This window comes from Liolophura sinensis, chromosome 4, assembly GCF_032854445.1.
Source record: "Liolophura sinensis isolate JHLJ2023 chromosome 4, CUHK_Ljap_v2, whole genome shotgun sequence".
Taxonomy (NCBI): domain Eukaryota; kingdom Metazoa; phylum Mollusca; class Polyplacophora; order Chitonida; family Chitonidae; genus Liolophura; species Liolophura sinensis.
In genome coordinates, this window is record NC_088298.1 from 5,194,172 (window position 1) to 5,307,596 (window position 113,425).

The following is a 113,425-nucleotide window of genomic DNA, read 5'->3' on the forward strand; positions in this document are numbered from 1 at the left end:
CATAAGCTGGATTTAGTTCACAGTGACCGTATTTGTGAGATCAGGGCTCCTGGGTCATTGTGCTGCCCTAGCACGCTAATGCCGACACCCTCAAAAATGTCTCCTTCAATATCAGGGATTCATAGAAGTTGTCGGTATTCGGCCTGTCGATTGAATAAAAAAACTCAATAACTGGTTATATCTATTCAATTTGAGGTTGCTTTTTTGAAAGAAATATTCAAAATTTTACATAAACTCAATTTGTACATACCTAAAGTTCCGCGAAGTTACCTCCCTTTCACGGACATCTTTCAGCGTTGATTAGATTTAAGACGGGCAATTGTTGGAAGTGGAGGGGCGTATGAAATTAAACAATAGTAAGCTTCCTTTGGTCTCTGCCAAATCGCCCCCTCAAATAATTTGACCTACTTCAGCTTCTGATCGTTCTGTTTTTGTGACATTAGCGTAGCGCGAGTGACTGTATGCTAGTGCGCGAGGTCTGACTGTTTTCCTCCCTCTGACGTTATTTGGCACTAATATCTTCAGCTCCTTTCAAGGCAAGCACGCAGTTTGCCTCCAGGTTTCGTTTTCAGGGGTCCTAGGTTGGATAAAAAGCGTATTATAGCAGCAAAATTAAAACCTTCTTTGCCAGACATGAAAATTTAGCAGCGTCATCGATTCGCTTGAAAAGCGTGTTTTTTGTTCAAAGACTGAACATGGAGATGTGTGCCAGACAGGACTTCAGGCCGTATTCGTCGGTGGACAAAAGTGACATATTCACTGCTACATGAATCACATCATGGTGTAGCAGGGTATTTATCTCTCTACCTATGTAGCCTCTCTATTTAACAATCATTACAGTTAACACTCAATGGGGGTAATTCACTATTCATGGATCTCTCAATTTTGCTCATTGCGATGGCTGATTGTCATGGTAAATTTCATGCCTAGTACCCTGTCAAGTCAGACTTCCTTCTGAACTGCTTTTCGTGATTGAAATCTTCGTTTATTTTAACAAGTAAAGATAATATTTCACAAGAATTTAGTTTCTAGTATACAGTTTCTAGTATACATGTAAGGTATCGCATGATTTTTGATTTTCTCAAATGTGTTTTTTTTTTCTTTAGATCATTTTTGACATGTTCTTTTACAGACAGAGAGTATGACTGAGAGAGGAAGCCAGCCCAGCGACTACATTGGTGAGAGGGTCCTGGGTCATTGCGCTGTGCTGGGGTGCTAACCCCTTCGGCCCCCCCTTAACTTTTTCAAATGGTCCGACAGGCAACCAACCACTCTGGCAAACAAAAAACAAGAGGATGAGCCAGAGAAAGCCAAACAGCTAGATGATCAACCGCACAAGCAGTCAGTCAAACAACCAGATAAATGATCAACCAGATAACCAGCTACATGATCAACTACACCAGAAGTCAGTTAGCCAAGCAGACAACCAACTAGATGATCCACCACACCAGAAGTCAGTTAGCCAACAAGACAACCAGTTACATTATCAACCACACCAGAAGTCAGTTAGCCAACCATATAACCAGTTACATTATCAACCACACAAGAAATCAGTTTACCAAGCAGACAACCAGTTAGATGATCAGCCATGCCGGAATTCAGTTAGCCAAGCAGACAACCAGTTACATGATCAACCACACCAGAAGTCAGTTAGCCAATCAGACAACCAGTTAGATGATCACCCATGCCAAAATTCAGTTAGCCAACCAGACAATCAGTTAGATGATCACCCATGCCAGAAATCAGTTAGCCAACAGACAACCAGTAAGATGATCAACCACACCAGAAGTCAGTTAGCCAACCAGACAACGAGTTAGATGATCAACCATGCCAGAAGTCAGTTAGCCAACCAGACAACCAGTTAGATGGTCAACCACACCAGAAGTCAGTTAGCCAAGCAGACAACCAGTTACATGATCAACCACACCAGAAGTCAGTTAGCCAACCAGACAACCAGTTACATGATCAACCACACCAGAAGTCAGTTAACCAACCAGACAACCAGTTACATGATCAACCACACCAGAAATCAGTTAGCTAACTACACAACCAGTAAGATGATCAACCACATAAGCAGGCGGTTACCCAACAATCCACTGATTACATCAGCTAAAGAAAATGAGAAGTTTAATTTGACAAGATAGGATTGGTTATCATAGTGTTCGCAGGATATGATTGTACATACTGATTATGAGAAATCAACCAAACAGAGGATAAAAGAATAGAATGTGTACAGTAACAGCATGAAAAGTTTGTGAAGAATGAACCAACAAGTGAATGACTATTCTGCAATACTACAGTCTCTTTATCATGGTGAAAACATGCTCTCGTGGTAAGGAACGCGTTCCTCATGGTGAGAACTTGTCCTCATAGTGTCCTCATGGTGAGAACGTGTCCTCATGGTGAGAAACGCGTTCCTCATGGTGAGAAATGCGTTCCTCATGGTGAGAACGTGTCCTCATAGTGTCCTCATGGTGAGAACGTGTCCTCATGGTGAGAAACGCGTTCCTCATGGTGAGAAATGCGTTCCTCATGGTGAGAACGTGTCCTCATAGTGTCCTCATGGTGACAACGTGTCCTCATGGTGGGAATGTGTCCTCATGATCAGAACATGTTCTCATGACCAGAACATGTTCTCATGATCAGAAAGTGTTCTCATGGCCAGATTGTGTTCTCGTGGTAAGAACATTATGATGTTTAAACCAGGAGACATTAAAAATGGTTTTCAACTGAATCATAAGAAGTTTCAGGGTAGGGCTTATGTTTACAAGATGAAAGCAACATGGCAATGCCTTTCTGTTTAGGAATTAGAATCCAATCCACACATCCACGTTACATGTGCATGTGTCTACCCCTATATCAGGGAGACCACATGTTTTGGGTCTGTGACCTTTAAAGCGACCTCCACGGAGACCGAACGACTTAATATAAATGGCTGGGCGGGGAAGGCGTCGTCTAAGCGCAGAGTAAGCGAGGCATAGGCGAGAGGTTTGGGAGGCGTTGGGGTAATATTTGATTATACAGCTTGTAGTCATCAGCCCTTTCCTTGGACTAGAGGAGCTTGTGTATACAAACAGCTGAGCTCTGTCAGGAGCCCCCTGGTGTCAGGCTGGAGAATCGCTGTGTTAACAGGGCTCAGGATTTTAGGGGAGGCAGCATAACAAGGGGAGGGGTGGGGGGGGGGGTAGAAGAGGGGAGGGATTGCTGTCAGCCGGGTAGGGTTATAGGTGAAAAGAAGAAATGAGAATTTAAGCAGCAGTACATTGTACATACCCTAATATTTCAACCTTTTCAACCAGCTCTACAGGCAATACTTTGAAATATTCTGAGAGCAGTATTCGGGTGTAGTATAAATAATCTGTACAGTTTTATGAAGTCTACATCTATAATGACTTAAACAAATCATTTTTTAGCATCATTTTCATGATTACTGTGCGCCTACATTCCACTGAAAACAGTGTTGAAAAGGTTGTATAATACCAGCACGCCATTGTGGCCTAAGAGAAAGAGCAAATTATGACAAAGTTTAACAATTAGTTTAATTCTTTGACCTTTAACTGGAATCTTCACATACCTTTATTATTTAACTTCAAAAAGGTCTGCATTTGCCCTAATATTTTTTTCTTCCAAAAAGTGTGATTTTTGAGGCAAAGAAACGCCACAAAATATTACTTTTGGTGCTGAAACTGTATGTTTTCTTCAGAAGGACGTCATCCTGGCACTGAAACAAAAACTCACAATTCTGTTTTAAGATTAACAAGAGCTTACAAAATCAAGCAAAATGAGTTTATTTTTTATATGGATAAACAATACGGATAAACAATACGGATTATTCACTCATTTTAGCTAGGGCTGGATTCAATAAGCTCACTTAGATAAGTAAGCGCTTAACAACCATGGCAACGTTTGTTGTAGAGACATAAAGTGCACTTAGCTAAGGGCAACTTAACACTAAGTATGCTTCATGAAAATGGCCCCTGGCATAGTCAGTTAGTGAGTACGCGCAGCACAATGACCCAGGAGTATCTCAACTACGTGATCGCTCAGTATAAAAAAAACAAAAAAAAAACAGGTCAATGGTAGGAAGCCTCAGTCGAACAGAATAAATTTTGAATCAGAAAGGATGTGCTTATACATGTTCAAAGTGAGTCAGGTGGCTTTCTTACAAACGAGGGTTGGCCACTTACATATGCATACTTAAAATATGTGTAGACTCAGAGTTTAAATAGCTTTGAACATAAAACTTTACCTATTAATTTCCATTTAATAAATCGTTATGGCCATGGGTTTCCTCTGGGCTCCGCCCAGTTTCCTCCCACCATAATACTGGGCGACATCGTATAAGTGAAATATTTTTGAGTAAGGTGTAACACACCAATCAAATAAATAAATAAATAAATAAATAAATAAATAAAATTAATCGTTCATTTTAAAGTTGTTTCCACTGTCGAAGGAAATAAGACAGTGAACATTTTACTGGCACCAAAACCATATCTAATTACTTTCTTTCGACGTTTCTTTTATCCAAACTCCACCCCCTACTTTTAGAGGCAACTTTGATTTCAATTTATGTATGACTATTAACACATTTCAAATATCTTAAACTAAATGTACATACAATAAATGTTAAATGCTGATCAACTTGCAGATTTTCAGATTAAAGATTTGTTCTATAAACTTAAGACATATAAATGCAGCTACAATTTTTTTTTTTTTTTTTTTTATGTTTTTAACTCATGCAAAGGCAGTTACTTTAATATTGACAAGCTCAGATAACTACAGTAATTTTCATTTAATTTCCTCATTTACAATCCTGACTGTCGGTCATAAAGAAATAAAAAACCTCTGGAAAAATTTCAAATACTACATGCAAATGACTCTAACAAGGGACTTCCCCTGTTCCTTAGAGTAAGCAGATTTTATCTCTTAGACAGAGGACACCTTACACTGGTTCTGTCTTGGTTAAGTCCTCAACCCTCTTACCCATTTTCCACCACCCCACCCCTCCCAAAACCCCTGTCACTTTTAACTAGCTAACTCTATCTAGGCCAGTCAAACTGTGACCTTACTCTAGGCAGAAAAAAAATGCCCCCAATAATCAGCAGTGGTACAGCCCAGCTGTTGACACAGGCCGGTCCATTGGAAGTCTGAGGGGAAGCAGGTTGTTTGAGAGGGAAAACAAAATCCATACTCTGCAGCCCACATGTGAGTGTAGAAAGCTGGAGTGTGAGAGAGAGTCTGAGGGTATAGAGTGTTTAACAGACAGAGACCGCAAAGGAGAGAGTTTTCCCTGGCTGAGAAAGACATGGTCAATTGATGGGGACGGGAGGAGAGAAGAAAAGTCACAACACTGAGATGACAAAGATGAAAACTTTGACCAAGAGTTAAGCCGGGTTCTAGGTGTGATCTCACAGTGTGACAGACAGTCCTTTAGGCAGGAGCAGCAGTCAGGGGAGTTGCCAGGAGGACTGGGTTTAAGCATCACCCCTTCACCAACACCCCACCCCCTTCAAGAGCTGTCAGCTTGCTTTGAACGCTTGGTTGGGCACACACGCCTGACGCACTGTCCCTGGCATATGTCATCGCTCGATCAGCATAGATCAGAGCAGTGCTCCGACAATTGATTGGACTCATCGTGGTGTATTGTATCTTATCATATTTGTCAGAGAGCAGTGTTCGATACCTACACAGCCAGCCGCTTTGATATACAGATTACGCTATACATGCACCCTGATAAAGAAGACAGCCCCAGTGCAGCCTCTTTTCCTCAGAGCATAGGAGAGCTACACATACCTTGTTCCTAGGACTAACCATACCCAAGTCATTCTGGATGTTTACTATCTGTGTTTCTTTTGGCCGCCGGCGTTGATGTGAATAATTTTTTGCAGTGAAGCTTTCGATAATTGGAGCAACTGGGATCCATTGAGTAAGTATTGATATAGTTTCACATACATAAATGCAACATCAATGCAGTTATGGAGCTTGCAGGATGGGTCAATGCGGCCTGACCAGGATATAGAGATATCACATACCTTTGCACTACAGTACATTGTCCTCATGGGTTAGAACAATACTGGATATAAGCAGCGCAAAGCTTAACAAAACCCTCGTACTCAGTATTCAGGTCACTAAAATCTCCCACTGACACCGCTCTACAGCTAGGGGGTGGAGAAATAAGATGGGACGTTTGATAGATGTCAGGTATGAAAATGTTGTTCACAGGTGTAGCTGGGCCGGTATTAAAATTGGCGTTACCACAAGTAGAATGAAAAATATACACTCAGGTGAGAAATGTTATTAAGATGGGACATTTGATATGGGATATGAAATGCTTGCATTGCCTGTTTAAAAAAAACTGTCATAGCCGCAACAATTATATCAACTGCAGTTTGAAATTAGCTCATGCATGTATATATTGATCACATAATCAAACACTCATTTATATGTTCTAACTGACTGAGGAATAAGATAGGGTATAGGGTATAGGGTATAGGGTCTACGCATCCATGCACAGGTAAATGTTCATTTATCATTAAAACTGTCATGAGCTCAAGTCGACTAACACTGCCAAGGTTAAAAATTCGGCAAATCTTTTTTAATATGTTTTATTAATAATAAAATCATATATTGAAAAAAGAAAAAAAAATTCATGGAGACTCAGGATTCTGATGAGATATCTCCTAATATTAAGACAGGATTTGGTTTTTTTGTTACTCGGCCTTAAGAAAATTATTATCGCTACAAAAAACTACAGCTTTAAAAATATACATAATTATGGTGACATCATACAAATATATAAACCTTTTTATTCAATGCGACTTATTATTCCCATGTATAACATACCCAAGGGAATGAAATAAATTGCCTACTACAAACAATATAAATTTATTGGAAATTAAGTTTCTACAAGGTTGGTATGTTACACAAGCGCTATTACATTAGCATAACACATTATTTTATTTTAAGAAAAATTTAATACCGCGTATGTCTAGCATATTATATATCATGTGTGTTACATTTGCTATATAAGTATATCTGTTCCAATGTCACGGGACAGAACAAGCTCACTGAGAGCTTTATTCCCACCATTGGTATACTCAACCACTTTTGTGGTGAATAAATAAAACCATTTAAAATCAATTAAAATTGATCAGTTATGAAAATTGTCTATATCCTCTAAAAAATGTCAATGCTGCCAATATACATACAATCAGATCTAGAAAAAAATATTCTACACATATATAAATCAATGTAGCCACAGATCTCAGCTGTGATCTTGTAATATGAGGTTAGGCGTAGATCACAGGGTGGCTAGTGGTCCCCCGCATATCAGTATATATAGGCCACCCTTAGACCGAGGTCTCGGGCTAAATCAATGACAAACGTATAATATAATAAATAATATATATGGCCTTCAGGTACGAAAACTTAAAGTTAAAATTATAATTACCTTATAATAACAACCTGAAAAATACTTTTATACTTTTAATGGAAAAAAATATATTGACATCAGCATGTATTTGTTCTTAGATACTGGGCCCAGTTGTTCAAGACTGGTTTAAGACTTAAGACCAGATTTAGATTTAAGCCAAGTCTTCATTTTTGTACTTAAAGCAAGAATAATTGTGTAACAGTATATTAAATATGAACTAAATCTGCTGCTTTTATGCTCTGACTTTGGATAACAATATTGGCTGCAGAGTTGGACTAAAATGTTAAACATAAAATATGACTTAAGACCAGTATTAGCTAATACACTTCCAAACAACTGGAAATTAATGTGAGAAATTTTATCATTTTATCGTTTAAAATAAGGAGTTTAACAATAAAGGCCTAGAGGCTGTGAATATTGTCTCTCTTCAACCAAACCTTCAGTGAGTAGCAGAGATTTCAGATCAATCATAGTTAGCCGTGTAAGGTATCCCAATTTTAACATTACCTGTATTAAAAGTGTAAACCTTGCGTTTATCGTAATTCATAAACATTCTTGCAACTTTCAGCGCAAGGTACGCACAATTTTAAGTTGATTTTGGAGACAAAGCTACATTGGCTGGATTGGCCACTGTCCGGGCTTCACAAAAAGTATAATTTCTTTTATCAGTCTACAAAGAATAATGCCTTTGGAATATGTTTGAATAAACACTTTGCTAACATGTGAAAAGGTCAAAGAATTATCGCAACTGTATGCGATATGCCGTACATTGCAAAAGAATAAGGGGATGCAACACATGTTTGCACATACACGGTTCTAAGAAATGTATGTAACATTGTCTCTGAAAGATATACCTACATGTTTGAAAATTTGATTCACCAGTAGGCGCAGGTTTATTACATTTGTCATTAAATGTAATAATTGTAATAGCTGAGCCATCCTAAAAACATTAAATACATTAAATATTGTCAGTACGATGATAATAAAAGCACTAAAGGATTACTGGTTTTAATGCCACCTCACCGACAACAGTCAATGCATATACATGCAGATGCAACTGCAAACACATCATGAATTAGAAAAGTCCCATGCTACTGACTGAAGGCAATCACTCCAAACTTGCCTCCACAGGCAAAGAATTACGCCAGAGCAGTTGTACATATATATTTTTTTAATATGAAATTTGACCATTGCTTAGATTAAATGTATCACCACTGAAATGAAATTAGTTACAAAAAAATGTTGTATTAATCTGGGGTCATTAGAGTACACATATTATAATGGAATAAATGATCGGTTTTCATGCTGAAGTGATTGAATCTTTGATAAACTTCATGCAAGACTACACAAGACAACAGAAGAGAGCACAAGTCTACACAAGACAACCCAGTCAACTTTTAAGGCTCCAATAACAATATACATGTATGCTGGGAATATTTTGAAAAATTCCCTGTCCATGAATAGTATTGAACTCGCACTCTCTCTGATTTGTATTTCTTTTTTTTTTTTTTTTTGGTGTTTTACGCTGTGCTCAAGAATATTTCACTTATATGACGGCAGCCAGCACTATGGTGGGATGAAACCGGGTAGAACCCAGTGGAAACCCACAACCATCCACAGGTTGCTGGCAGACCTTCCCACGTACAATCTAAGAGTAAGTCAGCATAAACTGGACTCGAACTCACATCGACCGCGTTAGTGACAGTCTCCTGGATCACTGCGCCACACTAGCGTGCTAACAACTTTGGGCCCACGATGCCTCCACATCCTCTCAAGTGACCTGGCTACTTGTATATTGAAATTCAAACACACTAAACTACGCAGCCACGCGGCCAGTACCAGTCAATGGCCTACATTTCATGAATCAGAAAGTGGAGGAAATTCTCTTAGGGTTTTTATGATGATGTTTTTCAATTTGCAATATTATACGTGTGCAATCGTCACATCTGATCTAGACAGTCTATTACATTACCCTTTGTCCAGGGGCTATCTCTTTTCCTCTGGCACGGCTGCTAGATAAGGTATTCGTTCTAAAATTCTGTCCATGGCTAAAAGTCGCACATTTTGCCGGAGTTTGAAAGTCAAACTGATCTTAAAAAGGTGTTTTTAGGTTTGTTTGAAAGGCTGGATCATGCGCCAAGTTTGAAGAAATGTAAACTTCAAAATAAAACTTATCATTTTGTTAACTTTTGTTGGCCTCTAAAAATGTGTGTTTTTTGGGGGGTGGATTTTTTATGGCACGTACAGTACTCCTGATCATATACCTGAAGGCGATCATTACGCAACAGAGCAACCCTACCTGTACACATAAATTTATTTATTTATTCGATTGGGCTTAAATGCCATATCAGGGACATTTCACTTAGAGGACTGCAGTCCTGTTTATACGAGACAAGAGTAAAACCTGAGTAAAACACCTGCTTCTGGCAAGTCAGGTTGCCAGCTTTCCTACAAGTGATGCAGATTTTAATGAGCTGAGTGAACTCTAATCTATATACTGGTGGAGTACAATGAACATGCATTTCATCGGTTACATGTGACCATTTGCCAAGTATAACACTCTGATGTCAATGCTCTGGTTTTACTCTCTATGCTGTAGCCATATTTCACCTTTTATGTGTGACCATGTGCCAGCTATCACGCTGTCACTGCTGCTTTAGTTTTACTCTCTATGCTGTAGCCATATTTCACCATTTATGTGTGACCATGTGCCAGCTATCACACTGTCACAGCTCTTTAGTTTTACTCTATGCTGTAGCCATATTTCACCTTTTATGTGTGACCATGTGCCAGCTATCACACTGTCACTGCTGCTTTAGTTTTACTCTCTATGCTGTAGCCATATTTCACCATTTATGTGTGACCATGTGCCAGCTATCACACTGTCACAGCTATTTAGTTTTACTCTCTATGCTGTAGCCATATTTCACCATTTATGTGTGACCATGTGCCAGCTATCACACTGTCACAGCTATTTAGTTTTACTCTCTATGCTGTAGCCATATTTCACCATTTATGTGTGACCATTTGCCATCTATCACACTGTCTCGGCTGCTTTAGTTTTACTCTCTATGCTGTAGTCTTTTGTACTGAAGATAAAGACATTCCAAAATGTAGCCCTATCTTCCTTATCATTATTAGGAGAAGGGCATCAAATCAAAAAGAGAATATAGCATCTGCTGCAAATTTTCAACCTTTTCGACCTCTAAAGCACTTTTTTCTTCCATGGAATTTAAACTCAAACAAACTTCATGCAAGACCGCACGATCATCGAAGACTGATCGCTTATACTGCGGTCAAGCACCCGAAGTTTCACATTTGACTATACGGCACATTTCGTCTGATCCTGACAGCTTTGTTCATCTTAGACAGGTGTTTTAAGGTTATAGTTTGAAGATACACTGATACCCTACTGTAAGTAGGCATCAAAAATAATACTTTATGATCATTATTTGCTTCTGAAAATGCAATAAAATTTTACGTCCTTTTCCCAATTGCCACCAAGGTTCTAGGGGCATTTGGGGGGGGGGAAGGAATCCAGAAAATTGCCTGTCCAGCAATAACATAATCTTGTAGTGGCCCAACAACTAGCTTACATGTATGTGGCCTTATATGTGCAAGTATATAAACCTGTGTAAACCCTTTCTATTCCACTAAACCATTCAATAAAAATCAATTGAAGGGCCAGGGGAAAAATTAATTACTGTATTTATGGGCCGTCAAATAAAAAAAAAAAGTATGCAAGAGGAGAATAATTGTATTCTTAAAATATAATATTTTTTTAAAAAGTTGTCTTTCCTTAAATTGAACATAATGTTTTGGGTGGGGTTTTTTTTTTTTAAATATTGTTATTATGTAGGTCAACTGCACCTTATTTTGGTATTTTACACAGGTATATAGATTCACTGTTTGAATAGCTTCACACCTGTAGCTTTATAATCAAACAGTTCTCATCAAGAAAAGTATTTCAGCACTACAGTGAATAAGATCAAAACTTTACTTCTTCACAAAAGTCAAGAACTTCTGTGAAAGAAAAATCTGTGAAACCGTTCACTATGGTAACATGTTGATTGATGGATTGTTTCTCTAATGCCACACTCAAGAATTCCCAGGTGTATACAATGGCAACCCAGTTTTATGGGTAGAGCTAGTCCCACAGTAAACCACGAGTGACCACAAGCAAGTTACTTATTAGCTTTCCACTTGTGACGACGGCAAATTATTAAAGGTGAGCAATGCATACAAGAAGGTTTGCTAAGTCAACATCCACAAGCAGTTAAAACATTCAAAGATCTTCCAACATGCAACACTTTTTGGTGAAAAGATACTTTTAGGGTAAAGGATGCATGAAATGAGTGCACCTGTACCAACTTCAATTAAGTGACCTTTCAGTTCAATAAAGCATGTTGCAAATTGTAAACTGAAAAAAAAGTAAAACAATTACTGAGTATGGCAGGCAATTAAACTTAAAATCAATAAAAAATAATTAAATATTTTATTGATCCAAAAATGTTGAAGTCAGTTAAAGACTGTAGTTTGTAAATGGGTTTTAACCAAACCCCCCCCCCCCCCAAAAAACATGACTTAAAAAAGAAAGAAATGAAAGCATTGAAATGTTAATGTGAGCTGTTTCAAAAGCTAGCAGCAATAAAAAAAATATTTTCAGTTACCAATCTGTAAAAGTTATTCATTTCAACATATTTGTTGAGACGAAAATATGCCGATCTGCATACCAAAATAAATTTGAACTCGTGAACTGTAGAAGGTGGCTTGACCTGGCTTTTGACAATATTAAATCTGAATTAGAAAATACAATGCAATTAATATTTTAATCAATACATTAATTCCAGAAGCATTTCATTGATTAAAACTGACAATCCAGGCTGTTCATGTTAAACAAAATCAACATTTGCATACTAATTATAAGTCCAGTGTCGAAATGCAGTATAAAGCTTATTTCTGCGCAAATATCATGAGTGTTTGTTTAGTGGTTTTGTTCGCATTAGTGCAATCACTGACTGTCAATTAGCAACCTTATGTCAAAACCACAGGAATGTAGGTGTCATAATATAAAACATGGAACTAACCTGAAACATTCGCTGTAAATATTGAACGATTTATTTCTTTGATTGGTGTTTTACGCTGTACTCAAAAATATTTCACTTATATGATGGTAGCCAGTATTATGGTAGGAGGAAAATGGGCAGGGCCCAGGTGAAACCTATGACCATTTGCAGGTTGCTGGAAGACCTGCCCATGTACAGCCAAATAGAAGGGCAGCATGAACTGGACTTGAACTCAGAGCGACCGCATTAGTGAGAGGCTCCTGGGTCATTGCGCTGTGCTGGCATGCTAACACCTCAGCCACAGAGGCTTCAAATATTTGCATATTTTGAAAGTACATGTATATATACCTTGCAAATTTTTATCCACAGAAATGACACCTGTGTTAAAAATTCAGAAATATCCAAATTATATTAGAAATTTAGAAAATTTTTGCAATTTCACAGGATATTAAGACTTTCATCTCTGTATGATTCATGCTGATAACTTGTCACTGTGAAATACTATAAGGTACCAAGGCATTATCTTTTTCAAAAATCAAATTTTTCAAATCTGTTTACACTATATCTATTAAACCATATTTAACTACTTCCATGGCACCAAAATGGATAAAAATGCGTTGTATCAGTAGCCAGTTACATAGTTTTATTTCAGTGTTACACTTTACCTATGGTGCCTGTCTCTCTTTAAACAAAGTTTAGTTTTATTTATACCACATCTATATGCCCTTTCCTAGAAACAAAAAAACCAAAAAAAATTCAGAATAAGTTTTATGGATCCATGGACTCAAAATCTCTCATCATTAATGATCTTAAATTTCCGGCAGATCTTTAAACAAAAAAATGTCGAATACAGCGGGTTTAACTTTTTATGCCAATGGCAATTGAGCCAGAGCCACGACATGACAGCGCTAGTTGCTCTGTGTCACAATAAACTCCCCATATGATCCGTGGACAATCCCGTCTAATCAGGAAAATCTTCACTTGAAAGAGAAGCGGAGTGTTATCAAATCCTGCATGATTTTAGTCAAGCCCTCGTAAGCCACAGGTCTTACGATAGGCTCAACTTCAAGCTCTCCGCCTAATAAAAGGCCAGGCATGGCTAAATGTTTGGTTACCGGTAAATGTTTCACTGAGGATTTCTTTTGAGTACCTAACAAAAAGGCCTCGCTTGGTTAAAAGTTTGGTTATAGCTAAACGTTACAATGAAGATTTGTTTTTCATTTATTTAATAGTATATTGATGATAATTTTTCTTTTTACAGCGCGAACAAAATCCAGAAATAGTTCATTGTTTGATCAAAAATTTTATTCAGGATTTCTTTCAAGAACCGAATAAACCGTCACGTCTTTGTTAAAATTTCGGTGAACACCTTCAATCTTCTGAGATTTTCATGTTAAATTCTTGTTGAAATGCCATCGTCAAGTTCAGGGTTTGTATGTTAAATGTTCAGTTTAAGTGTAGGTAAACATTTCAGTGAAGGTTGCTTACAGTTAGGGCCTGGGGTTACTTTCAAAAACTTTGTAAATCACTATTTCATTACTTTTCTCAACTGAAATGAGTGAGTGAGTGAGTGCTTGGGGTTTAACGTCGTACTCAACAATTTTTCAGTCATATGACGATGAAGGAATCATTAGGGTGCATGTACGTGAAATGACGTCGCTTTATGGCAACATAACCCAGAGGTCTTTTCCAAATAAGGTCACGAGAATTGTGACTTACAAAGTTTTGTGACAGTGGCCCCAGCTCTGTGATTGCTTGCTGGCAGTCATTTTGATTACATTTCGTTATGGCAAAATCAAGGCCAGGGTCTTGAGCCTTTCACATATAAACTGTTGACAAATTCATTATACTATAACAACCATGGCAACATATGTAAATTACTTAGAATATCCCATAACTGCAGCATTTATTTATTATTTTTACCTTTGTTTAGCCCCATACACAAATCTGATCACATTTTACTTGAAAAATAAATAAATAAATAAATAAATAAAATACAGGGGAGGACACCACTGCCCTTTGCTGAAGGTTACCGAACCTAAACTTGTAAAAACAATTGTCAGTTAGTAAAACCAACAACCTTGAGCTAGATTTGAACAGCTGGCCTTATTACCATCAGTGTTGGTGGTTGGTGATGGCTGGTGGCCGCGTTTTTGAAAAATTCTTCCCACCCTTCAGTCTCTAAGAACCTGAATGTTTCCTGACGTCTCGTGTATCACTACAACTACCTGTACAGTGTTTAAGCTATACCTATGAACATCTGATATACTACACCTGTATTTAAAATCACCTGTTTAGCACCTCTACCTGAATAGGTGACACGGGTAAACTGAGGTGTGATGACTTAGGTTAACACATACATACACAGGTAAGACAAATATACACATGCCTTAACGAGATCATGTTTACCTGAGCATGTTGAACAAGATCTCTTGAGCCAGGCCTGTTTAGCCAACAGCTACTTCTCAGTTTCTACCGTAAAAGCCCTAATCATCACCCCTTGCCCCCAACCTCCTTTGGGTGAGTAAAACGATGTTTTTCCTAAGATGGAGAAATTGCACAGAAATTGCTCAATAAATCTGACCAGTAAAGTATAACTTTAGATCCAGTTTTAAAACACAATTCATAAGATTTTCAAGACTAAAGTTTATCGTTCAGGTAGAGGTACATTTGAACTTCACAAAAATTCGAAAATAACCTCTTCAGTTCAAAGAGCATTCATCAAATATGCCAAAACATGCACTAAATCGCTGTGAGTTCAAGTCCAGCCCCTGCTGGCTTCTTCTTGTGGGAAGGTCTGCCACCAACTTGCAGATGGTCGTGGGTTTCCCCCGGGCTCTGCCCGGTTTCCACCCACCATAATGCTAGCCACAGTTGTAGAGGTGAAAAACACCAAACAAATAAATAAATAAAATAAATAAACATGCACTATATCTGTGGTCGAAGTTCAACCTTATCAACCACAAAAGCACTTTTTCAGAGGAAATTATACATACAGTAATTATGTTCCCCAGCCCCGTAGGATTTTTCTTTGCTTTTCATTTACAATGTATGGGAATATATAGGTAGCTGTGGTTTATATAGCCATCTAAATGCATTTTATCTTTTTTAGTATTGATTTGTCCTTCGATCAAGTAATGGATAGTTTAAATTGGCAGGCATGAACAATATCAAACTGTTGCACTGGAGGATTAGTATCCAGATTTCGCTACTCGCTACTTGTATAAAGATAATAGCCTGTTTAACAGTATGTTACCAGGAGGGCCTCTGAGAAACGTAAATATCCACCAAAAACACCAGATATACTAAGACAGCCGATCTCCAGGTAAAGCTCAGCTGGTGACATCATAGACGGCCAACCCAAGTTTAGCTGATCTATATAACCTGGGAATTCGTATCAAAACGTCATTTTCAAGATGGATTCTAACTGCACAGAAGCAAACATACGGCCGTATCAATTTGAACCCACACTGGACGACGATTTAAGTTCTGATTTATGACACCGACCTCTCTGGTCAGATTTCAGACGAGGAATTTGATCTTTGTTCAAGCATTTTCAGCTACACTAGGTCTACATTTCGTGTGCATATCAGGTTTAATATTTTACCATTCTTTCCTTCTGTCCGCTTCAAAATAAATATCACTCCATTCTCCAAGTGGAATTATTCTTCAAAAATGGGTTCGCGGGAATTAATGTCCGTGCATTTAATCAAGGCAATACAGAATAAAAATTCTTACAACTGTTTAATTTTGCTAGTTATATTATGGCCGGAATTATTCGAGCATGTCAAACAGCTATTAATGAAAGGTGGCTTTAATCCTTGTTTTGTCTCCTGAGGTGTCACTAATATGGATGAGATATTAAAAGAATGGGGGATGGATTATCAGTATGTAAGACTGCTTTCGCACCTACCCTGAGCGATACTCAAAGAGATGTCCCTTGTTTCTGCACCTTTGATGTGTAATTTTAATCAACATTAATCAACAACTAGTATTTCAGCCCAAGTCATTAACTTAAAGACTGATTAATGCAATCAAGTAAACGCGTTTAGTTTTTTTATTGTGTTCAGTTTTAATCGTCCTCTGTAGTCGACAAAACTGCTTTGAAACCCTTCTCTGTTAAGACCTCATTAATTAAAGTTGCAGTTTTACGTGCGCAATAATTATTTTGCATTTTCCCAGCAAGTTCTAAAATTAAAAACAAAAAAGTGAATTGTATGATTTGTGGGAAATGTGGACTACCTAGGCAATTTGTCCTGTCAAAGACATGATCGAGAAGCCTTGAAAAAAAAGAGAAATTAAGGTCAGACAAAATAAAAAAAGGTGGATTTTGAGTTTTGTTTTATTTTATTTCATTTTTTAATTTTTTAGCATAAAAAACTGTAAAACACAATATACAGTTGATGACCATAACTTTCCGTCACTCCCATCCACATGACAAGAGTACTGTAATTCTTTGCACCATAGAAAGGTTAATCAGCAAACGATTAGAGAAATCAAGGTCAAACAAAATAAAAAGGTAGATTTTGAGGTTTGTTTTATTTTGTTTCATTTTTGGGGATTTTTTTTAGTGTAAAAAAGAACTGTAAAACATAACAACCTAAGCCTAATATACTGTTGCTCTTATCCACATGCCAGAAGTAATATCCTTTTTCATCAATTAGTAGGGAAAAAATCCCTTGCACCATAGGAAGATTTAAGAGCCAACAACATTCACACGTACAGCTTGACATTTTCTTCACGCTGACATGTTTGACAATACAAACATTGCACTCACTCAACTTTATTATACACATGCATGTCTGCAGCCTTGTTTTTCTGACAACTAGCGAACCTGCTTCATCCATGTTAAACAACGCTGCAATGTAGTTTGCAACATTACGTGATTCTACCATCTGATGCATTTCACTAACAACATCTGCCTTCTGTCGCTGTTGGCATGTCCTGAAACTTAGACCACTAAGAACAAACGTGTCACGTACCAAACAGAGCAACTGTAACAATCTGTGCACATGAATGTCACGCCATGGATTATACGCCAGGCGAAACATTGTAAAAAATTATATAAAAAAATAGGAGTACCCTTGTGCAAGGTTCAGGTTAATTTTTGTGAGGTAACATATGCAATTATATACATGATTATTTACATTGGCTAACACTATTATTAAAACTGAACGGCAAATATTGAATATCTGGAAATATAAAAACAAGAAATACGCGCACTCACATATCAAGGAAGTCCAATCAAGAATGCATCGTTTTTGATCTCTTTTGCTGTGTTTATGGCATAAAATTTACCAAGGTTGAAGTTAAAGAGTTGCACTCACTCGAGTTTAATACGTCCTTTGCAGATAATATACATGCACGTATTTAACAGAAGTTTTCAGTTTTATGGGTGCTGGAAAACGGAGTGCTAGAAGTAAGCCACTGACCTTTGGCAACTTTTTGAGGAATTTTCCCCATATGATGTGCAGATATGTATGTATGTATGTATGTTTATGTATATACCGATTATTACGCTGTAAAGTGTCACAAAGTCACAACGTTAGAGCGCTAAGGAACATCACTGGAGCTTCACAAAAATTGTAATTTTAATAGTCTATGCTGAATGATGCCTTCAAAATATGCTTAAGTAAACACCTTGCAAACATGCGAAAAGGTTGAAGAATTACAATATGTCTGTGATTTAAATAATAATTAAATTCAATATTAAATAATAAATAATAAGTAATAATAAAAGCCATGTAGACCATGATAGTTTTTCAATGCCATGTATAAAGGTGATGCTGAAGCTGTCTGACAGCTGGGCAATAATTACCCCAGGATCAAACAAATAAAAACAAATTACTGCAGAGAAATGTACAGTATAAAAAGTTTATCTGGTTTGAAATTATAATTTTTTAAATCAAATATGCGTAACTCATGCAAATTAGAATTATACTTTTTTCGTTCAGGAATGTTATGGCTAATTAACAACAAAGTTAAAACACGCACACAAATTAACCTTCAAACCTTTTGAAACTTTTCTTGCCTTTGATTACCGCATCACTTATTAACAGGATTCAGACGATTATAAAGTTAATTAGTCGCCATTCGCTGTCCGCAAAATGTTGTTAAAAGAAAATTAGACAACTTAAGTATTTCACATGCATGTATGTATTAATTAAAAAAAATAAATAAATAAAATAAAAAAATATCTCTTAACTTTTTTTAAATGGTGTCTTCATGCATACATGATAATCCTTTCTTTCAAACAACAATGTTAACCCTATGCATATGATAAAGACATATAATTATACTGACACCATCTTCAAAGTGGATGGCTTTTTTTTTTCTATCTTAACTGTTTTGAGTACTTGGGCCAAAGCTATTTGCAATATTATCATTTGTTTTCTTTGCAAAAACCTTACAGGGGGCCTCCTCTCAGGCCATAAGTGGAAAGATCTGCCAGCAACATGCGAATGGTTGTGGGTTTCCCCTGGACTCTGCCCGGTTTTCTCCCACCATAATGGTGACTGCTGTCGCATAAGTGAAATATTCTTGAGTACAGCGTAAAACACCAATCAAATAAATAAGTAAATAAATGAAAACCTTATATTACATTTAAATTCTAACATTATTAAAATTTGCTACAATACTACATTTCATGGAATACAGCTATTTCCAAATTTGTGCATATGGCCTGATCTAAAGCATTTTTATACATTTCAGAAAGGTTTGAGCGTAAGATCCGAAATAATAAAGCTTTCATACTTTTGCATTGCTTGCATGCGACACGTGGTGAAACTGACAGCTTTGCGTTTCAAAAGGCTACCCAAGCTATTCTAGATGAAACCTTGAAAAGACCCGTATGTACTGTAAATCTTCAGTCTTTTCAAACATTTTTTAAAGTGAAATCTATGCATAAAATTATCAGGAAAATGACCCTATAAATGATTTGCTTATGTCACTTGATGAAAGTTTCCTAAAACTGTGCAAAGTATTTCTCTATACCAAATGCTGGCGAAGGAGGATACTAGGGGCAGGGCGTGTGGGATGGTGGCCCAAAATTTAACCAGTCATTTATTGTTTCTCAAGAATGCTACAAAGTTTCCAGATTAACGATTTGCAATCCGATTAAGTCCAGAAATTATATATTATAACCTACATTAAACAGCATTTGACATGAAAATCTGAAATTCCTGTTCCCCCCCACGTGTTAACTCTAGATACTTGTAGGTAGTAGGGAAACTTCGAGTTCAAACTCTTCTGTGGCTGAAGGTAAAAATTTTCACAAAATCTAGAGCAGACAAAGTATGCAGAAAACTGAAGAGCTGAACGTTTGTGAATGGAAGGCATTTGTGCCTATGGAACACGGCGAGGAAAGTGATTGGTAAATTAGTGTCAACAAATGCTGCCTAACATTTTTCGCAAGGCTCCTGATAAGGGTAGGGCTGTTTTTACCTTTAACAACAAACTTAAGGAGCTCGACCTCGAAAATCCCCTATTTCTCAACATTTCCGTATTTGGAAGATCAACTAACTTTCAGTATAGTTTATGTACCTTTTAATTTTGATTTTGGAGACAAAACTACATTGGTTGGGTTGGTAAATTTCGGATCTTCACAAAAAGTATAATGCTATCCATCTACACACAGAATGACGCCCTCATCAGAACAGGCTTGGTAAAACATCTAGCAAATATGCGAATAGGTTGAATAATTACAGTATATTGTACATAGTAACACTAAAACTCTGCATCACCTTTGGCATTTTTCTGTCTGGCGCTAGCGTATTAGTGTCAGGTTACCCTGAGCGTACAATTAGGGCGAAGTCGACTGTCAGACCAGGTCTACAGCTGACATCCTGACCCTGCCTGCTGCCAAAACTGACCCTCACTCCCTCCAAAGGGCAGACAACCCCCATCTGGCCGACCTCAGGTTTGACATCTGATACCCAGACTTACAGATTATAATTGTGCAAATAGAACTAAGTACAACCTTCATAATTCATATACCATAAAACTTCAAATTTTTTGTCCTTAAAAAAAATTTTCATTTTTTTTTCTATTCTAGCTCTTTTTGTCATTTGCAAATTTTTGGATGATTGTAAGCAGTGGTTTACACCACTTTCATCCACCAACATGAACTGATATCGTTTATATCGGTGTAAAAATCATGAGCATGGCATTTAACAACTACAATTTAGGGCCAATAATTTTCAAGTCTTTTCAAAATACAACCTGCTTTAAGAACTTCTTTGAGCAGACACTGAAACCATATATTATCACAAATTAATTAAGAATATTTTTTTTTTAAATTTATTATGAGAAAAATTTAAGTATGTGCTTCTAAAAGTGCATTTTACATAGCAAACTTTAGATGAAACAGGGTAACTCTGGTAAGCCATGATATCACATGTACTACACAAGCATCTGTGTCAGCATCCTAAATTGGAAAACAACATCCTGTCATCTTCATGCTTTTATCAATCGGGATATAAGAGAGTAAAATATCTAGGCTTAACTCACACAAAAAGTACAGTGTTTTCTGTCAAGTCTGAGTTATGGATATTTCAGAATACGAAATCAATAACAACACACAATAATTTTGATCCACTACAGCCCTTCAACACCGAGTTCATAAGTTCAAACCCAGCTCTTGCTACATGAAGGTGACTGTGTGCTTTGTTTTTAAGGTCTGTTCCCAGGACATTCTGTTTTATGGCTTCCACGTGACATAAACCCTTTAAGGTTCTTGAACAAACTACAACAGAAAAGCTTGTGTATTGTGAATACGGCATGAAGACACATTCTATGTTCACGCACACGTCACAGTTCTTTTCCAGCATTTCAAGATAAAGTGTTCGTTTTTAGACATTGATAAAAGATACTAATCATGAACTATACATCTGAGTCACCATTTCACATTATAATACAAAGGAATACCAACTAAGTGGGTGGGTGTGACTTTGGGGAACTATTTGAGCAGGTTAAATTGGGAGAATTTTTGTGAGATATTGTGTGTACAAAAAACCTGTGTCAGGCCTAAAAATATTGGTAGTAATGTATACCACTTTAAGAGCCTTTCATAAATCTCTTTTGTGATTTCATGGCAGTTGAGATTCACAAACTTTGGAACTTTTACACCTGTACAATCTAATGCAGGTATTTCCGGTGTTTACACAAGTCGCCTAAGTCTGCAAGAAATTGTGGTAACTGGGTGCCTTAGAGGTAAATGACTGCATGTCAACCACCAGGTATATTCCGGGTTGTTTAAAACAAGGCAGTTTTTACAGTACAGCTCTAACAAACAGGCAAGGCATGGCCGTGCATATGGAAAGGCAATGACACTGTCTTAACTCATGCTAAGTCAGGCAAGTTTCACCCAGGTGCCATCTGTAGAGACTCAGAGATGTCTTCAATGACCTGACCCGTCCCCCTCCTCTCCCTTCCGCCCCGCTTCTCCCCTCCCTTGAAACTCACTCTCCCACATAGCCCGCTAAACCTGGCTGTCCTCAGTCACAACTGTAAATTTTCAGAACACTCTTCAATCTTCTCCCTGCACCCCTGCCCCCAATTCCTCCCCCCCCCCCACCCCTCCCGTAGCTTCCCACCACAAAGCCTGTCAAACCTGGCTGTAAATGTCCCTAAAATGTCCTCAAGCACAACTGTAAATTTAACGGACAATTTCCATGCAATCCCCTCCAGCACCCCCCACCTCCCCTTTCCAGAAACCTAGCTCACCAATTCTCTCCTTCCCCCTCCCTACAACATTCCAGTTTTAATGTATGTTGTACCTTAGAAAATGTTATGCAATGGCATGACAACTTGATATCCTTAGAGGCCATATAAAAATCTCGTCAGTAAGTATATAAATCTGGCACCTGAACAATTTCTGGAAGGAATTAGATAATTGTTGTGTTATCTCTTCCCTTAATGCATTCCCTCATAGACATATTTTCATTTCATTTAATTTCATTTCTTATTCACCATAAACTTTAAGTTAAATACACAGGTATACTTGTGTGATACATTTGTATGGAATAAAGCTCACAAGACATATTTCACGAAATTTATACTCTCTATTTAAATGCTTGTAAATTGTAAAAGCTGAGCAATGTATCTAAAGTGTTGCTAATATTCCCGAAATCTGTTTCACATTCCTACGATATTTAACCATGATCTCATCCATCATTAAAAAATAAATATATACATACATATGAAAAAGCCAGATTTGTTTTAAGAGAAAACTTAAGAGTGGTCATTTTTTGGGCCTTGGATGTTAAAATTTGGAAAGACTAACAACTGATTTGGATGTCTTGATCCACAGCCTAACCATTATCATGAAGCTTCAAGTGTTAAAGTTTCAAACATCCTAGAATATAATGGTCTTGTAATGTATGTATAATAGTGGGTCTTGCCTTCTAGAAATAATTGACCTTAACGCCTGATACAATATTCCTTGTCAGTCCGATAATATGAGATGCCCCCTAAGCTCCAAACAACGACAATTGTGTACAGATGATATGGCGAAGTAAGTTGGGATTTATCTGCTCATTTTTATGTTAGGCACCCCCCCCCCCCCCACCCGCCCGACCTTTTAATGTCCTTAGTCAGTTATGTTCCTGTGTCCCTAAGCCCCACCCTTTCCATCATATGCCCTTAAGGAACACAGCATACAAACAACTTGCAGAATAACTGCACCAACACTAATTCCTCAACATTTTCAGATATGAAAGAGCAACTTTCAGCGCAATTTACGCAAATTTTTAATTTGATTTTGGAGACAAAACTACATTGGTTGGATTGGCCAATTTCAGGGCTTCACAAAAAGTAAAATTTTATCAGTGTACACAGAATAATGCTTTCAGAATAAGTCTGAAAAAACACCTTGAAAACATGCGAAAAGGTTCAAGAAGTACAGTAGCAGCACTGCGCTATACATACTATCCTGTTTGCATTTATGAATTTTCTTCTTAACCTTTGTTGTCCTGGTAAGGTACCAGATTACAGGTGTTCTTTTCTCCTTGTTAAGCTAGGGTAAGTGAATATACGCACACTACACACAGCAAAAATCTCCCTTTTATCTGCAAGTCTAATAATTTATATTTCAACATCAAAACAGATTTTTTTCTATTTACATTTCAAAAATTGTAATTCGAGTTGATCACGGTATTTGTGTGCACTTTGGGTGGGTTTGCACAGATTCGTCACAGGCAGGTAAAATGATAACTTCCTCAGGTAACCCAATCTGCCTCCAGCTCAATGCTTCCAGACAGGTGTGTTTTACACTAATTAAAAAATGTCTACCTGGCAGGTAATCTGGTAACAGATGTTCAAACATGAAAACTGCTGCAGGTCTAAAAATAATCAGACAAAAAGCAAACTATTTTCATATCATGATCAGACATTCCCTGGGGGTAGGCAGCTGATCGGGAGTAATGCTCAGTCGCCCTGTTCACGCAGTGATTGACAGCTGTCAATCATTCACACTTCAAAGCTTCACTGATTGATTTGACTATAGTGTTCAACATTGTTGCTACCGAGTATTGAGAATTCACATTATTTTGTCAAAGGGCTGTCCATTTAATCCACACTTCACTGGTAAAATGAATCTACGCAATACCCTAATTCTTCGACATTTTCAACTGCCTCTGTAACCAGTATTTTGTAACATTCTGGGAAAACTGTGGGGTGTATAGAAATAAATTGCACGGTTTTATGAAACTTGCATCCCTAGCGAAATAAAACAAATCATGTTTGGCGTCGTTTTCAAAATAAATGTATGCAAAAATTCCGCTGATAAAAGTGCTTTGAAATTGAAAAGGTTGAATATTTAATGCAAGTATACTGAAAGTTATTTACATGGTGGAGCACAGACAAAAGCATGTATTTAATGTTTTTCATCATTCCTGATGATTCGAATATTTATACCACTGTTGTTTTATTTAGTTTATTAAAAATCATAAATAGTGCTTTCTTCCAAGAAATTTTTTCCAAATTTTTCTCAGTGAACTTTGAACCTATATCATCAAGTCACCAACAATGACTGAATAATGTATACGCATAAAAATATTCGTGACTCAGTATTCTTCTAAAAAGTCATAAAGTATTCAATCATTTTTTTACCAACAAAAACATCCTTAAAGTTGATATGTATATATACACACACACATATATACATCATATATTGAAAATAGAGTTGGCTCACTGATAATGAAGACGAGTAGTCTTGGTAGATATACCATGTACCAGGTTTCATGTTTACAATGAAAAAAACTCCACAAACAAACACGACCATGGCCTTCTCTTACTCATGGCGATGGCCTTCCCTTGCTCATGTTTATGAGCAGCCATAAAACTGTCAGAACGTAAACCTGCCACAAGTGGATAACCTTGTCACTACAGTCTGGCAAGCAGGGCTTGTAAACAGCAGTGATACCATAACAAAGATTTACATATTCCAGGCCCAAGCTGGCATACGACCTTCATATGACCTACACCTAAGGTCGTGACCTCTGAGATTTAATTTCACAACATTACCCAGATTTACCTCAGTGACATAAGAGCCTCACCCTTCCAAGTATCTCGAGTCAAAACATGTGGGTGGAGTCTGAGCTGTTCCTTGATTTAAGTCTTCTGTATTTCTTACACATCATCAAGACAATAATTTACACTAGGGGTAATGCAGCTGTCTGACTTTGGTGTCTTTTTTAGTTCCCAAATTTGTTACTTAACTTAATTAAGTGAAGCACCTCACTATCTAGAAAGCATACACAGCTACATGGGACCCCAAACGCCAAAAAATTATCTTAACCAAAACAATAGGTCTGTAGACTTGCTGTTTCTTTAAGTCTGGCAATGTGACGAATGTCAATATCATTGTTTCCTGATTTTGGGATGGAACGAGCTCTTTGGAACTTTCCTCATGCCAAAAGCTATGACATATGTGCACATATACTTCTGTTACATCTATCATCAAAGCCATGATTTTTTTTATTCAGAATTATTCCATCTCATATTGAATGTTATAGGTTCACATTGTTTGTAGCAAACTTACAATCTCTGTACTGATTCAGGACCTAATATACATACCATGAGGGTTTTCATTCACTAAACATCTGTGCACCATTAAAACCATATTCCATCAAGAGGTGAAAAATGTGCACTTAATGCCACCTGGCCACACCGAGTGACCTGATTGGACAGGTCAGCTGGAACAGGTCACGCAGCAATTGTCATAACAATGCACCAATGGTAACCACGGGAACCTGCCATAGAATGTGGGAAAACGGTACATGACAGGAGCAAGCGAGCTTTTTTCTGTACTAAAAACCGTGTTATTTGGTGTGATAGTGGACTTTCTGCTGAGAACCATTTGCGTGTAAATGCCATCTGGTCTCCGTTCATTTTAGTAAATGCCATCATCCAATGTTTGTTCGAGCTCATGAAAAAAAGTTGCATTTTTGCATTGAATGGGTTGGGGCATTGTGAGGACGTACTGAAGGAAATGCTCTTGGCATGTGAAACAGTAACCATGCAGAGATTTGTGAGCTGCAATTTACACACACATGAATTCCACATTCATACTTATTAACGAGAAAAACATTTTCCTGAATGATCCGTGCAAACTTTTCACAGTCAAGCTGTTTATTTTGGCATTTTCTGCTATTAAGGCCTTCTAAAACCCAAGATTACTTTCCCAGAAAAATGCTTGGGTTTTGTCAAATAATTATGATAAAATCATGGTTTACAGTGTAATCAGCATCAATACATCAATCTGATGACCCATGGATAGAATACAAGGACGAGTGACACCTATCCTTATTTACATGATTGCATGGTGTCCAAATCTATGGGTCGAAACATTCGTATATCAGGCGTCAACCAACAAGGACGTCCAGGTCAATAATCGCGAGGCCAATTTTCAAAACCGACGTGTAACACTAACCACTAAAGAACTAAAAAAGTATAAAAAGGACGGAATCGTGCAACGGAAAAAGTTTTCAATGACGTTAGAAAGATACAAGGTGTGTTCTAGGCGACAAAGTTAAATCAGTAATCAAATTGTGGATCATTCTAGAATATAAGTTGTCGGAAGCGAAAGGGTCACTAAGTAAGACTATCACTGATGGAAAATATGCGCAAAACAGGTGAGTTATTAAGAGTTATAAACTATGAACATCACAACTTATCACAAACCCATAATCTTCAGTTTAATCCTTTAATACCCTTAAGGTGATGGTTGCTATTCGCATAAAGAAAGAAAACAACTGAGGCCAGAGCTGATTTTAAACACTGCACTAATAATGGACTGGGGTTGTCACAGAACGGACAGGTAGGAAAATTAACACACGAATAGTACTAGTGTAGGGCCTGTACATAATTTGCAGCTTTTTTATCTTACCAGGTGTAACCTGCGGATGGTCATGGGTGTCCCCTAGCCCCTCCTTACATAGTAAGGTTTTCCAGCAACCTGTGGATGGGCATGGGTTTCCCCGGCCCCTGCCTGGTTTCCTCGCACCATAATACTTGCTGCCATGGTATAAGTAAAATATTCTTGAATACGGCATAAAACAGCAATCAGATAAATAAATAAATCCTGCGCAAATGGAGGAAAACTTCTAAAAACACTGAATTATGATCATGATGGAAAGAAAACATTGCCTCAACTAATAGCGAATGTGGCTATGATGGCTGGCCCAGCCCAAGGGTCTGGATGTCGACATGTATTGCTAAATATTACGTACTGATTCATGGGGCGCTGGTTGAAATCCCTAAGACATCTCTGACAAGTCTCCAGTGCTCGACATGTAGAATTCCAAAGCAACACTGATACTGTCATAAAACTATCCCACCCCCCTTCAAAAAAAATATTCAAAAACATCTTATCAACAAAAATATATTTAAAAACATTTTTTATGAATATAACTGGATTAGCATTTATGTTTATTAGTATAGAGTGTTGTTCCAATTATAACATACATTAGTGAGGGAAAATCTGGCAAGGCACAGATAAGCAGTGATTGACATGACATTAGCTTATACGTGCCTGAAAAGCAGGATAAACGAAGGCCATACAGGTCATAACAAATTAGATGTAACACAATCACAATAATGGCCTAATGAGTTAGTAATTAGGCTAAGGAAATATCAGATAAATATAACAGCATTTTTTGTGTGTGTGTGGTGGGTGGGGGTGGGGTGGAGGGGATCCGTGTTGTTTGCTGTTCATGTCCAATGTGTGTATGGCCAAATTGTGCGCGTGTCCATGTAGGTCAATGTGTGTATGGCCAAATGGTGCGTGTGTCCATGTAAGTCAACGTGTGTATGGCCAAATGGTGCGTGTGTCCATGTAAGTCAACGTGTGTATGGCCAAATGGTGCGCGTGTCCATGTAAGTCAACATGTGTATGGCCAAATGGTGCGCGTGTCCATGTAAGTCAACGTGTGTATGGCCAAATGGTGCGCGTTTCCATGTAAGTCAATGTGTGTATGGCCAAATGGTGCGCAGTATTTGATTGGTGTTTTATGCTGAACTCAAGAATATTTCACTTATACAACAGTGGCCAGCATTATGGTGGGAGGAAAAGGGGCAGAGCCCAAGGGAAACCCACAAACATCTGCAGTTTGCTGGTAGACCTTCCCACGTACGGCCAGAGAGGAAGCCAGCATGAGCTGGACTTGAACTCACAGCGACCATGTACATGTACAGTAGATCAATGTAGGTACCACCCAACCTTCAAAGAAAATATCAGACCACACTTCTCTTCTCAGAATCAGCTTAATGATGCAGTTAGTAATGGACGAAATTTTATGTCGAATATGGCACAAGTTCAAAGCCTTTATGTCTTAAAATGAAAATGTCCTTGGGGGACAAGGACATTGTCCTGCTGAAGGCACGGTGGTATTCAGTTTGACAAGGGCTGACTGGTTGGTACTGGGTCAGGGCAAAACTGCCATGTGGCACATGTTAACAACACATCACCACAATGTGCAGTTCCTTGATCACCACTGAAGGTGTACGTAATAGCACATGTAAATCTTGATCACGGCACAGCCGCACTAGTTTCTCCTTGTGGCTCAACGCCAACAGTGATGGAACTCCTGTAAAGTGTACCTTTTAAACCCAGCCAGTTCAACACCCTCCCCCCCCCCCCCCCCCAAATTACCCTGCACAGGCTAATCAACCAATCAGACTGTGTCGGACATGTCGCGTCAAACGCCCCATCAGGCAAAATGCTGGTGCACGCCATCCTTCCAATCAGAGTTTAAGTGGAGTCACTGAGCGTTGACTTGTGGGGCTGCTCTGATCAATGATGGATGGGACCCGTATTGAGCGTTGATGGATGGGGCCTGTATTGAGTGTTGATTGATGGGGCGGAGTCAACTACGAATAGATAATGATTTATTGGGGGCTGCGGTTGAGGAACTACAAGTCATTATATGCAGTCAAGCGAATAATTCCTCTTTAACCAGCAAAAAGCTCTAGACTACTCCAGCCCCATGCTCATTTTGAGGATTAGCGAAGCTTATTTTCATTTGTCCGCAGTTACTCTTATAAAATTCGGTTTTGTAATAAAAATGATAACAGCAGTTTAAAGATAATTTCAAAAATCCTTTATCCCAAGAAATCTGCGACATATGTAGTGTACAATAGAATCTAGGCAAAGATACTTTCATGCTGACTTTTTTCTTTTAAGGGGGGAGGGGGGAAGAGGAGGCGGGGGGGGGGGTATTTCTACAATTCTGCTTCAGCCACCTACTCAAATAACTGATAAAAAAAAAATGCCAAGAAAACAAAGCATTATGTCTGCATTCCTACTGAATTAATGATACGTGCTAAAGGATGCCTGGCCATCATCAGCGGGTTCTCCAACAGCAGATTTTTTGAGGATTTACATTTTACAGCCATGAAAGCCTCGGTAATAATAACAGAACTATCCATGTGTCATTAAATATATGACAGTTTCCAGCTAACGCACGGAACAAAAATCAATCAATAAATGATCAATGATTCGGGCTGGCCGTTTAGTAGCTCTGACTACACAGGTGACTGACAGGTTAAAAACAGTTTTGATTGACAGGCGACAAGCTCAGACTGCTGTCACCTTTGACAGGTACGATGAGCCAGTGTTAGCCATCCCAATACATCAGGCTACCGTAAACGCTCTAAAGACCGGACTGTTAATCATCAAAACTCCCACAGTTGAATTAGACAGAAAAACCGAGTGCTACAGTCTAACCAGAATTACAAAATTACAAAAGGTTTTTCTTTGCATTGGGCATAATAAGCTTACTCTCAGGCACCCATCAATTCAGGCCCTGTCCCCTTTCTCTCTTTTCCAGACTATGTAATAAAAACAGCACCGTTATCAATGATTCGGGCCGTTATCTTAAAACTCAACTGCCATACATGGGAAGGTCTGCCAGCAACCTGCGGTTGGTCATGGGTTTCTGGGCTGTGCCCAGTTTCCACCCACCATAATGCTGGCCGCCGTCGTATAAGTGAAATATTTTTGAGTACGGCATAAAACACCAATCAAATAAATAAATAAATAAAATAAATAACTTAAAACTCAACTGAATAGTTATGCTTGGGGTTTAATGTTTTACTTAACAATTTTTCTCTCATATGATGACGATAAAACTAAATGGAGTGTACCTAATGTCTTACAACCTTTAATTTACCATTAGCCATTTAATGACATATTGTATATATATATATATATATATATATATATATATATATATATATAAATATCTGTACTCCATTTTAAATTACATGCATTAATGAATTCTTTAAAAATTGAAACTTGAAGTTCTGCAGAGTTCAATCCATACTTAACCTCATACAATGGGAGGGCACAGCCATGAAGGGTTTACCATAAATGCTGTAAAAGTGTGATAAAAATAAACACACTTTTACAACAAAAAAAGAGAACAAACCATTACCTTTTCTGCATGTTATGTTTCTTTTTGAGAGCAATTTTATTTTGCTTGAATAACTATAGTTCAAACCCAATAACTTAAAACACATATTTTGAACAAAAATATGGACAAAAACTGTATTTGCAGAGAACACTGAAAATTAACTGGTATCATTTTCTTGTCCTTTTTCAGAACAATACAGGATTGAATCTGGCCCAAACAGAGCTGATTAAGAGCAAGGTAATGTTTACTTTCGATTTAAAATGTGCTTGATTCATTACATGATCCAACTTTGCATCACAATAGAGTAGCCTTCAAGTGAGGCATGCCCAGAGTTACATGTATCCACCATATTTTATCGTGCTGCCTCAGTGAAGCATGTCCAAGCAGTGATGTTGATAGGTTGTCACTGAAGTGAGTCCCCGGGACACAGAGGTGGCTGAAAAAGAGGTTCCCAACAGAAATGAGTGGGTGCCATTGGAAATAAGTGGTCCCAAATAAAAGTTTTTCTTCAGAGTTAAACTTCTGTTTGATTTAATAATTTTAATAATTATCTGGCTTTTGGATCACTGAAGCTATCAACACGAGATTTCTTCTGCGCCTGGTAGATACCCAATAAGGGCAATATCGAGAAAAAATATTATGGTCCTGTTCCAGAACTGTGAAGCATTATTTTAGTGAGTGAATATATGTTTAGATTGCTACATGTCTTTGGCAATTCAATCTTCATACCATTACTGGTACTGATTCTTTTTACTGACTTAAAGTAATATAAGGATTTATGACTGGATATAAAATATAGAAACTGGTCCACTCTCAACTATTATACAATTTATTCATTTCGAAATATTTTTAAAAAGCCATCTTGTATTTATAAGATAAAAGTTTATGAACAATACACAAGATGTAAATTGTATAGGCCTAGTTTCTATGTGAGTTTTCACATTCAGCAGTGTTCAACAACAACATTTCATGTGCATGGAGTTGTTAAGGTTTACAGAGAATTTACACACAGGTTGTTGTCATAATATTTTCTAATGCACTATAGTTTGTCTCTGGGCATTTGTTGTGTATTTTGGACTCCAAAACTATATGGTAAATATCCACAAATAAAAAAAAAAAAAATGGCATCAATTCACTTAGCACGACTCTTACCTTGCCAGCTACATTTAAAATCAGTGAAATTTTCCAAACAATGTATGAGTCAAACAGGAAATATCGTTGTCGACGGAGACAAAATTGCAAGTTTTGTAAGGCAACAGCTTTCAATAATGCTGACACAAAATAATACGTCTGTGTAATTAGATAGAACCATGCTGGTCAGTAGATTATACATATTTTTACATTAAGATTCAGTTTTTTTATTTCTATGATTTCAATTTGGATTTGGTGAGGGGCCTCCTTGGCTCAGTTGGTTAGCGCGCTAGTGAAATGACCCAGAAGGCCATCACCAATGCAGTCGATGGGAGTTCAAGTCCAGTTCATGCTGGCTTCCTCTCCGGCCGTATGTGGGAAAGTCTGTAGCAACCTGTGGATGGTCGTGGGTTTCCCTGGGGCTCTGCCCGCTTTCCTCCCACCATAATGCTAGCCGTTGTCGTATAAGTGAAATATTCTTTGAGTGTATCAAATAAGTAAATAAATACATCAAATTGGATTTGGTGTCCACAATATGTAGCCTTACCATGTCTACCATATGGGGGAAGATTGGTGCATCCTTAGGATTTTTTTTTTTTTTTTCTGATTGGTGTTTTACGCCGTACTCAAGAATATTTCACTTTTACGACGGCGGCCAGCATTATGGTGGGTGGAAACCGGGCAGAGCCCGGCGGAAACCCACGACCATCCGCAGGTTGCTGGCAGACCTTCCCACGTACGGCCGGAGAGGAAGCCAGCATGAGCTGGTCTTGAACTCACAGCGACCGCATTGGTGAGAGGCTTCTGGGTCACTACGCTGCGCTAGCGCGCTAACCGACTGAGCCACGGAGGCCCCTGTGCATCCTTAGGATGCATCGGTAGTAAATCTATTGCGTCCTTTCCGATTTGTTTGCGCCAGAGATGCAGGACGCGTACCTATCAACATCACTTTCCAAGACACCAAATATGTCAATGTTTTACTACATGGAAACATATTTTCTGTAGGCATTGTGTGGGAAAGTTTCCTTAGTCATTAGGAGAATATATCAAAATTATTACATAAAAAAATTACTAGTATGACTCTGGGGTTGAACCCATACCTCTTGCATGTAAGGGAAAATGAATTTGAATAGCCCAGGTTCGGCAGATAAACCCATTATGAAGAGCCCAAATGTTGTCAGCACCTGTGTGCAATTAGCAAGCAGCATGTGTTAGTCAGAAGACCCTCATCTAGTTATAACACATGAAGTGTCCAATCAATGGGATGTCATCAATACAAAATTTCAAACTGTTTAGTCATTCATTACCTAAACAGATTTCTGGGGGAAAATAAATAATAACATTGCAGCGGTGATTCATGTCGGGCTAACAGCATCTCAGCAAAATCTGGAGTGGAATGGGCAGGATGCTTTTGATGATCTCTTGATATGCAATGTACCTCATGAATATTCAGCAGTAGCTATGAATCTTACCACAAGCAATCAGCTTGTGTGTTATCAAATTTGCTCGGTTTTATTTTAGAACGAGAGTAGTCATTTCCCGTTTGCGGGTGACCATGCTCGGTGATCGTCGCATAGACACTGCTTTTCCCATGCCAGAGTGGAGCCCGAGTAAAAAAAAAAAAAAAAAATCAGCCCAATTAGAGCGAGGATTGTGTGCGAACGCGTGTGTCAATAATCAGGACTACAGTTGCGTTGTGCTGACTAGCTAATTCCTAGCGAATTATTCAACGCTTGACAACTGATGACACATGAAAAAGGATGCCGTTAAAGATTACGCTTTCACTTGGAAACCTCTCTTTGGCCAAATCGTGTTTTCAGTTACACAATTTCATTAAGGGTTGTGTCATCATTCACGGAGGGTCTTGGATGGCTTGCGGGGGGGCTTCTGCCCTCGCGTGAATTGATGCTGGCGCCCTGCGAATATTAACGCGCGCGTCGGCTTCCTTCCACCTGTCATATTTAATTTTCGTCTGGAATGAGGGTTGCACACAGTTTCCTGACCACACTGAATGGCGACAAATAATTTAGGTGAAAATGCCGCTGCATGTCTGCTTAGTCCGTGCATGGGACATTACATCCCAACAGGCCAGTCTCAGAAAGAAGTTTGTTGCATGTAACCCAAATAAACTTTACACTAGCACGCACAACCCACAATGTTATGGTCCAACACTTTTCACATGGAAACAGTTCCGGTCAAAATGACATTAAAAATACTTTCAAAATATTTAACCATAAGACTGATGTAAAATTTAGATCTTTTCACTTTGTTTTTTTCCAAGTAAACTTAAGCAATTTCAACACATAAATCTGAAAGTAGTCTTTAGAATTATGATTCATCAAACAAAAAGCCTAATGCAAGATTTTGGTGTTTTTCCAAGAAAACATAGGTGATCTGAACAAATAAATTTGAAAGCAGTCTTTAAAATGGTGATTTTTATGGTGATTATTATCATTTTTTTTCTAATTATTACGTACATATTCCATGGTAAATTTGTTTAAAAATATTGCCAAAATCAAGAGCATAATAACACATTATAATAACAATAATAATAAGGGCTGAATCACATGTGAATGTTTGTAATTTGGAATTACAAAACTCAGATATAATCAGATTACCGTAATTCTTCAAACTTCCGACATGTTTGCAAGGTGTTTATTTAAGTATACTCTGACGGCAAAGTTCTGTGTTGACTAAGAAAATTATACTTTTTGTGAAGCCCTGAAAATGGCCCATTCAACCAATGTAGTTTTGTCTCCAAAATCCAATTAAAAATGTGCTGAAATTAGACTTAAAGTAGCTCTTTCATATGTGAAATGGTTGAGGAATTAGGGTAAATCAAAGTTCAGGCTGTGACACACTTGTAGCATTATGTGTTCAGAATTCAGATTGCACATTCCAAGAACAGGGTAGAAATCACCTGTGTCAATTTCTGGGTTTTGATTTCTGAGTCTTATTTATGACGGGAATCCTGGGAACTGAATCCTGGGAACTGAATCCTGGGAACTGAATCCTGAGAACTGAATCCTGGGAACTGAATCCTGGGAACTGAATCCTGGGAACTAATTCTCGTCACAAGCAGATTCTTGTACAGTCAGAAACATAGTTTTCCAAATGACCCTATGTTCTGCCTCCAATTTTCCATTCCAAATAATTCTACCTCCTTTGCTCAATTTGACACCGGAGGTTAATTCACATTATTAAAGGTATAAACACAGAATCTGTTTATTTTTACATGCAAAAATGAAACCTTAATTCACTGGGAGACACAGCCTAGAGTCATATAGATCTCATATGTCGTCTTGTAACTCCCACCAAACACATTTTTTCTCATGGCCCTTCCTTGTTCCCATGTTCCTGGGCCCCATTAGGCATCCGACAATAAGATTAGGGTCGCATTCCCTTGGTCCTGTCGTCACCAATTTGCACCCGAGAATTCATTCCGTTCTTGCCCAGACGCCCCGACTCTCTACGAAGCCATATCAGGTGACTCACTCGCTAACGCCATGTCTCTGGCCAAAGGACCAAGTGGTCTAACCGTTACACACTGTTGACCAATCACGTCAGAACAAATCTCTGGTCAATGGGGTCTGAGCTACGTCCACTTGACAGTGAAAGGCGGTCAATTACTGGTTCGACGTCCAGATGGTTTTCCGCGGCGATTGCTGATTCAGTTATTGAGGCGTTTCAAATCTAGGCACGCTGAATCATGTTATCTTCTTTATTGGAAAATGATGGGCTGATTAGAACATTACCAGCCAGTGTATAATTGCACAGTCTCATGCTGCACATCTGGTGTAACAGTATTCTGGAGTTATGTGAAGTTTTCCTTTTTTGTTACATGTACCATTATTTTATGCCGCAATGTCTTAGGTTTCTGTCAATATAGCTTAGCTGAAAATCAAGATTTCAAGCGATGCCTATACTGGTAAGGGACTTGGTTGGCAACCACCACAATGTTCAAAAACCCTACGTAGGATTGTTTCATTTTCATGCCATCTCCACCTTCCCACTTAATCACAAGAAAAAAATCACACATTGGTAATTGTACATTTCATGCCATATTAATTAAATACACCAGTAACCGAAACAAAATGTAAATATATAAATATCAAAAAAAAAAGTGCACAATGAAAAGTAAATATCTAAATAAATAGACATCTAAACAAACAAATAGATACAATGCGTGTTTAACCTACCTGACTTCAATTCCATGGCATCTCCAACAGGCAGGCTTTGAATCTACAGCCATAATTACAGAATCAGTTCCCTGTGAATTGAAGAACATAAAAGTTTGAAGATTTGGCTTTTCAATTCTTTGGTGGGGGGGAAACAGCTTTTCATAATGAACGTCTGAGAAAAGGTACATTGAAGTCCTAACAAAAGGATCAACCTAGTCTTCACCCTTAACTTTCAAATAATGCTTACAACAGAATTTATTTGCTAGACATACTCGTGGTAGAATTACTGTTACTATGTTAACAGTTAGCCGATCTCGAAGTGAGATGATGTTGTTGTTTCAATGCGGGCCGGGGGGAGGGAGGTGTTGCAAAGAGATCAACTTACAAGTTGAGTACATTCCCAACTAAAGCTATTTGTCTCGTGACGTAAAACACAGAAATTATCGTACCACGAATCAGTTATCAGAGTGTAGAACGTGCATTCACTATAATACTACAAGTGAATACCCTTAAACAGTTTTCTGTAGCACATGTAGTACATTACATGATGTACTTTCGTTTTCTTCTCCCGCCATGGCCATGTAACCGGAAACATACGAGTCAAAGCAGTTGGCGTGTACATTTAGGCGTGTTTAGGCCTGCTAGATGTGTTGCATTTTTATGTCAGAACATTTTTTCGTTATCTTTGTAAATGCATTATCTTTGACTACCCATTTAATCGTAAGCAATAATAAATGAAGTTTATAAGTGAAGCATAAAAGAAAAAGCATGTTAAATGCTAAAATCTACCCCGGGATTTGCCCGGTTTCCTCCCACCATAACGCCGGCCGTCGTTGTATAGTGAAATATTTCCGTGTACGGCATATAACACCAACCAAATGAATAACAAAATTAAATGTTAAATTTAGCGGGCGGGATGAGATACCCCCGGAGTTGCGTTTGTGTCACTGTCATAGAAAGAGGAAAAAATATTTTGTCATCATCCCATGAATTATGACAGCGGGAATGTGTCATGACATGGTACGTATTTCACACTGGACTGTATACTTTCTCTGCCCAAAGATTGGGCCTATCAGAGAGTTCTTAAAGATGTTTGATAACGATGTTAGAAAATACATCGAAACTTTGCAAGAACTAAATCAGAAGTTGTTATCCATATATAAACTTTGTGATGTCTTATCAGTCAGTCAATTAAAATAAGTCACACTTTGCTTTCTTACGTGTATTCACAAGAAAAAAAATAATGTTCTTGTCACAAGTGCTGCTGGGAATCGCGAACGGTTTAAATTTTGAGTGTATTTGTATGTATGAAATTTGGCCTGAGCTGCGCAGAGCTGTACGAATTAAGCATTTCATCAGTTACATGAAGCAAAGCCAAAGCCAAACAAAGGCTAAGAAAGAAAACTTCGTGGTGGTATAATAAAGCGATTATAGATATGTGTAAATGGAAGGTTAACTTTTCCACTCTCTCCGAAATCTGCCGTACAGTAATGGCTATGCTTACATTGCCATAAACCTCGATCAAAGGGTAAAAAAAAAAAAAAAAAATCCTGGGAAGAGAGAGACAAAATTGCAATACATTCATTGCAGACGCCATTCTTATAAATGGATTCCATGAAGAATTGCTTCCAAAGTTGTCCGTCACGACAGTGGCGCCGTTGAAAAGGGCATGGATGAAATCACAAAACTACGACGGAATGACGATCTCACGACTTTGGTTAGACCAATTTTCAACTCTCCGAGAAAACGCCACATAGAGTTACCCTCTCCTCGTTGTCAATACCAAGTGCTCTCCAGAGTGAGAGCAATATGGCGAAATCATGTAGACATAAATTAAGGCCGCCCCCAAGACATTGTCATTGATTCGATTGGATGGTTTGCAATATGACAGATGTTCGTCGCCATGGCAACGGTAAAATGTGGATCTCGGCGATTTAGTCGTTCCAGCTTTGTTTTATATATAGGTTGGTATAGCCACGTGTGTGTTAAGAGAAAAAATTCTTAATACTATTATTTATTTGTATCATATGCTAAAGTATATTAAGATTGCTTGAAGCCCTTCCCACGTAGGGGCCGGATAGGAAGCCAAACAATGAAGATGCGTTTATGTTTATGTTTACAGCATGCAAGCTTGATGGGGATGATTGGTTCAAAATGTAAATATAAATTCCCTCCCCTAATCCCAAACCCCTGGTTCCTACCAGTTAGTGTAGACTTTGATCAAATTTATTGATGAAATGACATATACGAGATAAATTCATGGGATTCACAAGGCTATATAGCGTGCAAGCTGTAAATATTTCATTTATTTGATTGAAGTTTTACGCTGTACTCAAGAATATTTCATTTCTATGACGGCAGCCAGCATTATGGTGGGTGGAAACCTGGCAGAGCCCGGGTGAAACCCACGACCATCCGCAAGTTGCTGCAATGCCTTCCCATGTACGGCTGGAGAGGAAACCAGCATGAGCTGGACTTGAACTCACAGCGACCGCATTGCTGAGAGGCACATGGGTCATTGCGCCTTACTGGCACGCTATCCACCTCGGCATCTTGTAAAATAGGATTAGCTCAACGCTCTCTTTGCTCAGACTGGAACTCTAACAATTCAGACGTTAGGCTTGTTTTTCCTACAATAAGGTAGTCCCTCTGAGAGGTGACGACAAAAATCAATATTTTCAAATTCGAATTGCAAGATATAGCATTTCATTGGCGGATGCGCACGTAAAGACTGTATAGAGAATCCAAGAAAATAAGCAGACTTTGTGTCTGTCTTTCACATTTGTAACATTCCATAACTTGCTATAAATATACAGGCTAATATGTGAAGCTATGACTTTCACATTAACGGGAACAGAGTTTAAGGGCATTCATGTTTATTACATCAACATGATGACTGTTATACCTATATTTGTATTCCACCTCGAAATTACATTCAAGAAGCTGAATAAGAAATTTGAATTTATTTATTTGATTGGCGTTATATTTTGGCCGTACTATATTTCACTTATATGACGCCGGGCAGCCTGATGGTTGGAGGATACCGGGGATATCCCGGAGGAAACTCGCGACCGTTCACAGTGGGCTGGCAGACCTGCCCACGCATGGCCGGAGAGGAAGCCTGCATGAGGTGGGGGCTTGAACTCATAGTGATCGCACTGGTTAGAGGCCTCTGTGTCATTGTGCCGTGTTGGCGTGGTAACCCCCTCGGTAATTTGAATTAGATATCATGCCTAGAGTATCGACTATCTCCCCCATATACATCACTGAAAACCGATGACTTCTTCTTCACTACATTCTATACCAGCAATATTTACCATTTCTATATTTTTTCTTACATATTCTTTTGGGAAGCCGGGTTTGACGCTGTTCCTGCGGGTCCTGCGATAATGACGAATATTTAACTCTGATTCGAGTTGCACAGGGAAGAGAGTTACAATACGAAATTGTTTCTAATCTGTCGTAGTCGTCGATTATCAACTTGGAATGCTCCTTCATCGTTTATGCTGAATGGGATACGAATGTTCGACTTTTCGCTTAGATACATGCTTGTAAATATCTCGAAGACATTTTTTTAGGTCCTATCTCAACGAAACGCTTGTAGAACATATTATGACGACCTAGCACACGAAGTGAAGTTAACTGTTGCTGGTAATTTAAGTCTGTACTGGGGTAATTTAAAAAGAGGCTGTATTTCACCAGTTACGTGAGACCATTTGCCTACTGTTATAGGCCTACTGTTGTCGCTGCTCTTGTTTTACTCTCTGTACTCGAACACTTTTATTATACTATAGGGCCTACAATGTGTAGGAATAAACAAAACATTCATGGTGCAGCAGCGTATAAGGGTGGATAAGTAAGCAACTATACATGAAAAGATCCGATCCCTACGGTGCGACATCTTTGATGTAATAGCATAGCATTTCAGTGAGGCAGCATTATTGACCTGGAACATTCATTCTGATTGGCGGCTGGTCTACGAATGTCTGTTTTAACGCTTAGATACATCATGGAGGTATATATGGATCTATATATACCTCTATGGACACACGGTCCGTCTCTCTGTGTAAACCCAACATGATAAGATTCGACCGAAATACACCTTGAATCCCAAGCCAACAAAACAAATAGATCTAATGCAATGCGATTGACGTTGAATACGTTTGTCTGTGACTTTTCACGACAAAGTCTCTTTAAAAACGAAAACCAGAATAAATATCTATTGAAGTGCAAATTAAAGTGGCGTGCACAAATGTCCAACAGACCTTATCCCTCACTTCCCCTGCAGTTCCGGTCAAGGTGATCGTAAAGTTGCCGACCGCAGACATGCACGAAGTCGGACTTTGCGTGACACCTGGGCTTAGAGTGCCTTGTTGCACGACCCAAGCAGATGTGGCTTAAGGAGTGAGATTTGTTCTCTGGGGTGGAGACTTAGCCCCTGTCACTGGCGGATCGGATTGATGTGTTAATGGCGCCTGGTAAGGGGGCAACCGATGTCGTTGGCGCCACTGCCGATTTAGCACCAAATACTGTTTCCACATGTAGGCCTATAGGCTTACAATTGCGTTTTCTATAGGGATCCCAAGGTGTTCGGCTTGATATTTTGCTAACGGGTTTATATCATGATGAAATGAAATTATACCAGACGCCTGTTGATGTAAAATGTTAGGACCGCCATCGAAAGGAAAGCAGTAGGGTCTGTCTTGTTTTGTGGTGGACCTGTATATAACGGAGGCAGGTGAAACCACGTAATTTACCAACCAAACAAGAAGTTAACAAAACCACTATAACCAATCAATGCTTCGATCACTCGGTCATGCAGTCAAACGGAAGTCCTCGTTTTTACTGGACACCATTTTCCGTCTAGCTCGTTGCCAGTCTGCTCGGTAAAACGGTATGTGTTCAAGGTCGGTATTAAGTGCGTTTTAAAGCCTGTGCACAGTTCGTTAAACACTTCAGATTTTCTGGGTTGAAGGCAGTTTCCTTTCATGACAGCTGGAGTGGTCCACGGCGGACGCCATGATTGTTTCAAATCGAACCAAAACTGACTCGCTGAACAAAACCACGAATTGGAATTGACGGCTTGCCAGTTTCACACTGATTCCAGTAACGTGTAAAAAATATCGACAATTGTCAAAATAAATACCGCACTTCCGTGGAGAGTAGTTTATTTTGCGTGACGGAGGAGCCGCCGAATCAAATGTCGGTGAAGATTTTTATATCAACCTCTAAACTACGGAACTGCGGCTTGGGCGTCCATTTCGTGCTCAAGCGAACTTGTGGCAAATTACGTACAGTAAAATCTTCAAAAAGTTTGAAACGATTTCTGTGTTCTGTTAGTCGATCTTTAGTAGTCGGTACTAAACGGCAAACGTTGTTCATCGATAGTGTTTGAGCCAGGTTCTGTCCTGGACCGGAAGCAGGCAACTCGGGCCTCCGGAAGTCGCCTTCGCACAGCCCCCTTAACCTGACGACGGGAGATTGGCGAAAGTCAAGTACACTGGAGCCACTGTGAAGTATTCTAGACATGACAGACGGGAGGTCGGCCAATTTAACAGTATGGATGGATCGAGAGTACCGCTTCGACTGAATTGCGTAATGTTGGCTGAGCATTATGCTACACCGATTACTTGGGTCGAGCTTAGGTTTGTTTCTGAAAGCGCACTTTATATTTTAGACCGCATACAGCCTGGAAGACTTGCTGAGACGTCCCTTTTAAACTGCTTTAACCAATCACTGATCCCAACCTATAAAAGATGCGCGCCATTACAAGCCTTTCAGCCTATACTACGTCTCGACCGGGACTAACATAACAATATAACTGTTACATTAGCCCCATGTTTCAATCAGTGACCTTCGCAATATACATAGGCAAAGTTTTGTGTATAGTCTCCTTTTATGCATCCGTCGTATAAGTGAAATATTCTTAAGCTATACGGCGAAAACTCCAATTAAATTAATAAACAAACAAAGCTCTTTAATGTCTACCCAGAACTGTTACACCTGTCGTGTTTCACCTGTATATTTAGACACAATATATATACATGTACCTGAAATAGGCCTACGGCCATTGTGGCGTAAAGCTACAAATATTTATTCATGAATTCAGAACGAATGAATGACTTTATGTCTTATTCCAGGCGTGTATATTTATTTATTTAATGTTTTGCGCCGTGCTCAAGAATATTTCACTTATACGACAGCGTCGGCATGATGTCGTTATGGGAAACCGGGCAGAGCCCGGCGGAAACCCATGACCATCCACAGGTTGCTGCAGACCTTCCCACCAACATGAGATAGACTTGAAGCGATAACATTGGTGAGATGCTCATGTGCTATTGTGCCGCGCTAGCACGCTAATCGCTACATCAAGGAGGCCTATATAGGTATATTAGTTCAGAACTTACGACATTGCATGCTTGTATATAATTCAACCGATCTGCATCACTCCGTTTCGTGTATCTAGATTTATAGACTATTCATTTCAGCCATAATTTTTTTTCAACTGTTCTCTACACGAACATGTACCTGTTTTAGAAACCCAAATTGTCAATTTATTCTCCAACGAGCTCGGCTAAAATAATTCCTCGACAGCTGAATAAATGGTACGTCCTCAAGTTTGAACCTTCGGCGTGAGACGAAACAGTTGCTGCAACGAGTCAGTGTGACAATTTGCACTGACAATCACCCGCTTTTTACCGACGCTATCAGATCGATCTTCTGACATACTGATTGCTGAGCGGCTGATTTTTTTTTTCTTGTGTCCCTGATCGAAACGGTTCGGATTAAACCACAGGAGGAAGTCTACATGGATCTAGTCTTCGGCTGTCAGACTTGATGGTTCAGCGAAGAAAAGCCCACCCGTTCACCAATCAAATCTTCCATCGACCTCTTTTTCTAAAGGCACGCTCGTGTAACCGGTCATTAAAGGAGCGCCTTTTGGCCGACCCTTTCCAAGTATTTCTCTAATTGGCCGGGAGGGAAGGCATAAGTGTATCTCAATTAGCAGTAGATAAATACTAAGGCATCTGACGGGCGTTGCCACTTTGTTTCCACTTGGACCTGTCATTCGAGACATGCGAACAATACAACAGTCGATGGACGTGACACGGCATGAGATACCCCCCCCCGCCCCATGCGCCCCTCCCTCCCTGACTAAAAAAATCACTTTCGAGAGAAAAATAACATGCGGTAAAGTTTTTGACGTTGTGTTGCATGATTTCTTATGTATCGGCTTCTTCGGGTCACTGACCAGAATCAAACCAATAATTCTTGTAGTAAAAATCTAAATGTTTTCAGGTAGCTTTGTAGCTAGCTGGATTATTATTCTCCGTGGAACGATTACTTTGAGGCCACTTTTATAAATGGGTTTGCACCTAAATTAAAGTTAGAATCATTTGATTTTGTAACATTTTGAAATCTGTACGCAAGCGTTCAACTTTATACGTCGAGTGCATGAGTTTTATTTTTGTTTCCCTTTTGTCTTCTTCTTTTTTTCGATTTTGATTACCTCGTACACCCAAATACCATACACTTTTGAATGTGAAGAGACTGATGCCATTTTGAAGTTTAATCTGCATGGTTCAAGTGTTTCACAGAGTATGTGGCCATTCTTTCACGATTTATCTGAAGGCTGCATAAACTCTGAATTATTTGTGTAAGTCTGAATTATTTGTGTAATTCTCCTGTTAAAACGTTTTTGCAACACACCAAGCCTTTGATGAAATTACCTCTAGACCTATTTTAAATCTGTTCTTGAAAAACAGACATTTCTATACCAACCGTCAGCCAAGATGGACATTCCAGGTCAATAGTCGCGCGTCCTATTGGAATAAACCATCTTGAGTTTGATCGAAAATAACATTGCGGATTTATTTCTTCCTTTAACTGATGGGACTCCCAGGGAATGTTTCAGTTATTGAACAGCTGTCAAGTTTATGGGTGGAGGAAACCGAAGTGCCAGGTATAACCTGCTGACCTTCGGAATGTATCCATTTGACATCCACACCGTATATTTAAAATTCCCTGTAAATGTCGTTCTGTCGTCACGTGACGATGCAGCTTGTTGTAAAGCGGACTTCCTCTCACCCTTCTGCACTGCTATAGCCCGACATTTTATCGATTGTAACTAAGGTAAAGACTTTCAAATCAATTAGCAATAACCATTGAAAGTAGTTACTCGACCATTTCGTAAACAAGGAGTTATTCCACGCCTGACTAAACACGTTAGCGAATATTGGACAGTGTCAGCATTTATCAATGTAACAAATTGCTCACGAGACAAACCGCTAACCCTACACGTCAGTGCGACTCCGACAACCGGACATGGTTAGGCGGAAGTTGGCGGAAACGGCCGAGCGGCAATTCTAAAGTAGCCTGAAAATTTACCCTTTTGAGTGTATATGTAAAAACAAGAGTTAATGTGGTGCGGTGTTTTCACTTCGGTCCGGCCAGCCCGGGCTAACGGTCGGTCGGTGCCGAGATCCTCTTCTGTCTCGGGGCAGCTCGGCGTGTTTAATTGATCGTCCGTGTTGAATGGAGAAGTGATTAGGCGGCTCGGAGCTGGACATAGTTCGTCCGCGCGGAGTAATTACAACTCTCGCGCCAAATTAACGCTGTTGATTTGACGCTCTAATTGAGGCAGCTCTCTAAAAGTATGTGATGGACAAGTCCCTAGCCTCCATTAGGCCTCTGCTGACCACTGTGATTGCTATAAACCACATCAGTTTTGATTTTAACATCAGCTTTCCGTGAGCTAAATGCAGTCGGCATTTCTTTTCTTACTCAGTTTTATTTTGGCCAGAACAATTCTAGGGGATTCCGGGGTCATCCTCGTACGTTTTTTGTTATGCGCTTTGTACACGTAAGTCATTTTCGGCGTTTCCTACGCACGGCCAAGTCAGTAATGGTTCATAATCCACTCTGAGGTCAGTCATGTGCTTTTAAGAACTGGGCATGTTGGGATGTTAGCGCTGTTTTATTATCTATATTGCCCGCATCAGTTGTACCTCGCCAGAAAGCTTATAATTATTGGGGTGGGGGGTGGGGGGGGGGTGGGGGGGGGGGGGTGGGGGGGGGAGGTGGTGTCCTCGTCAAGCTCGGGCTCAATTCCCTCCCCAACACCAACCACCCGTGATCGACGTCCCCCAACTGATCGATCATTGCATGATCTCTGTCATTCAGCAGGGCTGTGAGTTCGAATCCAGACTTGGGAAATTTTGTCGATGTCCTGTTTTCTTCCTTGGGTATTTGTCATGTTGTCCGGCAGTTTGTAAGAAAGATGTCGAAGTGATACGGATTTCAATCCATCGATAATTCCCCCCACCGTGATGTAGGTCACTATCGTATAAGTGAAATATCCTTGAGTATACCTGGTGAAACGTCTGTCAAATAAATTACCAACGTGTTACTTTGATGGCGTTTTCAAGTTTAGTTTTATATAAAACAGGAACTGGAAATTAAAACTGGAGTGCTCAGCGACGACATTGTAATAGCTGGCAAATGGTCACGCGTAACCGATGATCTTGTGTGTATATCTCAGTTAGGGTTTTATTCTAACTGTTCGTGAAAATACAGGTAGTAGTAACTTACACAGCTCTAACACAAAGGCAGAATTAGTTGAGACCGGTTTCGAACTAGTGACGTCAGAGCCACAGTATTCGATCATCACGCGACAGTACTCGCCCGTGAATTCGAGTGGTCTTAATGGAGCTAGGATGAACTCGTTAGTTATGCAGAATCTAGGCGTCAAAAAAAAAAACAATCGTTTACCATCCGCCCTCTGAACATGGACGTTCCATGTTGTCATTGATTGCAAGGTCACTTGCCGAAACAACATATCACGTGCACAAACGACCAAAGACATTACCGGAAAATAAAGTACGAAATAAACACAGATTCATGCAGGGGTGAACTCTTTGGGTTTCAGAGGAAGTTTTTCATTTTCATTAAATGCGATTTAATAAACAAAAGTATCAAAGAAAAGCATTTGTTTATTAGCACCGTGCGATTGCTTTTTGGTATGGTAAGTTTTGACATTCAGTACATCAGTTAACCAGTCAAAGGGTGTATTTCATATTCATTTAAATCCGATGTATTTACCAAAAATATCAAAGACATCTCGATACAAAGCATTTGTTTTATTCGCAGTATGAAGCTTTAGGGCCTATTTGCATAAAATCGTCTTTGGAACGGTCAGTTTTGACATCATCCAATACATCAGTCGTCGAGTCAAAGAATTCAATTATATCGCCGCTTTTCCTCGCGATATACGGCTTATAACATCAATCAAAATCACAAGTCTCGTGAGAATCCGCGTGAGGTTCTGAGTCTGACTGTTTCTCGGAAAGCTCGTCTCTCCTCAGAAGCCGACATTAACCTCGGGTTCTTACGCCAAGCAGATCTCTTTGATCTGTCCGCGCTGCCGTCCAAGTCCGGTATTTGCCTCTCTCAGTGAGTCCGCTAATTGGTGGGGGGTCCGAAGTCGGTGACAGCCCGTGCTATAGAATGTCACAGTATCTCCTTCACCTTGAAGGCGAAAACCACCCTGTGAAGATCAAAGACTGGTGCTGTCCGACGCTAGGCTTCGGGCTGGGATTATTTAACCGGGTCTTATGAGGAAGAGAGATTTCTTATCAATGCTAAGCTATACCCTGTCGATGGCCAGCGAGGGAGGTAAACTGATGCTGTTAATCTGAGTTAACCATTCAGAAAAATTATGGGCTGTTTACAAAGCGGTAATAAATTACGCCCCCAGGCGCATTGACTTTTGTTCCGTAATGACCCGGTTATCATCACAAGTGAACGTCATGACTTTTATAATAAATCCCGATATACTATATAGTGGAGATTAAATCGTAAGCAGGCGTTGAGAATACAGAATCAGGACTCTTTAATCGATAAATCCACAAGATGGTGTAAAACAGTCAATTGATTTGTTTAATTATTTATTTCCCTGGTGTTTTACGCCGTACTAATTCAAGAGTGTTTCACTTATACCAGGGCGACCAGCGTTATGGTGGGAGGAAATCGGGCAGAGCCCGGGGAAAACCCAATAAAACAGCTAATAGATCGATAATAATTTCAATCGGCATCATATCCAGTAGGTTTGTCAGTCAAACTCTTGAATAAAATGAATCCGATTTCTTTGTTTTATCCACAAAATTAATCCATCAGACTACAAATAAGTTAAACGACCATTACATTGCCCAGATGATGTGGTGAAAACTATACACTTTAACACTGTTTAATTTCACACAATAAAAGTGGCCGCCGTCGTATAAGTGAAACGTTCTTGAGTACGGCGTAAAACACCAACCAAAAAAAAAAATAAAGTTAAATTTCACACAAAGTCTGTTGTTTGAGCCCTGTTAGGATGTATTTTGTCATTACGTCAGATTATTCTGTTACCTATGAAGCATAAATCTTTGTTAATTCAGCCTAAAGATTGTATTACACTGACAGGATATATGTGTTGATATATTACACAGTATTCTGCTATACATGTAATAACAGAATACATTCTAACATCACTCAACAGATTTTTTTGTTAAAAGTGTATAATATAGGATATTATTTACTTTCTTTTATATATCAGTCATCGCAATAAAGAACGATATAATCGACAGCATCAATCAATCAATCAGGCAAATCTTTAAAAAAAATATTTTTCTTAAAAAATCAGTCGAATAAATCAGTAAAATTCGGAAACAGGCTTATCGTCAGGTAAATCACACTAGTAAATAATATAGCAAAAACTTATTATAAATCACGCAAATCACATCAATAAATAATAGGAATCAGCCTTATAAATTGAGCAAATCACACAAGTAAATAATAGGAATCAGCCTTATAAATTGAGCAAATCACACAAGTAAATAATAGGAATCAGCCTTATAAATTGAGCAAATCACACAAGTAAATAATAGGAATCAGCCTTATAAATTGAGCAAATCACACAAGTAAATAATGTAGAGGAAAGATTTCTGTAAGTCAAGTAAATCATCAGTGAATAATGTTGGAAGCATTTGTGTAAATAAAAGCATATCATAACAGAAAATAATAGGAAACAATTTTATAAATCAAGCAAATCATACCTGTGCAGAATAATAGGAAATATTCGTATAAATCAAGCGAAACTTACCCGTAAATAATACAGGAAACATTTTTATAAATCAAGCAAATCATGCCAGTAAAAAATATAGGAAACATTACCATAAATCAGGCAAATCATACACTAGTAAATATAACTGGAAATCTTCCTATAAGTCAAGCATACCATGCCAGCAAATCAGTAATCGATATACATGCCATTCTTAACAGATGAGTATTTGCTGGTGTAGATCTTACTGATCAGGACGTATTACTATATACCTGTACATACATGTAGGAAGCAAATCACGCAGTGAATCAGTCAGTCGCACGATTTTCTCTCAATCATTTGCTGTCAGTCAGACAGCAATTCACACCTTCTAGTTTCGCTCATGCTTTGGCGATGACACACGGATTAAGAGCCTATTGGTATTCCAAGCGTGTTATGGGACAAATATGAAATCTAATCGCGAAAATAAACTTGTGCGTGTGGCTTTCTGATTGGGTGATAATAACATGGAAATTGGAGAATTGTTCAATTACACGCAGACCCGGCCTTGAGTCATCTCGACCATCTTTGATGATGTCATTCACGTCAGCCGGTGACGCAGTACTACATACGTAACCCGCGTGCAGTGTAGCTTGCAGTTGCCAGACCCCAAACAGGAAATGACGGCATTTTTCCGCTGAGCCGAGTCGGCAATCTTCCTATCCCTCTCGATAATCGAGCGTAGAGTCTCCTTTGAAGGGAAAATGAAAGGTTTTCACTTGCCTTCCTTCATCAGCTTTCGCCACATTTGATTTCACCAAGCTCCGTAGATTAACCCCGGCGTTGACTTCCGGGATTTGCCGAAGGCTGCCGATCAGTCGCCTTTGAAGCCGGCGATATCCCGTGAATATTAAACGGTGCATCTACACAAATAGTTAATAATAATAGTTACAAAAATTGCCTCCCAGAAAAGAAATTTATAGGTAATATGAGTGATCCGAACATTTGTGTGGGATATGTCCGGTACCTCATTCAAGATACGATCCAATCTGTCTACACATTGTTTCTGAATGTCCAACTGTGCATGGCTATTGTACTTTGTTGAGACCAGGTGTATGCATTTGTGCGTGCAGCACAAAATGTGCCTTTAAGTCGGTTGCTTTTTCAGTCTCATGTCATGGAAAAGAGAATTGGTTGATTGCTGTTCAACGCTTTGATCAAGAATGTTTCACTTGCGGATGGCGGCGGTCTGTACTATAGATGGGTGTAGGTAGAGTGGCCGGGGTACAAACTACCGACCTTTGGCAAGTTTCTGACGAACTTTCCAGCGTGTGATGCACAGACGTGTGATGCAGACGCTATATTTTGGTGGAAGACAAATTATCTTCAAAATGTCACCCATGCCCCGCGAACAGTGAAAGTGGAATAATCTACAGATTCCATACTGGCCGATAGCACAGTTGCTAGGGCGTCCGCTTCGGGAGGCGGTATATCTAGGGTCAATCCTGGGTCGGGCCTTAAAACATGAAGTTGGGACTTCCTCTCTTGGCGTTCAGCATTGATGACCAGTAACATTTTAATGGCTCGGGCGGGGCTGCTTACTTGCCTTCGGTAAGTCGTCTCAGTGAAACAGCACTAGACAAAAGAGCGGTCGAAATCCGTCCAGTAACATGGGGGCACATTTAATGCTCTCCAAGGCCTCCATCGTCGTCATAATGACTGAAAAATTGCTAAATGCGTCGTTAAACCCCAAGCACTCACTCTTTCAGTTTTGAACCCGTAATTTGTTGTCGTATATAGCGATTTAAAGACGAGCAACAGAACCACTTCGCAAAGACCTGCTCTCCTTCATTAGGTTATAACTATGAAGGCCTCCACTAACAATGAGAGTAACAAAGGAATCTCTTATTCTCTGCCATCCAAGGCCTGGATTCTAGACGGTTCTTTGACATGTTCGCCTCGCGTTTCTTTACTGGTCTGGGCGCGCTTGCACAAAGGAATTGTTAGGCAATCGTAAATTTTGGAAGTTACAATCGACATCGTAGGCCAAATTTGTTGTACATAAAGATGGCCTATGTCAATGGACAATGTACCAGTCAGTTACTTTCTTTGCCTTCATTTTCAAAAGAGTTCTATGTCAAAAGATTCAGCAGCTAATAACAACAACGACGGTGGAGTAATTCTCGTAACATCTTTTTGAGAGAATTACCTTGCACACCTTTGTAAACGGAGTCGAAAAGTATTAGTTAACAGCCTACCTAAAACGAGTATTTGTATTTGACGTCAATTTTGCGGCGATTGCAAATATGTAAAACAGGTTCGACCCGATTCTGATTTCTGGTTGTAAGTGACAACTATTGTAGCTTAGGCTACAATCTCTACGTGCAAGCGGGTGTCGATTTTAAGCTAAGGCTACGATCGAGATCTTAATGATTTACAACCAACTTAGGTTTACAATCAATTAGTGGAAGCGACCTCGGGAACGTATAACGGTCGACGATTTGGAGACGAATGTCAGATGGGTGCGATATCCCGAGTTTAAAGAAATACAGAATCGCCATTGATTTGGCTGGGGCGAGAGAAAGTCCAGGCTAAGACTAAACTGAGCTGAATTTAGGTATATGGCACATCTAGTCAAGCGTGGCAAAGGCTGTATGACTTAACCCAGGAGATTACATCTCCTCTGTCAGCCAATCAACGTCGATTCTGTATCCCTTCAAGATGTAAGGTGATTATGGGAAGATTTGATATGGCAAGTTACGTCAACGCGGGACGGGCGCGTCTTTAACGCAGTGGCGGAAATGATTGCACTGTGATAATCAGACATGCTTAGTGGACTGACTGCAAATTCTTAATAGGTCTACGCCAGGGGGATTGGCCTCTGTGGTGAGGAATGGTGTATCTTAAGGATGAGAAGAAGCAACGGACCCGACGAAAGACCGCGAACTCACACGGGAGTAATTACACGACCTAGTCAAGCATGCGCTGTTACAGCACGGAATAAAAGCTCGCGCTTGATCGCACGCGCCACGTGACTGGACGGACGGTTCTAATGGAGTAGTGTAGGGATTACCGATGTCTCAGTCTTTGAGATGTTCGGGCTATGGCTGTGCTGTTCCGGATGCTCAGGCTTTAACCTCACTTCAGAAGGGAAGGAAGGAGGGAAAGAGAGAAGGAGGGAGAGAGCCGGGGAGGTCATGCTGGATTGGGAAAAGCGTTAAGGCCCTTTGCGACTCACGCAGACCCCAGCCCACTAAAATCTCGACTCACCCTCTTTGCTTCTACACCCGGGGGTATGCATTGTTAACTAGACAAAATCATGACTCTAAACCCTTCTTTGTTACTCGCTACCCCAGCCAAAAGGTTTTCTTGTACTTTCTGTCTATCCGACACTTTAGTCGCCGATGGCGGTCTTGTCAAAGGCTCGCACATACTGGACACCCTTTTTTAAACCAACAGAGCGGCCGGGCCAACTTTACCCCAAAGGCACATCTAACCCAAACTGAATCGCTTTCATCGATCCTTGCTTTCGACTTGGCTGCAGAGAGTCCGAGATAGCATCTCCCTTCTGCTTCGTTAAGCCTCTTAAATATTCTCGGCATGTTTAATAAATAGATCGATATTTACGACGATTGACTATAAGACCTTATTCCTCGTATTTCTTCAGGGAAAGGTTGTTCATTTTTTGTTCTTCCTCAATTTACTCAATTAAAACGGCAATATTTTTTGGCAGTTATATAGCTCCAAACTAATTCAAGACACGCACTATTGGGAATTGGAGAAATGCCAACCTTGCAATTCTGGAAGGGCAACTCATAAAGCGGTGTTTGTACAGCACATATAACCATTAAAGCTTTGAGCTCTTTTAATTTTTTAAAAAGTATTTTAAAATGAGATGCAATTTAAATCATATAGGTAGCCTACATATGGTACATACATAAGAATAGCAGTGAAGCCAGCAAAGCTTGATCATTATATTCGTTAATGCTCGATGTCATTGCATGTTCTTTACTGAATAAGCACCGACGCTCGCGTAGGGGTGTTCTCAGACTAACATCCCTTGAGTGGGTGAGAAAGAGTGAGTGAGTGCTTGGGGTTTAACGTCGTACTTAACAATGTTTCAGCCACATGATGACGAAGGAATCCTTAGAGCGTGTGAAATGTACCTCCTTGTTGAAGGACGGATTTCCACCGCTCTTTTATCTAGTGCTGCTTCACTGAGACGACTTACCGAAGGCAAGTAAGCCGCCCCGCCCGAGCCATTATACTGACACCTGTCAACCAGTCGTTGCACTATCTCCTTCGTGCTGGACGCCAAGCGAGAAAGTTACAACTTCCTCTTTTAAAGTCTTAGGTGTGACTCGACCTAGGATTGAACATGGATCTACCGCTCCCGAAGCGGAAACATTCCTTGAAGACCACGCCTTCCACTAACATGGCGTGCATGTATGGCTATACATCATACGTAGGGAAGTTCGTCAGTAAATCGACAAAATGTCATTTAGGCTCGATACTTGGGACTCGTGAACATATACACCGAAACTGACACCCATCTAAAGTATGACGTTAAACCCCAAGCATACATACAGGCAGCCACATCTATACTACCATTTTTTGACCGCCGCATGCGCCTGGCGAGTCAGACCGAAGTATTTTTGTGTCTTATGGCATGTGAGATTTTCTACATCTTAAATTGTTAAGAATACATGTATGACGAACTTTTAAGCCCTTTCAATAAAATATTTATCAGATGAAAGATCATTAATAACTGTCCACGTAAAATGCATTTAAAGCATATATAGGATTCTATGGTGGTTTGTTGGAACTAAATTGAGAAAATCAAAAATACTTGCATGCCATGTGTCACCCGTTTTCTCCACTCATGCCTAAATGTGACCGGCGTTGTACACGTGAACAATACGTCAGTTTCGTGTGTAACAACATTCAAATAAATAAATAAATAAATAAATAAATAAATAAATAAATAAATAATCAAATAAATAAATAAATGCGCAACTCTAGTCTCGACCGAGAGGCATAAACAGCTAGAAAACAGGACTAAGTTTGGAATCGTGCACTCAGTTGCCCCGTGCTAACATCTTGCATGTGTTGTTCAGGTTTTTGCCATTGTGGTTTGGTTTTGACATGTTTTCGCCACAGTAAATGACTGTAATATTTACAATGTGACGTAAAGCCATGATTGAACCGCTTCGGTGGCCTAGTGGTTAGATCACCCGAGTCAAAGTCAGGCGACCCGTGATCAAACCCGGGTCAGGTCATACCAAACGGCTTTGCAAAGGTATTTGTTGCTGCGTCGCTTGGCGCTAAACACTGAGAGGTTATATGGCAACTAAACAGGGCCAGTACGACGTAAAACCCCAAGAATACATACCTACATACATACATATAAAGCCATAATTGCTTTATTCTTGTATTCTTACTGAGGGACCTCCGTGGCCTAGGCGTTAGCGCGACGCCATGACCCAGGAACCTCTCAACAATGTAATCCAGCGCTGTGAATTCAAGTCCAGTTCATGCTGGCTTTCTGTGCTGGTTCTGTGTGGTTTCCTTCCACAATAATGCTGACCGCCGTAACACAAGTGAAATATTTTTGATCACGACGTAAAACACCAGTTAAATAAATCAAACATATAAAAGCCACGATTGTTTCATTCTTGAATTTTATTTACATGTAGAGAAGCATTCTCGCTGATTTCAGCCTTGTGTAATAAGTGTATAAGATTCCTTAGTGCTACCACAACCTCCAACATTTCGCACAGGTCACGGTCTTCTTAAATCCGTATTAGTTGAAGAAAATCGGGTTTTTACAACAAAATCAATCACATGTTAAGTGCAGTTGCATTAGGGCCCATAGTGGAGGTAAAACGGACATTAATTATTTAGCCGTCGTCGATCATTCAGGACATTCCAGTTTAAATTGAGTGGATGATGTACCACTGCTTATCCCGAGTTTAGGCTATTCCTTGTCTCAAAGGTCTGGAGTTCAAATCCACTGGGCGTCATTTTGTCTGCGACTTTAGGGTTTGCACCTGTTAAACCTTTCAGGTTTATATAGAGACGGCATTAGGATCGACATTTTAGTGACAGGTGCACCGAATGCTTATTTCGTTCGTCATTAACTTTTAACTTACTTGTAGAATATTTTTTTTTCCTTTTTTTGTTCGGTTTGTCCAATGTGACAAGACTCATCGTCTCATGTAGTGAAGAAAATGACAGGTATTTTAATCTGGCTCCAAAAACTTGAATAGTGCAAAACTCGTGTAGAGCAAAGCAGTTATGACAGTCAACCTTTACTGACTGGCTGTTCCAGACCGCCTCAGTTGAATGTACGTGAAATATTTTTGAACATCAGCTTGAAGGATTTAATGAATAAATATTTACTATTTTATTTCATTGATGTTTGTCAGTGTGGTATACGGACATAAAATCAAAATAAGATTAAACAAAGTCTAAATAGAGTTTCCTTAAGTGTGAAAACCAGGAACATTCGTAACAAATACACAACCATGGATATTTGTCAGTAATGGTTTTAACTGCTTTTACACCCTTCATATAAAACACGTGATATGAGTATACTGATGTTTATACAGTCCCAGCACCTGTCCTTGGGCTGCCGGTTGTGACAAATAAATGTACGAGTGTTGCCTTCCCTGCATCAGTTGGTGTTTGCGATTTCCAAATGATTCACTCGGAAGACCACATCCAGGAATTTGACCATGGCAGCCGTTTTGAAAATAGGTTCCAGGGAAGTGGTAGAATGCTTTACTCCAGCGTCACCCCAAATACCCCCCCCCCCCCAAGCCTATTAATCTTCACTTTTGTTGTTGATAGCCCAGTTTTGATTAATTAGATTGCACGATATCTAGCCGTAACTTTGACGAATTGAGAGATAGTATCAATTTAAGGGGAACTCGCGATCTTTCAGCAATCTATTATGGGGAACGTCTGTGAGACATCAGCAGGGCTTCTTCCTACATGATGAAATTCCCTACACCTAATCTTCTTCGCTTCTTTAGCTTTTAATAGGTGGGTGGGTGGGGGGGGGGTTACATTTGTGCTTAAGCTTTGCTCTGTTAAATGCCGTATAATCCGTTCAAGGAAATCTTAGCAAGATAAACGTGGTGATAGCGTGATTGCCAATGGCCTTTACAGTAACGGAAACTGGCGTTTCAATCATGTCTGGAAGCAGACTCTTACAGGTCTACTCAGTTTATTGAGAAGACATAGTCTACAGCTGATTGACAACATGAAAAATGAAGTCTAAATGGTCCTCTAAAAAGTGGGATACCGTCCTATTTAATGGATTCATTGAATTGTGTAGTGAGTGTGTGTAGGCTATACACTGACGCCCAGTAGAAACGTTACCCAGGCTTTGAAAGACGATTGAACAAAAGCAATCACATGTTGCATATGCACGAGATATGTATGCAAGCGAGGGATTTTTAGCATGATGTTAACCAGATGGCAGGAGAAATTCTTTGATGAACAGCCAAAGACATGCACGTGAGGTTTTGACATGAAAACATGTGAAAATGATATTGGTATTAGGCTTATTTCTCTTAACTGCTCCTGTCTCAGCGCGGTTTTCTCTCACCATAATGCTGACCGTCCTCTCATGAGTGAAATATTCTTGAGAACGGCGTAAAAATACCGCTGAAAAAAAAATCAAATCAAATCTTGCTCCTCGCTCTGAAAACCACTTTACGGTATACCAGCAACCGTTTGGGGTTTAGCTTCGGAATGTATGACGTCATATGTTGACAAGGTAAATGTGTCGCTTACAACGTGTTTTCAGGTGTCAACCGTTACGTTGATTACGTATGATTGTTTAACCATTATGACATTGTCGTTGCTGCTCTGGTTGAACTATCTACACTGTTTTTTTCATATTACATTACGCCAATGTACATTGCATATATTTTCAGAGAGACACAAGGTCAATGTCAAAATGAATCCGTTGCTCACCTTTTAAGGTTTATCATTTAAGCCATGTTTGTTAGGCTACTATATAGACTGCCCGGGGTGGCATAATTTATTTATTTATATATCTGATTGTTCTTTTAAGCCGCACTGAAGAATATTTCAGCATTAGGGTGGAAATCCCAAGACCATCCGCAGGTTGCCACAAGACCTTCTCACGTACGACCGGAGAGGAAGCCAGCATTAACTGGACTTGAATTCACAGCGACCGCGTTGGGGAGAGGCTCCTTGGCCATTGCGCCGAGCTGACACGCTAACGACCTCGGCCATGGATGCCCACAGAGTGACATAAGGGCAGTGTTACATGTATACATATAGTCTTATACGTACAGCAACCTGCGGATGGCCATGGGTTTTCCCCGGGCTCTGCCCTGTTTCCTCACACCATAATTCTGGCCGCCGTCGTTTAAGTGAAATATTCTTGAGTACAGCGTAAAACATCAATCAAATAAATAAACAGATAAATCATACACCTGCGCTAAAAACATCCAAGTAATGCCCAAATCGGAATAATGTGACTGTCACGGTTGTTATACAAAACATATATTAACAATCACAGGTGCTTATGTCATATTTTTACTTATACATCTATGCTATATTTATTAAATGATCAATTTGGTTGAACCAGCGGGGCGGTTCACAATACATATACCGCGACGAAGTTATGTTTATTTCTAGACCAGTAATATATTGCAATTAATATCACTGCATTTTTTTTACCTAATTCTGCTTTAGCCATGTTGGTAGGGGTGGGGGTCGGGCGTGTAATTCGTTACTATTTAAGCATTTACATAAACAGTTTGTATTAAGCCCTGACTGAGTTAAATTGACACGAGGGCGTATTTCACCGGTTATGTGCGACCATTTGCCAGCTATCACACTGTCGCCACTGCTCTGGTTTTACTCCCCTGCAGTAGTCTTTATATCATACAGTGTACAGATGCCTGACATGACCCCCACCCCACCCCACCCCCAAGGTGCACAGCCAAGCAATAAAAGCAGAAAGAGAAGCCGGAGCCATGGATGAAGCTACCACATAATCGTCGCGTTCTGGTTTTATCGCCGTTCTTCTTGGTTAGCTACGGGAGAAACCTTTATAGTACAATCGGATTGTATCTGTCGTAAAGTTTGTGCTGAAATTCCCGCTAAAAAGATTTCGTTTCTTTGACTTCAGTTTCGGCCACTCAAGTTAGCCTGCAAGAACATGCAGCCATGGTGGGAAGAAGCCAAACAGCAACGTGACGTCATCGATCTGACGTCAGTGGTGTGACCTCGTGTAGAGGGGTGACGTCAGAAAAGTAGGCTGATTTGCTTAGCGGCTTAGGATTTCCCGGCAACGTCTCGGTTGAAGAAACGGTAAGTTAAATGGAGATGCTCTACATAAGTTTATACAACTTCTTGCCCTATAACACTATACCATATCGATCGCTGCTTTTGTTTGAAACTCTCCGCCGATGTTTTCTCTCTCTCCTAATTTGCCAATTATTGTCTGTTCGGGAAAAAAATTTGCCTCTTTTCTTCCGCGCGACTGGAAAAAGCGAATAGCGGACTTTGGCTTCAAATTAGGGTTTCTAGCCTGGTTTCTGTTGTACTTGACTATACAGTCGGATTAAGCTGTATAGGCCTCCCTCGGGGTACTACCCACAGGGCGTCTTCTGTCCAGTGGACGCAGGACTGCGATGCTACAATTAACGGTGTCTCAATGCCCATCAGTGATATTAACGCGGTGGCGTGAAATGATCCTCTTTTGCTGAGAGTTACACTTTATTTTTTATCTGGTCATATATGGATCACGTCGAAAATTGAATTGCTTTGCTCTCTAGCATTTGTGCGACAATTGCAGGTCAAATCGTCTTAATATGGGATATAAACAATCAATAAACACCCCCATAAAAGCAAATAATCCGACTAAGTCGCGGACCGAATCTAATCAAATAACTTTATATTACTGCGCGCGCATGCTGTGACACTGTTGCCAAGGTCGCACGTGCGTGCAAACACTGGACGTCGCTATAAGAAACTGACCGACGCCGCCAGGGGGCGTTTTGTCAGCCATAATCAGACTGATGCCGACTGAATAGTGGAAAGTCAATTAGGATAAAAATAAAATAATAAAAAAAAACGACAAAATTCCTTTGAAAGAGAAAAGCCATTGTTGGCTCAGCTTTTAGTCTGGACCATCTGATAAACGGATAACACAGAATACAACACGCCATTGAAGCGGTCTGTGGATGGGTCGGCTTTGTTTGAGACTTGCACGACAGTGTGTCATGACAAACTCGAGAATACATCAGCAGGTTGGGGTTTGTCCACCGCGGGGCGATCTACAGTCGACCTAGAACCGCATGCAATGGCAGCGCGGTGGGTTCATTTTGACACATTCTCTCACAGTATATTTAACTATGCTATACGGGACATTCATAGAACTGATGTCAAAACAGGACAAAGACGATTACATAATATATTCACGTATACCTTTTGCCTTTGTCGACTTTTTGTTAAGGAAAGAGACAAGCTTACAATACCGAAAGCCGGAGTGTGATGTATATCTATATTGGTAGGCTGCCTCTGTCCGAAACTTAATGCAGGGGCCATGTTGGCTCGCATACAAAGTTTCAGTAGAATAACCTACAGTACGCAGTATAATTAATTTTACAAACTGTCAGTAAATTCTACTGCAAATTAAACTTGTTTAATTGACACATCTTTGTCTTCTATAGTGGAAACAGCTTTGTATTATATTATGTAAACAACTTTGTATTATATAGTGTAAACAGGTTTGTGTTATATAGTGCAAACAGCTTTGTGTTATAGTGCAAACAGGTTTGTGTTATATTGTGTGAACAGCTTTGTGTTATATAGTGCAAACACCTTTACGTTATAGTGTAAACAGCTTTGTGTTATGTTGTGTAAACAGCTTTGTGTTATATTGTGTAAACAGCTTTGTGTTACATAGTATAAACCTTGCTTAAGTGTGACACGTTTAGACGTTCACAACGGCAATCTATAAAATCTTCACAAAATTACATAGCAACTTTTGCTTTTGTTTATAAAACTCTGACTTTTAACACACAGGCAAATAAATCTTTATGTAGATTTGCGTCGACGGATCTTTGTGAGCTCGGGTTACCTGGATGTTCGCATTGTGTGTATTAATTATTAAACTAAAAAATAATAAAGGAAAAAACGTAATGAAGGGCTAACATCTGGGATACATGATCTTATAGCATGCCTGCTGAACGTCCGGCCTCCCGCGGCCCGAAAAGGCCCTCAGGTAAATAATTACCTGTTTGCAATTAGCCGTTTGGATCTTTTGTATAACATATGTCAAGGGCACTCGTCACAGAGCAGTTCTTTATCGTTACGTCTCATAATTCCGGATCTGGGTCAGACCTTTGTGATAACGTCACGCGGAGCGCGTGGGGCGGACTCGATTGTACATCCGGTTCATCCATTATTACGAGGAGAGATTTCAAATCTCCAGCACTACAGTGAAGTCTGTCTGTGAGGCGTCGCGATGTCTGATGTGTGTACAAAGCATGTGGGCAGAGATCCCGGGGGACGTCAAAACGCCAGGTATACAGATCGGAGTCATGATTTTGATCAATCTCGCACGCACGTTTCTGGCCACCACGATACATTGTTGCTGTGTGCTTTTTTTTTTTTTTTTTTTGGTCAAATCACTTTTTTTTGTTCATTTGTAATTAGAAGGTATAACTCTTACAGATGACGGCTTCTGTCACCTTGGTGACACGTGCTCTGTGCTCGGACATGCGCGACCATGTCCGTGTGAGCGATTTCCCACTATAGACACAATTGTACACATATATTCTGCCATTTTATACTGAGCGATTTGATCAGTGGTTATGAACGCTGTGTAACGTATAGCCCTCATTATGTACAAAATAAATCTGAAAGATACTTTTTTCTACACTTCTGAATTTCAATAACCCTTTCCAATAAACACATGTTGACCTTTTACCAGCTTATATATATATATATATATATATATATATATATATATATATATATATATATATATATATATATATATATATATATATATATATATATATATACTGGACTATTCAGTCTGAAATAAAGAACTATTATTGTTGGTATAATTGGTATAACCAATATATTATTGGTATACCATTGGTATAACCATTAATTTTCCGCTAGCTTGTAACCGAAAGTTCTTTTATTTGTTACCATTAATTGTTCTATCATATGTAACCAATATAGACAATAATGTATATACATTAATGTCCCGCCCGTAGCCATTATAGCTGACCTTTTCTAATTGTTGTTACGATTTGTAACCAATATATAGGTTACCATTTTTAGCCAATATATAATATCTCCATTTGTTTATAACTGGCCCGTGTTTTTATATATCAAAAGTTAATTTCATTTTTTTCTATTCAACCGTTATTTTCTTACAAAATTATCTCCAAAGCAGTAAAAACAGGTGTTTATATATATGACTCCCAAACGTGATTTAAGATTATAGCACAGACATACACCTCAAATTAAACATTTCCACAAGTTTACCTATATGAATATTAGGAAACCAAGATTTTAAATCTGATTAGCACTAGCCGTGCATTTATCAGTTTATTTATTTATTTTATTGATATTATTGTCCCGGGTGTATTTAGCAGCCTTGGATATCTGTAATTGCTTTTACTGGCATATATAAATTCGGTAATTAATCGCAAATAACAAATCGAATTTTTCTCTTTTTTTCCCTCTTTTTTTCTTGCTTCACATTTATGATGCAGAAGGAAGAAAGTTTCGGATATGCATGTATAATCTAAAGTGCATACGACCGATGGATCAATGGCCCTGATTAAAATTTAAATACACCTGAAATTAAACATTTTCACAAAAATAGCACAACAAGTTTACATACATGCATGTAAGGAAACCAAGATTTTAAATCTCATTAGCACTAGCCATGCATTTTTCTGTTTTTTTATTTATGCATTCACTTATTTTATTGATGTTATTGTTGGAGGAAAGCGATCCGAACCTATGTCAAACCTCTGCGTCTTTCCAGGTGTCGGACAAAAATTCTCATGTAAAGCTATAAGATGTATTTCTGGAAGATGTGATGATATCGGATGGAATTTATTTATTTACTTATTTACTTATTTATTTATTTATTTATTTATTTATTTATTTATTTGTTTATTTATTTGACTAGTGTTGAATGAAATAATAAAATGTGGAGTGCATACGAATTACTACTATTTAAGGATTAATATAAAACATAAAATCCGGCCTTAAGTAAATTGATAGGAAGCCGTATTTCACCGGTGACCAATTGCCGACTATCACACTGTCGTCGCTGTTCTGGGTTAACATACTTTATCTGCTGTAGTTTTTATATCAGAAAATTAGACAATTTCCAGATTTTAGAGAATTCTGTGTCAAGAGTATGAAGGGATAATAGTATTAATCACACTACAAAATCCACGAATTAAACTATCAGAAATTTCGCACCATATTTAGAATGCGAGAACCACTTTCACCTGGACTATAGAATTAGCGACATGGGACCACCGCTACAACAAGGATGTTTTATTCGTTTTAGAAACGATTTTGGTTATGAGATATTTGATGCTGATATAATTCGTAATAATCGGCTGCTTCTGTCAAGAACAAAGAATGTCTTTCATGTGAGCATCTTACCAACTACCACACATTATCGTCGCTGTCCTATAGTTTTATTCTCCATACCTTTGTATTAAACGCTGAACTCAAATATGGTAGGCCAGGCTGCATTGTGTTAATGTAGGCCCATACAGGGTGTAGTAAAAGGTTGACGAATTGCAGAACATAATTAATTATGTACAGCTCAGAGATTAAAAAAAGAACAGCGACGACAGAATATACGACCTCTTGTCATTTCGCCTCAGTTAAGGTTTTATTCCGACTATTCATGTAAATGCTTAAATAGTAGCAAATTACATGCTCCTTACACCAAGGTTTCAGTAGAAGTGGGTAAAAAATGCAGTGATGTTGATTACAGTTTATTAGATTTCACTGGTTTAGAATTAGCTGTGTTGTCATCACATTTACCGTACAATTATATTAAAACAATTCAAAGGGGTAGGACCCCGGGGATACTCAGCCCGCCAGCATATGTTTCCTGGTTTATGAAGGAATATAATATAATTAAAGACTGCAGCGTAGAGAATAAAACCAGAGCAGCGACGACAGTGTGATAGACGTACAGCATGGAGAGTAAAACTAGAGCAGTGACAACAGTATGATACGTGTACAGCATAGAGAGTAAAACCAGAGCAGTGACGACAGTGTGATAGACGTACAGCATCGAGAATAAAACCAGAGCAGTGACGACAGTGTGATAGACGTACAGCATCGAGAATAAAACCAGAGCAGTGACGACAGTGTGATAGCTGGCAAATGGTCACACGTCAGATAGACCAAGGGTATCTTTTAGGAGCTGCATGCAACAGGTCGTCTTGCATGGTGAAATACACCGATCTCACCCAGGAAAGCCAATCTGTAAGACGAATTCAAATTAGACTTCTCCAGCCCCTGTATGCAGGACTATAAGTCGGGTTTAGAGGCACGTTCCCGCCAGTACTCGGCTGACTCCGTAACTTTGTCATCTGGCTCAGATGGCACGCGCCAAATGAGCTTTTTGTGTGTATCCTAAAACCAGGATCGAGATCCTGCAGGCGGAAAATAGGATTACTTTAAAGAAAATGGAAACGGAGCGTAAATCGCTGGAAGATGTGTCTCCATGGAAGAAACATCAAAACTGGCCATAATGGAAAGCGATGTGTGGCACAGACAAGGCGGTTAGAGAAAAGAGGACTGCAATTTGCAAGAATACATGATCCACTTAAAACTTGCTACTCCACTTTTCAAGATGGCGCTTTTGCGTAACCTCTAGATTTAAGTGCGCGCAGATAGTTTTCTTCTGTAGTTGTATGTTTTTTTTTTATATCGCGTTTGTTAGAACTCTGCAAAAAAGGTATCACTATAATTTTCCGTGGTTTTAAGTAGACATTTCTGCGGCTTGAAATTATTTCGTGAAAATGCCCTCCTTTAAAATTATAGAAAGACGAGCTTCAAAGCGGATGGGATTTTCCCACAAACAGCACAAACGCTCGTGCGGCCTTGTTCAGAAATTGCATAATGGCGAGGTCTTAGGAAGTGGGCGGCTTTTGAAGCAGAATCTGGGCGCAGCAAAAAAGGAGTGAAAAGGGGAAATGACGAGGAGTTAGCCGAAGATGGCTTCCAATTTGTTGGCCCCTTTTTTCCTGGGCGCACACTTAAGATGGAGTCTTTCCTTTGTAGGGCCTTGCTAACCGCCCGAGGCCACGTCTTTTCTCGCGTGACTCACGTTCGTACGGGCCTATCTAACAGATTGCCCCGACGGAAGACTTGCCACAGCGAAAATGACGTAGTGTATCTCCAATTTAGCGTTTCCCGCCAGGTATTTTAGCTTCAAAATTAACTCGTCTACAGCTGGGAAAATGACATTATCAGGATATAATATGAAGGTCGCTTTTCGTACGGTCGACTGGATCCTTCCGTGGATGGTTTTCCTAAAAGGCTGCCTGCTACATGGCATCGTATTAACGCAAGGCTTTGGTAAATGTTTAAACTGGACGGAGAGAAAAGCATTGGTACAGGGACCGTTTCACAAGACAAAGCTGATGTGTGAGTTCAACCGTTATAAGGTTGTCGTCGCCTCCAGCATCTCGTCTTATTTCCACAACTGTTATACGTCTAGAATCTCGCGAAACCGCAAGAGTTATCACCGTGAAACATTGCTCATGAAATATTATAAAACCCAACCGCACCACTCTGGTCGAATTAACTTGGAACAGATGACATTTGTGAAATGTTCCTGACGAATTCAAAGCGAAACTTTCAAATTGTCTTCGACTGTATTGCCAGCGCGTAGGCCTGTACTTGAAGCTGCATGTGGCTATATATACATGCGTGTATACATTCCTTGTGACGGCGATCGACACGCTTGTCATACACTGCTTATTTTTTGAAAGCAAAAGTCTATATATAGTGAAGTATATTTAATTAATTATTAATTAAATTAATTCCTGTATTTATTTTACTGGTGTTTCAACGCCGTGCTCAAGATTTTCCCCCTTATTTGACGGCAGTCAAGTTCTCTTATTTATGGATGGATGAACCTATACCGATCTTTCACTATGTATAGGCCTATGACTGACAAACCTTTCCACTGCCGAGCTTTCACTATAGAAAGGCCTAAAAGTCACAAACCTTTTGATTTATATATATATATATATATATATATATATATATATATATATATATATATATATATATATATATATAGCTGTAATCATAATATACCGTCGTATAATTAAAATGTATAGTGTATAACAGCATTTTTTTTACAATTTTACAGGTAGTTTTGAGAAAAGAAAAATTGTTGAACTAACAGTGTTAATTTCTCTCTGTTGCAAGTTTTCACATTGTGTTTGATTCTCTGAATTTTTTAAAGCCATTCTTTATAATTGGAATGATACCGTCACTGCAAAATGTTATGACTTCACTTACTTTTCGTGACAAAAACCGTGACCATGTCAGATTGTCAATATGTTAATTATACATGCCTACAAAATTATTTACTAAAATTATTAAGAGCCATATTTGCTGTATTTTTTAAATACATTACGCCACGATGCTCATTGCTAAAATTTGTTACATAGAGCAATGATGTTGCCAAAGCTATAGTGAGCAAAAACAAGTACACAGATAAACGCAGGGAAGGTTTCATGGTTCACAGGCAAACTTTATATGTAAGGAATCACCTTCGTGATAGAATAAATATATACAGATGCAAATTTATCATCTGATAAATGGCGTCACGATATGTTTATATGTATATTATAAGGCTACACTGCAACAACAACGTCTATATGTAACGGTATATAACAGAGACATCGGACGTTTGCGGCAAAATACAAATGGTCTGAATGTTGAAGGCCCTGTGTATATGTTTTTGTTGGATAGGATTTTGAGAAGATCTTGCATTATGTGAAAGCAGAATACAACAGATCAGAAATACAACTGTTTTTGTCGTTAGCCATTCGTGATACAGAGGCACCTTCATAAAATTTCGTACGTCAGATTTCTCGTAAAAACACGTTTCAGTCATAGCGTCATATATGGAGATGTGACTAATGAGAAAAGCCTATTTGCGGAGAAATGATTTACGAAATTTAAAAAACGCTGAGGCCTTGATTTAAAACGAAATAATCTATACATAAGCCAGAAAACCAGCTGGATTTTTTTTTATAGATAAGCGCTCAAACCACAAGTGTGTCTTATGCGAACAATACTTAGCATGTTATGCGACAAAACCATACATGGGGTTGTATACAATCCCGCGAAAAATCGTCCTGGGTCGTTACAATATGAGACGTGACTTTCGTGTCGCGTCCATGCATACCTGGCCACGCCTTGCTTATTGTCCGCATTGTATTGCCCTTCATCGTCCACGTGTTCTAACATGATGTACGGTGAAAAACCACATATGTCACCCTTTCTGTTTCTAAGAAATAAAAAAAAAAAAGAAAAAAAAAAGGGAAACCGCAGTGGAAGCCGAGAAGAAAATGGCATAGCGTGAGGATATAGATGTATGTTGAAATACTGAACAGGCCTTTCGTGACAAATTCACACGTCTATAAGCATGCGTATTGTCTGACGTGTTGCGTATAAAATATAGTTTTAGGATTATTTAGATTCTGGAAGGTATACACATGTATAGGCCTACGCTGTAATGTCTATACAGTTTTTGGTTCTATGACATAGCCGGCAATATTCTGCTATTTGTATTGATATGTATAGCGTTGTTGGAATGCGTGGTGTGTACATGTCTGCATTCACCAATTTCGTCGTCTATAACAGAAAGGTAATATGACAAATGTTATAGCACACCAAATCTGAACTTTTATTTATGAAAGAAATCAGGATATTTCATTTTGGTGTATAAGTAACATGCCTATAAATTTTTCATTTTCCTGAAAAAAAGACATTTTCGTTTTCATTTTTAAAATTAAAATAAATCTATTTCAATGTCCCAAAGTTGATTTAAATTCGAAATTGAAGAAACTTAGAAATTATTGAAGAGCGCAGTTCACTGGTATATAAGGAAAGTTAATTCAGCGGTGCCTTTCTATACTTCGAAAGATAAATGTTATGAATATAATTAAAGACTTACAGCTTAGAGAACATGCATGAAGACATTAATGGTATAACCGAAGACATTAATGGTATAACCGAAGACATTAATGGTATAACTGACGACATTAATGGTATAACTGACGACATTAATGGTATAACCGAAGACATAAATGGTATAACTGAAGACTTTAACGGTATGAATGCATCATGATAAATTTAGTCATAACGAAACTTATATATCGTTAGCACACATGTGCCAGGCTGTAAAGAAGGAGAACTATGCTTATTTTAATAACTGATAATATTCGGGCATGGCGAGATAATCCGCTTAGCTTGCCTGCTTTGGTATAATAGAGTTTCAAGCGCGGGAGCCAGGAATTAAATCAGCAGCTCGGCTTACATAACTTTGAAACCATTGCGGTTAAAAAAAGCCCGGGTATTTTCTTGGGCTTCAGAGGTATCGTAGAGCGGCCTGGAGGGCGAGCACAGCGTAAAAACTGTCGTTCATTTGAGCTAATCAGCGAAAGAGACCGGTAGGCAGTTCCTTATAGAGTTACAAGAAGAACACCTTCGGCGCTGTGAAAATAAGAGATGGCCACTGGGGTGCCTAGCACGCAGCTGTTTGATCTTCGATCATAGCGCTTTTTGGTCCGCCCTTAATCACGAAAATCACAAGAAAAAAAATTAGGGGAGTATTTTTAAGAATGCGATAGCCATATCTTGTATAATACATCCACATGTCTCCAAGCTGGAGAGAATATCTTGTTTTCTACATAGATCATTTAATGCTGTTTGTTTCTAATCTATTTATGACATGAAATGAAATTGTCGCACACGCAATGATTTCTTTGCTGTTTTCTTTTTCAAATTCCCCGTAATACTTTTCAGATTTTCTTATCATTCCTTTTTAGACAAAATATGTAGTTATGTGAAAAAGCTGTATGATTTATTTTTTTAATTTCGTACAACGTTTTATTGCATGTATGTGTTTCCAGATTATATTGTATTGTACTGTATTGTTGGTATTACGTTTTTAATGAGCTAGGTGTGGGTGGGATGCGGTGGATTTCCTTTAGCAAGGTTGTGTCAAACGCAATCAACGAAGACGTTGTATGAGACAAATTATAAATAATATGACGTTCAGGCTTCTACAGGTGTTCAAAGCTGTATGATTTATTTTTTTATTATAAATAATATGACGTTCAGGCTTCTACAGGTGTTCAACAAGGTTATCTAAGTAAGTTTAGACTCCATAGACGTGTGAGCATATTCACATTTGACATTTTAACCCAGGTATAATTGGGGTAGTTTTTCCTCCATGTCAATAATTCTTGTGTAGGCGTATACACGGCATTGAACACTCATTAAGTGAACAAATTTGCTAGTGCATGGCATTGGTGACACAATGAAAGGTTGACGACGCTAACTGGTTGTATTTGCGAAGTTTAACAGTCATTGAAGATCACAAACCTTCCACCTGCACTGAGTGAATACGCACATTTGTGTATACGTCACACATAACAAAATCGGTCAGTAACTTGCCAAAGGTCCATGGTTTACGCCGGGTACTCCGATTTCCTTCAACTACAAGACTGACCACACCTGCAACAATCAAATAAATTAATAAATGCGGAGCGAAAATTCGCATCTATAGGCCTGTATATGAAGTATAATAATATTAAAGATTTACAATTCCATGGCCAAGCATTGTTACAAATCATGCGTTGGGCTTACAGTCAGTCTCAAAGCACTTTATACATAGTTGGTGAGTTACGCAAAGCTGGACAGACGGACTGTTCGTGAATGAATTTTCGGGTATGTCTTCCATTTATGCTAATCATAAGGCTATATATTAGTAGGGGGACGATGAGAACGCTGTAACCCAGTGTGCCTGAACAGAGGGCGTCGTCGTTGTTTTCTGCAGCAAAAACGACAACTGGAGCTGTAAACATGTTCGATCCGCCAATAATCTCGTTGGATTATATCCTGCCCACACCCGTATTGTCTTCTCAGAAACTAATTTGAGTTCGAGTGGAAAACCTAACAAGACAGGCAGCGCTGAAGTAGATGGCGCCATCCAGCTTCCGCTGCCTTCGTAGTTAAGCCCATTCACAATCTGTACAAGGGCTTGTTGTTGCCTATATTTATAAGAGCACGACAGGGTGGACATTTCCCGGACTATGGAACCTAGCCATAAAAAAGGCTATCCTCATAAACTGCGATCTCTGGTACATTTCTCAGCATGATAATCGAGGAAGTATACCACGTGAAATTCGTTGACCTGCAAGTGTATTGACTTGTAAGAAATCGCCCAGACTATTAATAATATCTCCGTCCACTGAAGAGTTACACCCCGCAGTCGTCCATCGCGCGCGCTTGGCAACCAGCGACTCACGCGCCCTGCGGCCATGGTAACCGCCGTGATCGCTGGAGAGCACCCGTCATCTCGTATATAGGTACCATCATCTGAATATGCTGGCTAAGTCTTTAGAGCAAATTCAACAGCAAAACTTCAACACTGTTTGTATTCTATTCTCTTCGTTCAACATGTTTTCCTGAGGCCTGGCAAAGTAGAAGCTAGAGAGCTAGACGTGTCCTCACCAGCATCTTCTGTACAATGTCGACAGAATTACTTTCGGTCGAGTTCACTCATTGTCTCCTTCCGCGGCCACCTCGGCTTAAGTAGCTACGATTGTCTAAAAATAATTCGTAAAAAAATGCAGGTCTTTGTCACTTGGGTCAACTTTTGAAATTGATCTCGTCTTTTGCCACGAGAAGGACTGGAGGTCTATTGAAGATTTCCGAAGCGTTGATAATACGATGAGGAAGCCCCTCTCCTTGTGCAGGCGAATGCTTATATTGACATTGATTTTTATCAGTTATTAATATTACAGAGCTCTCGAATAATGGCATACCAAGTACATAGCCAGTGTTCCCCAGGCATCGAAATATACCGCGTGGAGAATTATGCTTATTTTTTTTTAATTATGCTTGTTTATTTGATTGGTGTCTTAAGCTGCTGTCAAGAATATTTCACTTATACGACTGCGGTCAACATTATGGTGGCAGGAAGTCGAGCAGAGTCCAAGAAAAACCCACAACCATGTTCAAATTACTGGAAAAGCTTCCCAAGTACTGTTTATGTATAAAGTTGTCTCAAAGTATCGTTTAAATGCCATAAAGTACCTCGTAGTGACCCCTTGTAGTTACCCCTTGTAGCACTGTATGAGGTTAATCCCCGGGCTGGTTTCCTCGCTAACTACAACTTGTACACTGCAAGCCATCTTCGCAATGTCATATTCATTTGTCGAAGATTGACTATCTTAAAATTCTGAGTGATGAGTTTGAAATTTGAGTTGTATGTCATTTCTAATATTTCGACTGCCTCCCTTGTTGCAATGAAAGTGCAACTGAGATACACAAGTTATCATCAACAACTTATAATAGCAGGTTACACGGTTTGGATACTCCTTCTCCTGGAACATACCTTGCGGCTTTCAAACGTCATTGGAAACTGTTGACTACTTCTCTTTGCATGGTTCCATACTATTTTTGTACTTTATACACTTTCTTAGTTTTTCGTAGTACTTTATGCTAAGTGTTGTTTTGGAATTGGCCTTGTGGTTATTGACCTGGAACGTCCATCTTGGTTGATGTCTGGCATACCAATGTCTGTTCCAACGCTTAAATTCCTTGCATCATTGAAAATTACATGAAGACTGCTACCGTCTTACATCCTACATGCATTATTTGTTATGTATATTATTATATCTTAGATATTCCTTTGGGAACTGGCTTTTTAGGTTGTTTTGGAAATGCGTCTTGCGATAATCGACGTAGAGTCCTCTTTTATGGTGTACGGCTTGTGTATCAGTGTCGGATTGAGATTTAGATTCAAATGGATGCCTTACACCTGCGGCAACATTCATTGTTTTGCATTGATGTCATAGCTGCTCTAAACCAATCATCAGCAAAATCTTTGGTCACGTGACTAGAATACTGGAGGTGAAAACAAACTGGATTTAACCCAGGAGGGATAGACATTGAAGACCATTTAAGCATAAAAAATTAAACATATAGCTTTTAAGTAAGAAATTCTTTCTGGAAAACCAAACACAATGTATTTAGCCTTCAGATATGATAGTTTCAATGTAGTACTTTAAGCTTTAGGAATGTACAAAAATCAGCATTTGGCACATTCAGCACGATGCTATTTATCACCCTTTGCTCCTTGTTAGGAACCCGAGTGCTAGAAGCTATGAATACATATCATATTCTTGAAACAAAGATAATGTTCACTACCTGTACGGTGACCATATTATCATATATGATCAAAGTCTCGTTCTGAATGTAATAATACAATGCACCGAAATTCAAAAGACCAAAAGAAAAAAGATGACAAGAGTCTGAGCGCCATTTTTGGTGAGCAATGCATTTATATACAGAGCGTATTGACAGGATACTAAAAAGCATTGGGTACTGTTGTAGCTGTAATCAAAACCTGCAGTAAGTCCGGATAGTCTTTGTGAATATTCGGACTCTGGCTTGGTGTGGCTTTTAACTGTGATAGCGGATAGGGTTACTGACGAGCTGATTGAGATGATGGCTTTAATTACACTTCGAAGTAAATGAAGACAATCAATAAAATGGATGACCGGTCGCATGAATAATGGTCTTCATCTTTTACCCACCTGGAGAAGATAAATGAGATCCGTTTCTCCGGATCAAATTAATCCTGCCGGTCAGAATTTCGACTTTTACCTGTAACTCTGCAGATTAACCTTGGTTGGTCTCGAAGGTGAAAGGGTTACCATGACAACGACTATTCATGGATAATCTCGACTTGGCCGAGACAGCCTCGAAATCCGAAAACTGTCTGGACCTTATGCAAATTAGTTCCGGCCAAGAAAAGACAGGTGAAGCTTCAGGAAATTTATCTTAAGTACTTACCTGTCGATTTCTGAGTGTAATATGTCGATAATGCGTCTTGTTCGCCGATAACTTAGACTCGTCACGTCAGAGATGGTTAGCTTGTAATTAAGGTGAAAAATGGTAGGGATGAGTTAATTGATATTATATAGGTTTTTTACTTACATATATCCTGTCTGGGTAGTACGAGCGATCGAAATGTCTGAGACCTTATAGCGCACACAATAGGCTAATTTACAACCAAGAAAATTCGCCAGACGTCTACGTGGGGATGACAATCCAGCAAATCTGGGTTCATGATGATATAGGGCAAAAATGTTAAACAAACAAGGTTCAAACCTGAGTGTTGAAAACTTTTAGTGCTTGTTTTCTTATAGTTTTTTTCCATGATTATATGCTCTGCTGTCTTAATAGTTATATTCAATACTGAACAAGTTTAATTTGCGTGTGTGTCTAGGGTACACAATGATGTCGGGCTATTTTTATTCGTTTTGGACTTGTGAACCAAACAGAGCTTCAATCGCAGATGCAATGATATATTTTATTTTTACACTTTTTTATATACAGTAATCCAAGAGTCCAAATTCTTTGGATATATATCTGCTGATATGAGAAATCCCTTGTGCAGTTCATTAATTGATTTGTTTTAGCAGTCTTTAACGGTGTACTCAAGAATATTGCACAAGAACACTGTACTTATATATACGACGGTGGGTGTGGGTGGAGGAAAGCGGACATGATGCATGTATATGGACACATTATACAAGAGGCTTATCTAATGAGGGTTTGGAACACTATAGCCTTGGGAGTGCTTACGTCGTCTCGACTATATACAGAGACAACAACGACCAGTTAGTTACATATTCTGTAGGTATAAGGTATAGTGGTTTCGTTGGCGGACTGAGTTCAACAGTCTCAACGTTTCGTAGTTGTCTCATTCTGGAAACTCCGGTTTGTCTGTATATAAGATTTTAAAGGGACACATAATTGCCTCTGATTGGCTGGTGTGAGATGTATGGGCAAGTCCAGGCAAAAGCTGTATGGTGGTCTTCACTCAGAAAATCCTATCTCCACCGTCAGTCATTTAACGCAGATTTTTGCATCCCATTTTAACTCAGTGGAGAAATAGAATAAAACATGCACACGGTGTACCTTATTTTGCATGTAAATGTAAAATCACCACCTTGATTTGAATGTCTAGCTATGAAGCCCCTTTAAACAGGCACGAACCCCACAATCAACCCTTGCTGATGTCTGGCCCTATTGCTACTACTGGTATACAGCAGTTCCCCCTGAAGCCCTATCTCCAATTCCAAACAAGCTTGTCGCTCTCTAACTATTTGTCGCTCATGTTTGCCCGCCAGAAGGGAGTTTAATTGGAAATGGTGAAGATAAGAACAAGCGAGATGCAATTGAAGGCCGTTCTGTCGCCTTTCTTCTCAATATCTCGCTTAATACGAGATTTACGTCCCGAGGCAACTGTCGTCTGCTCAGTGGAATTTTTACATCCGGGCTTTTTCATCAGCGGTCAATCAGAAGCGTGAATTGAGGTCAGCGAGCGCGAGCAGAAGCGCGGAACAAATACGGGCCTCCAGGCGTACACGGGGCTTGCTTCTAATCACCACGAGCAAGGCCTCTCATTTTCGCACCATGTTAAGCTAGAGTTCTCTCAGAACAATCCCACTTTTCGCCCATTTCACTTCGCTAATTTACTCTCATCTCCTGTCCGCCTTTCGCGACGACCGTCCCAGCAAGACCGTGCCTTTTCACAACTCCTCGAACCGTCTGGTCTGTATCCATTCACTCCACAAATCGGCGTCCTTTTACCGACTTTCCTTCATTGCCGTTACCTCACTGTTCCTTTGGTCCAAGGTTTTTGGCTTGAGGTAGGAAACGACCTTGGTTTGGCGGCAACGAGGTTCAGAGACTTAATGATCGCCCAGTTGGCCGAATGGAATATTTCATTTGGGTCGTCCTCATAGAGCAGTACAAAAGCCCACGGCGTTTTCCCAGACATTGGCGTGCGGTCAGATCTTCAATTATCCAGCGAAATATTTATCAATAGACGTTTTCGTCATGCGCAGACAGGACAACCAGCGCCACCAGACGGCGTTGTTGGCGCGAGACGAATTCCATATTTTGGCAACAAAAGCTTTTTTGGTGGAAGAACTTTTTTTCGGTGGAAAGGTTTGTGTAATTCTGGGAGCAATATTCGAAAACATTTCTTTCTTTCGGTTGCCTTGTTCAACAAATAGTCTTCCGTTAAGCATTTGCTGCCGACAGATTATTGAAGTATAATACAAGTATACACGGGGTTTGGACTAACATCAACAATAAGGTGTATACAAGTAAGCCCCAAGCCTCGTGGCGACCAGAGCGCATTCCGTACATGCATATGGTAAAGATGACTACGTCGATTTGCCCCCTGCTAAAAACTTTGCACTAAAGAACAAGCGGGCAGAACACTAAACAGAATCTGGATTCCCTTCGTGATAATTGCTTCTGCATAGCTTCAGCATGGGGCTAGAGGAAACGTTTTAAAAGCCGTTATGCCGTTGATGAGTATGATCTGTGAAGAATGGAGGGCGGTCCGTAGCGGAGGAAGCGGCCCGACAATTGCCAGGCTCCCTCTGTGCAAGCGGAATTATGCAACCTTTATTTCTGCACCGGGAAATTTCATCTTGACTGCTGGAGTGTGAGTGCGTGGTGGTTTGGAACCATTTGACTTCGCTCTGACATCTGAGTTCAAATCCGGAACATATCATTTTATTCCCTAGCTCTTATTTGAATTACTTCTCCAGTACAGAACCTGTTGTGGCTATGCAAGCTGAAAATGATTTTTATATCGTTTAAAGATTTTGTTGATTAAATTTTACTTAATTATGTTTTATTAACACTTGTGGAAACGAACGCCCAAACCATTTTAACAATTTAACAACATGAAAGATCAATCAAGACTTAACAGATCAAGCGGTATCACCCTACCATAATGCTGCCCGTCGTCGTATAAGTGAAGTATTCTTGATTACAGCGTAAAACGCCAATCAAATAAATAAATAAATAAATATAAAGAGTGAAGTGATCACCTCTATATACCATATTGTGGGTTTATTAACATGAAGTCTGTATTGCTCAAGCGCTGACCTAGTCGTATAATGGGTTCTCCTTTGGAGTTATAGCCTTTCACTGGTGAGATGGAGCGTTCGAATCCAGTTGTGGCTGTCTCGTGTGTAGATTTTTGTATATATAGGTCACTTTACCATGCAGACTTATTTGTACATGATAAAGTGCATAATAACAAATAGACGGTGTAAATTCGAACGACGAGGTGCAACACTGTTTAGATCTGGTATATATTTCTTTGATTGGTGCTTTACATCGTACTCAAGAATATCTCACTTATACGGCGGCGGCCAGCATTATAATGGGAAGAAACCGGGCAGAGCCCAGGGGAAATCCACGACCATCCGTAGGTTGCTGGCAGACCTTCCCACATGTCATTGGAGGAGAAGCCAGCACGCGCTGGACTCACAGCGACCGTATTGGTGAGAGACTCTTGGGTCATTGCGCTGAACTAGCTCGCTAACCATCTCGGCCACAGAGGCCCGATGTGATAAATATATACGACTTATTGCGATATTGCGATTTGTCAGCGGTGTGATTTATAACAGGACTGAAAAGAATTGTACAGATTTTGAACAGATCGCTCCATATGGAAACTGATCCGCCTTGCGTATGGTAGACATTCTAGACACTTTAGGCGTACGTTTGCAGTGTGTATACATACAAGGTGTGTCTATTGTTATGTGACAGGAAAAAAAAACAGAACGGTATCACAGTGTTTGTCATTTCCTCAAGGGTGGTCTCTTATGCAACACGAGTCGTGACAAAGATCATTAGAAAACGTGGATTTAAGATATATATCACGCATTAGAAAACGTGAAGGGGCGTTGCAAGTCGATAAGCGGAAGATCCATTTTCAAAACAACCTATAACGCCCAAAGGAATATGTATTTAAGAAATGATGCATACATAGTAAAAGAAGGGAAGATGCAAGAGAGAAGCAAGAGTCGTTGGGGGGTTGATGCAGGTATTAAGACAATTATATTCTACACTGTATTATGTAGGCCTGATATTCTATTCAAATTTCAAACTCTCATATACAGTCCGTGCATATTTTCAAGGTCGGATACAAAATATAAATATCTCATTCTTGAAATGATCAAAATGTATTTTACATGTTAGTGTTGTTGGAGCTCTGTATGTGTGTATATGTCAACTGTCCAGTATATATAGACACGCTACACATAGGCTCTGTATTGGGTGTAGATCTAGGTACTTCAAAGGTTCATTGCCATAGCTTTACATTACACAACTTTTCTGCTAATCCTAGGGGTGAGTGAGTGCTTAGGGTTCAGCGTCGTACTTAACAATTTTTCAGTCGCATGAAGGTGAAGGAATCCTTAGAGTGCATGTAATGTGCCTCCTTGTTGCAGGACGGATTCCCACCGCTGTTTTATCTAGTGCTGCTTCACTGAGACGACTTACCGTAATCAAGTAAGGTGCCTCACCCGAGCCGTTATACTAATACAGGTCAACCTGTCGTTATACTATCATCACAGTGCTGAACGCCAAGCGAGGAAGGTACAACATCCTCTTTAAAGGTCTTAAGTGTGACCCGACCCAGGGTTTACCCTGCATCTACCGCCCCCGAAGAGGACGCGCTAATCCTAGGCGTAACTGTACTGTAACTTTGCTGAGTTTATGCTGATATTTAAATTTCTTATAATGAGTATATTTGTACCTCAGTCGTCCAATGGCTGATCTTGTTTTATAAATTTTTTCCACTATTTATCTTCATCGGCAAATTTTTACTTTATGGTCATTAAAAAAAGAGCCCCATGATGTTTTCCGGTTTATAAAGTTCATTGAGATAACTGTTCGTGCTAAATGGAGAAATTCACCGCGAAACGTCGCTCCATCATGTCTGTATAGCTTTGGTCGAAAGAGATTCTTCTCGGAACTCCATTTCCGTTCAAAGAAACAGGAGATTTCCTCTTCCGGAATACAGGCATTACCTCCATTTTACACGGCTTCGGATATTCGCTGTCCACGCATTGTGCTCAATTCTCTGTTCAACTCGCTTCATTTTTGTTAATTGCGTGTCTCCAGCCCGTCTGTCACCGAAGAAGACTGGCAAGTCTCGCGGTCACGTGGCCGTATATCGCAACAGTCCACCTGTATCCTTTCTTGGATTACATTAAAATCTTAACCCGACGCTAGAATGATACGGAAGTTGGGATTATAATACCTGTTTGTTCGTCTCACGGGCAAACCGGCCCGAGACCATGTTATAATTCATATCTCAAATTGTTTCCGATTCTTCGATAACGCATTTATATCTGCCGACTGCTTTCCTGCCTGCTTGATATTATACACGGACATGCACATCGCTCGCTTTTCTAATTTTCCTCTGACAATACTGAGATTTATCACAATGATACGTTTAAATTCTTCCCCTGTAACAAGAATTGACGAGGGCCGTCATTTACTGGATATCAGTTTAACCTTTGCAAAGATCGATGGCACGAGAACACTGTTTACCTCCAAATATGCGGTTCAGCAATTGTTGGCGCACTTCGAGTGCCTTCATTCAGCCTGTTTTACTCATTAGTTGTCTTTTTATTTCTATTTTCCTTAGGTTCCATTTTTCCCCCACTTAGATGTTATAGGTATAACTACACGTGCGTACATCTATGCAGATTCCAATGAATGTCTGAGTGATGATAGAGTGTGTTCTATAACATCCTTCAGACAACAGACTTTTCCGTTTAAAGGAATAGGGGAGTTTTGAGTTTTAAGAGAGATATTCTTTTATCGCAGAGAAAGGCAGAGAAAGTCCAACTGTGTCATGTGACTTGTCAAAAGTGTAAGGCAACCATTTTTAATCACATTCACTATAACATGGTCGTCTGAAAAAAAAGTTTCATACAAAGCAATATAGGTAAGACGAATGACAGACAAAACTGAGTGTCTGAAGGTATGTGAAGTTGAGAAGTTCCTAAAGGAAAGAGATAACATTTGTACCCCTGGAAAGGGGTCCTTGAGACAAGCGGTCAGTAAATTAATGTTAACAGAGGTTGTCTAATATTTTTCACAAGTCACATGACACAGTAGGACTGTCTTTCCCTTGACAACAAAAGAGCTCCAACTCGAAACTCCCCTATTTGGGCCAAAAACTGCATGTGCAGCCCTATTGTTCATTCCAACCGTCATGAGAACGATGTGTGGGCAAACTGATAACACGGTATACTCACGTAATGCAAGAGAATAGTGATCGTTTTATGTGTGTATATGACCCGAATCGCGATTGTGCGGGAAAGTGTACCTCATTCCCATCATTTATTCTAGCTTGGATTTGTGCTTTTCGCGTTTTTGCAACGTTTGCGACGCAACGATCAAGAATGTTTGCAACACTGTCTGCAACGCACATACAATTATACCCCGCATGAAACTGCATGCGATCAACAGCAACTGCGTATATATGCAGCGTGTGAATAACAATGCACACATATGCGTGCATCACGCAGTGGATTTATTGCAATTATATATATATATATATATATATATATATATATATATATATATATATATATATATATATATATATATATATATATATATATATATATATATATATATATATATATATATATAGGCTGTGCAAAATAAAAAGACTTTGTCACAAGATTATTTGTTGATTGGTATACGATTGAAAAATTAGTATACCAAGTTTCAAATCAGTGATGATTACGACGAAACTGTGAACAGAATACTGTTTGGGATACCAATTAATGCTACTCAGCTTTGCTTCGTTCTAAAACCATTGTTTGTCACGCGCACTGTGATGATAACAGTGCCTGGGAACATGTATACTTTGGAACTGATTACTAATTTGATATACAAGATAATAAGAAACTGTCAGTAGAGAGAGGAAACATTTTATGACGTTTGGTTCATGTATATATGTCAACAATAATATAGAAAAAAAATGATGTCCTCTAATACATAATTCGTAAATTTCAGTGCAACTGATACTTATGTATAATTTGATTTTGGAGACAAAAATCCATTGGTTGGGATGGTCAGTTTCAGGGCTTCACAAAGAGTATAATTTTGTCAGTCTACACAGAATAATGCCTTCAGAATATAGCCTGAATAAACAAATTGTAAATATGCGAAAAGGCGGAGGAATGACAGCAGAAAGGAAGGAGAGTCACAGTTAAACTGGATACGCGTATATATGTTTTCGTGACTTATATTTCGGAAGAAGCGGTCTATTTATTGTAAACACGCTGGATCGGGATCAGCCCTGTATATCTGAAATGTAATGATATGGATGAGTCCACCACATCCAAGACCTCACTTTTCATTCCATTCCCGGTGTTAGCCACTGTGATTTCATAACGTCACAGAACAAGTGAGCTTCACTGGCAGTTCGGAAATGTCTTCAAATGGTAATTGTTATACTAAAGTAGTTCCATGTTTCCAATTGTTTTCTTTTCTAAAATCCCCTGGGTCCGAATACATAGAAACTTTCATTGCTTTGTATTTATTTATTTATTTATTTGATTGGCGTTTTACGCCGTACTCAGGAATATTTCACTTATACGACGGCGGCTACCATTATGGTGGGAGCAAACCGGGCAGAGCCCGGGGGAAACCCACAACCATCTGCAGGTTGTTGACGGACCTTCCCACTTACGACCGGAGCGGAAGCCAGCATGAGCTGCTTTGTATTTAGTAGTTTTGGCTAAACACCTTGGTCTGTAAGTGAAATGTTGTTTTGTGTTTTTTGTGTGACATCAATCAGTCAATTATAAAAACTAGATTACAATGTGCTAATCAGTGTCAATGAGGACATGTTCGAATACGGCGACCATGTTTGGACCATGCTCAGTGGACAATTCCCTCATTCCACCTGCGGACAAAATCTGCGGATTATCGTGGTAATCCGCTGTGAACAGCATGCTATGATTAATCCGATATTGTAACGGAATTTTGATTAACATAATCCCAATTTCCGGGTGGACCGCTCACTGGATTTGCTGTCTGGGGTCACGTGGCTATTGAGTGCTCTGTTGTTCTGAAATTAGTTGTCTCACTAGATAACTAACTTTACACAAGTCATCTTCCATTTTTCTGAAGCCCAACTCCTCACAAATCTCACCTACCTCCAATCCTCTACTGGGAGTTTCGAGTTCGAACTCTTTGATCGCTAAATGTAAAAAAAAAGTCCTACTGTATCATGTGACCTGTCGAAAATGTTAGGCAACTATTGCAGGATTACATTTACTATAACCTGGGCGTCTGAAGGAAAGTTTCATAAAAATCATTTGGAGTAGACAAACGATGGAGAAAATTGCGGAGTTGAACGTTTGTGAACTTGAGAAGTCTGTAAAGCACAGAGGTATGATTTGTGCCTTTGGAACACACTGAGACAAGAGATCGGGAAATTAATGTCTGCACAGGTTGCCTGACATTTATCACAAGTCACATGATACGTGGGGGTTGTTTTTACTTTCAACTACAACAGAGCTCGAACTTGAAACTCCCCTTTTCTTAACGCATATCAGCTGAGTCTTTTGTCCATCATGTTCATTAAAATCGATTTATCTAGACATTTCATGGGGCACACTTTGCCTCCAAAATGATTTACGTGTATGTCATTATCAATTAATGCTACACTTAATAATTATTCTCATATGCGATGGTAGCTCCCTCTAGATTAAAATACCATGACTGAGGATTAAAAGTTTAAATTCCTTTAAACAGACCCAGTGGTTCTGAGTTTCATAGAACCCTGTGCAGTAACGTGCTTAATGACCTTGTCCTGTGGAATTTCACGAAACAAACGAATTTCAACGGATGGATACTTAGTTTATTCTGTACGGGGTTAAAATAGAACGAGTTGCTAAGCCATACTTGGAAGAAATTTAAATTTGTTTTCTCGTTCAAAATTATTTGTTGTGTTTAGAGATGTGTGAGCCAGTACGTACTGAAGAACGACATAGCGTCACCATGGTAACGTGACTCTATATCAGTGCTTAATGAAACTAGCCCATAATCGGTGGAACATGTCTCTTGAAGACGTTCGGGACGTTTGCTTTGAGATTAATCTTTCCTCCATCATCCTGATGAATTGCTGGTACGACAATGTTCGGCCGAATGAAACCACGTGACTCGGCTCCACCCCACCCCACCCGCACCCACCACATACTCCTTTTGATGCAGTTGGCCAAAGACGATCTCGTTCCACTATAGTGACCACATGCATCGTGCTGAGTATTAAGCACTCAGGTAGATTATTAGTGGTCAAACCTTTGTCCACGTCTTCCACTGGTGAACATGCCATATGTCCGGAGGGTGGGGCAAGGATCTTAAGACGCCACACCCGTTCCTGGTTAGGCAGGAGAGGGCAAAACAACAATGGTTAATTACTAAAATCATTATATATATTAGGGAAGCAGAGATTTGGATTTGGTGACTGGATTTATTCATCGCGTTGAAATTTCCATAAGTAGGTAATTCTAACAGCAGTATGGACGAAACAAATACCCAAGGATTATAAGCATTCGTGACGGAAATGTACCTGAATTCGTCTGCCCAGATAATGGCTTATAATATAGCTTATTCTAACATCAGTAATGGACGAACTTAATATCATAGGGGGGCCTCCGTGGCTCAGTTGGTTAGCGCGCTGGCGCAGCGTAATGACCCAGGAGTCTCACCAGCTCATGCTGGCTTCCTCTCTGGCCGTACCTGCGGATGGTCGTGGGTCTCCCCCAGGCTCTGCCCGGTTTCCACCCACTATAATGCTAGCCGCCGTCGTATAAGTGAAATATTCTTGAGTACGGCGTAAAACACCAATCAAATAAATAAATAAAACCATAGGACTTGTATAGGCATTCCTGACTGAGATGTGACTGAATTTGCCCACTCAAATGGAAGCCCTTTATGAAAAGCGTATTCTCTAATACAGCCAATGCACCAGCTCAAACCCAAAGACGTCTAGACAATCCCTTCGATAGATGAACTATTTATCTAAAACTTTTAAACAAACTATTGCTACCAAAATTTTATTTGTTTTTATAACAATTCCTACTGAAGATTTGATTACAAGTACAGGTAAAAAAGTCATATCAAGGAACAATATAATGTCTAGGTGACACAAAAATATAGCAGTACAATGTAATTACTTTTTTAAAAATTACGCTTTTTCATTATCAATTAATAATTTATCACAGGTTTCAGTTTTACCTTCATTCTACTTAACCGACTGCATGACTTCCAAAATACAGTAAAATGTGATATATGACAGGTGCCTGTAGCTTTATTTTCTGGACTTATCTGCATGCGAGGTATTATATATCATTGCTGCATTTGCAATTCGTGACAGTTTTAATGTAGTAATTATCAAATCCTTCGTATTTTAGACTTTGGAGAATGGAATGGTCAGGTGAAAACTCTTACCTGGCATAAACATTGCATTTTTCTCATGGTATTGTTTATTAAAGGTGATGACGTCTTTGCATTGTGAGTATCTGTAGACCAGTGACGTCCACTAAATTGCAATTAACATCACTGTGTTTTTGTATATCTAGTCCTGCTTAAGCCATGGTGCTAGGCGTCATGTAATGTGCTATTATTTATGCATTTACATGAACAGTCAGAATAAAACCCTAACTGCGGTAAATTGACTACAGGCCGTATTTCACCGGTTACGTGTGATCATTTGTCAGATATCACACTGTCGTCGCTGCTCTGGTTTGGTCTGTGTACTGTGAATGTCTCATATAGCAATGTCTACAAAATCATATCTTGAATTTTACGACATCTTGCGCACTTTAACCATGTTGATCCACCCAGCATAATGCTGGCCGCCGAGAAATACTTTTGAGTACGGCGTAAAACACCAGTCAAATAAATGAATACACGTGCTGATGCATTTATCACTCACTTTTCACCATAACTAGTGTATTTAGATTTGTATTTAAACTATATATTTATGAAAACCACTAGCTGTGTTATTAGAATGACTGGATAATCAGCTTGTTTGATTTCATTACTGTTGGTTTTTGATCAGTGAGAGAACACAATTATCAGACCGTTTACAGTGCCGACAGGGATAAACGCTGGACATATTTATATAGATGTTGGATATAAACCTGTATGTCTATCAAAAATATGTATTTCCAAAACTGAATACTGCAAACACTATACACGTACATGAGGTATATTTATCAAAAGTCTTAATAAGACTTATGTCAAACTTTCAAACACAGCTAAAATTAAAATGTTTTGCTCTAGGGAGTTTAAAATTTACAAACTGATTCTTAAATGCGGGACAATAATTTACCAACCACAGTTTGAGTCATTTGTAGTTCTGAGTTTGGTTTTTTAAGCATTTGTAATTTATGACTTAAGTCAGTAATGTAGACCGACTAGTGCATTATGATATATTTTATTTTATCAATTATTTTATGCACTGGACAAAATCTGCCAACTTAATTAACTTACAAGGTTCGATGAACATTCGAGGAAAAGGTGCAGTGAATATATAAGTGACAGACAATTGCAGTCCTGTGCCAACAGGCGTATATGCATACACGATAATACATATCCGTTGGATTTTGGGATAGACAGGGCTATTCCGCTCTAACTCTGAAGGATCTTTGGTACAACAAGGAATTACCTTAAGCTGAAGTGAATTCGTGTGAAAATCGGGAGTAAATTAGCAGTGGATTACGTCTGATGACGGCCATTACCGAAAGGGTCAAACAAACTTGTATATCCGCCATTATGCAACACGTGTTAGCCTTGCTGAAATAAAGATAGTGTCAAATATTTGATTTTCGGCCTCGGCTTGTTGACATGTGTCAGAGTTTGCGGGTGATTGAACATCGGGTGTCCAGCTACCCTGGTCTTACTGGTTACTCGACACGCAAGCTGATTGGACGATCATTGATGATTGACCACTGGTCAAGGATTGGTAATCTCCTTTAGAATCGTCCCTGCACCCCCCGCGTTACAACACCCCCTGGAAAGTTGCCTACATGACCGAGTATAGGGGACATAAAGAGACGAGCTTTGTTTTTAAATTCGTCATAATCCCCTTCGTGTCTCTATAGCTCATTCTCGATCAAATCTCTGCAGCGTTTCATTCCGACTTACAAGAGCCCGGTCGACTGTCAGTCGCCGATCAGCGCAAGAAGGAACGTGCTCCGAATCCACTGTGATACATTTCTCGGTCGCTAGGTGGCGCTGTTTGCTTATCAGCAGACGAGAGGTTGAAGCTTGGCTCAGTAGTAAGCAGCGATAAGCTAACGACGGATGTTGCACGACTGGGATAAAATTCGGGAGAAAAATCTGCGTGAAATCTTAGGAGATTTATTAAGTTGGATTACCTTACCCATTGAACAAGGCCTAACAAGGTATGTTTTAGCTTTCGTTTACTTTTGAGTCGCATTTTGTTTATCTCCCAGACCTTTCAGGCCTAAATAATGCTACAGGTTAAAAGGGAAATCCGTGATAGGCGTATCAGCTCTGCTGTTAAGTTAAGCATCATTAGAATATGGATCTATATGTAGACTTTTACACCTTTATCCGGGCGTTTATTTTTTACACACCCAAACTGTAACATGACTTAAAAAAGTTCCACGTTGTCCATGGATTTTAATGTAATGCTTTGACGCGTTATGGTTCCAGTAGGACAAATCAACTTCCAGTAGGACAAATCAACTTCCAGTACAACTATACACATCACAGGCAATATACGACTCTTGAATAACATGGAATTAAACCTTCGTCAATTAAATAAATAAATAAAAGTATGGACTGTTTCGAATTAAACAAAGTGTCATCAAAAGCTGATCAAACCATCCATATAAACTAATTTACCTGCAAGGAAAATAACTGGTTTATTTAGATGAATGTAGGCCTATTAGTATTTATATCACTCGTATACTAGTGATCATTTCGCTGAACTTTTGTGTTTAGTTGACTCGAAGTTGTGTAAACTTGTGTACTTATAAGAACCAAATCCTTCAAACGTTTAAGAAGTCGCATGCATCAATCAGCAAAAAATGAGTTGCCTGCTTTATAATTTGTTGTGGCACAGTTTTCTTATTAATGACAGACATGTCTATAGAGTTACGCATTAACCGACAAATGCATAGTAAGGAAGCTAAACACGGACGTGTCGTTTCTGTTTCTTTGCAAAATTTTTTTTTTAACCTTTTGGTGCATGGGAGACACTTGAAATAATGTTCAAACGTTCACCGAATTACAGGGTTTTAAATTTTAGGCGACAAAAAAGGAGCAAATCTTTCTCTCTATGGAATATAGATCAGTTTGTTTAAGCGGTCTATAGGTTGATCATTTTCTTAACACTGGTCAGGGATATATACTTTTAAACCAGTTACAAGGCTTCTAAAAATGTTTAAGACGCAAGCATGGGAGAAAAAGGAAGGGACTTCGTTGTTAATTTAGTTTTAGCGTTTAATGCTGGCGTCCGATTTCTCTAGGGTTAGCACATTAGCGAGCTACTTGGAGATTGGAATGGGGGAGGAGGGCACAAGTGTTAAATAGCGACGATAAACAAATGTTTGCCTGTTTACAAAGACCGTGGCTATAGCACGGCGAAGTGTGTCCACGGCAAGTGGCTGGGCTGAGTTCCGCCTGACAGACGGCACGACGCGGGGCGGAGTGTCACGCACACAGCGCCGTACCTAGCCTGTCCTTGACAGGCAGTATATGCCACTGTGTGTACTTTTCGCACTGCGCGTTATGCAATGCCAGTATGAACAAAAAGCAAAAACAAACATTTTATACCAACACTGTCCGCGTCAAGCCGGTAATCTTTATATAAGATAAGGAAAATCCTTCTGACCAGAGATATAATGGGACTCTCGTCTTTCCTCTTGGTTTGTGCAAATACCGCACAAACTTGTCGACGTCAACTCCGGCTGGCTTGTCATATACACTCGGCGCTGGGACCGACAGTCAAGTAGTGACACTTTGGACGAAGTACAGTACAACTACTAGACGAAAGAGCTTATTTCCTGACCAACTTAAAACTCTACTAAAGATAATTGGAAACGTGAATGTGTTGTCGCTGAATTGTATTTTTTTTACACTCCCCCTCACTTTCCTAAATAGTTTCGTTGCACCAGCTTGGACCTGAATAAGCCTTTATGTATGTGCGCGTGTATATATATATATATATATATATATATATATATATATATATATATATATATATATATATATATATATATATATATATATATATATATATACATATATATATATATATATATATATATGTGTGTGTGTGTGTGTGTGTGTGTGTATTTAATTTAAATAAACAGTTCTACTGGGGTTCATATTTAACTTTGCGTATATATATGTATATATATATATATATACAAATATACGGATACAAGTTCACATCTAAGCTCATTACTCTATATCTAGGCAATATTTTGTTTAGGACTTGTGTAATTTAAACGACGCAAAGTTTGTTTGTTAAAACCTGATGATATGTAAACCAACAAGCTTTCAAATCCATGTAATTTTATCTGCAGCGAGTAGATTTGTACAGCAATGAATTACTGCACGTTTTCATTAGTATTTAACGTTTGTAACACTTTTTGGACACTGTGTCCCATAATGCGTTTCATATTACAAATATTAAATTTAATATTCAAGTTTTAAATGTAACATTATGTGAGAGTTTATCATATATTGTAGATCGGTAACAGATATAAAATGTTGTTCTCATCCTCTCATCGTGATAGAGCATTTTGAACGTGTGCCGAGTTCTCTTTCTCTGACAGTTCCACTCAGCCAGTCTTACAGAAGCAGTGTAGTTTGCCCAATCATTTCGGCTCCTGTGACAATTGCTGGAAGGCAAACTGAACAGATCGGATTTAATTCACAAATAATTGCATACTAATTTGCTAAAATAGAATGTTTTTTTTTTCGGAAAGTCGGGCCACATTTTCGTCATATAAAATGTTTATTCCGCGGTGTCAAAAACGCAATGCTAAATTGATTAAGCGTAGGAATTCGGTGTCGGCGTTTGTTTACAGTCTGTCAACCTTTGGCCATCACATGGAGTTGTCGGTATAAAGCTGTTCCCACCGACTGGGAGTGTTCAACACGTCCCCCAGAAACAAGTTCATCGTCCATTTCAACACTGTGTAAACACTAACACGTGTTACATTCAAAACCGACTAAAGAGGGAGGCAGAAAAAAAAGAAAAAGATGAAAAAAAAAATGCAATCGAGCGTTAAGATGGCAGTTTTGATGAGGTTGTAAAGTTGAGATGGATATATATATATATAACTTAAAAATGAACTTTTCCAAAAAAATGTTGTGCGAGTTTTTTTTTTTTTAACAAATGTATAATATTTCGATACGACATTATAATATTCTGGCGAGCTGTTCGTTCATAGTAAACTGTAGGTATAGAGTTACAGTTTATTACACGAGTATGTGTATGATGGAGCAGTCCGCCTGCGATGATATGATATATACATCTATATATACATCATAGGCGAATTTTTTTTTGTTATGCGCGGTATATGTATGTGTGTATAATGTCGTATCGAAGTTGTATGTAGATGTGTATGGAGTCGTTAATGTTGACATATTTTCTTACCTATTCCTTTACACATATATGTGCAGAGAAAGACGAGGATCCTGTATATATATACTTTGACTCATTACACGTTTCTGAAAGTCACCACATAGGTATAAAGGGGATGAAAACATAATAAATAAACCGGTGATAATATTAAATTGTTTTTCTTCTTAAAGTTATCATTACAGTGTGCTGAATTAATATACATCCAGATTGCATATTTCTGCACAGTGACAAAATCAGAAAAATACTTCTATAGTGCAGGATTCTTTATATATTCGTTTTATGAAATAAACTCACACAACGTGTCACATTTTATGCAAGAAAATATAAATGACTTCTTGAAAACTGATATTCTGTTGTTTTTGTGTATTTACATTAGGTTACACTGGTTACACCTTTTTTCCGCATCGCTAAATTTTTAGTGCAGATTGAAGTTTTGGACAAATTTACACCCCCCCCCCCCCCTCCCCCCGCACCGCGTTCCATACTCGACTCATATTTACCACGTGTATAACCATTTTTTTCCATAGACCACGGGGGGAAAGTTCAAATATAACCGGCATTACCTAAATATAAACAAGCTCTGTGTGTTGAGGAAGTGGTCGTGTAGGCAGGGAAGTGTCCCGCTCACGTAAAGTCCGTGCTTCCTTGTCGGCCATTAACCCAGTCTCCACGGAATGCGCCAAGCCGAGGATTTCATTTACGGCTTGTCACATCACGATGGCTTGATTTACTTTTTCACGAACGTGGTTTTTTTCCCTGTGTGTTTTTAAGAAGATAACCCATAAGTTTAGGACAGGGCGCAGTACGAGTACACACATATAGCCTATTCATGTGAGATTTGGCCACTATGTACATACCTGAAGGGTAAACTATTTACTGAATTCTGGGATTACGTGTTGCTATGTAAATACTGGGATTAGGCCTAAATGTTGCTAAAACAGCTCAGTATATTGCCAAATGCTGAGTTTAAATATTACGGCAAATAACACGGATAAAATTGTACCAAGTAATTGGAGAACATATTGCTAAAAATACAGGGTAAATATTGCTGAGTACTGGGAAGAAATGTTACACACCAGAGTATAAAAAATATTAAATATATCCTGTTGTTGTACATTGAACTGTAATAAAAAGCCAATCCTTTTGTCTAAAAAACAAACAATAACGAAAAAAAACTGAAGCGCTGTTTGTGATTTGTCATAGATTTGACGCCTTTAGAAAGCAATATTTTTGGTTGGTAATAATTTTTGATGTGTTTGCATATAATTATATAAGTGCAGTAATTATAAATATTCATAAAGAAATAAATAGCGACATCGGAATGATCTGTATGCTTTTTGATGATTTAGTTTCTATCAAGTGAATATATACAATACGGTATATTTATTGGGCCCAGTATTGATTGTATAAAATGTAACACAAAAGTGTAACAGTTAAAGCATATTTGTTGTCAACAATCGAAGCATTACATACATTTGTTACCTTGTTTATATCAAATTTCAACAAAGACTGTACAGTAAACATTTTGTACAAGCTGTATTTTTTGGAATACCACATCTACGAAACATGCATGTTGTAATTGTACAAAATGAAACAAAAACTGTTTTAGTTACAGTATATTTTGTGGAACGATGCATGTAGCGGAAGACCGCTTGTAACATGCATTTTGTAACTGTATAAAATGTAACAAAGATTGTTTCAGTTAATGAATGTTTTATGGAAACGGTATATTTTATGGACGACGATGTCCCCGTTGTGCATGTTGTATAAAATCTAACAATTACAGACATCTTGTTAGATAAACATGTAGCAAACTGTGTAAAAGTTATAAAAAAAACTATATCGTGCAAACATTCGGTAAACCGTCAGTTGAATAAAATGTGCTGTAGGTATAGCATTTATAGCATAAAATGTAGTAAATTTTGTAAACGTTACAACATATATTATGCAAACATATTCCGTCAATTAATCATGCTGCAGTTATAGCATTTAGTATTGCTTAAAATGTATAATCAAGCGAACAAATTTTTGAGTAAATTCTGAAATAGGTTTTAGATATTGTAAGTTTATCGATGACGAGAAGTCACGTTCAGATGGGCCAGGTTTAGGGCATATATAATATATCAGCGCGACATGCATCTACAGGTTGCCAACAGCGAGTTGATGTATAGTTAAAAATGTAAAATATGTACAAATTTATACTCGGTGACTGGCATGAATACTGATAGTTTGTAAATTAATTTCAGGTGAATTAATGAGCAGATAATAATCCGAATTATACATGTTGATAAAAAGATTAGCACAGAAATGAACAACCGAGGAGGTTTCACTTAATTTCCAGTTTATATTAATGCTCTATACAGTGAGTTTAGGGGCATTCTCCGCTGTTTGGAAACTGAAGAATATTGTATACGAAGGATCTCGGATATATTTTGAAATGGGATAATATGTCTAAATCAGTACGTCCTTCGTTTACACTGAATGCCGTGTACAGATTATGCAAATAAGTCGACTTATTCCACGCTTGAATTAATTATGATATTTCAAACTCTATATATCTACATAAATGAAAATAAATGATTTGAAAAAAGTCTTTAGTATGTAGGATATACGTATTAATAAGCTGTGTTTGGATCTACGCAAATTCATTGTTTTTTGTATTGTGGCGAGAGTATAATCCAGTATTATTAATTTGTGATTTAAAGTATATACCTGACGGCAATTAGGTTTGTGCTTGGAAGGAAACCTCCGCGCTCTTGGTCAAACGTCGTGCCTTAAAGCCGCAGTCGATTCAGCGAAACATGAACTCGAACGAGAGACTACATTGGTGAATGACTGACGTACCTCCGGGTGAGGCATTTTCATTATACCGCTCATGATAGTCCAGTGGGTAATGCATTTCCATTACACCGCTTATGATAATCCAGTGGGTTAAATGTGATGTCACTTTTATCATGTGTAGGGTCATTCACAGATACGATAATATGGAGGTATGGTCCTTCAACATTTTGCGTATAACATGGGTAAAAACAGAATATAAAATAATATTTGTTTTAAAATATCTGTTATTTTGGATTTTCACTTTCCGGATAAAGCATAGATTATATAGTATACTGCGAACTGAGTCCGGGTTTCGAACCAGCGATCTTAGCGTCAAGGAACCAGTAATGGACGGCAAATTCTTGTCAGCAGTGTAGACCTCGTGATGTGCCTCTATAAACAATTATGGCTAGGGCACCTATAAAATACAGTACTTATGCAAACACGAAGTTTGCAATTAATGCATGTGGTTAATTGTACAAACAAACAGTCAAACAAACAAGAGCACAATCCTTCGCGCGTTTTGTATACATCTGAACATTTGTGTATATATATATATATATATATATATATATATATATATATATATATATATATATATATATATATATATATAAGTACATTTTATTATTCATACAATATTCAGTAAAAACACCTTTGGAGACAACGCGTCTGCGACTTTATGCAAGGAATCCTTGCATTGTCATGTCTATACAATGTTAACAGCGTTTACACACATATTGTGGCCAGGTAAAGCTGTCATTGTGGCTGTAAGTGGCTAAATGTATGTGGGTACTATTAAATGTTTGTATTGTGGAAGTTAATAAATACAAGTTAAGTATCAAACGTTTGTTTAGTTAAGTAGACCGGCCTCTGTTAAACACGTTCACTTGCTGACGGGGGGGGTGAGGGGGACGTGTAGACAGAGAGAATGGAGGTTTCGGTGAGAATCTGTGTCATGTAAACAAACGACGTATATATATATATATATATATATATATATATATATATATATATATATATATATATATATATATATATATAAATGTACAAGCCACGCGCTTCATGTCAACACCAACATTTGGGATATAGTCCTGATTGAGATTGATGAACTTCCATTGACACAAAAGCCTGAAGCCATGCACTCCTTCATGATGGGTGAAACTTGAGCAGACTACAAGTAGACTAAACATTTGGCAGCGTTGGTACATCAGGATATTTCAAATGACATCCGGGGATACGAAAATCCTCGGTTCGATATGTCCGGAATAATAATAATAATATATAACTATTGTCTTAGCTTCTATATTTTAGCCAGCATGAATATCATGTAATATTGCCGATTACATGGTGGCGTTTGGCCTTAATCATTCATTCATTGGGCAATTCCACACCAATCACTTATATGCCTATTTGCCGACGACTATATAGGACAAATGCATATCTAGCTTCTCATGTATTGTATTTTTATATCAAGCTATGATGCAATATTTATCTTGAGCAGTTTGTGAAGCTTACAGAATCGTAATATCAGTGTCTTTCCACGAAGGCAAAACACCCATGTACTCGTATTTATACATAAAGGCGTATACATATTGAGATCGAATGGGGTGTGTCTTTCTTATAGCATTGCTTTGAAAAGGTATAAAATAACTGTTGTTACATTATTGGATGAATTTTTTTTCTAAATTTGGTGTGATTTTTTTTTCTCATACCACAGTCCGACGAAATAGATGAATCTGCAATTTGCCCAGTGGGGCCAAAGGGCGTGTCTTATTTACATGTACGCCTTATTAATATTATATACACCTAGATTTAACTTTAGAACATCTCCAGGGTATAAAATCCTATATATACACATGCGTATACAGTCACATGTTCATAGATGACATGCATTATTGAAATCTCACATGTATATCAACCGATTATAGATAAATACAGATGTGATAATTATCAAGGGTGGGTCATGCAGGAAACTGGCCTATAATAGCTATAATACCAGGTAGAGTATCTCTCTGTCACCTGTAGTTAATGTGTTCGTCTCCTGTTCTCGCTATCATCGATTATATCGAACTAAACCTGCGTGAATGAACACACTGGTTCTCTCCTGTAATTGTAACAAGCCTAAGTTGATGTGTATGTGCCTTTCCTTTTCGCTTCAGCCTTCTTTAGGGATGAGTGTCAATGCATGGTTGTCATTGGTAAAGAGCCTTGGCATTATCGATTTCGACCTCGTGTTTAGGGTTTATGTGGATGGGGTGGTGAGAATGAAGTCATATGCGACATGTTGTTTTTCTTTCATAGCCATTCCGTTTCCAAAAAAATTTCAGAAAGATTTATAGCCCGATTTAACCGATCGGCCAATCAAGCTGTATATAGCAATCATCGAATAGATGCATGATTTTTGTGCATGAACGCCACATCATAAACAGTCATTGAATGATTGTGGTATAACGCCCTACCGTAAGCAATCATCGAAAATATTGCATGATTGTGGCTTAACGCCACGTAGTAAGCAGTCGTCAAATGACTGCAAAATTGTAGCTTAACACCCACATCTTAAGTGATCATCGAAGCAAGCAATTAATGAAGAATGAACCGACCATGTCTTATATGTTGTTGGATTTCTTAGGCATAAGTCTAACTTCAAAGTGCACGAAATTATCTTTAGTTTACCAAGTTGTGTAATGTATTCATACAACAGCGCGTTATGGAGATTGGTCTGCTTATTGATTCGCTTATTCCATGATAGGTTGATTTAAAAGCCTTTGCCTGGCCTTTCACGTGTACTTTATGAAACGACAAGAAACTCCTTTTGGATTTCTTAAAACATTTCTGTTCTGCCCTCTGACAATGGATGCATGTGTCTGGTCGTATGAGATTAAATCACGATTAAAACGTGCATCTTTTTTCCCATGGCCTTTTTGCCACAACTTAACTTCCTCTTTAAAGTTGTCGTAATTATCAGTTTGAGACGCGCATTCGCAGAAAGATCTTTTGTCGCAAATTCTCCGGCTTCATATCTTTTCCTTTGTTTGCGACGACGACATGGCGAAAGGCGCTTGTCAGTCGAGCTGGAGGCTGCGTGCATGAGGCGAGGAGGCAAGGGAAATTACGGTCTACCTTGTCTAACGACAGCTATCCTGACTAGAAAAGAAAAGGGCAAAAAGAAAAACCCTTCTTCGTCCATCAAGGACAATGTTCGTGAAAGTTGCCAACGAGGCCATTTCGAAAGGGATGACGGGTTCAAATGACGACTATTGTTACTTGTGGGCCGTACAATGGTTGGACTGATCACTGGGCTCTTGCGGGTAGGGAAATGGTGGGGGCGAGTTGGGGGGGGGGGGGGGTATTGGGGACTTGGTGACAATGAAGAACTAAGTCACAGCCTGTATTAACAAGTGCTGGAACCTGTTAAATAACACCACTGGCAGTGTTCATTACCTCGTCCGACAAGACCATTTGGCGTAGCGAGGACAAAGGCATGAGGCATCTCGTTGGGTACGATAAGTACCACTGATTAAGGGCCATTACCACAGGGAGCTGGAGTGGTGAGTTCAGGTAACAAGAAATAGCGACCTACCTGTCGAGAACTAGGCGAACCGAGACCTGCAACCTCTTTGTCTGTATAGGGTTATTTACCTGGATTGACAGGTGTGCGTTAGAAGGGTTTCCTGCTTTTTACCGGGTTGGTTTCTGTAACAGACAAAACGTTACCACATATGCAAAAATCCCCACCCAGAACGCTCGTACCGACAATCATTGTGATGCTGGCAAAATTACGACCTGATGACAAAACGTCGTTCTGGTCCGCCTGTTATTTTTTTCTTGATAAAGCCATGGCTCCTCCCTTCACTTTGCTTCAAAGATTAACTCCCTTAATACGAAGCCTTATGGATTGATTTTCCTCGCCTTGTCAATTAGGAAGTCAGTGAAGCGTGACTGGTAACAGCATGTACATCATCACTGTGCCGAAATACCGATAGATTGTTATTTTACCAAACAACAGAGGGAACGCGGCCGGAATAGAACAGCACTGGAACCTTGCAGAATAAATAAATGTCATATGACAAGGTGGATAACTAAGCGTACATGTACATATACGATTGCATATGCTGGAGATACAGTGTCTGCACGTTCGGCGTGTATTCAAGTGTAAGGCTGATGAATTTAAGGGGACATTTTGAGATTTTGTACGAGTGCTGACAGCGGCTTTTTTCGAGCATCTCTAACACGTATACAAGTGTTAGGATCAGGTATTTAAACATGTACAGCTGAGTTTGTTTTCTGTATAAAAACGCTCATCTTGGTATATTTGTCAATGACTTGATTTAAGGTATCGAGTGAACAACAATTCATTTCTTTGTACAATTATCATTAAGTTTTACTCTGAATACAATTGCATGTTCTTCTGCGGGTTGAAAATATTTGTAGAACTGCTATAATTTGGAACCATTTTTGAACAGGGTAGAGTTTGGCATATTTGCCAAGATTACTTAAGGCATAGTGCGTTATTTGAAGAACTGTGTAAGAATTCAAGGACGTTTTGTCATTCATTTCTTTGTACCTGTACTAAAATTTACTCTGAATGAAAAAGAGCTAGAAAGATTGCTGCGGGTTGCAAATATCGTATTATATCAACATTGTTGCACTTGTACCGATAGATGTTAATACATTCGTGTCCACCATGATATTTAAGATTTTCTTTTAGTTTTAAAAGTGTCCATACGGCTGACAATATTCATCTAATGTGAATGCATATCTTAAAATTCAAAGACATCTGCCAAAGCAGAGCGATGGCAACTAGAATTCCCAAAGAATTCAATTCTTTGTGTGTGGCATTTTCAGGCTATTAAGTGCAATCGTGTGGCAAATTTCTATTTGGAGTTGAAAGTCACTGTTAGCGAACCTGGCAGCACGCGCAATAAGTACACTTTTAGGCTCATGGATAAAATGTCTCGCTGTGATCTCGGTGATGTAGGTAGCCCTCACCGCAATAGAGGCGTTGTACCAAACTTAGCCTTGACTCCGTTGCAAAATAAATCTTTTTAATGGCCATGTATTTTGTCAACGCCGTCTTTAGTCCTTTGCTTACTTTTCTAACGGGTCAATAAAACTCCGATTAGGCCGTGTTGGGTGCTATGGTTGCCTGCTGATGTTAACAGCCAACCTGCCGTGTTTAAAACTCGAGACCTCTCGCGAGCCACGGGGTGTACAAAAGTTCCCTCCGGCATAAAAGAGCGGTGATTAGTGTTGCCCACGCTGTCAGTTCATCTTTTACCCACACCGACTGAACATATTAGAAGAGACTGCAGCACACACAATAGACCGACACATAAAGCAAATCTTCCGCACAGAAAGAAAAAAAATGTACCAAATTGATAAATCGCATGCTATGCTTTTTCGCTCCATTCACAAGGACCGTCTACTATTTGTATAGTGTCGGTCCGGTCGGGCGAATCCAACAATGGGCCGTTTAGTTAGTAATGCTCGACTAGCGGGAACCTGCCCGGGTGTGTTGTAAAGCCGAGACCCGCCACAAACCTTGTACAGTCGCCGTCGTCTGTGAAAGCTCTTTCATAAATGATAGTATAGTATTTTATTTCATGTCTTGCAGGACCCGAGGTGACTGGTCGATCGTTGAAGTCGGAAGGGCGGAGCTAAGCAGTGACGTCAGAACCACAGCGCGCGGACGGACGGAGCTCGTGCGGTGATGATTGACAGTTTGCGTCACTTGTCAAAGCCTATAATGAGTTGACAGCTCTATACTGACAAGCAGCGGCCAGTGAAAAGAAGGCCCCGGTAGAGTTCATTATTTCTGCTTGAGAGACGATTGATGGTAAAAAGCAGACGTAGATTCTGAAGACAGGACGAGTTGGGAATGCCCGGGTGAATTCAATCTATGTACCCACGGTCTCTGTCCGTCTGTACAAGCGAAGGGCTGGCCGACTAAAGGGGCTGTATAAGCATCAGCCATCTCGCAACCCATAACATATATTCCTATAGGCAAGAGACGTGTGGTGTTCACAGAGGGTGTTTGGCCAACACAAGAGCTTCATGCTTAATCCAGGGGAAATCTTACAAAATAAGACGCTTACGCCCGAGGCCTCTAGCAAACAAGTATTCTGACGAGCTGAGGGAAGTGTTGTTACCCGCGGGTGTAATCTCTATTGTACCGTATACTCGCAAAGGACCGAAGGGGAAATGTGTTAGGCGCTTACCACTCCTGTGGACTGGAAATTAATGCGAACACCCCCTACAAGAACTGTGGATATGTTGGATTATTAAGGGACAAGGTGGAATTGTAAAAAGAAATTGTGCTGTATTATTCGAAACGATTTTGATCGTTTTTTTTTTATGTCTGCGGTACTTCGGATTTCCTGACCGTGTGATCGTGTGAATAGGAGTTGATATATCATGCGATGATTCTACAGGGACCATGAGACATACCAGCCCGAGGTGAATATCTAACCAATACTGCATCGTGTGTACCGTGGTTCATAACACACACAGATATATCTTATTAATAAATATGCGGGCTTCCAGAATTTTACCTCCAGGCTTTATGGAGATTAAAACTCTCCGTGCAGCTTCCACCGTCGGATTACTTATCACGGTGTTGTGTGTCGCGAATACCTCTGCCGATTCGCAGCGCAAGTGTCAGGAGATCACCATACCTATGTGCAAGGGCATCGGCTACAACCTGACGTATATGCCGAATCAGTTTAACCATGAGACTCAGGAGGAAGCCGGTTTAGAAGTTCACCAATTCTGGCCGCTGGTACAAATTCAATGTTCCTCTGATCTCAAGTTTTTCTTGTGCAGCATGTACGCACCAATCTGCATGGTGAATTACCAGAAGCCTCTACCGGCGTGTCGGTCGGTGTGTGAGCGGGCCAAGGCGGGCTGCGCGCCCTTGATGATGCAGTATGGCTTCGCGTGGCCGGAGCGGATGAACTGCGAGCACCTGCCGGAGTATGGCTCTAAAGGTACGCTGTGTATGGATGCCAATACCACGGAAAAATCCACACCGTCTCCCAAATACCACCCTAAAACTCCGAGTCATATCAACCCCAATATGAACCCCAAAATGAACCCGAAGGATCCAACCAAGAATCGCCACTACCCTGGCCTCAAAACACCTGGGATGCTCCCCGACCTCAAGAAACACCTGAACATTCTAAATACCTTCTTACCCAACTGTTCCTGTGGGTGTCGGACGCCGTTGGTGCCCCTAACCAAAAACAGCGGCCACTACAACAAGGTTACCACGGGGAACATATCGAACTGTGCCCTAAACTGCGACAGCCCGTACTTCAAAGAAGAGGAGGAGAAAACGTTCGCTGTGTTTTGGATCGGTCTCTGGTCCGTACTCTGTTGCATTTCAACCTTAATGACCGTTCTGACATTCCTCATAGACATGCAGCGATTCAAGTATCCGGAACGTCCTATCATCTTCCTCAGTGGGTGTTATTTCATGGTCAGCATTGGTTACATCGTCCGGCTAGTCATGGGCAAAGAGGATATTGCGTGTGAGGAGGTCTTGGGAGGGAGGATAATAAGATACGAGACCACGGGTCCAGCCGTCTGCACTGTCGTCTTCCTCCTCATCTACTTCTTCGGTATGGCGTCGTCGATATGGTGGGTGATTCTCTCGTTCACGTGGTTCCTTGCGGCCGGTTTGAAGTGGGGACAAGAAGCTATCGCACGCCACTCACAGTATTTTCACCTGGCAGCCTGGTTGATTCCCTCCGTTAAAAGCATTGGCGTTTTGGCCGCGTCGTCGGTGGATGGCGATCCGATCGCCGGCATTTGCTACGTCGGCAACCAGAACATCGCGAACCTTCGCGGGTTTGTGTTAGCACCGCTGTTCGTGTATCTCATCATTGGCACGTCGTTCTTGCTGGCTGGTTTCGTGTCGCTGTTCCGAATACGTAATGTGATAAAACAGCAGGGAAGGACCAAAACTGATAAGCTAGAGCGACTCATGATTCGTATCGGAGTTTTCTCTGTACTCTACACAGTTCTGCCACCATCGTGATATCGTGTTATTTCTACGAACAGCACATGAGGCCTCGGTGGGAAAAGACGATTACGTGTTCCTGCACTACGTGTCCGTGCAGTCGCGAAGCCGCAGTGCCAGACTTTTCAGTATTTATGTTAAAATATTTCATGTGTCTCGTAGTAGGCATCACTTCCGGTTTCTGGATATGGACTGGGAAGACTTTGGAATCCTGGCGACGGTTCTACCGTAGACTTTGCCAAAGGGGAGAATATACCCAGCCTGGTCGGAATAAATATACCAACCAAGGTTACACGACAAGCAAGCAGCAGCCTTTGAGTCATGTTTAGTTGACTACGACTTATAAGCCCCTGTGAAGTAGTGAAAACAAAAGCGAAACTAAAGGGGAATAACTCCTATCTCAGGTTGCGTAATACCTTGGCTTACATGGACCATGATGCTTTTGCTACACAAGGTAGTTTAGCGCGAGGCAAATGATTTGTCAGGAAATAAAAGTGTGCAGTTTCATGCCTCATGGATATTTATAGAGGATATGCCGCACGGATTAGTGTGTTTCCGAGGAGAAAATATATATATATATAGTGTGTGTGTGTGTATAAATTTCCTGGGAAAAGTGTACACATAAACTGGAAAAAGTAAATGCCAGCAGGGTGTGCCAATTTTTTCGAAAAAGTGTATGCTAACCTCATGGAAACAGCGTACACAAACCCCATGGAGATGACAACAGGCGTACACATGGAAATGATACCCGCATTTCCTTGAACTTTCTCTATACACACTGAAAATCGAACCGCTGATGGAATACTCGTGTTTTGTATCCAGTGTACAGAATTCAAAAAAAAAAACTTTCATTAGACCATTTATATTAGGACGAATTAATTATTAATTCCACACAGGATATTCTGTGTGGAATAATTATAGTTGTTTTCTTACGATATCAATGAAGCTATATATTTAATTTTTGTATATATTGTACTTATAGTATTTCTGAAGTGGGAGCGCCGTTCCACTGACTCGTAGTTATATGATGTGGGTGATATTCAAGTGCAAATATTTTATAATTTACAAATTATATTCTCAATTAAATTCGATCCAGTTAAAGAATTTAGATGAAAATAAACTTTTTCTGATCGTGCTTTTTTATCTGTTGAAAAAAAAAGATTTTTTTTTAATTGAGATGGTGTTTCTTAAGATACGCATAATTCAACATTTGACATAATAGCCCTGGCATAAACCCTTACATACATAATGATTCCTTACACTCTTACTTTCTTAGAAGCTCCGGTTGTCATAATTATTTATGTCTTTTTCCTTCTTTATTTATGCTGACTGCGAAGTCCAAAGTTTTAAATAATGCTTGTACAACAGGGAAATGTTAATTCTTTGAATTACCATATTTAAGGATTAAGCCAAGCGATGGTAGACAAAATATTGACTCACTTGTTAAGAAACGATGCAGAAAATGTGGGTGTTTATACAGATAGATCAAAAATCTGAATGAAACAATGCACATGTCATATGGTATACAGAGTCCAGAAAATCTAAAACTGATATTAATTCCTCACGTTTATCATGAAAAAAACGACAGTCTAAAGCTGGAAACGTAGCTTTGATTTTGACCTGTAGGCACTTAGCCCGAGTATTTATATTTCAAAGACCTTTTGAAACAGCTAAGACAACTATTATCCTTCATGGTATATTATTCAAATGATACGAGTCAATCAGGAATAAACGTACGAGTCAATTCCCAAACTTGCATCTGTCCACCATTGTGTGTAAACGGACATGCGTGGTAACCCCAATTTGAACTAGGTATTTTTCTATACTTCATTAATATCTGCCCAGGTGCCTGGATTTATATATATGTTCCTGTAAATATATATACACCAGAAAAGAAAAGCAATAATATTTCTACAGAAATTGAATGTTTTAGTCTTGAAGTGTGAACTTTGTCTCTTAATATAGTCGCATTATAGTGTAAAATTTAATCGTAAGTCGTCGTTTAAATAAAAAAAAATGAACATCGAATATCTTCCATAATAACAACAGGGTAAATCGTTTTCGTGTCACCGACGTGTAGTGTAAAATGTTTTGGAAATTGTGTGAAGTCTGTTTTTCACAAAATAGATTCTTTCCTTCATTTTCTCAAAAAGGCGACAATGATGGCTATAAGACATACGTACAAATGTATACACCATGAAGATGCATTTTTGAATTTATATCTGCATGGGCCAACATTTTCTTTTTCGTTTTACATTTTGTCTATTCGTTGTTCTTTTTTTATATAGGACATATTTTTTGCAAATCCAGATTTTTCTTATAACATCAGTAATAAATCCATTGTTGCATCCAATAATTTAGTCTTGATTAGATTATCTGTTTTCATTAAGCGTTTTAAGAGTGCTGAATCAGCACATTTCAGTCCCTGCCAATACTTTGTTAAACTCCTAGTACCATTGGTGTAAAGATGAAAATCCTGGCTCTGGATTTTCGAACTTTGGAATTGTGGAAAGACAATACATCATATAAAGTATATTTTTGCCCAACACTACAATCCCGAATTTAAAAAGAAGGGTTTCAGAAATAAAACAGCTTTATTGTTTCAGTGAATTAAGATTTAACGAAAACATAACACTTTTGTCTATTTTTCGATAATGCGCACGACCTGGAATGATAGACGCTAGATTAGATATCAGAGAGTTAAGTAAATAATGGTCTGATGAAATGACTGCATTTATCTACTCAAGATTACAAATGAAGTAAAAAAAAGTATAAAAATGTACTAGTCTTAAAATGACTGCAAACTATATATCTATGACTTCTATGTACACGTTTCAATATTATTGTCGAAGGAGTTGCCGTGTAGACGACTTAAACCTCTTAATGAATTCCTTATATAATTACAAACTTACCTTTCCGTTGACGTGAACTCGGCATAATACTGCTTCTGTATGTATATATAGTATTTTGACCTCCATCATGAAATCCCTATGCATGCAAACTTACTGTTTTGAAGTCAGTCCGTGCAGCATAATAAGCCTCTGGATAACTATTGTGTATTAATTTTGAAGGTGACATAATGATCCTTGGACAACACACAATTTACCTTTTGACTTGAACTGCTGAATCTGCATCGCCAAATTTTATGAATTCCATTTCAGTTTGCCAAATGTACACGGACACAAACTTACAAAGACCTATACATGATTAGTTTCACCGTATTGTCATGTATAGTTTACAAAGCTGTTGAACTCTTTTCTGCTTCTTGTATATTACTGGTGAATTCAATTTTTCAGTTCTCTGTCAGTATTTTGACACTTCATGTATTTGAAATTTGGGCTGGCAAACTTTTACATCGTAATGACACAAATATATACAGATACTTGTGCAGGTCATTATTTTATTTTTTAATTAAAAATAATAAAGCTATATTTTCTAGGTTGATTGGAACACCATTGTTTCAAGGCATTATAAGGGACTAATTCTGATTTTTCAGCAGTGTACTATTTCCGGTTTTATTGCAAAACAAACCCTAAATGCTTTTCTTTGGCAGACTGATTTACCTGCTTTTAAAGATACAACTGTTTAAGATTCCGTAATTTGGTCTTTATTTTATTTTTCACTTTTTGAGAACACTCGTAACCTGTATAAATATACCGATGTGTTTCTGTTATATTAAGACATGATACGACTTATTTCATATCTATTGAGCTGTAAAGCCAAAATGCAAAAAAAAAAAAACAACAGCGTTGTTATAACGAGAGACTAATAAGTCATACTTGTTTTACAGTACATAGCAGAATGTAGTATGTATGTTGTCTGCTATTACCAAGTGGAGCTGACGTGAAACAATACTATGTTTGGTTTTATTAATTCTGTGTATACTATTCCTGCGAACGAGTCGTCTGGAAATAAAACAATGAGTTCACCTTTTTGCCCCTCTCCACCACGCGCTTTTCCTGCGCTCAGTCTCACCCTCGAGATTTCTTACACGTATGGTTTTGTTCTTCAGCCGCCTCTGACCTCTATCCTATGCCTCGAAGGCCGACATTTCCAGACGTGTTTTGCTCTTTATTGGTCTTTTTGTCTGGTACACACATGTTCATTTGGGCCAACAAAGAATTGTTGTCGTTGAAACAGATTTCGGAAAGGAAAAGAGGGCATTGTCCAGCTAAAACGCTTCTGTAAGTTGAAATCACATTGTGAAATAATCATGGCTGTATATGCATCGCTTTACAATCCTGTCTGGTATATATATTTTATTCCTGGTTAGTTATATAAAAGGCTGAGGTGCTAGGGGTCATTGTTAATGCCAGACCAAAACACCAGCATTTATCCGCCTAATCAACTGCACTTTTACATAGAAAACAGGGTAAATATCCCATTTTTTTCTCGCATATGATGAAACTTATTGTAACATTTTTTTGACGATACTTCGTGACTGTTAGCTTTCAACTGGTGATCCCGGTAATCTAGTCCGATGTTGTTGGCAAAATTGTTTTCCTTTTCATTCTCAAGTCACGCTCTACAGGATCCTTGCATCTGTGACATGTTTTCTTCTTGTCTTTTTTATGGGAAATGTGCTATTTATCTCAACTATGTTATTAGCATGATGTAATTTGATGTATGCGTGGACTGTTTGTGATATTTGTTCCCTGGGATATTTTTACTGCAGGGAAATGTGATACACTGTAAAAAAAAAGAGACAATTCAATCCGTCAACAGGGTGTCATGTCACTTTGACTGATATATGTTAAAAGAGCTCCATTCTTTTGGAGTGTAGAAACATACAGGAATAAGTCGTTGTTGAAATACATTGTGTTAGAAATACTTGGTACATAGCAAATTTATTGGTCATTTTTTGGCATTTATATAGAGTATAAGGAATCAGTCATTTTGAATATTCAGACGAAAGTGTCAAGGTGCTAAACACATTGTACAATGCTCAAAGCCTGTTGTGTCAGCTTGGGGAGACGTCCATTTATTTCTCAAATCAGCCTAATAATTATGAAAATTTAATTCTAGCTTACCAATCTAATTGATGCTGTTCTATATACATGTATAAGGTTCAGTTAAACGTTTCAGAAGTCTATAGAAATGATAGTGATGTTTATTTCCTAGACTTTCAAAACTCCAGATACACTCAAACATCGAAACGTTGTTTTATCTCCCGAATAACGACAACAGGAACAAAATTGGGGGGAAAAACTGTGAGTGGGTTTGTCATAGATTTAATGTAAATGGATTTCATGAATTCCTCATGCACAAGCCAGAAAATGTACCATATACTGACACACGTGCTTTGTGCAAGACGTCACCAATTTTTAGAGTGTGTAAACACACAAGTATATCTTTATATTTCCACAGGGCCTGTCAGTGTTTGGTCCGAAATAAACAGGGTACTTTTTAATTAAATGTAATTATAATCGATTAAAGAATGATCGGTTAAATTTCAAGCGAGAGGGTTTTACTGAAATTGTTTTATTGATGTACATACTATACATGTTACTTATTAGTTCCAGAATGAGACTACTTTTTGATTGGTTCATCAAAGATCACGTGTACAAATTCATGTCGTGGTAATTCGAGATTTCCCACAATCCATTGCGATATGTAAATTTAGTATATTTGCACAGAGAATAAATAAAAAATAAGTACGATAACAAAATACAGTTTTTGTCTGTTTTGTGCTTGCGCATTTTTATATATGTATTTACTACTGCATATATCTGCTCGATGATTCGATAATTCCTATTACCATCGTATTATAGTACAAAATTCTAGATTAAGGCTTTAAACAGCAATCAAGTAAAAAAAATCAATCAATCAATCAATCAATCAATAAACAAATAAATAAATAAATTTAGACCGATACCCAAGTTCAATCCTGGCTCGGATCACTATATCATGTATTGTATATTATTCATGTGATATTTTGGCGGTCGCAATATTAAAGAGCCCAGTCCTGTGTCAGTATAATTTGGCTGGGTTAGGTTTCACGCCTGGTGTCGTGCATAAGTGTTCCAGTGAGGCAGCCTAGGTTTCTGACCATGCAGTTTGTTTCAAGGCGATAGTATCATTATATGCCTGAAATATTGCGGACGACGAAGTTAAACACAACGCCAGCGAAACAAACAGACTTTAAATGCTAAAGTGACCCGCATTGCCGCTGACCAGTCCGATCGCAGGATCGAATCCAGTTCCTCCCATGCAGTTGGTTGCGGTTTTAAATCTGCCGGGTCACCAGCTTTTTAGCGAGGGACAATAGTTTACTCGCGTTTCCGTCACCGACAACCACACCACCGACGTATCATTGAAAAATTGTTAGTTGCGTTAAGGTCATTGGAAGGTCTTCCAGCTACCTTCGGCTCCGTTTTCCTTCTACCCTATAATGCTGGCCGCCGAAATATAAGTGAAATATTGTTGAGTACGGAATAATACACCGATTAAAAAAAGAAATCGAATAAATAAATTTGTTCAAGATGACGAAGGCTATAATGAGCAACGTTTTCTTGAATAAAGTATAAGTCGGGTCCAAGCTGTGTAATATGTTGTTCATTATTGTTTTTGGTATGACAACTTGTCAGCAAACTGGTATGACCGTAAATTACATACTCATGGATTATAAGATGCATTATTACACACACTGCGTGTTAAACATTCAGCAGCACCTGGTATCGAACTCCCGCGGGCGGACATGGGCAAAATCAGAGCCTTAACTTGACAGGTTCCAAACTACCACGGTAGGTATATGTTAATTACAGACAGGTGCATCTGTACCTGTAATTATGACACTAATGAGCCGCAGTGCAGTTTGGAACGGGATAACATGTACTTAATAATGTTATCTGTACATGAGACCCCTGGTTACATTTTCATTTATTCAGTCTCCCCTCAGGTAGTTGCGTAACGTGGCAGATGTGGTCGAGTTACGCGCCGTGTCATTTCTACTCCAATTAGCAAGAAATGCCAGTTCATTATATGCCTTACAGCTCCATGACAGCTATACTTTACAGTCCAATATAGGACGAGGAAAACTGTGCGGTTGGGGCGTGTTACGTAACGTATGACGTCATATTCGTGATCACGTCAATTAACAGAGATGTATTAAGTAATGAGCAATAAATAGTAGTGTACGTACAACCATGTAACCATGGAAGCGCGATTAGGTTGGTTACGGTAAATTTATGGGAAATGTGAGTTCAAAATCGAACCTGTTTATATATTGCGGTCCCCAATTTATATTTTGCGTAAGTCTTGCTTTCGCTTGATATGCAACTCAGATGAAAATGTCACAATTCTAACCGGTAACCTCTCAATACTGAGAATTTGAGTTCGAATCCAGCTTCAGTTTCACAAAAGAAACAAACACTAACCCTGATACACCGCAAAACGTCGATGTGGCCTTTCACTTATAGGGATGCCCCTTGCTATCCGAATGGCCTAAGCGTTCAAAGATAGAATGTTAATAATATTCCGATAAATCTATGTTATACGAGATCAAACATTTTATCAAAAAGAGATCACAAATTTGAACGACCGATAGATTGAAAGACAAGCATAGATAGGTACGAAGCCGTTGGACTAAACTAAAAATTGGACTCACAACTAAAAATAAAAAGCACCTCAGGTTAGCGAAACTGTGGTATGTATTTATTTATTTAATTATTTGATCGGTGTTCTTGACCGTACCCAAGAATATTTCATTTATACGACGGTGGCCAGTGTTATAATGGGCGGGAACCAGACAGAGCCCAAAGGAAACCCATGAACATTCACAGATTGCTGGCAGAACTTCCCACGTACGATCGGAAAAGACAGCGATCGCAATGTGCGAAAGCTCCTGGAAGCTCCTGGGTTATTGCACGCCAACCCCTCATGCGGACCTCCTACCAGAGAATTACACCCCTTGTAAAGGTCAAGAAACTTCAGTCAATCTATGCGTTGAAACAGACATTCGTATACCAGCCGTCAACCAATAAGGGCAATCCCAGGGCAATAATCGCAAGGCCAGTTCCCAAAACCGACGTACCTGTATTACACAAACCACCAAAGAACCAAGAAGTATGCAGTGTTAAAATAGGACGGAATCATGCCAGTAGAAGCAGTCAACAGCTTTCAATGATCTTGGAAAGGTATATAGACGAATGGGTGAAATCAGTATTCATATATCCAAGGTGGAAAATTCAGCACAATGAATATACAGCCCCAATACGCCCGGGTTAAGAGGAATTAGACACAATCATGAAACAGAGTGCCAGAGATTCTGGACGCTCCGCCAATAATTATACTTACAAGAGGATTATACTCATTGTAACGACTGCCAATGTTTCATTAAAGTCGTTTGATGGAATAACTTGGACACACCAAATCAGCCATCATATTGCTTGTACCGGTTCCATATTTTCTCAGTGTTGTACCGTGCAGATGGGGCTTAGGAACTTCCATACATTGATGAGTGCGCCACTTGTCAGCGAGGGTCGAGTTTCCCAATAATATTATTACAGCCGGCGACTCGCCCGCTACAACTGTGTGTTTACACAGGCCTGGTAAAGCGGGGGAGATTTTGTTAGGAGAGTGATAAACTAGCGAACGAAACACATGGCGAAAACAACGAGCCATCGACAAATAATGGAGCCTTAATAGGGTTTTCACGGCTGGCCACATCCAGCAAGTTCGCCTGCCAAATCTCAAAACATTCACAATTCCGTCCCCAGCAAAAGGCGAGGAAAAAGACTGGAAAAGTCGAGGAAATGGTCTAACTGAGCTGGAGAAGATTGTGGCTCGTCCTAGTCTGGAGGTCGATCGATGTCTGTATTCACAGATAACTGATCGGTGAGACAGTGCACATATAAGTTCTATGTACAGATCCTTCAGTACACCCCCCCCCCCCCCCTCCAAAAAAACCTATGCCCGGTTTCCTCCCACTATATATAATGCTGGAAGTCGTTGTATAAGTGAAATGTTCTTGAGTACAGCGTAAAACTCCAGTCAAACAAATAAATAAATCATGCAGTGCCATATCATACATGCAACAATGAATATACTTCTAGCTATAATTCGCTTATCGCGTAAAACCAAAATAGACGAAGGAATGCCGACACGGATTCCCCTGGAACTTATGCTACATACTGGCGGGTCAGAGGAGACGAATACTCTTTCAGATACGCTATTATGCTCAAAATGATATTTGACACATATTATTTATAATGAATACAGGTACCTTGTCAAATTTGGTGTTTTAATGCTGTTTAAGAGATTACATATATGTCATTCTAATGCGGAATGAAAGTCACTTTTATTTTTGACTGATTTCTGTACCGAATTATGTATTTGATTGGTGTTTTACTCAAAAATATTTCACTTATACGACGGCGGCCAGAATTATTGTGAGAGAAACCGGACAGATCTTGGGGAAACCCACGACCATACGAAAGTTACTGGCAGAACTTCCCATGTATACTGCCGGAGAAAAAGGCATGCATCATGAGCGGGACTTGAACCCTCGGCGACCGCATAAATTTTGACATGGAACTCATTCACGGACTACGAATTTGAACTTTGATATGGAATTCATGCCTGGAATATCCATTGTCTGTCGGGCATCATTGAAAACTGATGACCTCTTCTCTCTTGTGTTACCGGCTTTATTTCTTATTTGTATAATTTCTTAAATACCTTTGTCTTTGAGAGTTAGTGTTAAACGTTGTTTTGGAAATGGAGCTTGCGATTATCGACTTGGAAAGCCTTTTACGAACTACGAATGGTATATGAATGTCGGATTTGACGCTTATATCCATAGATTAATACCTTAAGGCAGTCATCCGTAGACCAAGAAAAATGCGTATAAACCTATACAGGGCTCCAACAAATTAGATCACTTAGTTTGGACTCAGAAAGTGTTCGTGCCAATATATATATACAGCTCCTACTGGGTCGCTGGGTCAAGATGTTTGCCCGGTAACTGCAGAGGTGAGCAGGTTACTTCAGTTAAGGTGGGGAACAGTTAGTTCTTGAACGTGTTTGCATATCCACCCTTCTTCTGCCGCATGAGTGGCTAATGTTATGTATAGTACTGGACTAATTCACCGGCAAGCAGTTCACTTAGTATCTTCCAGGTTATATATCTGTTCGTAGTTTCACCGCTCAGCGCTTCGACAGGGTTTGAATTTCTACCGTTTAGTGCTTTGCCAGGGTTCTCTAAAAAAAATAATTTGTGAAGAGTAATAGAAAGCCTGTTGTCTGAGTGATGTTAGAATGCATCCTGCTATTGCAGCAGATTATTCTGTTAAATATAACATACACATTGTAATAATTCAACATAAAGATTCTATTAGGCTAACAGGGTATTATGTTGAATATAACGCTGTATTAGGTTATAATAACAGAGTACATTCTGGTATCACTCAGACGACCGACTTGATTTTTTTAGTGTTAGAGGTTTTATCGCTCTGTGCTACAGCAGGGTCTGGAGTTCTATCGGTCATTGCAACACCAGGTTTTGAAGTTCTATAGCTCAGTCTACGCTGAGGATCTATCGTTTAATGGTACTCCAGAGTTTGAAATTCTACCGCTCTGTGCTACACTAGGGTTTGACGTTCTATCGCTCAGAGCCTCGCCCAGGTTTGAAGTTCTATCGCTCAGTTCTACATTAGGGTTTGAAGTTCTATCTCTTTGGGCTATACCTCGCCCAGGTTTGAAGTTCTATCGCTCAGTTCTACATTAGGGTTTGAAGTTCTATCTCTTTGGGCTATACTAGGGTTTGAAGTCCTACCGCTCTGTGTTACTCTATAGGGTTTGAAGTTCTATCGCTCTGTGCTGCACTAGGGTTTGAAGTTTATTGCTCTGTGTTACACAATTTTTTGAAGTTCTGTGTCCCTGTGCTACACTAGGGTGTGAAGTTTTATCACTCAGTGCTACACCAAGGTTTAAAGTTCTATCGCTGTGTCCTGCACTAGGGTTGAAGTTCTATCTCTATGTGCTACACCAGGGTTTCAAGTTCTTTCTCTCTGTGCTTCACCAGAGTTTGAAGCTCTATCTCTGTGTGCTATACCAGGGTTTGAAGTTCTATCGCTCCATACTACACAAGGGTTTGAAGTGCTGTGGCTTAGTGCTACACTAGGGTTTGAAGATCTATTGCTCAGTGTTACATAAGGGTTTAAAGTGCTATCGTTTGTGCTACGCTAAGGTTTGAAGTTCTATCGCTTAGTGCTACATTAGGATTTGAAAATCTGTCTCTGTGCTATACTAGGGTTTGAAGTTCTATCTCTTAGTGCTAGGCCAGGTATTGAAGTTTTATGGCTCAGTCTACTCCAAGTTTAGGGTTGAAGTTCTATCTCTCTGTGCTACATTAGGGTTTGAAGTCTTTGTGTTACTCTGTAGGGTTTGAAAATCTATCGCTCTGTGCTGAACAAGAGTTTGAAGTTCTATTGCTCGGTGTTACACTAGGGTTTGAAGTTCTATCCCTCTGTGCTACACTAGGGTGTGAGGTCCTATCGCTCAGTGCTACACCAAGATTCAAAGTTCTATCGCTGTGTCCTGCACTAAGGTTTAAGTTCTATCTTTCTGTGCTACGCTAGGGTTTGAGATTCTATCGCTGTATGTTACTCTATAAGGCTTGAAGTTCTATCTCTCTGTGCTACTCTAGAGTTTGACGATATATCGCTGCGTGTTCCTCTGTCTTCATAGATTTAATTCTTACTTGTACACCTAGAAAAGGATATCAGCTTTGGGCGACTGGGCCGTTATCTGTCTGTGTGACCCCTATCCCTACCCCTTTTCCTTTTCGTCTTAAATCGTCCGGGTTATTCGGTTTGTACTCTTTCAGGGCTCAGGCTTAGCCGCTAGCCCATTGTCAACATTGACACGCTGTTCATTAAACACTATTCATTATCAAGGTGTCGGGGGGATGTTTTTACGTTGAGCGTTGATCACACAAGTTACAAATCAGAACCTGTGTTTGCTTTTCGTCCCGTCTTTTTTCTGTTCCTGCCAGCCCATCGCCGAGGTGCGGCATACTAATTTCCACTCCCCCCTCCACTAACAGCCCTAGCTTCTCCCGTCAACCCTTTTATTCTCCCGCACAAATCTTCTGTCCCCAAAGTCCGTAATGATCTGCAAATCTACCCAGGGGTTCGGTCAGGGTTTTGTAACCTCCACCCCTCCTCCGAACCCCTTCCCCAAGCCACCCTCCACACTGTAGTAACTGCCTGTTTTGGAGTTGCTACCTGAATGAGCCGCTACTGTGCCTGTTTTACGCCGTACTCAAGAATATTTCACTTACACATCGGCGGCCAGCAGTATGGTGGGAGAAAACCGGGCAGAGCCCAGGGGAAACCCACGACCATCGGCAGATTGCTGACAGACCTTCCCACGTACGGCCGGAGAGGAAGCCAGCATGAGCTGGACTTGAATTCACAGCGACCGCATTGGTTACTTCTTTCAATAAATACGTGTCACGTAATTCAGGAAAACGGTCGACAAGGATGACGCTGTTTTGACTCTTTTTTGCTAAGGTCCGCAAAATTATTGGTTTCCAAATCCTCTGTGACATGCTATCGGATATTACAATATACAGTTTTCGGTTTAATACAGAAAACAGTAAAATGCTGAATCATTGATATTTATTTACTCATTTATTCTATTGGTGCTTTTCACCATTTTCAAGGATATTTCACTTTTAAGACGGTGGCTATAGCATAATGGTGGCAGGAAACTTGACCAGACCACGGGAAAACCCACGACAATCGCAGCGACCGCATTATAGTGAGAATGGATGGATAGATGCTTGGAGTTTAACGTCGCATTTAGCAATTTTCGGTCATGTGACGACGAGTAGATGTGTGTGTATGTATACTGTGTCTTCTTGTAGCAAGGCGAGGTTATGTCGCCAATGTGATGCTGCCAATGTATAACGTATAATACCGAAGACACTAGACATGACTCGCATTAGTGAGAGACTCGTGAGACATTTATGATACTCTAGGTTACCGAGGTCCCCATAAAATATTTAGACACTTTAGTTCGTGGTTATAACAATAAGTTCGAGCAGTTCAAAGATGTCTTTGATTTCATTTGCCATAACATAATAACTATACAGTATATATACTACGATGTAATATAAGCTTTAGAGTTGAAATCAAACTAAATCCTCGGGAAAGTAGATCCAGGGAATATCCAAGATCAATCCTGCGTCGAATCACGCTTCAGACCTTGAAAGAGGAAACCGTAAGTTCCTTGCTTGGCTTTCAGCATTAAAGGGATAGCGCAACGACTGGTTGACCCGTATCAGTATAATGGCTCGGGTGGTGCAGCTTACTTGCCTTTGGTAAATCGTTTCACTGAAGCAGTACTAGATACAAGAGCGGTGGAATCCGTCCTGCAACAAGGAGGCACCTTGCATGCACTCTAAGGATTCATTCGTTGTAATATGACTAAAAAATTGTTAAATACGACGTTAAACCCCAAACACTCACTCACTCACTCACACACTCACTCAAATCAACTGCATGTAGATAGCCAATATATCTCATACATTTCAAATGAAACCATACTGAAAGAAATAACGGTTCAAAATTTCTTTTCCACGACATAGGGCATACAGGGATTTCACCCGTTGAGCTTTCCACATAAATATTTCAACAAAAGCTGTATGATTGTTATAATCAAGGGATCTTTGCCGAATCTGAATCGTCTAAATTGCTTCTTTATGACTATATAAAATGTAATCACGGCTTTGAGGCTTATTGAGATAAAGTAAAATAATAGTAGTTCTAGAAAAGGCATGTCTAGGTTAAGAACTTCGTTCCAGCAACTATGAATAGAAATTCGACGTTATGGTAGCAGTAAACTGGCAAGGAATATTAGAACGTGTAAAACGTGTGCACGAAACGAAGCAGACGACTAATATCATTTTCTTTTTATTTGTCCATTCTACACTTCTTTAGGTGCAAAGTCATATTTTTATTTAAAAAAAAAGGAAAAACCCAGTACTTGCAAACTGTTTGAGCTGTTGTCTTCATCGGTGAATGCTTTGAGTTACGCCAGACCACGTAAAATGTTTACTATACATTTTAGTTGTTCTGACACCCTCAGAGTGTCATAAGATTTTTGCTATATTATGTTCGTAACTATCTATGCCACCAAACTCTATATTCGCGTGTATGTGAGAGGCGAGAAGCTCATTTGCATAAGTCATTTCAGTAAAAACTTAACTGACGTTTCGCTTGTTGGTTTATAGGACCTACATTTTGCACAATGTCCGCGGCTTCATTGTAAGTAGTATGTCGGAGCAAACGATCGACAGCGCTTCTAATGGAGTCGGCGATGTACCTTTCATTTGTACTGTATGAGTACAGCACATCTCGTGTAACAAATAAGCCAGTTTATTCTCTGGCTTAGTCCCGCGCGTGACAGTTACTGGGCCATGTTTAGCAGTCGCGAGGACAAATTCAGTAGTCAAAGCTTGGGACATATGGTAAGGGGTTAGCCAGATAGGCATCCAGGCCTCGGGCACGGCGCGTATTTATCCGCTTAAACGAGTGGCCCCCTTTTTTCGATTATTCAGCGATGATGAGTTGTAATGAGTGGGGCGTGGCCAGACGACAGTAAATGCAATAGGTGCTGACACATGCGGTGCCAATCACACGGAATGGGCCATTATTATACTGAGAGGGGTGTGAGCAGGTTGCAAGGTGCACTTCAGAGAAAAATGTTTTGAAGGGAGGCACGAGAGCGCGGGGAAGGTTTTTTCTTTTGTGTACGTGCGTCTATGTGTTTTAATACACTATACACAGCCTCCAATATAATAATTTCAAAGTATATACACCGTGTCGGCTAAAAGTCCGCCCCATCTACCGCAGCCTTGGTACAGTGTAGTAGAGATGTCACATTCAAGAGCAATTAGTAACCTTGCCAGTCTGTTTGCTTTCTCAGGTTGCATTTTCGTCGGTGTTGGGTTTCCTAGAGCGTCAGCACCCCCTCGTCTCGGTGAGCGTTACAGCCATCTGGCACCCGCACCCCGTCGGGACCAGCAGAGAGCCCTACAGACACCAGCCTAGATAGACCGCTTATCTAACGTGTAGAGCGAGCGATTACGGCGATAGAAGTATTTTGCTTCTGCCAAAGTTCTGAATAACTCGCTAACAAGCTACATAAGTGTGCTAAGACGAGTGCCGAAAGATTTCTTCTCTCTCTCTCTCTGGCTACACACCCATCAGCCCAAAAAAAACAAAAAAAAAACACACACACACACACAAACACACAAGAGACGCTTCTAAAGCTAGGCGCTGTAACAGACATTCGCATAACCCTCGCCAGCCGTAATGGACGTCACACACACACAAACACACAAGAGACGCTTCTAAAGCTAGGCGCTGTAACAGACATTCGCATAACCCTCGCCAGCCGTAATGGACGTCCCAGTCCGACAATAGCAATACCGATTTCTATTACAACGTTAAACACAAAGTACGCCCAAAAAATAATTTGTTAAATTTAACAGAAAGTCTGTTGTCTGAGTGATGACAGAATTTATTTTGTTAATGCAACAGATCATTCTGTTAAATATAATACGCATATTCCATTAATTCATCATAATGAGTCTATTAGACTAACATGGTTTTAGGTTGACTACGACACAACAACAGACTTTCTATTAAAGACAGACAGATTATTTTTGGAGTGTACCAAAGGACTAAAACAAATTATGTATCTAGTAAAAATTTAGGAAGGATCCCTGCAAAGGCAACAGTCAAATCTGTTCACTCCAGAACAGGTTAGTAGCCTTTCTCGTTTTTACTCCAAGAATTTCATCTAGATTTTGAACTAGAAAGGATTTCGTCAGGGCCGTTTTGTGAGGGTAACGAATATTACTTTAAAGCAATATATGTTTTGTTTAACACTTCTGTTTGTTGTACT

The 113,425-nt window shown here is 39.3% G+C and overlaps 1 protein-coding gene and 1 long non-coding RNA gene across 2 annotated transcripts; both read left to right on the forward strand.

Moving 5' to 3' along the window:
* The first annotated feature begins 5,319 nt into the window (after positions 1-5,319).
* Positions 5,320-57,376, forward strand: LOC135464665 (uncharacterized). The gene is made up of 3 exons (XR_010443674.1): positions 5,320-5,926; positions 30,600-30,647; positions 56,977-57,376. It is a non-coding gene; the product is annotated as an uncharacterized LOC135464665 (long non-coding RNA).
* Positions 57,377-83,424: 26,048 nt separating this feature from the next.
* LOC135464663 (frizzled-5-like) lies at positions 83,425-97,986 on the forward strand. Its single transcript, XM_064742156.1, is given in 3 exon segments — positions 83,425-83,443; positions 95,102-97,508; positions 97,511-97,986. Coding segments are annotated over 2 exon segments (1,818 nt in total). The 5' UTR covers positions 83,425-83,443; positions 95,102-96,016; the 3' UTR covers positions 97,837-97,986.
* Positions 97,987-113,425: the final 15,439 nt, after the last annotated feature.